At 35.7% G+C, this 144,179-nt stretch overlaps 3 protein-coding genes across 3 annotated transcripts in view; all 3 read right to left on the bottom strand.

Moving 5' to 3' along the window:
* Window positions 1-20,550: 20,550 nt before the first annotated feature.
* On the bottom strand, window positions 20,551-22,338 carry LOC129938846 (uncharacterized). Its single transcript, XM_056046641.1, has 2 exons — window positions 22,092-22,338; window positions 20,551-22,022 (listed from the first exon to the last, which is right to left on the bottom strand). Exons 1-2 carry the CDS (start codon window positions 22,113-22,115, stop codon window positions 20,844-20,846), a joined length of 1,203 nt encoding a protein of 400 aa, XP_055902616.1. The 5' UTR covers window positions 22,116-22,338; the 3' UTR covers window positions 20,551-20,843.
* A 34,890-nt stretch (window positions 22,339-57,228) lies between these two features.
* LOC129942013 (uncharacterized) lies at window positions 57,229-128,898 on the bottom strand. Its single transcript, XM_056050807.1, has 4 exons — window positions 128,808-128,898; window positions 122,313-122,684; window positions 116,380-116,467; window positions 57,229-58,184 (listed from the first exon to the last, which is right to left on the bottom strand). The coding sequence occupies exons 1-4, from the start codon at window positions 128,896-128,898 to the stop codon at window positions 57,992-57,994; spliced, it is 744 nt and encodes a 247-aa protein (XP_055906782.1). The 3' UTR covers window positions 57,229-57,991.
* A 13,890-nt stretch (window positions 128,899-142,788) lies between these two features.
* The window catches only part of LOC129942766 (adhesion G-protein coupled receptor G2-like), a 2,524-nt gene continuing 1,133 nt past the window's right edge, over window positions 142,789-144,179 (bottom strand). The window contains 1 exon segment of the mRNA XM_056051828.1: window positions 142,789-144,179. This exon segment is cut by the window's right edge and continues 21 nt beyond it. Coding sequence (XP_055907803.1) covers window positions 142,926-144,179 — 1,254 coding nt within the window. The 3' untranslated portion in view covers window positions 142,789-142,925.

Raw genomic sequence — 144,179 nt, 5'->3', positions numbered from 1 at the left:
ATAAGTTTGTCTTCAAAGATATAAATGCCATTTAATTTGTCAAAAAAAACCGCACGATCTTTGTATATGAAAACCATAGTACTCTCATGAGCAAAAACTTTTAGGTTGACCAGTACCAGATGCCGAGTCATTGGCGTGGCGTTAGTATCGAAAGTGGAGAAAGCGGGAGCGATGGATAAATATTATTTCCATTCCCATAAGCATCTAGCAGAATAAGGGAGATAATTAATTTTAGACCCAAAAAGTCTACACAATTTCCTTCATTCTATTTGAATCTATCCTTGCATATGCTTTCACATAAAGAGCTTCCATATGAAGGTTAATGAATTTGTTTTTTTTTATATCAATGCACTTTATATAAAAAACGGAAAAGTAAAATAAAATGGCTTAATATGCTTACGTCAGTTGTTTAGGATCTTTTACCGATATTTGTTTTTATTTACATTTATAAGTCTGCTTTTACTTGGGTACTATCTTTGTATATCAAAAATGGTTTCTATTATATATAAAGCTATGATGCGTTCCATATAGATTCAACTTGTTCCTTAAAAGCTTTTTTCCTTTAGATAGCTTTATTGTAATTTCATATTAGAAGAACCAGGATGGAAAATAATAAGATAAGAGAGAGGCATGACCATGAATGTTTAAATTGTAAAGCGATCGCCTATTGGTTGTGTAGTTAGGTAGCAGGTAGGAATTAGGAATAGTTCATTGGCGAGCTTAGCTTTGAGCAGATATAGATAAGGACATGTTTATGATGATAATGAAGAAATGTTATTGGTAGCTAAAAGGTACATACATTCCTTCCTTACTATAAGTTTTCAGCGCTAACATAAAGTTTTTACGGTCAGTTTATTTATTTTGTTAAAGTTTAAAAAAATAACAAGCATACGAACAGGTACAAGAAATTGCTTTTGATGTTTTGTTTACAGTCAGGCTTTTGTGCGTTTGGGATTTTAGTAGAAGTCGTGCGTAATACCTTTATAAATAGGTATAATGTGTATACGTTGAAAAAGTGATTCTAATAGTAAATACATATACTCTTTCTGGCCCGTTTCTTTAACTTGTACTAAGTTTATATAGGTAGGCGAGGGAAAGTAAATCATGTGTGAAACAACCTTATTCGTAAAGAATAATATTTTAAAATCACATATACAAAGTTACCAAGATAATACTTCTTGATAGACACTTTAAAATAGACTGTTGATTAAATATATCATATTCGTTAATCCGATACAGTTGAGCTACATGGGCGGCCATTGTTGGTATTTACAATAATTTAAGTTATAAAAATACATAAATATGTACCAAATGCACTAATTTAGACAAAAGCTAGGAATGTAATTACAATTTTGTCAAAATAATGCGCTCTTTCGGGCTCATGCACAGTTAAAATATTTAAAAAAAAAAACTGTTTTAAGATTTAAAATTTCGGTCGAAAAATAAGTTTGTCTTCAAAAATTTAAATTCCATTTTATAAATAAAAAAACATTTGATTTTTTAAATTAATTTTTTGAAAATCGTTAGAGCGGTTTTTTTTTTAAATTAATTTTTTATATATAGAATTTTTCAATTTTGTTCTAAAAATATTTTTGGAATGCAGTTATTTAGATATTAAAAATATACGCTACACATTTGAATTTCGTAAAAAAATGTTGACTCGTTTTTGAGATATCGAATTTTGAAAAAATAAAATTCAATATTTTTTTAAAAATCCAAACAATAAGAAATTGCACTTTTGAGAATCAAATATTGTTTAAGCTATATAGGAGCTTATTCAGAAAAAAAATTATTGAAATCGGTTTATAAGTTGCTGAGAAAATTAAAAAACAAAATAACGGTTCTATGAGCGGTACCTTTCCTGAGCAATACAAAAATTTGTTTTTCTTATTGAAAGAAGCCAAGTTAAAAAATAAAATTTGAGAGAAAATTTAAAGAAAATCTATCGGTTTGTTTTTGAGAAATTTCGAATTTTCGTTTTTTGACCAAAAAAATCGTATGGTGGCCACTGTTAGTTTTGATCTTAAAAAAAAAATGAAAAAAACGCCTAACGCGAATCTGCTCAAAACCTTAACTTCCAAGTTTGAACTCAATCGACCCAATGGTTTAGGCTGTAGGAGCGTGGACAGACAGACAAAATCGACCGGACGGAATCGCGGGACCCACTTTTTTCGACTTCTTTACCATCGTAATATCATGTTTGATTAAAATCTCGAGTTCGAAATTTTGCACGAATGCAAAACTTGCCATATAGTTCCTATATGTCGCAAGTAAAAATTATTAAATGAAACATATATAAGGATTTAAAAGTAAGTAATCGCTTTAATGTTAAAAATGTGAATTATAATTATTGGCAGAAATCAGTTTTATTATCATTGTAGTGCTTTGTGATATACGATGTGTTTTATTTTATTCCTTGGCGCATAGACAATTAAAACTGATGTTTTTTTTTAACGCGGAAACAGGCAACATACAATTGACCTATACAATTGACCATGTGAGAAACGTGGGTTTTCTAGATAAATACCAAAAACACTTCATGATTGTACCTGGGACTTGTTTATGGTCATATAGTGAAAGCAAGCAATGACCATAAACGATAATGACCTGCCGTCTCTAAACCCCAAGGAACTGAAGAGAACAGAGACGATCTCAGGACAGCGCAAATAGATCCAGAAGAAGGCATTTTGACGATGATTTTTTTTAATTGAAGATCCGAAGAAAAAAGTGGAGGCGGTGTGAGCTGCTTTCCAGCAAGTGTACAAGTTAATGTTAGCATTCTCCTACTTAATCACTTTTACCTTCGAAATGATATGACACAATGGAGATCTGAGAACCGCGGTTTAATGCGGTTCAATGACGACTCCTTGGCAAAAGCCATAATCGCCGAGCAAACGGGACCAAGTCCCTTGTTAGCAACGAAGGTTGAGCTTCAGCTCATCTTCAATGCAATACAAAATAAAAAGTCAGCAGGGATCGATGGCATATCCAACGTTGTACTAAGACATTTACCGATGGAAGCAATTGACATTTACACCACACACTTCAACAATTCACTAAATAGTGCATATTATCCAATGCATTGGAAGACCGCTGTAGTTCATCCTCTCCCGAAAAAGTGAAAGGACAACTCCAAACCGTCAAATCTTCGGTCGATAAGTCTTCTTCCGAGCATCAGCAAAGTTTTCGAAAAAATCATTAATAGCGCTCTGACTAAGTGGGCACCGGACAACAAAATAATTCCGGTTAAACAGTTCGGGTGCAAGGCGGGTCATGACAAAATTAATGCTGCATCTAAGGTTTTTTCTGATATCCAATGAAATAAATCAAAACACAGGTGTTGTTCTGGTTGATTTGGAAAAGGCCTTTGACACCGTATGGTAAAAGAGTTTTTACCTAAAACTGAGCTGGCTTGCCATTGCCATAAGCAAGCCATTGTTGTATATACTTTATGATGTGCTTAACGATAGAAAGTTTTTTGTAACTTCTACCAAAACATTCTCAATTAAAAATGGTCGCCGAATATCTTCAGCATTTACACCAGCGATCTGATAGGTAGTCTTACAAAGGCAATTGCGTACGCCGACGATCTAATTGCGTATAGAACGACCCGAAGGGTTGAGGTAATTATAATTCTCTTGCAGCGTGATTTCGACTAGATTCAGCGATGTTGCGACGACTGAAAACTGAAAATAAATGTCCAGAATTCTGTTCCGGACTCCGTTTGGTATGGCCACGGGAGATACGTGCAAGAATTGGCGCAAGATTTTCATCGTTGATCTTCACGGGCAGCCATTAGCGAGCTAAAGTGTTGTGAAGTACCTCGGTATCTGGTTAGATCAGTAGATATTTATATTTCAACATACATATAAATGCTGCTCTGACCAGGGCCAGAGGAGCCTTCGCTCTGACGAAACGGCTGTTTTTTAGCAGTCGGCTTGACTCCAGAGTTCGTTTATGGTTGTCCTGTGTGGTTTAATGTTGCTCCTCAACTGATGGAGAAGTTTCGGGTGTTCGAGTAGCAGTGTTTACGACGCTGTACCGGCTTATATCGAACAGCCGGAATCTTCTTATGTGCATTACTATTCCAACGAGGTCCTATACAACGGGGGTCGAATCAACAGAATTAACAATTTCGTGATATAACTCGTTCGAGGTCACATTGCAAGAGCTATGTCTTCGACCAACAATTTCATTTTCGGGGCGTTCTATCCGAACGACGAGTATTTTGAGAGTGCACGCTTGAGCGGCTTCATTTCACCAGAGGCATTCCTCTTTTTAGATAGATGCGGTCTGATACAGGATGAGATGACGAACCGTGGATAGGCGACTAATGTACAATCGGGAAGTCATGGCACAAGGCGGAGCAGAGCTCCTTCGGTTCAGTAGGGCTGTGTCTAAACGGGACCGTACTAATAGGGTGAAGCAGGAGAACCAGTTTTGGTGGAATTGGCACTTGGTAGTGGGTAGTCGGGATGGGGTTTTAAGCCTTGGCCGGCTTACGTACTTGTTTTATAGTTTTAAGTAAAATAGGCATGGTGATACGATTTGAAGATCCGAATGATCGATTTTACAATTACAATTCACTACCGCTGACGGCAGTACTCTTAGCTTTTTATATTAGTTTTCAGACTCACATCCCTCTTCTCCAGATGATGAACAATCACATACGAAGGTGAAGTGGTACTCGATATTCGACGCCCTGTACGATAACAATCCCTAAGGTGTCGATGTTTTCAATGCGGGAGGATCCTGTGCAAAATAATGCTTGCTCAGTGTGGAGTGTTACTTCGAGGTGTTCTCTCACAATTTCTACAAATTCTAGGAAAATCTTCGCTATTATTTTGGTGACTGCGAGCAAAGCTTAAAAACCAGCAGAATTGAAAAATTTGGATTTCATAGCACTGGAACGGTAATTGCTGTAAAGAATTGCAAAAGTTGTTATTGCGAAAGCAGTCAAAAATTCATATGTCATTTTTTTATTAAGCTAAGTTTCTTACGGTAGTACCCGTAGCATGATGGTTAGTGCGTTGGACTGTCATGCAAAGGGTCTGGGTTCAATCCCTGCCTGTGCCACCTTAATTTAAAAAAAAAAAATTTTCGCGGGTACTGCCTCTTGCGAGGAATTGACAAATCCTTCAAGAGTAATTCTTGTCATGAAAAAGTGCTTTCTCAAAACTAGCCGTTCGGATTCGGCCCAAAATTGTAGGTCCCTTCCATTCCTGACAACAGTACTCGCACACAGGAATGGTTGAGAGTTGTAAGTCACTAGGCCCTGGTTCACAACGGACTGTTGCGCCACCCCATTTTGATTTTTGAAGTTTCTTACCACATTTTTTTTAAGGAAAAACCATTGTTTTTAACTTGCCCTTATAGTAGGGCATTTGTCAGTTTCTCCATAGGGAACATTTCCTTACCTGACTTGTCAGAAAAAAAGCTTCAAGGCTTAGCGGGAACCAGGTAATATATATATGTATGGAAAGTCTGATGTTCAAATCGACCATGAAGAATCTATAGATGGTAGGAAAATTTTGTGACACACCTTAAAATTTTCATCCACCAGCCAAGTCTTGCCTTTGCAACCTAAATTTCTTTTTAACGGGTACTGCCATCTGGAAGTAATTGAAAAAATTTCCAAGAGTAGTTCTTGTCAGGAAAAATGTTTTTTTTTTCAAATAAGTCGTTCGGATTCGGCATAAAAACTGTTGGTCCCCTCCATCCCTTAAATAGTTCGCCCACAGGAATTGTTGAGAGTTGTAAGGCTCTACGCATCAGTTCTCTACGAACTGTAGAGTCACCTAATTTATTTATGTTTTAAATGCTAAGACATTGCTTTTTGAACATTTCCAAATCTAGAAAATGAGCCAAAAATTTGACGAAACATCTTTCAATGTTTCTGTAAAGCCCTAGCTGATTGAGTGCCTTTAAATGTGCGCCGGCTGGCTTCAATATGTTCTGTAGGGGTTTCACCTTTGAAAGTTATCCTTTGAATTTTGTCATCTGACAGTGGGAGAAAAATACAATAACATAAAATTGCTTTAGACGTTCAGGTTAATTTTAAAATATAATTTTTTCTATAATAATATAAAACAAATATATAAACAATATCCTTATATTTGCAGCAACAGCAAAACGGGTACTCTGGAACTTTTTCAAACTGTGAACAACATCTCCATGCCTCATGAACTCAATTTAAAGTGATTGACAGCATTTAATTCTCGTCGATATCAACACAATAATGCTTCTCTGCTTCACTGTTGCAAGTTGCAAGCACTTTAAGGACAAAACATACCAAAAATATAAAAATACAAAAAAATGTGTCGATAAATCCTCGCCCTTCATTCACTTAATCGCCTTTTCAAAAAAGTAAAATACAAAAAGATTAAATTTTTATATATTTCTGTCCATCATGCGGCGATGTTAAAGTAAAGCGAAGGCATAAATCAATCTCACACAAAATGATTTCGTTCCCAACATACAAACAAACATATGTAAAGGATCATAAAGCTTTTCCTATATTTGCTGCAGAGCAGAAAACGCATGCATTTTTGCTGCCCGGGGGGTTGCAGTGCGAACGCGGCGCGGCGCGGCCGGCGCGGGGTGGTGGACAGCGCCACTCTGTTGTTTATATTTTTGTTGGATTTATTCATATAAAACATCATCATATCAGATGTGTCCTGTTCTTGTCGCTGTCAAATTTTTGTAACATTTTCCGCTGCAATACACATATCCTTTGTGCAAAAGCAGTTTCAGACTTTTTATGCATGCGTGTTTATTTTGGTGCTTTATTTTTCCTTTAAATTGTCTGTTTAAAAACGTATACGTGTCTGTTTTATGGCATCTGCTATTTCGTTCGATGATGCATTGTCTACCTTGGGCCTGAAGTGCAGTGAATGTAGCATGCAGCATGCAGCAGCAGCACACAGAAAATAAAATCGTCTGTTGAACGATTTTATAATGTCCTTGTCCGTTTTTTTCGTTTTGTTTTTATGTTGAGAAATTTAATATTTAAATTTGTTCTGAAAACCCATTTCCCATTTTACAGCTGCGGGGAGGGCGGAAGAGGGAGAGTACAGTGATATATAGAGCAGACGTTACGTGATTTTGCTTTATTTGCAAAGATGGAAAAAATATGCATGCAAACATATATTTAAGTAATTGATAAAGAAAATTCAATAAAGGTCAGCTGAGTAGGGCTGCATTTCGCCGTAGGCTGTATATATTTTATAACCGACTTCATAACCTCCAAAGTTACCTGACATCATGTTATTTACTGTAAACGGTACGTCAATATGTGTTCGCTTTAAGGCTTGAACAAAGTTGCGGAGACATCAAACATCTGTGTTTTTTTAAACCCGAACCAGACTTATTGAGAGTGTCAATACACCTCGATAATTGCAACACGGTTCATTGGTCGCATTTAAGCTTAAAATACGTTAAGTTTAATGGAGCTTAGCCTGAGTGAAAGTAAAAATGACTTCGTAAATGCAAATTGAAGTTAAAAGTAGATCCAATGGTTACCAACTATATAGTTATAGTGGCGTGATGGTTGCGGTGCGTAAGACTGCCATGCTAGAGGTATGTGCCTGTGCCACCGAATGTTTTTTCACAGGTTTGCCCATGTACCCGGACACCTGGAGACCTCCGGATTAATTAGCCTTATCTTAATGATGCGAAACTCTGTACAAACGGACCCACCTTTCTTCGCAACTCGTGGGAACAAAATTCTTTCACAAAAGTCCAGAAATGGAAAGGGAAGACACTCAAAAAGCCTATACCTATAAGCAATGGCAGCAAGCTGCAAGAATCCTGAAGGCCTCTGGTGTATCATTGGAGGCTGGAAGGATACCGCAGCAATCCGGTCGCATTGAATTGACAAAACTTGTACCAGTAAAGATTCTACTTTTAAACATGAAAAGTCTCTGGCTGGGACCACAATGGCACAAAAAGTGGCATCGTGTGCACAACACCATTACGCCCTTCAATCCCATTAACAATCCAAGCTTCAGCGATATCACGAAGGGCAAAGTCGTGGTTGTGGTCATTGATAGGAACGATGTTTGACGGCACAATTTGGTCAGATCGTTGGTCGAAGTAAAGGCCTCAGGATGGCTTTTTAATAATTTTGAGAGAGCGATGAGGGTTGGCATCAGGGTCATGTCAAACTCATTGTTTGGGGCGATCAGAGGTCTTGTGATATGTACAAGCTTGCTGTCAGTTGGTTAGGTGAAGTTTGGCCAGGTGCAAACTCGAGGATGTTGCAAAAGAAAACATGCCTAGCCGCACGAGAGCCCGAATTTAAATTACAATCGAATCTCCTGGTGTCGAAGACATTCTCGAGATGATCAAGGTCTGAAATCCATCATTGTCGACTCATAACTGAAAAATAACTAAGCCCGAGGAATTGCAGAGTCTATATAGGAGTTTCATTGTGGTACTCAATTAAGAATTCCTTGGTCTCTAGCGCTGACCAAAAGCATGATTAATTATGGATATAAAATGATAACCATCCATATTTACAAAAAAATGAGGGTGTTGCAGATAGCGAACCTATACAAATACTTGAAGGCAAACTCACGGTGGGAAGGCCTGGGACCTTGTCTTCCCTTTCACCAGAGGTTGGCAATGTACCTATGCCCTCTTCGATTACGACTCGACCTTTTACTAATGTCAACAACAATCAGACAACAATGAAGACTGAGGGCTGTCTTGATATAGTCTTTCTGAGTGAGGACGAACTCAGACTGTTGTGGAGGTTAGTCTGCCCTATTGTAGCCAAAATTCTGCAGTAAGTACAGATTAATCTCAAACAATCCATAAAGGCACCGGCCCCACTCTCCGTCTGTTAAGCAACGGAGAAGGTATTGCGTTCTGATCAAAGACCCATGGACTGCGAGATCCATAGTTCGAGGACTCAAGACTTCTGGCTACTGCACACTGTATGAAACTGATAAAGGTGAACTCAGATCTTGCATACCAGTGATGAAGATATCACCGTAGCTAGGCTAAAAGCAGCAAAAGTATTTTACTGGCTAGTGTCGGCATATCTTGAGCATGACTTTCTTGGTCCTCTCCCTGTCTCTACAAATTCAATAATAGTCCATAACTGTCAATCACCTCTAATGCAAACGCCACAATAGTTTGATATTCACTTCTGCTGGGTGCCGGGCAAAGGAGACATTAAAAGAAATTATAAAGCAGGTAAACTTGCTAGAAATGCAGTTTTAGCTAATGCTTGCATACCAATCGCTACACGTAAACATCATAACGTGTAAGGTCACAAAACATGTCTAGCCTACACTATAGATTTAAGGCGATCAAGGTGCTTGCTGTCTCTAAGTAGATCACATATAAGGTGTCATAATCGAGCACTGTCTAATAGGAAAGAAGACTTGCGCATGAGCGTACTTTCAAATGACTTTTGCAGAATCTTCTTCACCTTATCTGTACATGCTCTTGCTCAAAAGCGCAAGAATTACCTAAGAGATAATGATCTAAACGATCTCAATCATATTAACATAATCAGTCTTTCATGTGTCTTAAGGGACTCAAACTGGTTTCCTTAAGCTTAGAAGAAAGCCTCAAGATTTATGTGGTATCACAATGGACCAATAAAATAGCATAAGTGTGTGCTAGTTTATCACGGACAGCCACTTTAACATAACCTCACCTTCCACTTTGCAAGAAATTCACAATCCTTCCAAGAGTAATTATTCGGATAGCTGTTTGGCGCATAAACTGTTAGTCCTCTCATCATGATATGACTCACACACAGAAATGGTTGAAGTTGTTAGTCGCTAGGCCCTGGTGTTCCGGACTGTTGCGCCACTTTTTTTTTATTTATTACCGCTTATCAACTTCATTTTGTGGGATTGTCGTCGGTTACATTTTATAAATAAAATGCAGGTTCTAGGTACAGAAGGTTACCGGGTATATGAAAAAGCTGCTGATCCACATGCTGATATAAAGATGCTATATAGTTTTTAAAGAAGTTTAGGCCCATGCTGAATCATTGAGACTATACTTCCGATTGTTCAAATTAAGTTCCCCCAATTAACCAAATAAAAATCCAGCTCGTCAGACTACTTTAATGTGCTTTTAAAAATTTAAACCCAATGCTAAAAAGTATTTAATTCCATTTAAAGGAAATAAAATTAACCTCTTAATAACAACAGATTTATTGATTTCGGAGAAAAGAAAATATTATTGAAAATAATAAAATCATCTATATTAAACAGAATAGAATCATCGTCGTCAGACGTTGGAGTCAAGACTGTTCTGGAAACAGTCCCGAATGAATAATATTTAATATTCAAAAATGTAAGGTTATAATATTATTTATTCAATGCTTAATCTTCCGTGAATGTGTTATGTCCCTGCGGAGAAGTTAAGCTTGAATTTATGTTTGATATACCTACTAAAAATGTTTACCTATATCTATATAATACACTGGTTAACATGGTAATGTTTGTGACAACCAAATTTCAATTTTCTAAGCTTTTTGATGGCTTTAGTTTGAATACGAATTCAAAATTAAGCTTTCGCACCAGATTTTTGGGATATAACATTTTATAATTCAAAAGAAAAAAACCTTGTATTAGGTTTTTAGGTGTAGATGTCTTGCCGTTTGCTTTGTGGCACGTAGGGCTGTCCTGCTGGAACCACATGTCGTCTAGGTCCATATGGTTCAATTTGGGCCACAAGAAATTAGTAATCATTGTTATGTAGCGCACGCTGTTGACGGTGACCACCTCACTAACGTCGTTTTCAAAAAATTACGGACCAATACCCCGCGGCATCAAAGAAAGCTGCTGGGACTGACGGCATCGCTATTCAACTATTCAAAGCAGCAGGCGTTGACGCTCATCTGCAAAATATGGTCAAAAGAAAGCATGCCCGATGAGTGGATTCTCAGCATAGTGTATCCGATACAAAAGAAAGGAGACCCTATAAATTGCGCCAACTACAGAGGTATCCTTTACATTGCATATAAGATCTTCTCTGCCGTATTATGTCAACGTCTGAAGCCGTTCGTCAACAACCTGATTGGCATTTATTAGTGTGGCTTCAGACCATGAAAGTCCACTATCGACCAAATATTCACACTACGACCCATCTTGGAAAAAACCCAGGAGCTTCAAATCGATACCCACCATCTCTTTATCGATTTTAACAGCATCCATAGGGAAGAGCTCTACAGAGCAATGTCTAGTTTTGGCATCCCTGTCAAACTCATCGGTTTGTGCAGAATGACGATGTAGATCTTACCGATGCGTTTGATGTCAAAAAAGGTTTTAGATAAGGCGATGCACTGTCATGCGACTTCTTCAATATCGTTTTGAAAAGAATTGTGCAAAACCCAACCTTCAACTCTAGAGGCACAATCTTCCAAAGGTCCAGTCAACTACTCGGATACGCATATGATATTCACATAATTGGAAAATCAAAGCGTGATTTCAGTGGAGAGTTTTTGAGCATTGCGACGGAAGCAATGAAGATGGATTTAGTGGTTAATGAGAGCCAAGTATATGCTGTCATCAAAAAAGGACACTGAACGACGACGTCTTGGACAAAACGTCACCATGGATAGCTATAACTTTGAGGTAGTTAAGGACTTTGTCTACCTAGGCACCGCTATTAATGCAGACAACGACACCAGCGCTGAAATAAAACGAAGAATAACTCTTGCAAATCGCTGTTTCTTTGGACTTAGAAGGCAATTGAGAAGTAAAGTCCTCTCTCGAGCATGTAAAATCACCATCTATAAGACACTCATCATCCCGGTTCTGATTTATGGCGCTGAGGCCTGGACCCTGTCAAAGAAAGATGAGAGCGTCTTAGGATGCTTCGAGAGAAAAATTTTTCGGGTGATTTTTGGTCCCGTACGCATAGATGGAGAATGGAGGAGAAGATATAACGACGAACTGTACGGGCTGTACAGCGACACTGACCTAGTAAGTAGAATTAAAGTCCAACGGCTTAGACGGCTGGGTCATGTAGAGCGGATGGACATCAACGCTCCAGCCCGGAAGGTCTTAGAATCCAATCCTAAAGGGACGGTGCAGTAGCGAGGAAGACGGCGACTTAGGTGGCACACTCAGGTGGGTGAAGACCTCAACCAACTTGGCGTGCGAAATTGGAGACAGCTAGCTAGGGACCGAGCTGATGGGAGATGCATGTTGGTTGAGGCCCAGGTCCACCCCGGAGTGTAGTGACACCTTAAGTAAGTAAGTCCGCGGGTCTGCCCCAAAATCCACACCAAACGGTTACATTTTGGTGAACCTCGTGTGGGTTGTTGTCGTCCCATATACGGCAATTTTGCTTGTTAACACAGCCATTTATCCAAAAATGCGCCTCCTTACTACAGATGATTAATTTGTGGCCAAAATTTGGGTCGTCTTCCAATCGATTCGCAGCCCAGTCAGCGAACAAATGGCGTTGTATATACGGGTGTAGACCCAAGTAAGCAAAATTCGCCAACTTGAAGTCTACAAAAGGCCGAGTTGTTTTGCATGGCGAGGAATAGACTGCCTCGGGTTGATCTGTACACTTTCATAGACCGTGGCGATGTTCTCGGCCGATCTTGCTTTTCTTGAACGTACGGGTGTTTGCAGATTGTTTACTCAACCGGTTGGGTCGTCTAAAATTTGGTCACCAAACTTTGAAGAATCGACTGTGAAGTGCCACCACGTCTACTGTAAAATGGGAGCTATATCCGCAACATTTGCGTTAACGAACACTACTTTTAATAATGAAGTTTCATCATTTGAACGTTCTGTTCTTGCAACTTGCCATGATGACGTGACATAAACAAATGAATAATGGGTGCCAAAATCTACCCGCGCCAATTGAAAAACACTTTAAAATAATTGAAATAAAATGCACTAGCTCATATAGCTAAAGAATCTGTTTCAAAAATAGTTTCTATATTTTAAAATTTAGAAATGTACCCGCAAAAAAGTTTGTTTTCAAAAATTTAAACGACATTTGATTTTTTTTAAATCTTATTTTTTTCAAATTTTTTGTTTGAAAATCGTTAGAGCTGTTGTTTTTTTAATAAAATTTGTATGTATATTTTATCGGGAACGTGTGTAATTCGTTGTTATATATAATTTTTAGGAAATGTATACAATGCCAAAAATCGCAAGGAAATGTGTGAAATAATTTTGCCTATACACATTGCCTCGGAATTCTATAAATCTCCTAAGCAACAATAGGAATTGCATATAAATCCTAGATTTTATACTTCACCTCTTTTTATCGGAAATGTATATTATCTGTCAGTTTCTGTCAGCGAAGTGGTGAAATGGCGAATCAGGATACCGAAAATATGCTTACGACTTCTATGCAAGACAATAAGGTTTAAGGGGGTTCATGAAAAAGAGGGCATTTCGCGCTGGCATCAACCAAACTCCTTAGGAAGCCCTTTGTGGGTGTAAAATTAAGGTAGATTTACAGTTACCAAATGATTTCCCCCAAAACATCGTAACTAAAGTCTTCTTCAGTAGAGAAAATCATTAAAAACCTTCAACAGAATGTTGTAGAAGATCCCAATGTAAATACAGGGTTCGACAAAAAAACCTTCCGCATTTTAAGACGTTTATATTTAAAGCAATTTATAGATAAAATGGTATTCCGGGTGCCGTTTTTAGTAATCATAATGGCGTGGCATGGTGAGCATCGCGCATTTGTGGTAGAGGAATATATCCGTATTTCCATATTTTTTCGAAGAAAATGGGCAAAATGTTACAGTTAATGCGGATCGCTATTGTCACATGATTGAGACCTTCCTCCAACCAAACTTAAATCAGTTTATTGGGGACCACAAAGAAGTCTGGTTCCAACAGGATGGAGCTACAGCACACACTTCACGGCGTTCACTTTCAAAATGTGGGAGGTCTTTTTGCCGGACCCTGTATGATAGAACCAATCAAAGTCTATAAAAAGAGGCTGGGATGCGACCCACACTGATAACTTCCCATCCCGTCTGTCGATTTGTCTTGCTTAAAAGTATGTCTATATGTACTCGTATCAATTTTTACCAAATTTGCGTACTATTTTTTGTAGATATTATTTTTATGAAAAAACGGACTGTTGGATTTTTATATAAAAATTACTGAATATCGAAAACAATATTTTCTGTGAAATAAAATAAGCTTGAAGCCAATATTTTAATTTTTTTAAAAGCTATTTGAGTCGAAAGTAAATTTTTACTAAGTTTTAGTATTGCTTTTTTTTAGAGTTTTATTTTTTCCAAAAAAACTGCCAATTCGATTTTTCTCAACATTTTTCAGAATGTTGAAAACAGCATTTCTTAAAGGATGAAATAAGTTTGAAGCCTAAATTTCAAGTTTTTGAAAAGATATTTGAATCGATATTCAATTTTTACCAACTTTGAGTAATGTTTTTTTAAATTTTTATTTTTTATAAAAAAAAAACTGTCAATAACATTATTTTTTTCAAAAAATATACTTCTTCGATATCACGTTACAATATATTATATAAAATTTAATTCAAGTCTCTAGCGTTTTTGGTTCGTAAGATATTTTTGGTTAACCAAAATTTTCAACTTTTTTTGAGAGCCCTTTCTGCATCTTTCTGCCTTATCTGTATAACAAAATTTATTTGAAATTGATATCTATCTCTTCTGGTTCTTGAGCTATGGACGACGAAAAAAACGTCGCGAACGTACGGACGTACGAACGTACGTACACACGCACGCACAGACATCTTTCTAAAAATCTTTTATTTCGACTCTAGGGACCTTGAAACGTCCTTGAGCCGAAAGTAAATTTTTGCCAAGTTTTAATATTGTTTTTTTTGTTTAGGTTTTTATTTTTTTTGTAAAAAAAACTGTCAAGTAGATTTATCTCAAAATTTAACTGAATGTTGACAACAATACTTTTTAAAAAGGTGATAGTTTAAAACCAATATCTCAAATTTTTAAAAAGTTATTTGAGTCAAAAATCAATTTTTAGCAACTTTTATTAATTTTCTTTAGGTTCTTATTTTTTGTAAAAAAAACTGTAAATTCGATTTTTTTCAAAATTTTTCAGAATGTTGAAAACAATATTTCTTATAAGTGAAAATTTGTTGAAAGCAATAATCTCCAATTTTTGAAAAGATATTTGAGTGGAAAATCAATTTTTACCAATTTTTTTAAAATTTTTTTTAGGTTTTTAGTTTTTGTTAAAAAACTGTGAATTCTATTTTTCTCAAAGTTTTACCGAATGTTAAAAAAAATATTTTTTAGAAGAAAAAATAAGTTTGAAGATTTTGAAGAGATATTTGAGTCGAAATCCAATTTTTACCAACTTTGAACACTGTTTTTTTTTTAGGTTTTAATTCATTTTTTATTAAAAAAAACTGTCAATTCGATTTTTCTCAAAATTTAACCAACGTTATTTTTTCGTTTTAAAAAATTGTTTTGGACATGAAACAAAGTTTATATGTAAAATTTTAAAGGTGAAAAATTTTGTTTTATAGTTATAGTTTTTAAAGACTTTGCTTTTAAATAACCCAAGTCTTAGAACACGTGTCATGTACCTGCATTTCTTAAATTTGCGAAATTCGATCATTTTTTAAAGGTATTCTCAATCTCTTGGACTTGTTGTTTTAGCATAGGAAAGTATAGGATTTTAAGCGCACTGAATTTCCTGAAGTTTAAGCTCATAAACTGCACTATGGCTAAAGTTTTCCTAAATATGTTCATTTTAAATTTAAAAATTAAATTTTGAATTTCATTCCTCAACGCGTTAACTTAATTGTATACTTTTTAGCAACACAAATTGGTATGTATCATAAACTGAAATAAATATAATTTAAATTGAAATACAATTATTATAAACCAAATAAATAGTTATAAATCATAAAATAGTCCATCAGTTTAGTCAAATGAATCTATTTTTTGGCATTTTAACAAACAAATCTTAAGAAAAGATTAAATCTTTTGAAAAACAATCTACATATTTTGAAATTCTAATTATTTTGAAAGTTCTTGAAATAGTTTATGGTTTTATTTAGTTGTTGGTTTTTAATAGTATCTGAGTATTCAAATCAGTTAATAATATTATTTTAGCCCCCAACATAAACATGTTACCATAAAATTTTATAAATTTTATTTGTTCTGCTTTAGATATTTACATAAGGATTACTTTATTTATTTTACGAGTTATAAATGAATATACAAAAATATATCGACCACAGGAAGATAGAACATTATTCCGGTTCGAACCCATAATTTTGTCTTTGTTTTCAAAATTCTACCATCAACTGGTTTTGCTAAAATATTCTTTTTAACTGAATCAACTTTCGCCGCACCTTTATTTTGAAAAAAATAACATCTGCATATATTGATTATATAATAATTTAGTTATAGATTCTTCCTCTAACGATAAGATGCTGACGAACTTTGCTTTAATGCGTTTACGTAGGCAGTAGATACTATTAATAAAATTAATAAATGACGATCTTAAAAATTATGTATATTGACATTTCCATGTGATGAAAAGGGGATTGACATTTTAAAGTGGTGAAAAGGGGAACAATGGGTATTAGTTAAACAATAGTTATTTAAAATTCTTGTGTTTCCCCATTAAACTTGTTTGATTTTATTCTTTCTTTAAATTTGGAATAATTTAATTTATGTATAGATATCGAACTAGAGAACTAAAGAGCTTAGATTATAACCTTATATACAAGATTAATGAAAAATAAAATAAGTTAGTATATTGCGAAGTAGCTGCTATAAAAGCTGCACCGATTTGTAGATTTTTGTATTTTTTTTTCTAGAATCTTGTTTGAAAATGGGTTAAGTTTGTTATAAGTTCCCAACTTATATTTTAAAATGTCATTAAATCAAAGCAAACGTGCTGAGATGCACCGTTTATTAATGTTCAATAGAATTTGTATGTTCTAAATCAGAAAAGTAGTCTTTCCAGTTAAGTAGGAAAGTAAGAGGTGCCAGAATTTAAACAGATTCATCAAAGAATAATTAATTAGCTTTTTAAGTTATGTTAAGTCTAATTATTTTAGAGTTTTTTTGACTTATTTTTATTTTATCAATTTCGTGAAACGCATACAAAAGATTTTTGAGTAATTGAATTTCTGAGTTATTCAGAAAGAATGTAGATAACCTTAAGTCCCATTTCATGCACATACCTCAAAACCTGTTAACCAATTTCGACTAACCGGTCTTTGTACTACTTCTACTTTTATTTTGCCTTTCACACATTTCGACCGGTTTGGGGAAGGCGTCTCGGTCATGGACTGCCCAAATTTGGACATTTTCGATTACTATCATAACTATGAACGGGTTATTTAATATCTTCGAAAACCTAAATTACATTTCACACATTCTCTTTTCTATTTAAATAAGTTGACTAATGAGACTGTGTTCAGTTTTCTAATTCCATTTTTAGTTGAGGCACATAGGAACTACATATATGGGAAGTCTTGCATTTAAAAAAAAAAATGCCAAACTTGAGATTTTAATCAAACATGACATTGCGATGTTAGAGAAGTCGAAAATAGTGGGTCTTCCGAATTCATCCGTCTGTTTGTCTGTCTTGGCCTCTACAGCACAAAGCATTATGTCGATTAACTATAAATTTGGATATTAATGTTTTAAGCCGATTCGCGTTAGGTGTTTTTTCATTTTTCTTAAGACTACAAATAACAGTAGCCCCCAACAAATTTTTTTGGTAAAAAATCGAAATGTCGAATTTTCTAAAATAAAACCAAGAGATTTTTTTTTAAATTTTTAGTTCTAAATAACTGTATACCAAAAATATTTTTAAACTGAAATTGAAAAATTGTATATGTTACCGGAAATGTATGAAACCTAGGAATTATATACAATACCTATAGGAAATGTATACAGTGCCGATTCTATTTAAGAAATGTATAAAAAGATTTACAAAAGATTATTTGTATCTCTTATCTCTTAGGAGATGTATATATTTCCTTGGAAATGTGTTAAATTAATATTATCTATATCAAAAATCTGGAAAAATAAATCATAGCAACTTTAAATGAAATAAAAAGAGATTCCTTAATTTTGCATTACTTTATTTATTACATTACATGTAATGTTTATTTCTTAATGAAATAACTTATTTATTTTGTATTTATTTAAACAGAGTAAGCTGGAGTGACACTAAGAAATACATAATATTTGATTTTTGAAGCACAACCATTTGGTGAGCTACAATCCTTCTTGCAAAGACATTTTTTAAATCCTTGTCCAATCCCAGTTGATTGCATATTCGCAACTGCGCTTAGTGAAATTTCGGTACTAGGTACTTCTTTGGTATCTAGAATACCTCTTGAGCACACACTGAATTCAGGTCTAGAATGTTTTATGATTTCATTCCTTGTTCCAATCTGATAAAGCTCGATATCTGTTGTATTTAAGATTACATCTATAATATTTCTGGCGTCACCTTGTCCTCGGTCGACTTCTGGTAAGAAACCCTTACAGAAGTTCCTGATGGACACAGAAGGAAACTTCTTGTCACTTTTTTTTAACATTCTTCCTGCCTGTATTGTTGCGCAGATTTTGCTTAGCAAAATAACGATTCTTTCCACTACTAAATTTTTTTAACGCAATATGCAAATCAGTTTGGAGTCCTGTCCTTTCGTAGACTCTTCTGCTACAGGACAAATGCGTGGAGTGCACATCCGCATTGTCTACAAGTATGAGCTTCGATCGTTTCTTTTGAACAGACAACGCATTCGTAATTATATGCACTGGCGCAAGGTTCTTAATTATTAACTTCCCATAGGAAGTTATTGTAATGGGTCCAATTTGTCAAATTGAAAATTTTGACATTTCTCGACGTTTCAAGGTCTCTAGAGTCGAAATAAAAGATTTTTAGAAAGATGTCTGTGCGTACGTTCGTACGTCCGTTCGTTCGCGACGTTTTTTTTCGTCATCCATAGCTCAAGAACCAGAAGAGATAGATATCAATTTCAAATAAATTTTGTTATACAGATAATAAGGCAGAAAGATGCAGAAAGGGCTCTCAAGAAAATTGCGTACGTGGTTTTTTTACCATAGCAGTTTGAAAAAAAGGTGAACATTTTGGTTAACCCTAAATATCTTACGAACCAAAAACGCTAGAGACTTGAATTGAGTTTTATATAATATATTGTAATGTGATATCAACGAAGTGTATTTTTTGAAAAAAATCCATTTTACGTTTTTTTTTATAAATCAAAAAAACTGAAAAAAAAATTTTGTCACCTCCAAAATTTTACGACTAAAATATGGTCTCCAAAACCATTTTGTGCAACGGAGAATAATGTTTTTGACATCTGATAAAATTTTGAGAAAAATCGAATTGACTCTTTTTTTATAAAAAATAAAAAAAAACATTACTCAAAATTGGTAAAAAATGAATATCGATTCAAATATCTTTTCAAAAACTTGAAATTTGGGCTTCAATCTTATTTTATCTTATAAGAAATATTGTTTTTAACATTCAGTAAAATTTTGAGAAAAATCGAATTGACAATTTTTATACAAAAAATAAAAACATTAAAAAAAAATTAATAAAAGTTGGTAAAAAATGATTTTCGACTCAAATATCTTTTCAAAAATTAAAAATATTGGCTTCAAACTTATTTTATTTCACAGAAAATATTGTTTTCGATATTTAGTAATTTTTATATAAAAATCCATAGTCCGTTTTTTCATAAAAAATATAATGTACAAAAAATAAATAGTACGCAAATTTGGTAAAAATTGATACGAGTACATATAGACAAACTTTTAAGCAAGACAAATCGTCAGACGGGATGGGAAGTTATCAGTTATAGTTATTAGTTTCATTCATCCAATTTGAAATAAAAACTTTTAAGCAATGCTACTTAAATTGTTAAAAATTGGTACAAATCGGTTTACTGAATGATCCTGTAATTATCTCAATTTTCTTCATGGTTTATGCAAATTCTTTTTTTTTCCATCTCCACAAATTTAAACCATTTCTGATATTATCCCTTCTCCCGCTAAGCATTGGTAGAATGTCCAGTTGTGATATAGCTGACACCTATAACAGACAAAAACCCCAATCAAGAGTTAATGTTTTTTGGAGATAATCCACAAAAATCTTTAACATTGCTTGACACAGTTGTCAAACTAATAATAATAGATCGGGCGCAATCTTCCAGAAACGCCCTTCAATATAACCTTGAAATATGTTTTAAGTTTACTATAAAGTATAGAAGTAAGGAATGCCTTATAAAACTCTGGTGTTCCCTTCTATTGTGATATTGAAAACTTTTAAGCTTATTTGCTTTTAAAACTCCAAACAAATCCTTCCCTATATTTTAACTCCTATAATGTCCTTATAAAAAGAATTTTATGAATTTTGTCTAAATTGTTTTTCGTTTTAAAATGTTTAAAAACATTTTTTTTAATTACCATAAAATTATGATGGCAACCCTAAAACTTGTTTTCAGCACCTATAAAGTTGATGGCGATTATTATTTAAAACTATTCAACATTAAAGTTAAAAAACATATGGACCCTCGTAAAAAAAAGAACACTTGTTTTATGATCATTTTTCGTTTTTAATAATTATTATTAAAATTAAATCTTAGTTTTTAATTACAATTTCAATTAAACTTAACTAATTGACTTGGCAGTGTATAAATAACTTTCATCTCACATGACACGAATCATTAAATTAAAATTAATGAATCCAGTCAATTAAAAAAAGCAACTATCTTATCATGATAATTCTTCCTTACTCATAAAATGCACGATGCACAATGCAGAATTCCTATTAAAAAAATACAAACTTGCAACATCTTGACCTTAACCCTAACCCTAGAATCATTTATTTACGGGTATTGTGTGGAGGCAGATATGAACTTCCTGGTACTACATCGATACCGGTCGGCACAAAAGGTGGACTATTTTGTGAATAAAACTCGTCTTCACTACTCGTACCCGTCGTCTTAGTCGTTGTCAAGGATGGCAAGATCCCACTTGTTGAACCACTGCTGATCGCACTATTTATGGAACCAGTTTCAGCTTTAATTCCAGTTCCACTGCCACTTCCAATTGGTGTACCATATGTATTTGAAGTTCCGGGTAGGGCATCGTACTCAGCTTGAATTGCCTTCTGCGCTTCAATAGCCTCTTCGTCTGTCTTGTATTTGATGAATCTTACTTCGGGCATTTTACGGGCAGTAGCTTGGATTTCCTGGAATCTCCTTGTGAGCTCAGCGACATCTGGTTCTTTGCTGAGGACGTATACAATTGTCTGGGATTGGATGGCTTCCTTGGCCATCTTCAGTAGAACTTCAGTGTAGGCTTCGTATCCTGGGGTCTTTACGAATATCACTTGAAGATTTTGTCTCACAGGTTGAACTACCGGGTAGGGGGCGAATTGGAATTGCTGCTGTGGTGCTACTTGGTAGGTGCTGATGGGAAGCTGTTGGGGAACTATTTGGTTGTACACGAAGGGCTGTTGCTGGTTGTAACTTATGGCATTTTGTTGGGGGACAAATTGATTAGTTAAGAAGGGCAGCGGCTGTTGTGGAACTACTCGATTGGTGTTGTAGGAAATTTGTTGTTGTGGAACTATTGTGCTATAAGTCAGGGGGCGTTGTTGCTGAGTGTAGGAAATGATTGGCTTTGGTTGCTGAGTGAAGGTTATTGGCTTTGGTTGGGGCACAATTTGGTTGTATGTCACAGTGTTTTGTTGCGGAGCTCTCTGGCTATAAACAACGGAACGTTGTGGAGCAGGCTGACTGTAGACCACACGACGTTGTTGGGGCGCTACCTTGCTGTAGGTGGTACGACTAGCTGCCGGCTGCCTGTAAGAAATGGGGCGTTGTTGTGAAGTCCTGCTGCTATGACTTTGATGCTCATCGGGATCACCGAAAACGTACACAGATTTAGTTGATCCATCGGCTTGAAGGACTGGTCCTGAACTTCCAAGTTCTTTGGCTGGTCTAATGTAATTGTACCCATTGCCAGCACAACAGAATCCGAAAAGAGCTGCCAGTAGCTAAAGAACACAAAAAAGTTCTAAGTTAAAAACAATTCAGAAGTTCTTATTGTCTAAGAAGAATCTTACCAAAAACCCAAGAGAACTATTCATGGTGACTGTTCGATTGTAAATGACAATCCCACCACTAAGTCCATCCGAACGAAGTCTCCTTTTCCAAACAAGTTCAAGGTCGACCACTACCAATACCTTCACACGAAGAACGAAGAACTGTCAACTTGTCACCTAAAAGCTTTGATAAGCTGATTCGACGACAAGCCTTTCGCTTTTTGTGTTTTTAGTCTAAATTTAAGACGATTTAAAACTATCGAGGGTGCATTAGAATAGAAACGTGCGTCAGTCGGCCGCGCGTTGAAGCTTGTTCAAAACTCATCAAAGATATAAAATGTATTTTATCATATTTAAAGCCATAATTATGATTAAGCCTGCACGAGTATATCTTTTGGGTATTTCTGGTATTTAAATTATTGATTCGCATTTCGAGGGAATGTACGGGCGGTGTTTGGAGGGAATTTGTCAATAAATTATTGAATACTAATGATTTCGTCAGAATGGAATTCCCTCGTTAATGCTGATAACCTGATTTATGATGCCGGCAAAATCTTTTTTAATATTTTTGTTTTTACATATCCCGCGGTAGTTCGGGTCCGGCGGAATGTAGGTATGTTTGTATGTATGTAAATTGATATGAACAGAACATGGTCAAGACTATTATTCGCAGTGAATAATTATCGAAAACATGTTCGATGAAAAGTCGAGAGTGGTTTGGAGAACCGCACCGAGTTATGGGAAAGATATAAGACCTGCCTGATTGAATGATGATGAACAACATATAAAGAGCTTATCGTGCATCGCACTGTAATTTTGTATCTTTTTTAAATGTTAAAGCAGTTATCATTATCAATATGATAACCACAGCCATAGCTTTGAGGAATGCATCATTCATTATTTCGTGATGTATGATTTGATGTATAACCAGGCTTGTTGGATGTTCCATAATATAAACTTCTTGACGTCTTTTTATTTATGGTTTGTATGCAGATTTTATGAAATTTTCTGTTTGTTTTTTGGTGTTTTTAATCCGGGATGTGGTCAGTTTGTTTTGAAAGATCGTATATGCTCAGAATATAAATGTAGGTACCAAAAATCTATTTTTGGAATTGGGTTACTATCCACTTGAACTTGAAAACCGGAATTCTGTATTTAATGAACTTAATGATTAATCAAGATTAAAACAAACAAGAAAATTGTGGTGTTATTTTTGAGTGGCTGAGTGCGTATAGATTGGTAATTCACCGTTCATTGAATCACTATAAGCTTATGATTTGAATGTCACTCAATTGATGGATCGGTGCAGGGTCTTTCAATTAGCACGTCCTCCTGTCTTTAGATTTAAATGAAATTAAGTTTATGTGAAAAATTTTCGACATTTTAATGGTCCGACTCTCTATGACTTTGACTTTAGTAGATGAATCAGACTATGGTAGGTAGGTAGAAATGGCGATCTCAAGGCAACCTAGCCTGAGATCCAATTAGCGCTGTAGTGCGCCGTTTTGATACCAAAAACTCGTTTGACCTGTGATTGAAATTGACAAATTTATAGAGAAGCTTCATAGCGATTATGTTAGAGCCATTTTGTCGCATTGAGAAAAAAAATTAGGTCTCTAATCTTTGTCTCAGATAGCTCATCGAGTTCTTGAAAGAATGATTTTCCAAAGCATTTCAATCTGGTGTTTGCCGAAGCAGGACATTTGCAGAGGAAATGGATTATGGTTTCACTTTCTCTTTGGTCATTACAGCTACGGCAAAAGGTGTTGTAAGAGATACTAAACTTCTCTGCATGAAATCCTATAGGCCAATGTCCGGTACAAACCCCAACAATCCTGGCTATGTCTTGCCTTGGCCTGCATATAGAAGATCGTTTGTACGGGTTTTGTTATAGGTGGGCCATATCTTCCTAGATATAATGCAGTTGGGTAAATTGCTCCACCTTCGGTTTGATAGATAGAAAAGATTTTTCCCATCATAGCGCCAAGAGGAATGTTAACCATTTCCGCAAGTGAGCTATGAAGGGCCGATCCTTGCCCGGCTAGCTCGTCAGCCCGTTCGTTTCCCACGATACCACTATGGCCCGCAACCCAGATCAAGGTGACACCGAGGTTAATATTCAGGCTCGCAAGCTCACCGCGACATTGCTGGACCAATTTAGATGAGGATGTGGCCGAGTTAATGGCTTTGACAACTGTCTGACTGTCTGTAGAGATATCCGCATTTCGGTTTTGGTTTGGGCTCTGTTTAAGTATCTTAAATGCCTCCCTTATTTCCAGCAGTTCAGCTTGAAAAACGTTAGCAAAGTCAGGAAGCCTAAAGGATTTAGCTACATTTAGCGACTCAGAAAAGATCCCAGAACCAACTCTGGACTCCATCTTTGAGCCGTCAGTAAAGATGGTTGTGTCGAAACCAATCGACACGATGTCATCCTCCCAATCTTCTATGGATGGGAAAATAACCTTAAAACCCTTACTAAGGCTCAAAGTAGGAGTGCAGTAGTCAGTGTCTACCGAGATAATATCTGAGGGAATCAATTTCGTTGTGTTGCTGTGACCATAAGATTTTGACAACCAGCTGTTTGATTCCTTCAGTCTAATAGCGCTGCAGGAAACTATGTATTTAATAAAAAGGTCAATTGGTAGAAGATCCAAAATAACGTTTAAGGCGTCCGTTGGGCAAGCTGTTCTCTGAACCTTCTTTAGCTTATCAATGTTATAGGCTTTGCTTAGAGCAGGCCACCACACAATCGACCCATATGTTAAGATTGGACGTACTACGGCTGTGTACGTCCATAAAATCATCTTCGACTGAAGTCACCACTATTTGCCGAAAGTTTTGCTGCAGGTATTGAAGGCAACACAGCCCTTCTTAACTCGTACTTCAATATTTAGTTTCCAGTTTAGTTTAGGGTCGAGAATAACTCCCAAATATTTTGCACTGCAAGACAATACAAGGATTTGACCGTTGAGTCGAGGTAGCGTGAAGGGCGGTTCTTTAGTTTTGGTGGTAAAGAGCAACAGTTCAGTTTAACTTTGGTTAGCTCCTAGTCCACAACTCGTGGCACAGCTGCTAACTTTCATCAAAGCTGACTCCGTGATTTTACTAATCACAGAGGTGCACTTTCCTGACACCAATAGCACCAAATCATCCGCATAGGCTACCGCCTTCACTCCACATCTCTATAATTTAACGAGAAATGTATTTGTTCCAGCCATGGAGCTGCCACATCATGCCTGGGGATTTATATGAAGAAAAGGTATTGATGCCCCACTAAATATTTTCTCTGGTTATAACGGAATTGACTTGCTCCTAATGAGCTACGTTTAGCTCTGTGGTTTCAAGCGATTCGGGGTTATCACTCTCACAACCCGGAAAGTGCGTCTTCATCAGTAGCTCAAGAGATTCGGCTGGACAGGCTGTCCAGGTTCCATCAGGCTTTTTTAGAAATGAAGGATTACAATGTTCCTTCGATAAAACTTTGCTGAGCCTTGCGGAGTCCTTTATGTCTTCGATTGATTGACAGTATTCTCTCCAGCCTTGTCTTTTGGCTGAAGACAGGGCTTGCTTGTAAATTTAAAGAGAGTCTTTATACGGTTGGTAAAACTTATGTTTGTGGCAGATATTGAAAATTGTCCTCGTCATTTTCCTAAGACTGGACAGTTCTTCGTTCCACCAAAAGAGATTCTAAAAGCTTTACTTATAGAAGTTTCAAAGGTTTTCACCTTTGATTCAAGGTGTCCTATCTATTCAGTGAGATTCGGTAAGCTGCTTAATTTGGAATTCGCAATTTGACTGAATTTCGTCCAGTCAGTTCTTTTGGGATTTCTATAAGGCGGAGGGGTTTTCGACCCGAAATTAATTTGAAAAAGAATCCACTTGTGATCTGAAAACGAATTCAAAGGGGAAACTCTCCAATTCTCCACTAATAAATTACTGTTGTTTACTAAAGTAACATCAAGCACATCCTCCCATCCATCATAATTTTCTGAGCTCGGAAAGACGAAAGTGGGAATATTGCCTCTGTTAAAAAATGAGTATATTATTTTCAATAATAATATCAAAAACTGACTCACCTTGTTCGTTGATCACAGAACTTCCCCAAAGGGTATGCCGAGCATTTGCGTCGCCTTCGATCAGAAGGTTTGCCTTTTTGATGTTAGCTTCGGTTATGATTTTGCACACCTCCTCCGGAGTTGATGGTGCATTATGGGCAGAGTAAAAAGAGGCCAACAGCAAACCCTGTGTATTCTTATCTTCAAATCTGACAACTGTCAAGTGGGGAGTGCTAACATTTGGACATAAAAACCTTTTAAATGCTTCTTTGCTAAAATACAAGTTCTGGGATTACATTTGTCTTGATCTGCGGTTTTATAAAAGAGGTCGTATTGGTTGTCTTGGAGGCCTCGCACCTTGGGGCCGTTTATTCACGGTTCTTGGATAACGCCAATGCCGAAGTTCTCCTCCCTAAGGAAAACTCACTTACAATGCTTCAGATTAATCTGGATGACCTTCAGCGCGTTTTTTAATTATTTTTAGCTGCAGAGCTGGGGCCAGGCAACTCGCTGGGGATCTCGACTCCGCTTATAACATCATCAACCTCGACGTGGTCATCAGCTTTGTCGGTGTCTGTTCCCCGCCTCTGCAGAATTTTAATTTTGGCATTCCTTATGCGAAAAAATTAAGATTGTACTCGGCCTTTTCGAGAGCCCCTAGAATCTCCTCGCTTATCCTCAGAAGGTAAGAGGCGCTGGTCTTCTGCGGTTCTTCTGCCGTAACTACAGCCCAATCGTCTATGGGGACCAGCGGATTTTGCCTCTGAAGACCGCGGATCATGTCCTGTCCGCTTGGCTTTATGCTCATGAGCGGCAACCAAATGCGAGCCTTCGGTTGTCTAGCGATGTCCTTAGCTGGGATAAGCTTGAGCTTCAAGTCCTCCCAGTCATTGCTAACCATAGCAATGCTTTCACTAAGGAAATCCTTAGAAAACCTGTCCGCACACTTAATTACCCTATAACCTCTGAGCATCTTGCCAGAGTCAAAACTAGGGTAGGAGTGCTTTGAATAGCACTGCCTATACTTCCTGTGGTTTTGGGTTGCTCACAACTGCTGGAACTACCAGCGCTAAATGAGTTCCCCTTCAAGGTCTCCTGGCTGGAGGCCAAAAGTTCATCCTCCAAGTCTGTGGATGGCGCTCACACCACCACTAAAATTAGGGACCCCGTATCTATAGTCGAATTGCATTGCTAATGCTTGCTACTATTAAGGAGTAGGAAACTTCAGCAATTCAACCTGACCTTAGCTGATCTCCATCTTGACAACGTGCAAGACAACTATGATGATCATTACCGCCCGGCACCCACTGGAAGGGTTTGAAACGAGAATTTTTGCCAGGCGAATCAGACTATAGTCGATGTTCTAATTTGTGTTGGTTTTGATGTGCCTTGGGGCTTCTAGCATAAAGACTTGCAAGTTCATAAAACCCCACATTAAAAAGTCGTCGTCATTGCGTGTGTTATCCAATATATAACCCACCAAGTGCTAAAGCCAACGTAGGTCTTTTGATGACGTCTGCTCAAAATGCAAAACAGGTAAGGTAAATAGGCTGGCGATTGATGACGTTAACGCCACACTTAGATCAATGTTGATCCATTGTGATACCCCGAAGTATTAAACTCCACTGAAAATAAAATATTATAGAAACCTATTATGTCCATGGATTTCTTTTGTTCTAGCCATTTAGAGGCTTTTAATAAGCGATTTCCTGAAATGCCTGCCAGTTCTTCAAGATTATTGAAGAGGTCTGGGGTTCAATCCCTTTCTTTGCCATCTAAAGTTTATTTCACTGGTTCTGCTTCTTGTGAGGAATTGACAAACCTCCAATAGGAATTCTCGTCATGAAAAGTGCTTTCTCAATTAAGCTGGTAGGATGCGGCATATGAATTCTAGGTCTCCTCTATCCCTGACTACAGTACTCGCACAAAGGAATGGTTGAAAGTTGTAAGTCACTTGGTCCTAGTTCTCAACGGACTGTTGCGCCACCTCATTTATTTTTTAACTCTTAATCTTTATAAAAACAAACATCTATTTTTGATCTGACAACAATTTTAACATCAAGAGGTAAGATGTGCTCCGATAAATGACACCCAATGGTCTATGTGACCACGGAATTGAAACTTCGCATGCACACTTTTTCGTCTCTTATTTTTTAAGCTATTTCTGATGTTTGATAAATAAATAAAAAAAAAACATTGCCTATTCTAATTAGTCTAATTTAAAATAAAAAAGACAATTAATACTGACTAAAATAAAGGTTTGTAGGTAAATTAAGTTTCATTCATTTACATAAATTATTTATTCATAATATTTTTGTCGATCAATACACTCGTTTCTTTTTAATCTGTTTTAATTAACTTATAAAATTATAATAATGTAGAATTTAATGTGACTTAACCGTCGGATCTTTCCAATAATTTGTATGAGTTAAGTTAGTTGCCCATCAAATTATTGTCGTGTTTAAGGTTAAAACAAAATCCAACTTTATGTGCGAATTTTAGAATAGGTAAACGGAATTCAAGCCCAATCCAAAATACACAAGGTTTGTTTTTATTTTTCTCACAGCATATTTATGAGTAACTTTAACAAACTTCTATTCTTTGTTGAATATTTATGAATTGCATGTATTATGTCTTATTGTCTTTGATAAATATTTAATGGTCAATGTTTAAGTTTAAACGAACTTTTTGAATACATATGTAGTTATCTCAAACTATCTTTAAAATTGATTAATCTTCTATTTTTCGGGCGTACTTATTCATCCGAATATTATGAAAATAATTTCAGTAACTTGTAGGGGAACCACTTGAAAAATTTACCATGGCAATAATTATTTGCGGGCTTTTATCGAAAAACCGAATTGAATAAAGTCGAATAATCTTAAATATGTAAATGGAAAGCTTGATGATAATTAGATAACTTTATTCCCGACATAATTTTAAACCCATAATTTCAATTCGGGTATTCTAATGCGCTTTTGGCTGTATGGTATGGAATACGGTGTTATATTGAAACATCGATGGGTTTTCGACATTGAACCAGAATTATTTTATATCAAACAAAGAAAAATTAGTTATGGAAGAAATCAACGGTATCAAATGGCACATCTACGAGGGTCATGACCCCCTCCCTGAGATATTTATTTTTAATTTTCGTAAAAATTCCTGTGAATTCAAAACTTATCATAAATCACGTTAAGGGATCCCCATATATTTTTAATTATTTATTTTGTGTATATGCAAATAAATTTTGTATTTTGCCGCTTTTAACTTTGTTGCTAAAAGTACTACTTTTAACTAAGAATTGTACCAAGAACATAATATGAACCGTTAAGTTACTTACTTACTTACTTAAGTTGGCGCTACAGTCCGGGGGGGACCTGGGCCTCAACCAACATGCGTCTCCAGCCAGCTCGGTCCCTAGCTAGCTGTCTCCAGTTTCGCACGCCAAGTTGGTTGAGGTCCTCTCCCACCTGGGTGTGCCACCTGAGTCGCGGTCTTCCTCTACTGCACCGTCCCTCGGGACTGGATTTGAAGACCTTCCGGGCAAGAGCGTTGACGTCCATCCGCTCTACATGACCTAGCCATTTTAGCCGTTGGATCAGTAGGTCAGTGTCGCTGTACAACCCGTACAGTTCGTCGTTATATCTTCTCCTCCATTCTCCATCTATATGTACGGGACCAAAAATCACCAGAAGAATTTTTCTCTCGAAGCATCCTAAGACGCTCTCATCTTTCTTTGACAGGGTCCAGGCCTCAGCGTCATAAATGAGAACCGGGATGATGAGTGTCTTATAGATGGTGATTTTACATGCCCGAGAGAGGACTTTACTTCTCAACTGCCTTTTAAGTCCAAAGAAGCAGCGATTTGCAAGAGTTATACTTCTTTTGATCTCACCGCTTGTGTCGTTGTGTGTATTAAAAGCGGTGCCTAGGTAGACAAAGTCCTTAACTACCTCAAAGTTATAGCTGTCCATGGTGACGGTTTGTCCAAAACGTCGTTGTTCAGTGTCCTTTTTTGATGACAGCATATACTTGGTCTTGCCCTCATTGACCACTAAACCCATCTTCTTTGCTTCCGTCGCAATGCTCAAAAACGCTCCACTGACATCACGCTTTGATCTTCCAATTATGTCAATATCATCTGCGTATCCGAGTTATTGGATGGACCTTTGGAAGATTGTGCGGACGGTTGAGTTTTGCACAATTCTTTCCAGAACGATTTTGAAGAAGTCGCATGACATGGCATCGCCTTGTCTAAAACCTTTTTTGACATCAAATGCATCGGTAAGATCTTTTCCGACCTTGATAGAGCAGCGTGCATACTCCATCGTCATTCTGCACAAACGGATAAGTTTGATAGGGATGCCAAAACTAGACATTGCTCGGTAGAGCTCTTCCTGTCATACGCGGCTTTAAAATCGATAAAGAGACCAATCGATTTAAAGCTCCTGGGTTTTTTCCAAGATCTGCCGTAGTGTGAATATTTGGTCGATAGTGGACTTTCCTGATCTGAAGCCACACTGATAAGGACCAATCAGGTTGTTGACGAATGGCTTCAGATGTTTACATAATACGGCAGAGAGGATCTTATACGTAATGTTAAGGAGACTGATGCATCTGTAGTTGGAGCAGTTTAGAGGGTCTCCTTTCTTATGTATCGGGCACACTATGCTGAGTTTCCACTCATCGGGCATGCTTTCTTCCGACCATATTTTGCAGATGAGTTGGTGCATGCTCCGTACCAAGTCATCGCCTGCTGCTTTGAATAGTTCGGCGGTGATGCCGTCAGCTCCAGCAGCTTTGTTTGACTTAAGTTTAGATATAGCTATCTTCACTTCGTCAAGGTCGGGTGATCTTTCCATATTCTCAGCATCGACTGTGGTTCTACTACTATGTTAAATGCGGCATTAAAATCTCCTTAGACAATTTTAATGTCATAGCCAGTGGACTGCTCATATGTCTTCTCCAAGAGCTCTTCATCTTTCTCCTCTGTTGGGGCATGCGCGCATATGAGGCTTATGTTGGTGAATTTAGCCTTGATGATGATTGTCGTATGCGCTCGCTCACACTGTTGAAACTCAAGACTTTTTGCCTGACTCTTGTTCCAACAACAAATCCACACCCAAATAGACGCTGTCTTTGTTCTCGGTAGCAGTCGCCGTAGTACATATCGCAGTCTTTAAGTTTGTGTTTGCCCGGTCCATCCCATCGCACTTCTTGGATGGCGGTAATATCTGCTTTGCAGCAGATTACGCCTTCCGCTAATTGTTCGGCTGCACGTGGTCTGTTAAGGGACCTAACATTCCACGTACATATCCGAAGTTCGTTGTCCTTATTTCGTTTGCGTGGGTTGTGAATCTGTCCGTATCCGAGGCTTGTTGGTGCTTCGCAACTAAAGGTATTTTTACGTGGCCAAGAAGTCACCCCGACGGCACAACCCCCAACCTGGAGGGCCAGATCCGTAGTAGAACTCCAAGGAAGGGAAGCCGGATAAACCGCTCCTTACAGGCCTGGGCTCCGAAAATGTCGAAGAAGTACCCGATGTTCACCGCGAGGAGGTGGAAATAAGAGTTGTTGGACAGAGGTGGGTTTTGAGAAAAACCTGTGGACGCTTGTGTCCTCTTGAATGCACATGCCTACCATTTGAACAGTTAAGTTGTATAAGTTTTCATTTGATTGGTTAGTAATTTACCGATATTCCCCAAAAAGCGGTTTGCTGTCAAAAACAACTAAAATCTTTGTTTTCATGTTAAAATTTGCAAAAACTCTACTAATGCTTTAAATTATTTTAATAAGATCTTTTCCGAGAGAAATATAAAATATTCAGGCTATTAAAACAGAAAACTTGCCTTTAGATTCTTGACACTCGTCTTCAATTTCATTTTATTTTTTGACGCACATAAATAGTGTAAGGCTTTCTTCACAAAACTTTTAAGATCTTAAAAAATAAAGAAATCTACTTTTTGAAGTGAAATTAAATTAGATGCTATAAAACTGAGATTTAAACAAGAATTTCCAGAATATAAATGTCCCAAAAACAGCAGAAGTGACATTTTTGTAAAAAAAATTGTTAGTTGAAAAACAAAGTAAACGTTTCATAGATCTATTTATTTAATTTAAAAGCTCTGCATCTCTCATTCTGCAACGTCAAATTTGTAATTGCCACACTAAATTTTCATCCTAATTTATTTTTTACCGTAATTTGTTTTCATTTAATTTTAAGAGACATTTTTTACTTAAATGCACCTATTTCCTTAAATTCAAGAACAAACCATTTCTCTCTTTACAATTTTTAAGTTTTGTTACCTCCTTTAAGATCAAAATATTTTCAAAAGGTTCACTCTAAACAATATTTTTTTAGAATCTGCGGGTAAGCAGACTGATAATTACAATTATAATGGACTCCTGAAAATTGAGTCCGAAAATATACGTTGAAAAAATCCAGAAAATTCTTTATATCAGCTCCTCTCTCATTTTCTGAGTTTTGAATTTAAAAACCATCATGTTTTAGCTCTTAAATATGGCAAATCGAAACGATTACAATAACTTCCTACGGGAAGTTAATAAAAAGCTGTTGGTTGAGAACTAGGGCCTAGTGACTAACAACTCGTTCCTGCGAGTAATATTGTCAGGGATAGAGGGGATCTACAGTTTTAAGTCGAATCCGAACGGCTAATTTGAGAACGCGCTTTTTATGACCAAAATTACTTTTGGAGGATTTGTCAATTCCCCGCAAGAGACAAACACCTGGCCTCTGGCATAACAGTCCCACGAACTAAACATCACGGCACGGGTACTACTTGCTTTAATGAGATAGTTCTAAATGTCTCACTCACAATAATGCATATGTTTCGAGCTTGAAGCTTCCCTTAAATACTTAATAGCCGCGTTTTATTATCACCATGATCTGATCCGGATCTTGGATTTACATGCATTACAACAACAACACAAGATCCTGCTTTGTGTTTGGATCTCAATTTGAGATCCAAAATTTAATTCTTTTTTTCACAACAAGGAGCGCTCTTTCATTGTGATTTCACATGTAAATGTTGGTATCATTGCAAACAAATTAAATAAAACCTGTATTGCCATATAAACATTTTCATTTGACTGAAATAAAATATTTTTTTAAATAGAAAGTGAGAAGCTTTATATTTATTTATTTGGCATATAATCCATGAAATAATTAGATATTTTAACAAAACTTCATATTAATTGGTGAAATTCAAATAATTAAGTCCAAAAAAATGTATATTTGACATAATTTATGGGCATTCTTTTCCCAAAAAAAAAAGAACAAAAAAAATCATTGAGCAAAATGTTCTATGGGCAACCCTGCTTTAAATGTCAAAAAATATAAACAAAATCGAGAAAGCTGCAGCAGAAATGGGAGAAAATACAAATAAATCGTAAGTAATCTCTAAATTAATTTATTTTAGTGTCACATTTATCAAGTTCAATTTTATTAATAGGTCAAAACGAATCTGGACTACAGATGAGACGAAAGCGTTCCTGGATGCTTACGGGAAGAGGCGTTTTGAGTTTGATAGTGCCAGACTCAAAAAGTTCGCAATGGGAAATGTCTTGGAAGATCTTACTTCGTTTGGAGTTTTGGTAGATATTAATCTTTAAATTTGATGTGACTCGTTATTTATATATAAATATTCATTTCTTATGTTTTTTGCAGACTCAAACTACAACCGAAGAGATGCTGTAAACAAAATTAAAAAACCTCTTGAGGGCCTACAAATCCAGCATAGACCACAACAAAAGAACTGGAGAATCTTTTATTAAAGCTCCTTTTGCAGAGCAGATGGAAGACATTTTTGGTTCGAAGCCCATAATGAAAAACAGCCACACCATAACTCTATGGGAGGAGACAACCGAAGGGCTGTCAATGGGAAGAAATAGTTTTCTACGACCAGGTAGCAACTTGAAACATATTGAACATTATGTGTGTAATCAAATGCTTTTTTTCTTTTATAGAATCAATCGCAACAACATCAGCCGCGTTGACTTCAACTTCCAACTCCCAGTCTGCAATACAAAACATTATTTGTCCACAAGCAGGTAACAGCTTCGAACATAAATGTGTGTTGTATGTGTGTTAACAAATTCTTCTTTTTTCCTTAATAGAATCAAGCATATCAATATCCAGCCCAGCAGCTTCTAACAAAAAAAAAACAGATTGAGTGTAAAAGAAAAATACTATTTAATGAAAGAGAAAAAGGCTGCCGAAAAAAATGAAATTTTAAGAACCTACACAGAAGAAAAATTGAAAAAAGTAGATGAGGCAGAACGAGCCAAGGAATCTCGTTTTGAAAGAAAAGAAAAGTTGCTAAGGGAATTATTTAATAAACCATAAACTTTATATGCATTTGCACTATGCCAAAGTTTATTAAATAATTCTCCAAGCAACTTTTCTTTTCTTTAAATTCTTTATCTATGAAATGCGATGTTAAGTTCCTACTTACTTTTTTGTTTGTTTTTATTGATAGATAGATAGATAAGTTTTATTACTAAAATCCAAATAAAAAAATATAAAAAATAAAATCCAATCCAACGTCTTTACTTTTTTGTCGGTAGTTGTGGTTTTTTAAAAATTTAAATTTCAAACAAATTATATAAAAGTTCAAACAATTATTAGATGGAAATTTTTTGAAATAATTTTTTGAATTTAATAAAGTTTACGGAATCAGTTAGCAGACATAAATTAAAACTCAGAACCGTCTGAACCATCCCAATGAAGAGAGTAGTTATGAAATGACAGTGGGTTGTATGTAACACTTTTAAGAATTTTGTATGGTTTTCTCTCGAAATTCTTGGAAGTGTTACATACAAACCACTGTCATTTCAAAACTACTCTCTTTATTGAGATGGTTTAGACGGTTCTGAGTTCTAATTTATGTCACCTAAGTGTTTCTTGCAACCATTTTTAATTTAAAGAATGATTTCAAAAAAATCCCATGTAAAAGTATTTTCAACATTTTTTGATTTTTGTGATTTGCACATTTTCAGAAGTTGTGGAGCTACAACTGGAACTTGAATCATCATCGATAAGATTCAATAGGGATAAAATTGAATTGTTGATTCTTCGCTTTCATCACTTTCAAATAAAAACTGCAAATTATAAAAGTTTTTAAAAGAGAAAAGAAATAAAAATTAAAATGAATACTTCGATCAACCACAGCAGCTTCCATGTTGGGTATTTGTTTATATTTTTTTTGCTTCGAAATGTCACTTTTGAAAGAACGAATTTGACACTGCTACCAAACTTTAAATAATAAAAAATATGATGATCCAATGCTGTTTTATTATCATGATCTGATCCGGATCAGATCACGGTGATAATAAAACGCGGCTAATATATGGGTACTAAATCTTTGTACCGTTAGGTCTTATATTTCCTTCGTATATAAAAACAAAACATATATACAAAGGAATCTTAATATATTTAAGAGGTCAACCAAAATATTGCAAATGCTGTTCAATGTGTTATACTACCTTATACCAAAACCAATTCGTGCTATAATATCATATGCACGAAAATGTTATGGGAAACTAGTTAAGATTTTTATGGTAAAATATTAAATTTAAACAAAATAAACTTATTTCGAATTGGTTGTGTTCCAAGCTAAGGCAGTTGTCAGTATTGACACATAGGGGACTGGTTCAGTTTTCACACAATTCACAATAATATTTGTATTACTCTGGTTTAATAACTCTTGAAATATGTAGTTTTATGGCTTTTAGTCCACCAAAAGTTTGTATATTAGCGTTTTGTCTCGGTATTATCACGTGAACTCATCAGTGAAGGAGTGAGAAAACCTGGTTAATTAATACGCAACTTTTGACAACTTTCTACATTAGATTACACTTCTTTATAGCTATTTGAATTTTTGTAATGTAATTACATTAACGGTGAAGCGAAGGGGAAATATATATGACTTATCCATAAGGAATCAAAAAATAATTTTAAAAAACGGGGCTGGGATGCGACCCACACTGATAACTTCCTATTCCGTCTGTCGATTTGTATTGCTTAAAAGTTTGTCTATATGTACTCTTATCAATTTTTACCAAATTTGCGTACTATTTCTTGTAGATTTTATTTTTATGAAAAACGGACTGTTGGATTTTTATATAAAAATTACTGAATATCGAAAATAATATTTTCTGTGAAATAAAATAAGTTTGAAGCCAATATTTTTAATTTTTGAAAAGCTATTTGAGTCGAAAGTAAATTTTTACCAAGTTTTAGTATTGCTTTTTTTTAGAGTTTTATTTTTTGTAAAAAAAACTTTCAATTCGATTTTTTCAAAATTTTGAATTTTAAAAACAATATTTCTTATAAGTTAAAATAAGATTGAAGCCCAAATTTCAAGTTTTTGAAAAGATATTTGAATCGATATTAAATTTTTATCAATTTTGAGTAATGTTTTTTTTTTTTTATTTTTATTTTTTATAAAAAAAACTGTCTATTCGATTTTTCTCAAAATTTTATCAGATGTCAAAAACATTATTCTTCGTTGCACAAAATTGTTTTGGAGATGAAATCATATTATAGTCGTAAGATTTTGGAGGTGACAAATTTTTTTTTCAGTTTTTTCGATTTAAAAAAAAAAAACTTAAATGGAATTTTTCCAAAAAATTTACTTGTTTGGTATAACATTACAGTTTATTATATAAAATTTAATTCAAGTCTCTACCGTTTTTGGTTCGTAAGATATTACGGGCTAACCAAAATGTTCACCTTTTTTTCAAACTGCTATGGTAAAAAAACTACCCACGCAATTATCTTGAGAGCCCTTTCTGCATCTTTCTGTCTTATTATCTGTATAACAAAATTTATTTGAAATCGATATTTCTTCTGGTTCTGAGTCGACTCAGAGACCTTGAAACGTCGAGAAATGTCAAAATTTTCAATTTGACAAATCGGACCCATTACAATAACTTCCTATGGGAAGTTAATAATAAATACAAAATAAAGTATACCTTTTAAAAAACCATTAATTTTACACGTTTTAATTAATTTGTCAGTTTTTAATTGACATAAAAGTCAAAATGTATGAACAAAAGTTGAACAAATTACTTTAATAATTATTTTCCCATCGTTTGAAATATCAATAAAGAAGTGATTGATGTAGTAGGATTAGAGCAATCCTTGTACCGCATTATCCATTTTGCGGTTTCAAAAGTATAGGGTTAGAATTCCACATCTGTTTAACAAATATGATGTTAAATAATTTTTTGATTCAGTTGAAAGTCGACATTTACGAAAACGGATCGCTTAACTATTGCAGAACGCATACAAACTGTTAATACGTGCTGCAAAAATGGTAATTCTGACACAGCCACATATCGTGCGTTAAGAGGAGGTTATGGTTTACATAATCATGCAGCTACGCAAGCAATTGTCAAAATTGTGAAGAAATTTAAAGAGACTGAATCGGTTACAGATATTGTAAGGCATCATCGTTCGTTAATACCACTGAAAATATCACGACCGTAAGTGAAAGTTTTGCTCAAGACCCGAATTTATCGATTCCTCGTCGTTATCAGGAAATAGAACTGTCTTAGGGCACTTTTTGGCGTATTTGGTATTTGGATCTATCTAAAATCCGGCTTACAAAATAACTGAAGCAAGTTGACTATTCATAACGTTGTATATATGTACATACACGCGTCGAATGGTTGCTTGAACAACAGGCGGTCGTCGGCGATTTTTCGAACAACCTTTTCTTCAGCGACGAAGGACATTTCTTACTCGGTGGGTATGTTAATAAAAAAAATTGTCGTATTTGGATTCTGAGAATCCTCAAGTAATTGAAAAGAGGCCATTACATCCACAAAAAGTCATTGTTTAGTGCACAGAAAAAAAAGTTGTCATATTAAAAATCGTCGATAGTAAACCTAAACTTTGGCCAAATTGACGCATTGACTACCAAAAAATTGACAATATGACAACCTGTTTTTTAAAAACTGACTACTGGATAGTCAATAGAACGATTTTCGATTGCCAATTTTGGGTAGTCAATAGAACAACTTCGGTAGTCAATATGACTACGACTACCCAGTAGTCAAATTAGGTTTCGGTTTTCAACAAAAATTGTCATATTGACTACCGTGGTTTTCATATTGACTACTAAACTTGTCATATTGACTACCAAATTGTAAAAAAAATTCGGATTCCGAAATTGAAACCGAAAATTGTTCTATTGACTATCGCGGTTATCGGCTGAAATTTGACTACAAATAGTCATTTTGACTTCCAAAATAGTCAATAGGATGACTTTTTTCGTCTTGTGTGCGTTCTTTGGAGTTGGATGACTTTTTTCGTCCTGTGTGCGTTCTTTGGAGTAGTAACCTTAAATCCTCGAAAACGACGATGGAACGACTGTCACTGTCAATTCGGAGCGATATGGTCACATGATCACCGACTTTTTTTTTGCATAGGTACTATTGAAGAATACGACTTGGAGAATATGGGCTCTAAAAGACGGTGCCACATGAAACACAACTCGATCGAATATGGCTTTAGTGCAAGAAACATTTCCTGGCTGCGTAATTTCTCGTCGTGGCGATATCAACTAGCCACCAAATTTTTTTGTAAGGCTACGCGAAAAACCGTGTTTGTGCAGATAAAGCTTTTACTCTTCTTGAGCACTTAAAAACCAACAATCGTCAAGTTATGGCTGAGATACCGCTTAGTATGTGTCGAGAAGTGGTCAAACATTACCTCAAATGAATCGATGCTTGCAACAATTCGCATGGTGGTCATTGAAATTATGTACTGTTTCACACATATTGTCAACGTTCAAACTTTATAATAAAAGGGAAATATCATGACGAAAAACATTTTATATGTGTTTTATTTACGTTTACTTTTAAAACCGCAAAAAGATAACCCTGTAGCACTGTTCCCAGTAGCGCGCTGGAGCTTACTTATAATTTCTTCTTTAATGTTCACTAGGCACTTTCACTCTGGGTAGCACTGAGTCGCTAAATACGTCAGTAATGCCTAACACAGGAATTGTATGGCCACCTGTATTTAAAATCTTTGGACGACGACCTTGATCTTCTTTTTTCCTTATCTTTTGATTAAAATGGTTAAATACTCCGCAGCATTAACACTCATCCCGCATGACGTAAGGACGTGCATGTAGGGTCAAGGAGTCTTTGAAGACCATTTGCTGTTTTTGAGCATAATATTTTGTCGTTTGCAAATGCAAGGGAGTTGACTGAGGCATCTCTAATTTGTGCCCATGGAAGAGATTTTAGTCTATCTATAATGATATTAAACAGTATTGGCGAGAGTGGATCACCTTGCTTGACTCTTATTTTTGATTTAATTGGGTTTAGACATCCAATTTTCTCCCTTGATCCAAATTTTTGATCTCTCTCGTACAGAATTCTGATGTATTCAATAAATACCGACTATGACCAGCTATGGTCCTTAAATCTTTAGGCTCACAGACTGAATTTGATTGATACAAATGATCTAGTAATTATCCGCACCAGAGAAGGTAGTTGTCGGCATTTTATTTTCAGTCCAAGTAATGATGATTTGTTCCTAAACGTACCATTTTTTATTTGGGGGCACAGAAAAGGTCTGTCAATTCCGCTTTCTTCATAGCTGGCATCATAATCTTGCTTTCTTGTCTATGCGTAGCGTATCAGTAAGTTGGAAGCTTGTTTCTGATATTTGCAATTGTTTCCTGGTTGGTTATATTGGTTTTCAGAACCGCACTGGAAACAATACGGATCCGAAAATACCGTAAGGCAGCCCTTTTAAGCGTCACTTACTATCTTAACTCTAAAGGTTGCAATATTTCGATCAATTTACTTAGGTGCGTTCACAACAAGAACCACGAGACGACGGTGGTGAAAAGGCACATCTATGACTATCTTAATAAGGTTTCATATTTAAAAGTATACTGGGAAACAAGTTCCCCTAGGTCAAAAATTGAACTCAATGAAATTCGACATTGGTGATTCCTCATCCAGAGTACTCAAGGAGGTTACAAGAGCCCTTCTTAGTAGGGTTGAGCACCATCAAGGTTCCGACTTGGATTCCAGGAAATAATCCTTAGTCTAAGGTTCGTATAATCTTAAGAAAGTCATGGTCACGTCCTTATAAGGGCGCTGAAGCAGATGGCTTAAATGCAGAGCTATACAAAGCAGCTGGAGATAATTTATTTAGAAGCATAAACCATGAAAAAAACCTCAATATTCTTTTTCCGATACTGAAAAAAGAAGACCCTCTAAATTGCACCAACTGTAGATAAATCAGCCTCCTTAACTGATTTTCAATTACTCGCCCTCTTTCGAGCAAGCAAAGTGTAGCTGTAAAAGACTATTATCATCCCGTCCTGCTATTCGCTACAGAGGCAGGGACTTTGATTAAAGTGGATGAAAGCCACTCTGTGTCATTTTGAGCGAAATGTAAATCGGGTGATCTACGGTGCTATGAAGAGAAGGTGGCTGGAGGACGACAATCTGTACGGTGACTTGGACTTAGCCAGGATGATACAAATCTAAAGACTCACCCAGTCGCATTACAACTAAGGCTATCAAACATCTTACCAAAAGTAATTTGATTCCCAATTTGAAAACATGTCGAAAGATTTTAAAACCCCTTAAAAATTTATACAAAGATATTGTATTCGTCAAACTAACTTTAATGATCTCTCTTTGGCTATTATCTTAACCCTTCACTTGCACTTTAACCAGTGCATTGTATTTAAAACGTTAGAAGTCTTTTCTCCATTAAATCGTTAAATGTTTCCACGAAAAAGAAATTGCGTTCCTTGGTTTCGTTAGAATAAAGAAGAAGTCTTCTTCATTTCTTTTTAAATCAAGCTAAACAAGGGGAAAATAACAAAAAAGTATCTAAGAATACCGACATTATGTTGATATACCTTTGAACTTTATACTCGAACAAGTAGGTAAGTTCATATCTACGATATTTGTAAATTGAATTTCGAAGAAAACATAGGAAGCTATACGAACAGCATACATTACTTATATGAACAACTAAGTTCATACCTTCCCTACTTTATTTTTCTCCCTTATTTTTATATCAGAAAAGTAGATAGCACGAGTACGAGTACATTTCGACATTACACCAAGGAGTTTTAAGGACGAAAGATACCAATACAAACTTCTGAATTGTGGCATTCAGAAGGAAGAACCTGGAAGTATAAAGGTAAAAGGCTAATTTCGTTATGTTATCAGCATCTCAAAAGCGATTTTTTAGTGAAAAGTGCGAAATACTTTTATATTTTTTTTCCAGAAACGTACCGTTTCTACTGAAAAATACATTTCCTTACTTGAATCTACTCTGTGTTTTCATTTCAGGATTTCTTTCAAAGAATCATATAATGAATGGAGTATTTCTGTGGCATGTAATAGCAACTTGTAGAACGGAATTGTATTCTTAGGGGGATGGTGGCTTTGGATGTTAATGTACAGGGTACTTTATTGATTGCTTCCTATTTTTGAATTTTATTGAAACAAAATGCGTTTTAGACATCGAATTTTCGTATGCGTTTCAAGGACCTATCGGTGCGACTAGCTATGGTTCAAGTTTTATTCAAGGAATTGATTGAACAATTTCAGAAAAATTAAAGTTTTTTAAACGAAAATTATAAGGCCATCATATTATCTCAAACTATAAGCAAACGCCTGAAGGAAAACAACCTGAAAGAACGGATAGCAAGGCAAAAACCAAACGTGTCAGAAAAAAACCTTGCTTAAAGGCTCACGTTACCAAAAGAGTACATCAAAACCGAATTCATAAAAGTTAGGATGTAGCCCTCACAAAATCCTGACAAAAACCTTTTAGATAATTTATAAGGTATTGAGAGGACAGTAGCTGCCAGAAAACTCGTCAAAAAGGCTTTTTTGGAAAATTTTCAGCAGGAATAGAAAATAAAAAAATACCTAAAATAAAATGTAGGCCAAGAACATCAAAGTTTCTTGAACAGTTTCTTTCTTTATTTCCAGAATATTTTCTTTGAGCTTAAGTTTCTTTATAATTTTTTCAACTCAACATCTTTTTAATCGCTTAAATGTTGGTTCAAGCTTTTCTTTCTTTAAATAGGTGTCCTGTGACTCTGGCTGTGAGTGTTCAACTTCAGATTCATTTTCGAAGTTGAAATGATCGTCAAAACAATTCTCAGCGATAGCAAAGTTAAAATAAAATAATTTATAGTAAGGCCAGATGTTGATTTTAAATGAAACACAAATTATATAGAAAATTTTTATGATTTATTGTTATTATGATAATATTGGCATGGTTCAATTACGTACAAAACTATATATTGACCCAATGACCGACGCAACCGTGGAGGCACACCTCCATTTGATGGTCCAAATTTTCGATGACGTTGAAATATAAATGAGGTTCTATGCAGTTAATGTTCCGAATTATATGACATGTTACTGACATATCAACGTACACCTTTTCAAACGGTGTCAACCACATGAATTTGGCGGCCAATTGAAACAGCCACAACGTCAGATATCACGGCCATTAAATTTTTCGAACATATCGTACACATCCATATTTTCCAATTCAGGCCATATAAAAAGTTCGTTTTCATCTCACGATAACGCACCATTCACAGTAACTGCCAGACAGGCTTCATTTTTGAAAAAATATGGTCCGACGATGTCACAATCCCATAAACCACACCAAACAGTCACTCCTTTTGGGTGCATTGGTTTGTCGCTAACCATTCTTGGATTATCATTCACCAAATTGGTAATCCACTGTTGCCATTTCTTGAAACAATTCTGACCATTGAAGACCCTTGAAATTGGCAAGAGGCTTTAGTTCTTGAGTCAATTGCACCTTGTAAGCAAGTCTTTATGTATAATGTCCACCAACGACGACCGTGAGAGGTGCAATTGTTCTGCACGACGACGACGAGTTGAGGTTGTCGGCTCTTCAGCCACACTATAGCTGAGGAAGCATGCACTGGTCTTTTCACATCTCTTACAAACCCAGTTTCCTCAAATTTGTTCACGATTTTTCCGTTTGGACTATTGAATTGACCGAAAAACGCACGATATAATTTTGATTTTAACGTCCATTAAGCTTGAATAACTTTATCGCGTTGCTCGATTGCGTATCTTTCCATGGTTGAAATGAAGTTAGTCTGAAATTGAGAAATTTCAAATGGAATGCAAACAAAACTTGACATTTAGTTGTAATTAAACTCGGCCCTTAAAATTTATAAGTGGGTTTGATTACAGTTGAACCTTGCTGTTAGGGCTAATTGATGAGTTTTGACTCTGATTTATTAGGATCTGATACTTTGTGTTTGAAAAGCTCCTAAATGACATTATTTAATTTAAAAAAAAAACGTGTTCAATTTTTCAAGGTTTTTAATAGGAAAAGCATAACCGCTCTATAAAATGTAAAGAGTTTTAAAATATGATTGCCGAAATATAGGAGGTTGTTAAGCAATTTAACTGCAGGATAAACCTGGCAAGTCTGATTATAACTTGAGCTTTGAAGCTGCAGTAAATAGTGGTTGTTTGATGGTCAGTTAAAATGTAGGTATTACATTTTTCATCCAATCATCGCGTCTACCGTTTCGAGCTTTAAGTAAATACAATTGATTTTTTTTCAAATTGATTTTTATTACTTCAATCTTAAACCTATCTTAAAGCTAGACAAAAATTCATAAAACTAGCTTGATTAACCATAACTTATAACTAACTTAATGGTCCCATACGGACACTCTAACTTAAACAATAATACTTAATGCTAATGCTTTTCAGCCTATTATTGAACTTCAATTCCATTTTATTTTTTTATTCATTAAAAAATTTAGGAAAAACTAATATCAATATCCTTTTTTATTTTTACTTAAAACTACTTAAAATAAGGTCCTTAATATAAAACTTAAAGCTTACTAAAACTATCTATTCTAACTATAAACTACTTAAAACTAGAACAAACACAGCACCAAATCTAACTATCTAACGTTTTTTGTTTTTCAGCTTTTGTTGTCTTTTAATTTTTTTATTTTTTGTGTGTATATTTTTTTTTTTTTTTTTGTTCCATCATGGCTATTCTACTTAAAACTAAATCCTTAAACTATAAAACAAGTATGTAAGCCAGCCAAGGCTTAAAACCCCATCCCGACTACCCACTATCAAGTGCCGATTGAAGGCACCAAACTACATAGTTCTCCTGCTTCACCCTATCCGTTCGGTCCCGTTCGGACACAGCCCTACTGAACCAAAGGAGCTCTGCTCCGCCTTGTAACTTGACGTCCCGATTGTAAAGGAGTCGCCTATCCACGGTTCGTCGTTTGACGTGCTATATTAGCGGAACTACCAACTATCCTGTATCAGACCGCATCTATCTAAAAAGAGGAATGCCTCTGGTGGAATGAAGCCGCTCAAGCGTGCACTTTCAAAATACTCGTCGTTTGTATAGAACGCCCCGAAAATTAAATTGTTGTTCGAAGACATAGCTCTTGCAATGTGACCTCGAACGAGTCTTATAACGAAATTGTCGATTCCGTTGTATAGAACCTCGTGGGAATGCATGTAAGAAGATTCGGTTGTTCGAGATAATCGGCTACAGCCTGTCGCTCGATCACCCGAAACTTCTTCATATGAGAAGGGGCAACGTTGAACCACACAGGACAACCATAAACGATCATCGGCCGTATGAGTTCCATGTAGCAAATTACTCTTACTCTGGGGTCAAGCCAACTGCTAAAAAACAGCCGTTTCGTCAGAGCGAAGGCTCCTCTGGCCCTGGTCAGAGCAGCATTTATATGTCTGTCGAAATATAAATACTGATCTAACCAGATACCGAGGTACTTCACTACACTTTTGCTCGCTAATGGCTGCCGGCGAAGATCAACGATGACAATCTTGCGCCAATTCTTGCAAGTATTCCTCGTGGCCCTAGCCAACGGAGTCGGGAATAGAATCGTCTCCGACTTCTGAACATTTATTTTCATTTTCGTCAAAATATTGCTGAATCTTGTCGAAATCACGCGGAAGAGAATTTTAATAACCTCAACCTTTCGGGCCGTTCTTACAACTGCCTTTGTAAGACTACCTGGTTGGTGTAAATGCTGAAGAGAAGAGAATCGGCGAATTCACTGCTGAAGACCATTTTTAATTAAGAATGTTTTGGTAGAAGTTACATTGCCACTTTTGACAACAAACTTTTTACAGTTAAGCACATCATAAAGTATATACAACAATGGTTTTCTTATGCCAAGCCTGCTCAGTTTTGGGTTAAGATCCTCTAACCATACGGTGTCAAAGGCTTTTTCCGAATCAACCAGAACAGCACCGGTGCATTGTTGTTTTGATTTATTCCATTGGATATCAGAAACGAGCTTAGACGCAGCATGAATTGTGTCATGACCCGCCTTGAACCCGAACTGTTTATCCGGAATTATTTTGTTGTCCGCAGCCCACTTAGTCAGAGCCCTATTGATGATCTTTTTGAAAACTTTGCTGATACTCGGAAGAAGACTTATCGACCGAAGATTTGACGGGTTAAAATTGTCCTTTCCCTTTTTTGGGAGAAGATGAACCACAGCGGTCTTCCAATGTACTGGATAATATGGATTATTCAGTGCATTATTGAAAAGTGTGGTGTAAGTGTCATTTGCCTCCTTTTTGTTTTGTATTGAATTGAAGATGAGCTAAAGCTCAACTCTCATTACTAATAAAGTAAATACAAATACAAAACTAGGTGCTGCAACACTCCCTTCAGTAGTACCCATGACGTGATTTTTAGTGCATTGGAATTTTATGCCAAAGGTCTTTGATTCGATCCCTGCCTGTGCCATCTGAAGTTTTTTATCACGGGTACTGCCTTTTGTGAGGAATTGACAAATCCCCCAAGATTAATTTTTGTCATAAAAAGTGCTTTCTCAAATCAGCCGTTCGAATTTAGCTTAAAACTGTATGTCTCCCCATTCCTGACAACATTAAGCACACGCAGGAATGATTGAGAGTTGTAAGTCAGTGGCCCGTTCAGCCACTAAATTTATATTTTATTTAAACATCCTTTCAATTCACATCACCCTGTCGTTTAGGTCAGTCTATATGGTTCAACTTGGGTCATAAGAAATTAGTTATCATCGTTATGTAGCGCTTTCTATTGACTGTGACCGCCTCACTAACGTCGTTTTCAAAAAAGTACATACCAATTTCGCCGGGGCGCGCGCCGCACCGAACGTTAAATTTTTGATGATGCATTAACACCTGGTGAAACTCACGTGGGGTGGTATCGTCCCATATAGGGCAATTTTGCTTGTTAACACAGCCATTCATCTAAAAATGCGACTCGTCACTACAGATGATTAATTTGCGGCAAAAATTTGGGTCGTCTTCCAAACGCTTCCCAGCCCAGTCAGCGAACAAACGGCGGTGTCTATGGTCATGATCTTTGAGCTTCTGGGTCAGTTGGATCTTGTACGGATATAGGCCCAAGTCGCGACGGCAAATTTGGCCTGCGAAAAACCGAGTTCTTATGCACGGTCATCTCAAATTTGGCCACCAAACGTTGAAGAGTCGATTGTGAAAGGCCACCATGTCTACCGTAAAATGGGCGCAATGCGGGAAACGTTTGCTTTAACAAACACTCATTTTCATAATAAAGTTTTATCATTTGAACGTGCTGTTCAATAGTGGTACTTGCCCTGATGATTTGGCATAGACAACTGAATAATAAACAAAATATTTACCAGATGTCACTAAAACAAAATGGCCACAAAGGAGCGCCAAAATCAATTTGCTCCAATTTAAAAAGCCTTTATTATATTGAAACAAATAATAAACTTAAGTTACCACCTGTGCAGATGGCTTTAATGCTGAGCTCTTTAAAGCGGTTGGAGATAAGTTGGTTAGGGGCGTGCCTCAGCTTATCTTTAAGAAATGGTTAGAAGAAAGTATGCCCGATGAATTAAACCTCAGTATTCTAAAAAAAAGGAGGCTCTCTAAACTGCACCAGCTATAGGGGAATCGCAGTCTACTGAACATCGCTTATGTGAACGTAAAGCCCATCGTCGTACTTGAAAGAATAGCGCACAAGTTTAAAGTGACTTCACCCAACTTGCAAGAGAAATCTAGCTAGGGACTAAGCTAGATGGAGAAGTTTGTTGGATGAGGCCCTAGTTCATACAGGACTGTAGAGCCACCTTAAGTAAGTAAGTACCTTCTGCGCCTTTCAGGTACATACTTCGGACGACTCAAAAGTGCATTCATCGGCAGCAATATGAAAGTAGTAATACTAAGATACTTACCAGTTGGTTCACAAAACCAAATAAGGAACTCAAAACTGCAAGATCCGTAGTCTACCTAGACTAACACGAAAAAGTTTTATTTTCTCTGCTAGAATCCCTAAGTGTTGTATTGTATGTGGTTGTAAATGTATAAGGCATGATTAATTTTTGTTTTATTAAGTAAGGATCTGAGACTCCAACATTCTTAATTTTATCGCCTGTTACGGACCTGTTAATGTTAACCAAGGGAATGAATCTTCTCCAATCCATTTAAGGTTTTCTGTAAGATAACTTTTGTTAGTTGCTAGTTTTTTAAAACATATATCAATTTCCATTTCCGTTGAAAAAAAAACTCAATAAGAGTCGCAAAATACAAATTAATTACAAAGAAAAAAAAACTTAGAAATCTTACCCTGGCTAACCATATCCCTAACCCTAAATTTAAGAGGTGTTGTAATTTCAGAGAAAATTAGAAAACAAATTCTGAACAAAAATTGTTACGCCTCGGATGCGCTTACTCTGTTACTCTTCTTCTATGATCGGTTTCCTCGGTAAGGGTTAATAAATAAAAACAGATTTGACAGGTGTAGCTTCAAGAAGTTTGGATATCCAATACGAAAAACACTTTAGTTTGCTCCAAGTATCGGGTCGATTACTGGTCCATCTCGCCAGCCGTTTTAGTTATTACAGAATTTAGAAGCAAATTTCTATAAACTTCACGGTGCTTTCCGAATTTAAGACATAACGAACCCCAGTTGGGATTTTCTTGAGTATCTTTGATTTTATATCACTACTTAAGTAGAGCAACCCATAGAGAAAAACTAAGTGAGCTAAAGTAATTTTTCGAAACCCATATTACCATCGCACCATAAACTTTAAACCTTCCCATATCTATCCATATTATCAAAACCTAACGTACTTTAATCAAGTTCAAAAATCCTATTTCATTCCATATGTAGATAAAGACACTTGACGCTTGACGATAAACATTATTCTATATAGAAAATGAAGGTAAACCGTACACACTCATATGTATCTAAATGCACTTAAATTATTTCAATAGATACAAATATATATTCAACATACGTAGACCAACTCTAAATTTCCGTCTCCACCCTGGTTAAAGTAATGAGTCACGTCATTCCTTCATAGCTCATAAACTTTAACGATTCTTTTCGCAAAATCGATTTTCCTTTATACCCAAAAGGTGTTCAGTTCAAGAACAATAAAGAAGGAAGAAAAAAAAGGTAACTTTGATACCTATCCAAACCATATTGCTCCTTAAATAGACAAGACTGAGTTTGAATTCCATATAGGCAGGCACAAGCAGAAGGCACATCGGATCGCACATAACATCAGGTAAGTTGATAAGTTGTACGTATAAGGGAGCATTTTGCGTCAGAATGAGTTCAAAATTCCACCAACCTCCTGCCCAGCCTACTCTCAACAATCCTTTTCGGAATATACAAAGGTATTAGATAGACATTTACTGGAGATGGAGATAGTGTTGATGTAACATAACACATTTGACAAAGGGGTATAAACACTCTTCTTGTGCGTCTTCTGACGTTTTATGAATACATTTTTGTGTGTTGCTGTGATGCGGCTGAAATGAAAATTTAAATAACTGCCATTGCTGACGTATCTGACGTAGACTTGACGTACCTAAAACTCATATAATGTCCTCGATACAACATCTACTTACGAAGGCGAACGGTATTATCAACAAACTAATCTCAGGACAGATGAATCAATGACTTCGAACGAAAACGATTTTCGCCCGGTTTATGACATTTCAAAATCAATATGATATGTCATTTTTGTATGAACTGTCGTAAGTAGGTAGGTTAGGGGTTGCTGCGGTAAATGTGAATCTATCAAATGGATTATTATGGTCTTCTCTAAAAGTTCAAGGTATCTTGGACTTGCAACTTGCAGAAAATATTCATTTTGCATTAAGTTGATAGAGAAAATAATAAATGAATAAATGAGAAATAGGAGAAAATTGCTCATCCGACGGAGATGACGAATTTTACTTGAACAAAAATAATACGTAAGCAGGGAAGAGTTCAAAATTTCCAATATTCAAATGGATTTGAAGAGCTCTGATTTAATACCTTTACACCCAAGGATTTAAGATTAGATTGATATTCATTTAAATTGCATGCATCAGGTGTACGCCTATCCAAGAGGAAAGGTATGAGGTATGTTTCAAGTCCACTCCATTTCGAAATTTTCTTCATTAAGCTGTAATAATTAAAATAAGAAGAGAAAAAGGTGGGAATAGGGAAGTCCAGAGATATTTCGGTATTGGATTAAGATGATGATTCCAATTGATATCTACTCCGTCCACCAGGCCTGGTATTTCTTCTACCACCTCTGCCTCGACCTCTTTCCCATACACTTTCAATTATATTTAGTAGGCTTTGTATGATAACCCTGTCAAAAGAGCTTAAGCTTTGGTATGGGGATCACTTCTCCGGGTAAGACAATAGCTGATGATCTATTTTTAGACAATGGTTTGCTATGTCACAAATATCAGCAACAAGAACAGCTGGTTGTTGACTTGTAGATGGTTCACAATCTTCAACCATGTCACTGACTTCAGGAACGATAGCAGTTGTTGTTGACTTGTAAAAGGCTGACATATTGTGAACGTTCCATACAAAATAGTTGAAACCGCTAACTGTTGGTAGTGTTGATGGTTGAGGTTCTTTAGCTTCTTCTTCAGTAAAATCGGTCTCAGAAAAGGCATTTCTGTTGAACACAAATATCCCTATGACATTAAACCCGTTTACTGCAAAAGATGCATTTTGATCATGATAAGTTTTTCCAAACAACTTGGCAATATCATACATATTCATCTACTTTTCGGAATATAGATAAAACTGCCGAATCTCTTCACTATAACTGTATTTCATAGCTCGCATAAATGTCTTTTCCAGTGGCTGCATTTTATGTGTCGTGTGAGGGGGGCAAGTTTATGATGGAAACATGACTTTTTCGTACCTTTGCAAGAACATCTAGATTTCGAGGTATGTTTGTTATGGCCATCAAGGATCAAAACCATTGGTTAAGTTTCAGATGGTTTAGTTTTTTCAGTAAAATGTTCAAACAATTCGGTAAACAGGTTCATTTGTATCCATCCGTGAGGATGACACCTGCCAATTGAATCAAGTGGAGCACCTTTCACAAAAAGATCGGTCATATTTTTGATTGGAAAAATTATCATAGGTTGTATGAAAATTCCGCAAGCAGTCATGTCAACAAATTTGTAATAAACTGGTCCCATTCGGCAGTAATTAAGGCTTCTTTCCTCGTGAAGCAATGATCTTTTTATTCACATTGAAAATTCTGTGATGAAAGTTGTTCTTCATTATATTCTTCTTACAAAATTTTAAGCTCGGCCTTTAGATGTCCCAGTTGATCGTTGGATTGATACTTTATTTCAATATGGCAGAAAAAAGTGGTTAAACCCAGCTCGAGCAGCAATTTCATTTTAAAATAAATGCTGAGTTCTAAATTGTTATAAACTTCTCCGTTCACTACTAATAAATCTTTGCAATGTTGTTTAAGGGACCGAAAATAATTTCAAAGCTTTCTTCAAACTTATTTTTTTCCCCTAACATTTTTGATTGCATCAATAATTTGATTTCTGTCCCAGGACTTCCTTTTGGGTTTTTATTTGACTTGTCACCGATAAAGATATGAAAAATAATAACTAAAGAATAACAAAAGCTTGGCGACAATTATGAAATGTAGAACTAGCTGGATCTTAATATCTCGACTCGAAATGCGTTTTTGACTCGATGATTCTTTAAGTCTTAATATATGTATACCAAGCATTGCAATCCACGAAAGTTCTCGCAAACTTAAATCCTTTCAAATAGCCTTGAAAATACCGATTTTCAAAGTGCGTGAGATCATCTCTACGAATTAACCGCCAAAATATAAGAACCAAGATGAAATTTAAAGACCTTCTATACAAAACAAAAAAACCTTAATGGATTTGGGCTGAAGACATAGTTTGTACGTCAGGTGATCTATTTACCAAAATATTAGTAGAATGAACTCTACTAGACAAAAAAGGAGTGAAGAAAGTCTATTCTAGAATTGGAGAGGAGAAAAACAAATCTTTTTGTCCAAATTACTTACAAGAAGCCTAAGACCGAACCAAAGAAGGTGGGGCTTACGCTCTCAAACGTCACTATGCTTCCCCGATAGTGATGTTAACGCCAGCGCTGCTTTGATCACAAGTTTAATTTTTCTGGGAATGAGAACTTTTAAACACGAATAGGATGGTATTGTCAGTATTGTTTTGAAGGCGCGTTCATCAACGCTGGCAAAACCACTGCGTAAGCTATTTCATCTGTTCTACTCCTCAGGTCTCATTTCGAACGAATGGAAAACAGCACTTGTCCAGCCTATTCCCAAAACAGGTGAATATTCCTCACCATCAAATTACAGACCGATTGCACTTACGTTTCTTTTTTCTAAGGTCATGAAAATTAAATTAAATAATTATCAGCTCAAAAAATATCTCGAAGATCGAAAGCTTTCCAATGATTGATAATAATGCTTTCGCAGCAATAGTTCTACTAGTAATCTAATGGTTCATCTCAACGAATAGTGGAGCAAATCTTTTCATCAAAACTATCAATTTCATTTTTCTTAAACTTTTACCAAATGTTAAAAAGGTTATTTTTCGTTGCACAAAATTGTTTCGGAGATAAAATCATTTTGTATTCGTAAAATTTTAGAGGTGACACATTTTTTTCTTCAGTTTTTTTTTTTTGATTTATAAAAAAACCGTCAATAAATCACTTCAAAATATATTATATAAAATGTAATTCAAGTCTCTAGCGTTTTTGGTTCGTATGATATTTAGGGTTAGTCAAAATGTTCAACTTTTTTAAACTGCTATGGTAAGAAAAACCAACCACGCAATTATTTTTATAACAAAATTTATTTGAAGTCGATATTTCTCCTCATTCTTGAGCTATGGACGACGAAAAAAATGTCACGAGCGTACGGAAGTACGGAAGTATGAACATACGTACACACCCACGCTTAGACATCTTTCTAAAAATCTTTTATTTAGACTCTAGAGACCTTGAAACGTTGAGAAATGTCAAAATTGTCAATTTGACAAATCGGACTTATTACAATATTTTCCTATCAGAAGTTCAAAAACTTTTTAAATGTCGACCTTAACAACAATAGGTATTCAAAGGGGATTAAAAAACCGAGTGCTTCAAAAACCTGATGTTGTCTTGTAACGTTAAAGCGAGTTATAGCCTCTTATATACGTCCAAAGCTTAAGTATAACTAATAAGGCTGTTGGACAGTATTAAAAGTAGAGCATTTAAATTGATTGGTGATAATCCCATTATTAGTTTACTTCACTTGAACATCATAGTAAGGTTTCGTGTCTATCGCTATCTTAACGGATTATGCTCTAGAGAAATAGCCAGCTACATTACTCCCCTTTAAAAGTACAACTGTTATACTCGCTGTTCTAGGTATGCTCACCAGTATACCCTCGAGACCAATTTCGGTCGTGCTGTCAAATACAGATATGCTTTCTTTAGCCGTACTACGTGAATGTTAAAACCTTACCACATTCTGTCTTTACCATCAATCGCAGTATTAAGGAAAGCCAACACCGACATCTCCTTCCAAACCCTCACTCCTTTTCCTAGTGCTCTTACTGTGTCTACATAATAAGGGTAGTATTATCTACTTGAGTGTGCGCTTATTATAAAAAAAAATTATAGTGCAACACTCTTAGACATATTCTTTATCCATAATATCAAAAACTTCTTGATCCACGACCAGCTTTCCACATCCGCCTTTTCGAAACATGATTTAATTTTTGCTACCTCTGAATTTGTTCCCCGAACGGTACAGACAGATGAAAAAGCGCATGCAGTGGTTTTGCCAGCGTTGAAAAACGCGTCTTCAGAACAATAACGGGGATACCATTCGCACTTATTCGCTCAAGTTCAGGTGGAGTCAAAACAATCACTGGCAGCATTGAATTGACGGCGAATTGCTTAGCAAAGTGACTATCTTTCTCTAAAGAGCTAACAAATGGAGTGTCATTGACAACGAGCGTAGGAACCGATTAAGATGAAGAATTCCTCATATTTTTTACAAATAACCAAACATTTTTACTTCCTTTGGGATATTGCAGTATTTTTTGGTCATGTAAAACCTTGGTCCGAAAATTGGGGTTGAAGGCCTTTTTGGCTTTAAAACGACGGAAACTTACCTTCTTCACCCTATTAACATCTTTACAGCTAGCATCGAACCATGGTCTGATGCTTTTAACCCTATTAGGGATATAAGTTCTCATTCCCAGGAGAATCAAACTTATGATTATATCAGCGCTGGCGTCAACGTCACTACAAGTATGTTTTTTTATTTTCAACTTTATATATTTATACATTTTTGAGTTAAACTTGAAAGAAAGTTATGTTGAAAGATTTAAAAAACTTACGACAATGACATAAAGAGACATTTAAGTACATTAATAAAAAAGATAAACATTTTTATTTTAGATACATTTAAAGAGAAATCCTAAAGATTTAAATTGATGTGTACACGTTCATAGTTCACAATATTTTCGAATCAAATAAACTCTGTTAGTATTTGTTTTATATAGCTTATAGCCACGTTAATATAACTCGAGAGTCTATTCCAATCAGCCCTGCAATTTCCGAATGACAGCAATAATTTCAGCTTCATTTAGAGTTGCCTTTTCAAAATGTCTTATCCTGAATTCTCTTAGAACGGGACACCTGCCTAGGAAATGTTGTATATCTTCTTCTCTCATGTTGCACAGGCTATATAATGTTGATGCGTTGCCTCCACGCCTGTTTCCGTTGAGTGAGATAAGATCGCATCTAGCTTTGAAAATCCATGATATTTTATAAGGCTCCAAGTCATCTGTTATGTATTTCGGTCCTATATATCTTAAAAATTCGTGTGCTGCTTCCTCTCGCTCTCTGCTCTGCTTCTTGATTAGCCTGCGATTTCTGTTCATCAATAATTTGTGACTTATTGACAATCCAATCCCTTTCATTTGTCATGTTCTCATCCCAGTGCAAGCCGAACCTGTTTCCGATCATATTAAACCCTTAATACAAAAAAGTTGTTTTGGCAAGAGGATTTTGGTAAGTTGCTCAGGTAGTCTACGCTAAGGTGTAAGTCCAGTGTGTAGTAGTGCCCGTCTTGAGTTGCGGTTTCAATCGGTAATGCATAGTTTGGAGTGCATGATGGTAACTTTAAAACTCTTTTCAGAAAGTATCGTTGTAGCTTATCCACTTCATCAAAAGTTTCAAAACCCCAGACTTGTGCACTATAACTTTGAATAGCTCTGCATACAGCCAAAAAGAGTTTTCGTTTTGAACTGAGGTTGATATTCAGCTTACTTTTAATATTGTTTTTTGCTGCTGCATTTCTTTTCTCTACATGCTTAAAAAAGTTCATCTTTGGAGTGAGCAGAACACCAAGATATGGATACCACTTTTCCCTATTTGATAGCCTGCCACCATTTTGGAAGACCATCATTTCCGATTTTGAGAGATCTACTTCGAGATTCCAATGGACGCAGTACTCTTCAAAACGTTCTATCATGCGTTGCAAAACCTCCACATCCTCTGCTAAGATCACCATGTCGCCAGCATACAGCAACAACCTTATATTCAAACTGTCAGTATTAAGACCTCCTTCAATAATCGCATGTAGATCATTTATATATAAAGCAAAAAGTAAAGGTGATAAAAGGCTTCCTTGTTTCAACCCACACAGTGTTTCGAAGTACTCCGATAACTCCCTCCTGTCCACATTGCTGATTGAGTATCAGAGTATATGCACTCAAGCAAGTTTACAAATTTAGTTGAGACTCCCATTTCACGCATTAATAGCTGTCTGGAGATTTTATCAAAAGCCACAAGCCATGAAAAAAGCATAGACTTTCTTTTTTTCAGCCAGCTTAATATGTACAATAGACGCCAAGTTATAGATATTATCCACTGTAGAATATTTCTTTCTAAAGCCAGCCTGATATTCTGTTAATATATTATTTTGTTTCACCCAATTATACAACCTTTCATTGAGGACTCCGATCATGATTTTTGCTATACAATTCATGAACGAAATTCCTAATTAATTGCTTGGATCATATGTGTCGCCCTTTTTGAAAATTGGAAAAATCACAGATTTAGTGAAAGTTACTTCTACCCTGCATTATTCTAATATTTTGCTGTATGTCGTTGCGAGTTTTTCCAAAAAAGTATCTGTACCATTTATTATGAACTCATATGGAATCCTATCTTCTCCTGGCGCCTTACTGAGTTTTCCAGCATATTCCTTAATTCACCATTTTCATTTCTTGCCTTAGATTTAGAAGGTCTCTGAAATATGCTTGAAGTTCCAAAGCACTTATGTCAGCCATCTCATGTTGATCTTTGTGTTTTATCTCCTTGGCTAGACGCCACCAGTCTCTGCTGTCTCAAACTGCATTAATTTTTAATTCTATTTGTTGTTGGTAACATTTTTATAGTCTTGTTGAGATTTCAAATAGCATAGTTTAGTTTCTTGACTTTTTGATTTTCGAAATTTCGGATTTGAAAGCTTTTCTTCGTGCGATTTCACATTCGGAATTGTACCACTTGTTTTTCGGGTTAAACGTTTTTGAATTGTTGTTTTGAAGGGGTGCAGACAACTTTATTATGTTGGTTAAGTCGATTGTTTCCTTTTCGATCTTGACTTGCTAAAGATTTAAATTAAGATTTGTTTGGTAGTCTGCATTTTGGCGTCAACGTCACTATTGAGGGAGCATAATGACCAGTTAAAGATCCTTAAATAATTATTGAGACCGTTCCAGTTGGCTTTCTCGTATTGCCAAACACGAGAAATTTGCTGATATGACACAATTGTCAGATTTACCTAGAGGAGATAGAACACTAGTAGTGTACTTACCAGGGTCAGAGGTAAGAAACAAGTCAGAGTGTTTTCTGCTCGATGAACCACGTCTGATATTCGAGTGGGCTCGTTGACCAGCTGAGTTAGCTGGTTCAACTCAGCAAAAATCTCAGCACACACTCCATTTGGTGTTGATTGGCCCGAATGTTGAAGCCATGAAGAATTGTGTACATTGAAATCGCCCGTAACAACGATTTCAGTGCGAGGATAGGACAGAATCAGACAAAGCATCAAATTAATGAGAAGTTGACAGTGAGTCTAAAATGGGGCTTCGTTAAAAAAGCAGTAGTGAATGATTTGCTTATTCACGGAAAATTTAAACCACATAAAATTGAAAATTGAAAAAAATTGATAAGCAACATCATGGCTAGTGTATATGGCGAGTAAAATGAGTTGGATTACTTAAATTATTTGTATATAAGCTTAGGCTTATAAAGTGCCTTAGGTCCGTACGCTTTCCGGCAATTTAGTAGCCATTTTAGAATAGCGCAACTTGACCCTAATATCAAAACGTAGACACAGAAGTCATCATCATGTTCCAAAAAAAATAGAAAATTTTGTTCCTGTCAATGAAAAGGGAAGTGTCTTCAGTAAGCACCTCTTTTCCTACCATGAACAACTCTACACTTAAATAAGTTTAGTTTTTCGTGACGAGCAAAACAAAAATCGTGTGATGGTTGTGAAGTGGTTTGGACACTTTTTTCACAATTCAATAATACTTGTGTCTTTCTTTCGTCTTCTAAACTAAAGGCAATTATTTTAAAAGAGCTCAATTTTGATGGTGCATATTTTCCTTGGGAGATCAAAATCAGTCGAAAAAAGAAAACAACTATATCATGGTTTGTTTTATTACATTTTATTTTGAATATATTTTTATTTATATACGCATGTACTCTAAAACATAAGAATATTATTGATATGGTTTAGGTATTTTGTTTCGGGATATAAATTCCAGTTAGAGTTTGATACATAAGAGATATAAGTACATAGTCAAAGACTTACAAAGTCTCGGTAAATGAGGATGTCCTCTTTGTTTTGTTTGTTTTTTTCTTAATTCTAATATTTCAATAATTGTTTACACATACAATAAATTCATACAAAATAATAATCAAAATGTTTACTTAATTTACATGAATTGTGATAGCAACTTGGAAGCCAAAAACTTAAACAAAATTTTAATTTTGTGTGAACAAAATGTATTTTTGATTTTCAATACAAAACATTACAAATATTGTACAAAAATATTTTTGTTTCCCTATTTTTCGTTTTTAATTTAATTTTTGATTTATGTAGCTGTGATTTTAAATTCTTTGGTATTTTTTGATGATATCTTTTTGTTTTGATTTTTTAAAAAATAAATAATTTGCATAGGATTTTTGGTTTTCTTGTTCATATTTTATTTTTAAATTATGGAAGGAGGCTGATTTCAGTTACATAATAACTCTAAATATATTGATACCTATATTATGTATATTTATAAATAATTTATGTACCGTCTATATGACTATTTACAATGGAGATTCATAATTTATTACACAAACTCCAAAATGTAGGTGAAGTGTAAAAAATAATGGGTCAGGATTTTGTTGTTGTTGTTTTATAAAAGACGCTCAAGGTCTTCACTTTCTGCTTCGCTGGTAAATGAATCGGTATCTGTGAAATAATCATCTCCACGATTTCGACGACAACATATCCTTCGACTTATTTCGTCGTCACTCCAATGTTCAAATTCTTCCTTGTGGTGTTCGAGGAGCATAAGTGAAGGGAATAAGCTATCACAGCCACCGCATCTGGAAGAAACAAGAAGAGGAAAAATAAAATGAAAGTTGCTTTAATAATGTTATGAATTTATTGTGAAATATTTTTTAAAATGCATGAGGTTTATAACATATCTAAGGAGACCAAGCGCCACCTTTTGACATAACATCGTTCAACCCCACCCACATAAGTTCATGAATTGCGATATGAATGAGTGAAATATGTGTTTCAATTTATGTACATTTTACAGGTCACAAAGCACGTATATTTGATTAAAGAGGGCGGCGGGAGAGGCAAGGCGAATAGTGGTTAAAATAGAAATTATGATAGTATATGATGTATGAAATTCCGCTGATAGCTCAAGGGTAGGTATGAATATGGGAGATAAGTTATGCCTGAAAGATAAGATCATCAAGAACGTTGTCCTTGTGCAAGACGAAACTTCTGCGAAGTCACCTTATCCAGAACAATATTTAATACTATGCAAAGATCACGTTCTAAGGCTACTTTTCGAGAATGTAAATATATGCAAAAATATGAATTGTTCAAAACATTTTTTAAAAAACTTTGATCACAAGAACTTTGATACTTCTAAATATAAGTTATTTGAAAAATATATGTCAAGCAAAGTCAAGTTTTTGATTAGGCCATTTTCAGAACTTTGAAAAAGAAGCTTACATAAATAAAACAAATCAAAGTTAAAACTGACAAAATGTGAAATTCTTATAAAAAAGCTTCAAAAAATAAAAAAAATTGTTTTGGGGAATTGAAAATATTTGGAAGTGGGCACATATTTGATAAAATATTTTTTTAATTTTTGAAATTAGTCGTTCATTGTTGGCTTTTAGATGAATAACCCTTTAGTGGTCTTATGTTTTCCAATAAGCATTTAACAAGTGTTTTTTTTTTTTAATAAATCGCAAACAATTTGATATTTTTCCAACATCTTGTTATTGGTTTGAAGTCCAACTCCAACATTTATAAATGGAACTAGACTTCAATCATATGACCACTGCGAGCATGTTTGAAATTTTTGATAACTCAGCCATGCATTTTGGGATTGGATTTTGATGAACCAATAGCATAACGTGGCTCCAAAGAAAATACTCGAGAGGCGTTAAATTACACGAATAGGCCATTTGACTTTCAAATATCTTAAGGTAACTCGCTCATAAAACTTACTCTTTAATAAACCAACTGTGTAACGTCTCATGTTATTTTTCGATTGAGTATCTAAGAGCCTCTTAAGAACTCCTATGCTGCCTGCATTAGCACTGAAAACCTAGTTTGACGACGAATACCAGCATGCCCACACAGCTAAGAAACAGGCACCCAAAAGAGCGGTGCACAGAAGGACCAGAGCTGCTTGCGAGCCCTACGAGCAGAAGAGGAGAGAGAAACTCTGGCTGGTAAAACTAGCCTCCTAAGCATACAAGCCATGAACCGAAGCCTTAACGGATGATCAGGGGATCATCGTAGTAGAACTTTAAAAAAGAAAGTACTTTTTCATGACAAGAATTACTCTTGAAGGATTTGTCAATTCCCGCAAGAGGCAGTACCCGCGAAAATTATTTTCTTTTTAAATTAACATGGCACAGGCAGGGATTGAACCCAAGACCCCTTGCATGACAGCCCAACGAACTAACCATTATACCACGGGTACTACAGTAGTAGAAGGACTTTAGCCTTAATTATATGGAAAGACCACTTCTCCGAATTATATAACAGCAATTCTGCCTAACCAACTTCGCAGAAGTGAAGATAGCTATATTTAAACTGAAGTCTAATAAAGCTGCTGGAGCTTACAGAATCGCTGCCGAATTATTAAAAGCAGCAGGCAATGACTTCATGAGGGAGCGTGAACTAACTCATCTGCAGACTATGGTCGGAAGAAGCATGCCCGATGAGTGGAATCCCAGCATAGTTTGCCCAATACATACATTTTCCCAATACATAAGAGGAGACTCTAAATTGCCCAAACTATAGAAACATCAGTCTCCTGAACATTGCATATAATATCCTTTTTACCATATTATGTGAACGTCTGAAGCCTTTCGGCAACAACCTGTTAGGTTCTTATCAGTGTGGCTTCAGACCCGGAAAGTTCACCATCGACCAAATATTCAAACTACGGCAGATTTTGAAAAAACCCCTGGAACTTCAAATCGATACCTACCATCTCCTAATCGATTTAAAAGCCACGTATGACAGCATGTACAGTGAAGAGCTCCTCAGAGCAATGTCTAGTTTTGGCATCCCTGTCAAACTTATCCGTTTGTGCAGAATGACGATGGAGAATGTACACTGCTCTATTAAGGTCGAAAAAGATCTCACCAATGCATTTGTCAAAATGTTTTAGACAAAGCGATGCACTGCCATGTGACTTCTTCAACATCGTTTTTGAGAGAATTATGCAAAAACTCAACCGTCAACACTAGAGGCACTATCTTCTAAAGGTCCATCCAATTACTCGAATGCTCCGTCGATGATATTGACATAATTGGAAGATCAAATCGTGATGTCAGTGGAGCGTTTTTGAGAATTGAGAGCGGAGGGACCAAGTATATGCTATCATCAAGAAAAGACATTAAAAGAAACGTGACCATGGGCAGCTATAAGTTTGAGGTAGTTAAGGAAGGTAGTACACCGCTATTAATTCAGATAACGACACCAGTGCTGAGATCAAACAAAAGAATAACTCGTGAAAATCACTGCTTCTTTGGACTTAGAAGACAATTGAGTCGTAAAGTCCTTTCTTTAGCATCTAAAATCATCATCTATATTAGGCACTTATCATCTCGGTTCTCATTAATGGCGCTGAGGCTTCGAGAGAAAAATTCTACGGTTGATTTTTGGTCCCGTCTGCATGGATTGAGAATGGAAGAGAAGATACACCGATGAACTGTACGGGCTGTACAGCGACACTGACCTTTTTAACAGAATTAAAGTCCAACTACTTAGATGGTTGGGTCATGTAGAACAATAGGACATCAACGCTCCAGTCCGGAAGGTCTTCGAATCCAATCCCGAGTGACGGCGAAATCGAAGAAAACTGAGATTCAGGTGGGCACGCAGGTGGGAGAAGACCTCAACCAACTTGGAATGCGAAACTTGAGCTAGGCCCAACAGTAGCGTCACCTTAATTAAGTAATTAAGAAACCTTCAAGTGCCTTATGTTTTTTCCTTAAATTGATTAAAAAAATGTTTTCAATACGGTATTGACAATTTTTTTTTAAATAACTCGGAAATTATTTAAGGTATTTCAAACATTTTATTATCGGCTTAAAGTACAATTAAGAAATTTTGAATGGAACTTGACTTCGTTCATATCAACGTACAGAAAGGCAGAGAGGTACCCTTCTAAAGCAATTATTTTCACCTAGATTTAAATTCAAAGTTTTTACTGCTCAAAAGTATGTATCTAATACCTCAGTTCGTCTACTTTTGCAATGCACTCATAACAAATATTTTTCCATACTGCTACATTGATTGTACTTTAAACGAAATCGAGAAGGTTATCTAAAGCAAGTTCTTGGCAATTTTTAAAATTATTATAACCGTATAGAAGAGATACAAGAAGTATTTTTTTGCTTAAGTTGTTGCCAGTTCTTTTTATAACTTTGATTAAAAAGTCAGAATTTGTCTTCTTAGGCTTTCTATTAGAATTAAAGGTAAACCAGACTCAACGTAGATAGCATAGTTTGCAGTATTCGGGGGTAGTTTCAATATTGTTTTGAAGACAATATTTTGGATTTTATCAATATCCTCCATTTATTGATAGCTGAAAACATGGTTAAGAAAATAAATAAAATGCACGACTGGGTCGCACGAACTTGCTCCTGTATGCAAAGAGTCTGTTTAAAAAAGTACTTATATGAGATTTAAAAATATTCCTATAAAATAAGTTTGGCTTCAAAGATATAAATGCCATTTGAATTGTCAAAAAACCGCACGATCTTTGTATATGAAAACCATAGTACTCGCATGAGCATAAACTTTTAGGGCGACCAGATGCCGAGTCGTTGGCGTGGCGTTAGTATCGAAAGTGGAGAAATTCAGCGGGAGCGAGAGAAAAATATTATTCCCATTTCCATAAGCAGCCAGCAGAATAAGGGAGATAATTAATTTTCGACCCAAAAAGTCAACACAATTTCCTTCATTTTATTTGAGTCTATCCCCGTATAAGTTTTCACATAAAGAGCTTCCATATGAAGGTTCATGAATTTGTTTTTGTTTTATTTATATCAATGCACTTTATATAACAAACAAAATGGCTTAATATTGTATCTAATAAGGGGATGAAACAAACTTTTGCATGCTTAAGTCAGCTGTTTAGGATCTTTTACCGATATTTGTTTTTATTTACATTCATAAGTCTGCTTTTACTTGGGTTAGATCTTTGTATATGAAAAATGGTTTCTATTATGTATAAAGCTACGATGCGTTCCATATAGATTCAACTTGTTCCTTAAAAGCTTTTTTCCTTTAGATAGCTTTATTGTAATTTCATATTAGAAGAACCAGGATGGAAAATAAATAAGATAAGAAGGAGGCATGACCATGAATGTTTAAATTGTAAAGCGATCGCCTATTGGTTGTGTATAGTTAGGTAGCAGGTAGATGTCTAAAACGACCATAGAATAGTTCACTTGGCGTGCTTAGCTTTATGCAGATAGATAGATAAGGACATGTTTATGATGATAATGAGGGAATGTTATTGGTGGCTAGAAGGTACATACTACATTCCTTCTTTACTACAAGTTTTCAGCGCAAACATGGAGTTATTACGTTCAGTCTATTTTTTTCACTAAAGTTTTAAAAAACAAACATACAAACAAGTACAAGAAATTGCTGTTCATGTGTTGTTTACAGTCAGGCTCTTGTGCGTTTTGGATTTTAGTTAAGAAGTGACACGTAAGCAGTAGTTGTAGAAGTTGTTCGTAATACCTTTATAAATAGGTACAATGTGTATGGGTTGAAAAAGTAATTCTAATAGAAAATAGATATAGGTACTCTTTCTGGCCCGTTTCTTTAACTTCTACTAAGTATTTATTTTTTTATATAGGCGAAGGCCAGGTTGTTTCACAACCTTATTCGTAAAGAATAATATTTTAAAATCACATATACAAAGTTACCAAGATAATACCTACTTCTTGATAGACTCTTTAAAATAGATTGTTGATTAAATATATCATATAAATGTGTACCAAATGCATTAATTTGGATGAAAGATAGGAATGTAATTGCAATTTTGTCAAAATAATGCGCTCTTTCGGGCTCATGCACAGTAAAAATAATTTAAAAAATAATATTTTAATATTCAAAATTTTACCTGAAAAATAAGTTTGTCTTCAAAAATTTAAATGCCATTTTATAAATAAAAAAACATTTTATTTTTCGAATTTTTTTTATGAAAATCGTTAGAGCGGTTTTTTTTTAAATTAATTTTTTATATATAAAATTTTTCAATTTTGTTCTAAAAATATTTTTGGTACGCAGTTGCTTAGAGATTGTTAATATACGCTATACGTTTTTGAGATATCGAATTTTGAAAAAATAAAATTCAATATTTTTTTAAAAATCCAAACAATAAAAAATTGCACTTTTGATAATCAAATATTGTTAAAGCAATATAAGAGCTTATTCAGAAAAAAAATTATTGAAATCGGTTTATAAATTACTGAGAAAATTAAAAAACAAAATAACGGTTCTATGAGCGGTACCTTCCCTGAGCAATACAAAAATTTGTTTTTCTTGTTAAAAGAAGGCAAGTTCAAAAATAAAATTTTAGAGAAAATTTAAAGAAAATCTATCGGTTTGTTTTTGAGAAAATTCGAATTTTTGTTTTTTGCCCAAAAATATTGTATGGTGGCCACTGTTAGTTTTGATCTTAAAAAAAAAATGAAAAAAACGCCTAACGTGAATCTGCTCAAAACCTTAACTTCCAAGTTTGAACTCAATCGACCCAATGGTTTAGGCTGTAGGAGCGTGGACAGACAGACAAAATCGACCGGACGGAATCGCGGGACCCACTTTTTTCGACTTCTCTACCATCGTAATATCATGTTTGATTAAAATCTCGAGTTCGAAATTTTGCACGAATGCAAAACTTGCCATATAGTTCCTATATGTCGCAAGTAAAAATAAATTAGGTGGTACAACAGTCCGTTGAGAACTAAGGCCTAGTGACTTACAACTCTCAACCATTCTTGTGTGTGAGAACTATTATCAGGAATGGATGGGACTTTGAGTTTTTCGGCTTAAAACTGTAGGTCCCCTCCCTTCCCCCACCAAACGGCAATTTTTAAGACTAGAATTTCTCTTGGAAGAGTATTTCTTTTATATGAGGACTGATACTCAATTAATTTGAAATAAAGAATAAGGTATTTAAATTATTTGACAACTATGATGCTGATGCCACCTAATGTCCAGGCCGTCGAGTTTCTGTCCGACCAAGTTTTAATTTTGCAGACTTCATTTTTAGATTCCATAAATAGCAGAACACGTCGAGCGTATTTATTTGAAGCTGTATAACCGCGTTGTCACCAAAATGACAAGATCATCAGCATATAATACCATTTAACTCCCTTGGTATATGATTCCCGATATTGTTTTTAAACAAGGCGAACTTAAACTTACTTAAAGCACATCCCTGTGGGACACCAGGTGCTGAGCAAAATAAATTTGACTAATTTTTTCCACCACATACCAATGCAGACATATTCAATAGAAACTTCTAATAGACCCTAATAAACTTTGTCGGCATCCCAATTACTGAGACTTTCTAAAATACAGACCATCTGTTTATATTGTCAAATGCCGCCTTAAAATCAATGAAAACTGGTAATAAAGCTTTTTTTTCTATAAAAAACGTCTTGCCTCTGTAGTAAAGGTAGATATTTCATCAACCACCGTTAAAAGGTTTGGCCGAAAACAGTTAAAAAAAAACTGATAATATTATTGCACTGTGCCCAATTCGACAATCTGTGGTATAGAATATGAGTGAAAAGTTTCTTCAGAGAACTTAAACAGAAAGACGTCTATAGCATTCTGACTGATTTGGATTACCTTTTTTTTGTCACTGAAGATGATTGGCAGGCGAAAACAGTTAGGGAAGGTCTAATCATGAAACATATTATTCAATAAGTCAAGAATATATTCCGAAAATTCCGGAGTTGTACTCTTTTAAAACTCTATAGGAATGTCTAATATTTTGGTTATGGGCTAATCCATTAAGTTAAGTTTCGTCACTGAAGATGATTTTCCGATCATCTTGGCGCATCTTCTCCAGAGCTCAATCGGAGAACGTGCGTTCTGTGATGGCTGTAAAAATTCCATCGTCACTCAAAACACGAAAATATTTGGGTGTTGTGTTTTTAGTAAAAAACTGTAATAAAATCATATTATTGAGTAGGGTTATGTTTTAAAGGAAATGTTTTATTCTAAAACCCAGTTTCAGAATGGCAACAATTTCGAAAAAAGAACATTCCGGTTTTTGAAAAGAAGTTTTGGCCGAAATGAGTAACCCACCGTTTTATCGGTCAGGAAGCAAATACACACAATACTAAACAGTCAAATATACAGACAGAGTTCTAAAATAAGGCTGAGAGAAAATTTCGTTTAACGGTGTCAACCAACTCTTGTGTATTTAAATTGGATTAGGATTTTTGTAAGAAACCATGAAGTACTGATGGTTCGCAAACAATTCGGGAGTAATTCATTCGGGTAAGTAAAATACCATGCAATCAATCCATGACCTACAGGCTCATCCATCAAAAAGGTCTTACAAAATTAGGTTGAAGAAATGCGGAAAGCCATCACTTAAATGACGTTATTTAATAAGTGGGCAGGTTTGCTGTTGCTAGCAAAAACATAATACGTGAAAAAAACCTTTTTTCGTTTATTTCGATGCATTTTAAAAAATAAGCTTGTACCTGACCCACCCTTTTAGGTTTATTATACACTTTAATTTTTATTTCGTCTTTAAGATATAACTTTATAATCCGAGACAGAATTTTCAAAGAAAATGTATTTTCAAAAACAACATATTTGCATTTCAAACTTTATTAGCAGCCACCATTAAATGGGGGTAATATCCCATAGCAAGGACGTGCGACCCAGTCGTGCATTTAACTCCTATCTATACCTCTTGTGAAATTTTGTGACGCATTCTCTTATAAAGTTAAATTGATTCCAATCGGTTACTTTATTGATTGGTCAGGCGTGTTTCTATTTACTTTTACTGATTGTTGGTTAATATTTAATCAATCAATATACACCCGAACTTTTGGTTTATTTTCAAAGCGTAGGAAGTTAACAAAAATAACAACAACAGCAACAAAATCAACAATAAAATAGGATTTGTAACACTTTTCTTCTGTTATTCTGCTATAAATGGATTTGGTGTGAAAAATTGTTTGGATGGCAAATACGATAAAATGGATTATGGTTGGGGAAAAGTCAAATAAGCCTTAACTCCTGTGTTCTGGTATTTCTTCGATTGCTTTAATAAATACGTGTGACCTAAGTCATCTTAAATAATAATGACAAACAGCTTGGTATATAAATGTCGATTCAGGTATAGCGTGTTTATCGAAGATATCGTAAATGCGGTAGGCATTATCGGAAGGTATATTATTAATTAATAAATTAGTTAACTGTGGAAACAGTTTATTTATCATACCCTTAGGGATTTTACACGCACTTCAAATCTTACTCTTGATTCAGATACTTTATGGATTCAATGTTAAATTTCAATTTTGCTGGTTTGGTTGATAAGCCAATTGCTTAACAGAGAAATATATTCCAGAAGGGCTAAGTTGCACTAACGAGTAAGCCAGGTAACAGAACCACTTCTGGAAATAAAGTTGTCAACAAACTGACTGATTTTGTTAGTTAAATAATGGCTGACGGCGTTGTATGTCGAATTGTTGAAATAAAATGTCATTGCTGTATAGTAAATCAATTTTTGGAAATAAGAAATTATCCAGCATTGTCCAATATCAAGCTGCTACTTATGTCAAAAGATATAAGAACAGATGATGCCACCAGCTTACCAATCGCTTCGACAAATTGAAGCGTTATTTTGACGTTCAAATATTCATTGCAAACACGTCAATGTGTTTGACTTTCTCAACTGTCAAACCATTGAAAACAACCATTGAAACTTCTCAGAAAATTAAAAAACACCCTGTTTATCTGGTAGATGTTGTCATTACGTTTTGTATGTGGATGGAAAACAGAGGACTTTTTATCCATCTCATAAACTTTGCAGATAAAAAAAGTACGTATACGCCTGAGTGTAACACTAAAGAAGTATGGAAGACCTTTAAAATAAGTAAAATATAGTGTCCATATACACTTCGTGAGCATTTATGTTTCCTATATTTAATTATATTCATATTGTTATAATAACTTATGTAACCTTTACATTTAAACAAGAAATGAGCAATAGTCCAATCCCACTTCTACGCCAAAATAGATTTTGCGTTGATACCAATGCGATGCGATACGTTGCGATTTTATTTTCCTAAGCAAGTATCCCCAATAACATGTCCTTGTCCAGTATCATTACTCCATTGGTGGCTGGGTGCGACAAATATAAAATAAAAATAGCGTAATGAACAATTCTTCCAGGCGGACGGGTGCTGTAAAAGTGATGGTCATGCTCATGCTGATGACAGTGATAATCTTTTCATAACCATGTTGCACATATTTATAGTCGTTCATATCTCTGTACGATATGAAATCCTCGCTCTCTAAAAACTATAAAACTTAATTATAGGTATTGTTGGGTCATTTTCACGTCTTCTATATGGTAATAATGTGTACCTGCTATGTACTCACATCACACGTGAAAATGAAACCTAATATCCAAGTGACAGTCTGGGCATCAGGACAACGTACAGCAGACAAACAAAAAAGGAACAACAACTTTGTTCATGCGGTTGAGTCTTCATTACAGAAGCCATCGTTTTAGATTTGATAAAGGTTAGGTCATAACTTGATACCTCCCTACAGCATTTTCACACCTTATAAACTGGACGAAGCCTGGGGGTAGTTTATTTATGTCTCTCTTACAATAGATTTATATACTAGCCATTTGTGTGGTTGCTAACATTTGACGCATATTGAAATTATGGTGGCATTTTCAAAATTGCAAAATTCCCCATCGAAGACCGAAGATTTATATCGATGCTATTTTTAGTCATATGTGAATAATGAAATAAAATTATGCATTTGCAAATAAAGTCCAACTGAATTATTATACCCAGAGGCTCTGATCATAGTATTATCTACTGACATTATTGTATAATTATTGGATATGTAAATTATACAACTGTCTGTATGTTAATTAAATATATTTATTTACGGTCTTGCATTATTTACTTTAATTCGACATTGTAAAGGAAAAAAATCACACCAAAAATGTGACCTTTAGGGATACAAAATCAATAAATTTTCCCGACAGCATGAGTTTTTTATATTTAATTTTTAGCAGTTAACTGAACATCAAAAAAGGGCCATTATTAGTAAGAGTTTGCAGGAGAACTTAAAGTAGTCTATTTAAGGTCGCTCATAATAACGTGGCACTGCAGCGGTTGTAGCATCATATCTGTTTCATGAAATTTTCCATAACCATTTCCCTCATTTCAGGCTGTACGCCCCAAATTTATTTATGAATTGCCTTAAGGTCTGGAATCAATTGATTAACTTGAAAATAAATTGATTCCTCAAGGCAAAAAGTCTTAAGGTGTTACATAACAACATCACGGTAAGCAATTGTGATCACCAATTAGAGAAATAATAATTAAATGAAATTCCAAACAGCAAAATCCAGCTTAACGAACTGTCGTCATTTCTGTAGTGAATTTTGTTTTATAATCTTAGATTAAGTCTTTGATGAGAATCAACAAGAACGAAGGTTGATACTTTTTGTTATTTTATTGGTTCACAATGATCTTTAAAACGAAAGGGAAAAATCGTGGTTTCATAATAGTTTTAATTTAAATACAAATATTCTTGAAAATTGTTAAGTCGTAAGTCACAGTTGAATTTCAACTTTTCTAAATGCACGCTCATATCATTAGGTATTAGGTAAGTTAGATATTGTTTGGTATCTTCTCAGGATATAGGAATGGCAAGATTCCCTTGATGCTTACAGTCAATATTAAGCGTGCTTAGGGAGTGGATTGAGAACTTTTGAAACGATGTTTAACTGTTTATGCATTTCTATTTCGCTTGTATCATTTTTAGCGTTTTGTAGTGGGAGTATAAGATGAAGACACTAAAAATTGTATTTAAGCTTTTTAAGAACAATTTCACTAACGTTTGGATATAATTTTGATTTATTTCGGGAATGCTATTTATGCAGCGTCTTTGAGGTGGAAAATGTCCTTTTTACAACTAAACAAAATTTATAAAATATACAATTAATTTGAAATAACTTTTCCTGAAATGATTTAGGGAGCGCTCTAGACTGGTGAAAATATTTGTCATTAGAGATCTACTTAGAGTTATGGAAAATCTAATGTTTCATTTTAATTTCCTTCTTGGTTTATTAGACGATTGAATAAATCTATTACTAACTTAAGGTGGCGCTAAAGTCCGGGGCGGACCTGGGCCTCAACCAACATGCGTCTAAAGCCAGCTCAGTCCCTAGCTAGCTGCCTCCAGTTTCGCACGCCAAGTTGGTTGTCGTCTTCACCCACCTGAGTGCGCCACCTGAGTCGCAGTTTTCCTCTACTGCGCCGTCCTTTGTGATTGGATTCGAAGACCTTCCCGACTGGAGCTTTGATGTCAATTTGCTCTACATGACCTAGCCATCTAAGCCGTTGGACTTTAATTCTGCTAACTAGGTCAGTGTCGCTGTACAGACCGTACAGTTCGTCGTTATATCTTCTCCTCCATTCTCCATCTATGCGTACGGGACCAAAAGTCACCCGAAGCAATTTTCTCTCTAAGCATCCTAAGACGCTTTCATCTTTCTTCGACAGGGTCCAGGCCTCGGAGCAATAAATGAGAATCGGGATGATGAGTGTCTTATATATGGTGAGAGAGGAATTTACTTCTCAATTGCCTTCTAAGTCAAAAGAAGCAGCGATTTGCAAGAGTTATTCTGGTGTCGTTGTCTGTGTTAATAGCGGTGTCTAGGTAGACAAAGTCCTTAACTTTCTCAAAGTAATAGCTGTCCATGGTGACGTTCTGTCCAAGACGTCTTTGTTCAATGTCCTTTTTTGATGACAGCATATACTTAGTCTTGCCCCTCATTGACCACTAAACCTATCTTCTCTGCTTCCATCGCAATACTCAAGAACGCTCCACTGAAATCAGGCTTAAGTCTTCCAATTATGTCAAAATCATATGCGTATCCGAGTAATTGTAATTCTTTCTAGAACGATTTTGAAGAAGTTGCATGACAGTGCATCGCCTTGTCTAAAATCTTTGTTGACATCAAGATCTTATCCGCAATGTTAAGAACACTGATGCCTCTGTAGTAAGCGCAATTTAGAGGACCTCCTTTCTTATGTATCGGACACACTTTGCTGAGATTCCACTCATCGGGCATACTTTCTTCCGACCATATTTTGCAAATCAGTTGGTGCATGCTCCCTACCAAGTCATCGTCTGCTGCTTTAAATAGTTTGGCAGCGATGCCGTCATCGTCAGCTCCAGCAGCTTTGTTTGACTTAAGTATAGATATTGCTATCTTCACTTCATCAAGATCGGGTAAGCAGAATTGTTGATCTGCGTCGCCGAGGTTGTGTGGTTCTATTTAGTTTACAGCGGAATTCGGTTCGTCATCGCCGTTGTATAATTTGGAGAAGTGGGATTTCCATATCCTGAACATCGACTGCGGTTCTACTACGATGTTCCCCTGATCGTCTTTACAGGATTCGGTTCGTGGCTGGTACCCTTGGGAGGATTTTTTTACCTTTTGTCAAAATTTACAAACCTCATTCCTGTTGTGACATCCCTCTATCTCCTCGATTGCGCACTTCTCATGCTTTCTTTTTTTCCGTCTAAGAAGCCGGTGTTTTTCTCTCCTCTTCTGCTCTTAGAGCTCGTGAGCAGCTCTGGTCCTTTTATGCAGCGCCGTTTTGTATGTCTGTTGTTTCGCTGCGTGCGCTTGCCGGCATTTGTCGTCAAACCAGGGGTTTCGCTGTGGTGGCCGTGTGAAACCTAGCACTTCAGAGGCGGCATCTCTGATGGCTGCAAGGCCATTTTGCTTATGGTTTTCAATGCTTAATGCAGGCAGCATAGGACTCCTTAACAGGTTATTAGTGACTCGATCGGAAAAGGACATGGCAGTCTCTTGCGATTGTAGCCGTCCAACGTCGAATCTTCTCACAGTACTTCCTTGTTTTGGCTTGGATCGGGTTATCCGTAGCCGTACCTTGGCTACAACGAAGTATTGGTCCGAGTCAATGTTGGCCCCTCAAAATGTTCGGATATCCTGTATACTGGAGTCGATCGCAAAGTGGTCAATCTGGTTGACGGTTGATTGATCAGGAGATTTCCATGTCCCCTTGTGGATATTGAGATGTGTGAACCACGTACTAACTACCAGAAGGTCTCGCCCAACAGCGAGATCGATCAGCCTGAATCCGTTGTCGGAGATGGTGTCATGCAGGCTGTATCTGCCGTCTATGCCACCAGAAATGTCTTCTCTTCTTAGCTTGGCATTAAAATCTCCTAAGTCAATTTTAATGTCATAACCAGGGCACTGGTCGTATGTCTTGTCCAAGAGCTCGAAGAATATGTCTTTTGTGTCTTCATCTTTCTCCTCTGCTGGGGCATACGCGCATATAAGGCTTATGTTGGTGAATTTAGCCTTGATGATGATTGTCGTGATGCGCTCGCTCACACTGTTGAAACTCAAGACTTTTTGCCTGAGTCTTGTTCCAACAACAAATCAACACCCAAATAGACGCTGTCTTTGTTCTCGGTAGCAGTCTTCGTAGTACATATCGCAGTCTTTAAGTTTGTGTTTGCCCGGTCCATCCCATCGCACTTCTAGGATGGCGGTAATATCTGTCTTGCAGCAGTTTAGGGCTTCCGCTAATTGTTCGGCTGCACGTGGTCTGTTAAGGGACCTAACATTCCACCTACAGATCCGAAGTTCGTTGTCCTTATTTCGTTTGCGTGGGTTGTCAATAACGAATCCGTCTGTGTTGGTGCTTCGCAACTAAAAGTATTGTTTAACTAGCCAGGAAGTCACACTGACGGAACAACCTCTAACCAGGAGGGCCAGATCTTTAGTATAACTACAAAGACGGGGAGCCGGATAAACCGCTCCTCACAGGCCTGGGCTCCGAATATGTCGAAGAAGCCTTTTAAGGTGCTTACTAAGTAGTTCAACCTTACTGAAACCATCTCGAGAATTCGTCCGCTGCCGTTTGGATAAGGAGAGTTGCATTAGTGGAAACACCTCTCCCCCTCTCTCTCGTTTGCTGCCTTCAACAACTTTCCACTGGGGTTAGAACCCGATCTCTAGTTGAGGTACTAGGCACCCGATGTTCACCGCGGGGAGGTGAAATTAGGAGTTGATAGACAGAGGTCGGTTTTGAGAAAAACCTGTGGACGCTTGTGTCATCTTGAATGCACATGTCTATCATTTGAAAATCCGGTGATATGGTTAATCAAGTAGAAAAACTGTCCGAAACGGCCTATTAAATGTCTTGTCCATTAGAATTTTACTTTTTGCTAAAAGAACTTTGCATTAAACAGTACTTCTAATAATGCGATAGCCATTTTTGCTTTTTAAGAACTGTCCTACCATGATTATTGAATTGAAATCGGTTGTGGAAGTTTTTTCAAGACGTAGTGGGGAAATTGAGCCATATAAGTTTATATGCAATTCCCCGATGCCAAAGTGAATCGAAAGCTTTTTGAAGGACTCAATGTGCGCATTCTATTTCTAAGATGAGCTTGTCTTAAAATAGAAGCAAAGCATATTCCGTTGAATTTCCTTTTTTGAAACCAAATGGATTGCATGGAATGATATTCCTGTCTTCGTAGAAGATATTGAATGGGTCAGATAATAGCCGCACAAACAGTTTACTAACTTTAGAAAGAAAGGAGAAAGGTCGAAAGTTATTAACTTTTCTTGTAGCTTTGTTTTTCGCAATTGACAAGACGTACAAATGAATAGCTTAGACTGTGGGACAATTAGTTTTCGTCCATTATAAAGATGTCTGTCCATCGAAATATCGCATCCATACAATTTCTATCATTTATTTTTTCAATTTCCTTAAAAGCTTGAGAGGAAGGTATTTATTTCTTAACAAAGTGATTATTGAAATCTAAATTAAAATTATTCCTTATAATTTGAATTATAAACTGAATTTATGACCGAAGCTCACGTTGCTCAGGATAAATTCTATTCAAGTGTCGATGGTAAAGTCTTAATTTGTTTTAGCCAAATTCTTCGAAGATCAATTAATTTTTTGTTAAATCTGAAATGTATTTTTACATTTTCTACATTTGAGAAAATGATTGTATTTACTTCTGTATTTGAAATGTTGTTCTCTTTAATTATATAATTTTTAATTAAGTTGGTTCTATATTTAAGATTAAGAAATTAAGTTTTCGGGGTAACTTGATTTTCTCCAAAGCTGAATTTTTGTGCTCGTGCTCAGGGCAGAAACTGCAAGACCTCGATATCTTTTCTTAGTTAACAACAATTGAAAGTTGACAACGTGGAATTGGATGTTCTGACAATGACAATTTGGGTGCACTAAGAGCGAAAGTGACTTGACATTTTTCTGAAATCATAATTCGAATTAAGAAAATTAATTTTAAAAATATAATATTCTAGTTTTTTCTGAGTCTATTACAAACAAATAAGATTAAATGTTTAAAGCAAAGTAAATTTTACCTCTTACTCTTAAATAAACCCTTTTAATTTGTAGATAGGATTGTAAAATAATAATAAACTAAATTAAAATCGTAGTACAAGAATTTTATTGATTGTCTACAGAATTCAGATGCAATTTGTATAATATCATAATGTGGTATAAAAATGTATAGATAAATAAGTACAATCTATAAAGTTAATTTAACTATATATGTAACTATCTACAGTTTTAGTTGGAATTTATTTACACAACACATGTACCCAATCCAAGATATGTTTGCTATTCTATAAATGCATCGATGAGAATTAAATTGAATTTCATTCGAGCACAAACTAAATACTCCCAAGTACCATTCTATGCAAATAATATTATGTACGAGTAAATGTTGAATATATCTGTCTATGGAATTCCAATGATTACGAAGTACCTAAGCTCTAAAGGTAGGGTTTGGTTTGAGTACCTATATGGAATACAAGGAGAGTATACATTGACATTTATTATATTTATAATGATATTTGTAGAATGCAAGATATCTACGAGTAGGTTATAGGATTTCTATCTATATCTTTAAATAATTTTCACTTCAATGATGATACAAATAGTTATTCAAATGTAAATTAATTTAAATGCAGAAATAGGTAGGTTTATTTTCCCGGTAACATTTTTCAAAACATTCTAAAGATTTATTGGATTCTATAGATAAATTTGTTATAATCGAATTTCTTGTATTGAATTTGATATTTTAAGTACCTATTCTAGTATTTGGTTTTTAGCTTAGGAAAGCTTTCAAATTCAAAACAATTTTATGGGAACCAAAATAAAATTGTAGTGGGTGAGTTTTCCAAAGAAATAAAAGTTACTCGAAACTAAATTCAAGAATACTTTTATAGTTATAAAACCAAACATATATAAATATTTTAAGCTCTGAGGTAGACATGTTTGTGGTTTAGGTTCGTTGGAGAATTAAATTCACGATGACTTATTTTACAATCATTTCATTATAACGTCATTTGAGTATACAGGAGGGCTTTTAAAATATCGTACGTTTTGTTGACAGTGATAGTTGTTTTCCGCTTATAGTCTTGTTAATATATTCAAAATAGCCATACAATTCATAAAACTTAGAAAAAAGCATATTGATGAAAATTGGTACATACATATACTGAAGGCATCGGTATTAACAAGAGACAGAAATTCCCCTGTACATTGTCAAGAAATTCCGTTTTTAGACTGTAACTTATGACCAGTAAATGTAAAAATTAAATGTAACACAAAAAAGATGTGGGGTACGAACCTCATTATTAACTTCCCATCCGTCCCCGTCTGTTGATTTATCTTAAGGTTAAACAACATATTAATAACAAAATTTTGTGTGAGATAAAAAATCTTTCATTCTTCTCATAACACTTGAGCCGAACACCATTTCATATCAGTAATTTGCTGTTTCTATAGATTTAGTTTTAGTTAAATAAATAATACCTCAAGAACCAGTAGAGATGTCCATTTTTTGCTATACAATTATTTAAACAGAAATATACAGAATGTACTATTAATAAAATTGAGTTGGTTGTTTTTGACCAAAGTATGTAATTTTAAAAAAAAAGGTGAACATTTTGGTTAAAAAAAATATCGCACGAACCAAAAATAAAAGACGAGATTGGGATGCGATCCACAATGATAACCTCCCATCCCATCTGTCGATTTTTCTTGCTTAAAAGATTGTTGGTTTTTGTGTTGTGATAAGAAAGTTGTCAGTTTAATTATTTAAAAAATGTTAAAATTACAAACAATATTCTCCATATAAAGAAATAGTTTAGTTTGAAAATCTAGTTTTGTTCAATATGTACCAATTTTAGTAGCATTTTTTAAAATTTACTACAAAATGGATGAATAAAATTAATTAATTATCATCACCTCGTAGTGGTGCCCGCTCTATATTTGAAAGTTGAACTAACGACGAACGTTGGATCCATCGGATTTTGCAGAGCTGTGCACCTGAGTTATCTTCCCAGAAAGTAGGAGCAAAAGACCAGATATCACTCTGAAGAACCAGCTCTAACGATCTCAGTCATGCACAGGCCTCACAAGCCAGCCATGAAAGGCAATTTTAAAGTGTGATGAAAACAAAAGTAGTAGCCTCGGATGAAGGGACTGATAATGTTGACACACTCTCCCTATCCCCCCCCCCCCGAAAATGAAAAACGGACAACGATTTACGTGTAAGTACATACAATGTGCGTACACTCATCCGGCCAAGAAAAACAAAGCAGCTTGCTGATGATCTCGCCGAACTCAAAGCTGGTGTGACAGCCCTCCAGGAAATGCGATGGAATGGGCCAGACAGTAGGAAGATTGAAGGCTCTGATTTCTTCTATGGGAAGTGTCTACTCGATGGGAAGAAGCGCTTATTTGGATGTGGTTTTTCTGCTAGAGGAAAACTAAGGCAACGAGTTTAAAGCTTTGGAAGTAAGCGAAAGAGTGAAAAAAATTAAGGCCAAATTCCACTACCTGAGCCTTATCAGCGCACATGCCCCGACGGAAGAGAAGGATGATAATACCAAAGAAGAATTCTACGAGCTCCTTCCCTAAATATATGAGCAATGTCGAAAAAAAACGTTAAAATTCTCGTGAGAGATTTTAACGCCAAAATTGGTAAAGAAGACATCACTACAACACATCTGGAAACGGACTCAGGCTTATCGACTTCCTAGCCGAGAAAAACAATGTGTTGAGTATCACTCCCGATGATCGAACATGCAACCAAATCAATCGCATGTTGCTATTGACGCAATATACACTCCTCTAGCATACTTGGCGTTCGTACGTACAGATCAGCCAACGTAGATTCTGACCACTAAACAGGGCGTACAAATATCCATGGAAGCTCTTAGGTGAACAAAAACCTCTAGGAGAAGGTTCAACATTGAATACCGCCTTTGTCGACCGGGTATCCCTAGAGCTTGCAAGAAACTCTACAACGGACGAGAAGTCCCCAGAGACGCACTGGCAGCTTTGCCAACAATCCATCCGGAATGCTGCAGAAGAGGTGCTAGGTTTCTCACAACCGCCACCAAGGAACCCCTAGTTTGACTCCGAATGTGCTCAGGCAAACAAAGCCAAAACAGCAGAGGAGGACACGATCTTCCCGCCAGCTCTACGTCGAGTGATGAGAACCACTTGCTCAGTAGAGAGAAAAAAGTCCATGAGCAGCGTGAAGTAGAGGAGATCCAGGGAGAAGATTTTATAGAAGAGTCAAAAAGAAAACAACGGTATTCACTAGCCGCCCTGAAATCTGCAAAGATAAGAAGGGGAATTCTGTACTCTAGACGCATTCAACGCTTAAAATGCTAGATCATTTTAACCAGGTGCATAATGGTAATGAAGTCAACGATTCCGCCAGCGAGCAGCCACGTTAAATCCTTTTGGTTGACGATCTTAAGTTTCACCCACCCCATCAGAGTGAGATCAAATTAGATAGGCTGAGGTCGAACAAAGCGGCCGGTGATGGTTCTCGATATCTCTAGAATATATAAAGGTATCGACTTCAAAATGATTTCATTCTGTGCTTAATTTTTCTAAAAAATCCAATCTGTATTCGGTTAAATAAGAACTAGAAACTTTCAGCAAATGCTTCTTAAATTGGTAAACGATTAAGAATATCGTAAACAAAAATAGATTTCGAAATCAAACCATTTCTTCATATAGGTATATATAATATCATTGGTAAATTTAAGTTCTTTAAGAGAGTACGAAAACCTATAAAAGCAACAAAGAAATTGTTTTCCCCTCCTTAGGAGATTAAGGAAAGAAATTAACTCCAATTATTTATCCCACACAAAATATTGGTTATCCATTTTGGGGTTTTAAAAGCAAAGGGCTGGAATTCGATATCTGTCAAACCATGTTGTTAAATTCTAACATTTACGATAATGGATCGCTTGATTATCGCACAACACATGACAATTGTTAAAACCTACTAAATAAATGGTGATTCTGCCACATCCACATTTCGTGCTTTAAGAGGAGACTATAGCCTTCATAATCGTCCAACTACGCAAGGACTTGGTAAAATTCCTCGGCATTCTCAGAAATTAGGACTGTCTTACGGAACATTATCTTCTCCTTCATCCATACAAAGTCCAGCTCACACCACAACTGAAGTTATTTGACTATTCACAACGTATTAAGAATACGACTTGCAAAATATGTGGTTTCAACAAGACGGTGCCACATGCCACACAACTAGAGCGAATATGGCTTTATTGCAGAAGATATTTCCTGACCGCATAGTTTCTCGTCGTTTCCTCGTGGCAAAGCAAAAGACCGTGTTTATCCAAATAAGCCTTTAACACTTGAGAACTTAAAAACCTACGTTCATTTAGTTATGGCTGAAACACCGCTGGATATGAAAATAAATAAGAATCGATACTTGCAACAATTCGCGTGGTGGTCATCTAAATGATGTACTATTTCAAACATAAGTTCAACGTTCAAACTTTATATTAAAAAGCAATATCACGAAAACAAATGTTAAATATGTGTTTTATTTACGTTTACTTTTGAAACCGCAAAATGGATAACCTTTTATAATTATAAATATTGTGTTAAAGTTTTAAGCATATTTTTATTTTATAACAAACCGTTGGTTGAATTTTAAACTTCCCATAGGAAGTTATTATAATGGGTTGGATTAGTCAAATTACATATTTTGACATTTCTCGACTTTTCAAGGTCCCTAGAGTCAAAATAAAAGATTTTTAGAAAGATGTCTGTGCGTACGTGTGTACGTACGTTTGTACGTCCGTACGTTCGCGACCTTTTTTTTCGTCTTCCATAGCTCAAGAACCAGAAGAGATATCGACTTCAAATAAATTTTGTTATACAGATAATAAGGCAGAAAGATGCAGAAAGGGCTCTCAAGAAAATTGCGTGGGTGGTTTTTTTACCATAGCAGTTTGAAAAAAAGGTGAACATTTTGGTTTGAATATCTTACGAACCTAAAACGCTTGAGACTTGAACTAAATTTTATATGATAAACTGTAACGTGATCTTAAAGAAGTAGATATATTTTTTTGAAAAAAATCTATCTAACGGTTTTTTTATAAATCAAAAAAACTGAGAAAAAAAAATTTGTCACCTCCAAAATTTAACGACTAAAATATAATTTTATCTCCAAAACAATTTTGAGCAACGGAGAACAATGTTTTTGAATCTCATAAAATTTGAGAAAAATCGAATTGACAGTTTTTTTACAAAAAATAAAAACCTAAAAATAATAAAAGTTGGTAAAAATTCATTTTTGACTCCAATATCATTTCAAAACTTTGAGATATTGGCTTAAAATTACTTTTATCTTTCATAAAATATTGTTGTCAACGTTCAGTAAAATTTTGAAAAAAATCGAATTGATAGTTTTTTTACAAAAAATTAAAAACCGAAAAAAAATAACAAAAGTTGGTAAAAATTGAATATCGATTCAAATATCTTTTCAAAACTTGAAATTTAGGCTTCAAACTTATTTTATCTTATAAGAAATATTGTTTTCAACATTCGATAAAATTTTGAAGAAATTGAATTAACAGTTTTTAAAAAAAAATAAAAACCTTAAAAAAAAGTATAAAAGTTGGTAAAAATTGATTTTCAACTACAATATTTGTTCAAAACTTTGGGATATTGGCTTTAATTTACTATTATCTTTCAAAAAATATTGTTGTCAACATTCAGTAAAATTTTGAAAAAAAATCGAATTGATAGTTTTTGTACAAAAAATTAAAAACCTAAAAAAAATTAACAAAAGTCGGTAAAAATTGATTTTCGACTCAAATATCTTTTCAAAAATTTGAAATATTGCTTTAAACTAATTTTATCTTATAAGAAATATTAATTTCAACATTCGATAGAATTTTAAAGAAAATCGAATTGACAGTTTTTTTTACAAAAAATAAAACACTAAAAAAAAACAATACTAAAACTTGGTAAAAATTTACTTTCGATTTAAATAGCTTTTCAAAAATAAAAAATATTGGCTTCAAACTTATTTTATTTTACAGAAAATATTGTTTTCGATATTCAGTGATTTTTATATAAAAATCCATCAGTCCGTTTTTTCATAAAAAATAAAATCTACAAAAAATAGTACGCAAATTTGGTAAAATTGATACTAGTACATATAGAGAAACTTTTAAGCAAGACAAATCGACAGACGGGATGGGAAGTTATCAGTGTGGGTCGCATCCCAGCCTCTTTTTTAAAATTACTGCATTATTCGAAGATATTATCTGTAAAACAAAAACACGCTGCAATACCCGCTGATGTTTTGCCGAGGAGAGGACGCATATTTCTAGAGAGTGCAACTTATACACTAAGATACATAAACAATTGAACAATAAAGCATCACTGAAAAACTTAGTTTTTTAGTTGAATTTTTAAGTAATACCCGTGGCGTGATGGTTAATGTACAGGACAGGCATGCCAGAGGTATTGGGCTCAATCCCTGCCTGAGTCACCTAAAGTTCTCTTTCGCGGGTACTGCCTACTGAAATTAATTGACAAATCCTCCACGCGTATTTCTTGTCATAAATCTCAAATTAGCTATACGAACTCGTCTTAAAATTGTAGGTCCTCTCCATCCCTTACAACAGTACTCGCACAAAGAAATGGTTGAGAGTTGGAAGTCACTAGACCCTAATTCTCAACCTACTGTTAAGCCACCTTATTTATTTATATATTTATTTTTATTTCCAAATAGTTAGTTATTTATAAAAAGACACTTTAAAACTTCTTCGTATTCTAGGCATAATACTTTTGATATTCTTTTCTAAATTCATTCCAAAAATTGTAATCAAATTCTGTGTCTGACTAAACGTAAACGAATACATAAGTTAATCAAAGAATTTAACTTTTTTGCCTTGGAAAGTTTATATGGTGGGTGAATGTAAAAGTTTCTCTTTGATAAAATCAATTCTTTGGAACTTAGTTATATAAGTTGTAAGTCAAAGTAGGAGCGAGCAAGTGGTTTTTCTGAATTAATGTTCTTATGAAAATATCTATATCAACAACTTTGAATCTTGTGTTTTGTTCTTCTCTTCCTTTCTTATCTTTTTTACTGTTTATTTTATCATAAAGTATTTCATCGAATTCGCAGGACTGACATTGATTTAATAAAAACATAAATTAACAATACAAAATTTGTATGTAAGTGATAGTTAAGAAAATGTTTGGCAAAAATGAATGTGAGGACATTGAAACTGATAAATTAATTAGTTAGTTTAAAAATAAATAATCAATGTATGCAATTTATTAATGTTTAGGAAAAAGCAAATTTAAATTTTATTACAACATTAATTTGCTATTTAAACAAACACATCGGGTATATTTTAATATACATTTTACATGATCTTACAATGAAAGATTTAATAAGGACGCTTAACTACTTACTTAAATGGTAAACATTTGGCAGTCACTGTTCGCAAAATTACTTGCTAGTTAAGGCATTGCCTACTTGCTTATTTATATAGTTTCTCAGACCTATAAAGTCCTTGGGTGATCTCTACCGGGAATTATTGATTCAACTACTTCTTCGCGCCGTTTTGTGTAATTTCGAGTGATTTGTTTGATTTCCGTCCAAGTCTTCCCGAATTTTACGATTTCTAAGCTAAGAGAGTTGTTTCTCTAACCGTTGGAAAACATCCAGAACGCAGACTTAGATTTTCCGATACGCTAGCGATATCTTGTTTGGTTCTTTCTTCGGTAGAGACAATACTTCCAAGATACTAGAAAGTCTATACTTTGTCCATTGGGAATGTGTGGAATGTTCCGAATCTTAACATCTCAGTTTCTGCGGTGTTGATTCTCAGCCGCAGGGTTACTGCTTCTCTCATGCTGTCATTTTATGGAGATCCATTAACCTATGAGATAGCAAGCTTACATCGTTTACATTGTCTAAAAGTTTCATGAATATTGTCAGAGTTCATCTTATTCCTCATTTCGTGTCAAGGCTTCCTGCAGCACATCACTGAACCCCAATAAGAACAGAATATATGGCAGTATGCAGTCCTGTCTGACTCTACTTTGGACTTCAAACTCTTCTGACAATGTGATGTCAGATAACGTGATATTGGGACCCTTCATATCATAAGTCGTACGCTTGGCATGATGGTTAGTGCGTTAGACTGACTGACTGGTCTTAGGTTCAATCCCTGCCTGTGCCTCCTAAAGTTTTTAAACCTCTTGCGAGGAATTGACAAACCCTCTAAGAGAAAAACTTGAGATGAAAAGTGCTTTCTTAAATAATTTTCCGGTTTCGGCTTAGAATTGTGGGTCCCCTTCATCCCTGAAAAAATTACTCACACACAGAATGTTAAGAGTTGCAAGTCAGGCCATAGTTCTCCACGCACTGTTGCGCCACCCAATTTATTTATTTATTTATATCAGAAATCGCCTTTATTAAACAAGCCAGATAAACTCTCTCTTAAAATTACCAACCCTTGAACCAGTCTTTTCACAAATGAGACTTTTTATAACGATATTCTTTAGGTATTGTTTAAACAAATTATATTGAAAAACCTTATACGCAGACAGAAATACCAATCATTAAATTCTGTTCTTCATTCTGACAACTGTGACTATAAATACTATCAGCAAAGCTGATTGTATCCCGAGTTTTGAACACGTTCAAAAATCAAATTCCTGGTTTAATTTCCCTACAAAAAATGGTTTTCAGCTCCTAAAACTTTTTTTTTCAATTTCCCAATCCTTTCATTTTATGTGTGTAGGACTTAATTAAGCAATTAATCAATTTTTGGATGTACATAACGAAGACTTCAAAACGACATTCCATAATCAAATAGTCCTGTTATTGTATGTCTTTTTTTTACTAATTGGGAAGCAATTAAAAAGAGCCTTTAAAGGGACAACCCATACGCATCAGCAGTGCCCAAATTTGAAACTACGCAAATTATAGGTTCCTATCTAACTATAGGAAGAAGAGTAAGGTTTAATTGGTGATTTTGCATTCGATTGACTTTATTGGATAGGAAAGGATAGGATACCTATGTAAAGTAAATTTATGAGATGAACCTTTATCTCTCGTATACACATTTGTACGAGGTAAAGTAAAAGGACGAAAAGTTGAACCCACATAGAAATACATTGGACATCATACCCTGGCCTCGAGTCACTGTAAATATGTCGAATTGTAGGGACAAATTGCTTTCACTTTTTGTGTCAAGGGATTTCATCTTCCTTTAAATTCGTAAAATTTTATATTCTCAGAATTTAATTCTGACAAAACGAAAATACGAATATGTTTTATAATACAAAATACATATTATGTAGGTACACATTCTGATTGAAATTGAATGGTTTGTGTTGTATATTTTGTAATTAAAAACAAAATGGATCTCAAGTTCAAGGGAATTCTGGATTAAAAGGATTAAATAAACTCAGATTTACAAGACATGGATGAAATCAGTCAGAAATTATAAATTGGTTAAATTAATTAATTGAAATTAATCAATTGGATGATTTCTAAAGAAGTCAACAAATTTTCCAAAAACCTAATAACAAATTGCAGGAAAGATTTAAATTGAATCGTTGAAAATTATTATTATTTTAAAATTTGCAAAACGCTCACAATTATTGACTTCGATAGACCAACAAAAAAAACTAACAGCGCTTATTTGGATGCGGCTTTGTCTTTGGAGTAAGAACTAGGCAACGATTCTTGAGTGATAGGTGAATCAACTAGCGTCTCATAAACATTCGCATCAAGGCTTAATTCGGCAACATTAGCCATATATGCGCTCCCACAAAAGAAAAGGACGACAACACCGAGAATATGATCTTCGAGCTCTTTGACAAAGAATATGAGCAGTGTCCTAGCTACGAAATTAAAATTTTCCTTAGAAGAAGAAGGGAAATATTCGGGAAAAACAGCCTTACCGACAGCAATTCCGATAAAGGATTCAGGCCTATAGATTTTGCTGCGGGGCGAAACATCATGGTAGCTAGCAGGCACTTTCCATACCTTAAGATATACAATGGAACATGGAGTTCTCCAGATCAATCTACTGTCAACCAGATTAGCCATATTGCGATTGACGCTAGACATGCTTCTATTATTCTGAACTATCCGATGAGCTAACATGGACTCGGACCACTACCTCGTTGTAGCCAAGGTAGCACTTTGGGTTTATAGACCCAAGGCAAAACAGGAAGATGCTGGAAGATTATACAACGTCTAACGGCTACAAATCCATCTCCGACCGAGTTACAAGTAACCTGTCTCGAAGTTATCTATCACATCGAAAACCAGTGTCAACATTGCCAAAATGTAATCAGAGAAGCCGCCTTTGACGTGCTCAGTTTCAAGCATCCACCAGAAGGAAACCCGGGTTTGATGAGGAATGTCAGCAGGCAACTGCAGCCAAACAATAGGTACGCAAAGTGGACCTGCATGGAAAAACGAGAGCTGCTCACGAGTCCTATGAGCCTAAGAGGAGAGGACCGACTTCACAGAAGGAAAAAGAGAGAGCATGAGAAGCGTGCGGTCGAAGATGTTGCGAGGTTCAAAAGCAGGAATGAAGTTCGAAAGTCAAATGAGCGATGAGACGAAGTTCAAAAATACATAAACCTAGAACCGAAGGCTGCAGAGACGCATTAAAAACATCGTAATGGAACTACAATCAATGACCAGTTCTGCAGACTTTATAACGGCGAACTGAATTCTGCTGTCAGCCAGGATTATCCATTCAACAAAGAAGACAGAAGCCAACAATCCCGTCTTCTCGACTTAGAGGAAGTAAAGATTGACATATTTACGCTGAAGTCTAACAAAGCCCCTGGAGCAGATGGCTTGAATGTAGAGCTTTTCATAGCACTGGGAATAATTTGATTGGGACCATGCAACAACTTAACCTTAATATATAGTTAGAAAAAAGCATGCCCGACGTATAGAACCTCAGTATTGTTTGCCCGATACTGAAAAAAGGGAGAACCTCAAAAGCATTCAAACAACAGAGGGAGCAGTCTAACTAACATCGCTTATAAAATATTTTTTTGTCTTAATATGTGAACATCTAAAGCCCATCATCAACAACCTGATAGGTCCCTATCAGTACCTAGTAACTCAACTGGAGATTCGGTTCTAACCCCAGTGGAAAGTTGTTGGGGGCAGCAAACGAGAGAGGGGGGGAGAGGTGTTTCCACTAAGGCACCTCTCCTTATCCAGGCTGCAGCGGACGAATTCTCGAGATGGAATCAACGGAGGCGTCTACAGTTCCAGTAAGGTTGAAATACTTATTGAACACCTTATAGGGCTTCTTCGACATATTCGGAGCCCAGGCTTGTAAGGAGCGGTTTATCCAGCTCCCCTTACTTGGAGTTATACTTAGGATCTGGCCCTCCAGGTTGGGGGTTGTGCCGTCATTGTGACTTCCTGGCCACGTAAAAAATACCTTTAGTTGCCAAGCACCAACAAGCCTCGGATACGGACGGATTTACTGTTGAAAACCCACGCAAACGAAATAAGAACAACGAACTTCGGATCTGTGCGTAGAATGTTGGGTCTTTTAACAGACCACGTGCTGTCGAAAAATTAGCGGAAGCCCTAAACTGCTGCAAGGCAGATATTACCGCCATCCAAGAAGTGCGATGGGATGGACCGGGCAAACATAAACTTAAAGACTGCGATATGTACTACGGCGACTGCTACCGAGAACTAAGACAGCGTCTATTTGGGTGTGGATTTGTTGTTGGAGCTCTTGGACAAGACTTATGAGCAGTACCCTGGCTATAACATTAAAATTGTCTTAGGAGATTTTAATGCCAAGCTAGGAAGAGAAGACATCTCTGGTGGCATAATCGGGAGATACAGCCTGCACGACACCACATCTGATCGACGCACGACACTTCTCCAGTATACAGGATATCCGAACATTCCAAGGGACCAACATTGACTCGGACCAATACCTCGTTGTAGCCAAGGTACGGCTACGGATATCCCGATCCAAGCCAAAACAAGAAAGTACTGTGAGGAAATTCGACGTTAGACCGCTACAATCGCAAGAGACTGCCATGTCCTTATCCGATCGAGTCTCTAATAACCTCTTAAAGAGTAATATGCTCCCTCATTAATCATTGAAAACCAGTGGCAACATTGCCTTGCAGCCATGAGAGATGCTGCCTCTGAAGTACTAGGTTTCACACGGTCACCACAGCGAAACCCCTGGTTTGACGACGAATGCTGGCAAGCGCACGCAGCGAAACAGCAGGCATACAAAACGACGCTTCACAGAAGAACCAGAGCTGCTCGCGAGCTCTACGAGCAGAAGAGGAGAGAGGAACACCGGCTTCTTAGACGGAAAAAAAGAGAGCATGAGAAGCGCGCGATCGAGGAGAGAGAGGGATGTCACAACAGGAATGCGGTTCGTAAATTTTACCAAAAGGTAAAAAAAACCTCCCAAGGGTACCAGCTACGAACCGAAGCCTGTAAAGACGATCAGTGGAACATCGTAGTAGAACCGCAGTCGATGCTGAGAATATGGAAAGATCACTTCTCCGAATTATATAACGGCGATGACGAACCGAATTCCGCTGTAAGGGAGATAGAACCACTCAACCTCGGCGACACAGATCAAAAATTCCGCCTACCCGACCTTGACGAAGTGAAGATAGCTATATCTAAACTTAAGGCAAACAAAGCTGCTGGAGCTGACGGCATCGCTGTTGAACAATTCAAAGCAGCAAGCGATGACTTGGTAAGGAGCATGCACCAACTCATCTGCAAAATATGGTCGGAAGAAAGCATGTCCAATGAGTGGAATCTCAGTAGAGTATGCCCGATACATAAGAAATTAAAACCTCTAAACTGCGCCAACTACAGAGGGATAAATCTCCTTAACATTGCGTAGTAGATCCTCTCTGCCGTATTATTTGAACGTCTGAAGCCATTCGTCAACAACTTGATTGGTCCTTATCAGTTTGTCTTCAGACCAGGAAAGTCCAATATCGACCAAATATTCGCACTACGGCAGATCTTGGATAAAACTCAGAAACTTCAAATCGATACCCACCATCTCTTTATCGATTTAAAAGCACGCTGCTCTATCAAGGTCGGAAAAAATCTCACCGATGCATTTGATGTCAGGAAAGGTTTTAGACAAGGCGATGCACTGTAATGCGAGTTCTCCAACATCATTCTGGAAAGAATTGTGCAGCACTCAACCGTCAACACTAGAGGCACAATCTTCCAAAGGTCCAACCAATTACTCGGATACGCAGATGATATTGACATAATTGGAAGATCAAAGCGTGATTTCAGTGGAGCGTTTTTGAGCAATGCGACGGAAGCGAAGAAGATGGGTTAAGTGGTCAATGAGGGCAAGACCAAGTATATGCTGTCATCATCAATATCCATGGAATAGGACAAAAGCATATGAAAGTACCTTGGATCGTTTCGAGAGAAAAGTTTTTCGCGTGATCTACGGAAGAAGAGTGGAAGAGATAATAAAACCAAAACATGTACGGGCTGTACAGTGACGTACACTTAGCCAGAAGTATAAAAGTCCAACTACTGGGATATCTGGGTTACGTACAGCACATGGAAACCAATGTTCCAGCCTTAAAAATCTTCGAATTCACGCCCACGAGGCAGCACAGTAAGACCGCGCTAGATGGAAAAGTTTGTTGCGTGAGGCAATAGTTCACACAACACTGTAGCGTCACCTTGAGTAAGTACGTTAGAACAAATAAAAATGATTGTGAAAATCATTTTAGATCCAAACTTCTGTCATTGTTTTATTTGAACTGCAAAGATGTTAGCTTCTGGTAACAGCATTGCAAGTATTGCAATGCCCCAACATCTATTAAAATATTTGCTCATAAGCAAAGACTTCTTCCCTATTTTCGTCTTCTATACTTTTTGCTAATTTTAGTCCTTAATTTTAAGAAGTAAGTCTATTGAGAAAGTAAATTCGATTGTAATGCAAATGTTACCATTCCTAACCAGGTCATAGCTCCCCAAGTTCTTGATCTCGTCAGTTATTCCCTTGGACCATTTTTTTCCTACTTGTAATAAAAGATCTCAAAATTGTCAATTTCTCACAAAAGGCAGTACCCATGTAAAAAAAACTTTAGATGCACAGTCCTACGCTCTCATCGTTACTATGTATTCTAACGAAGTGTTCTACCAATAGCTAGAAAGCCCCTGCGTTAACTTTTTTACCTAACCTAATCTTTCGAACCATTCAAAACAAGTTGTATTGGATGGATTTAAGATAGAAAGCCACAAAGTAAATGGTATTGTTTCAAAGGGCTAATGGGCAACGTCTTTTCCTCAACTTTCTTCACCAAGATTTTAAATGATCTTACAAATGATCCCTTGCGGATAGCATCAAAAGAATAGATTGGTGATCCGCCGTTATGTTTCCTTACTTACAATTGTATACCGTTATTTTAACAGACTATCTTAATAGCCGGTTGCTTTGTTCCCCTTTATTTAAACCAAAATCCATCAGTTTACCTTTGATAGGCACTTAGTACAAAGATTCGTTATTTAGCCGTACTAAGCGAATGGAATGGAATATCTTTTCAGTGTCATTGCAATGCTCAAGAATTCAAAAGCAATTTTCACCTTTTACGTACTTTTACGTAAAAGTACTGAAAATTGTCTCAGACTAAACAATTGAATAGAACCCTAGGATAGGCGTTAGACAATTTAACTTCTTGTTGACGAAAACAATGAAAGAAAAGTTTGTATCAGATTTTCGCAGTTGTTTGCATATCCGAGTATTTATATGAACTTTCCTTGAAAACTTTTCTAAGGAAACAATCATCACAGGTACCGCTGAACTTTCTTGTAACTTCTGTTTTCCTTATTAAATTTATCGTTGACTCTTTCAATTGAATTCCTTGCTCCAGAAAATTTTAACAGGAAGGAGTATATTTTATGTTTGTTTAATTGATGAGATGAATTTAACATCAGTTAAGAACAGGTACACACGCATAATTCTTCTTTGAAAACATAAATATTGTTTTCTTATATTATGTTTTTGAACTTCCAAAGGTTCTGTCATCTGCATCTTTTCAACAGTTCCATTGCCATATATCTTCTAAACCTTATCCTTTTTGGGAAAGCAATATGTAGGCACGCAGAGTGGGTTGTGTATTGTGTATTCAAGACGAATTTCGACCTACTTTTTGTGTTTTCCCGTCTCACCATAACACCCATATTTAAAAACAGTCTTCATAATTTGTATTTCCTTCCACTTTTCCGTACAATCGTATGGATATCTTAGAATGCTTAGAATACGAATAAGAAGGCTATTAAACCAAAGCTCAACCAAATATAAACGCGCCTTCCACAAGGTATGTATATATGAATATTTCCGAGTATAAAGAAATAAGTGACTTTTTTCTTGCTTTTTGAAAAAAAGGAAAATAATGTCCTTCCAGTTAAAATTTAATTTATTCGTGCTTGTGGTTTTTGCCAAGGACGAATTCTCCAAACAACTGTGGAAGCATATATAAAACATTTTATGTTGTATATGAGAAAACACAATGTTAAATCGAAACAAAAGAATTTCACAAAATATAAAAACAAAATAAGTGAAAAAGCTCACAAGTCGGTTGTACGTAATTGCCCCTGTATCCGAAATACTTAAGAAAGTTATGCTTTGAAAAATTGAGGATATGGGGGGCGAATTTAGTCGCGATGCAGACCTTCGGACCCTTAGTTATAGAAAGTTTAAGCAAATGAATATTTTAAATTAATTGAAAGAAAACTGTAACTCTTTCTACATTTTTTGATCCCCTTGGAAGTGACTTCGTTGCATCTTTGAACCTAAGAAGCAGTTAATACTTGACTATACTAAGAGAATTATAAAAATACACTGATAGACAAGCTTTTGTTACTAGCACTAAAATTTAACTTCTCCAATGATTGTTGATGGCCATATTTCAAAACTGTAACTCTTTCTACATTTTTTGATCCCCTTGGAAGTGACTTCGTTGCATCTTTGAACCTAAGAAGCAGTTAATACTTGACTATACTAAGAGAATTATAAAAATACACTGATAGACAAGCTTTTGTTACTAGCACTAAAATTTAACTTCTCCAATGATTGTTGATGGCCATATTTCAAATCTTTATTCAAAATTAGAGGAAGCACGTCAGGTTTTTGCTTTATTACTTTTTAAAATTCGAACAAACATTTACATATATGCATAATACTTTTTGACGAATTGTTAATTCATGAAGTAGCTTTTTTTAATAAAACATTTGTTCAATTGATTCTTCAAAAGTCAGTTGAAATATTTATAGTGTTCCTATATACTTGACTTACGAAAAGCTGAAAGAAACACTAAGTCATTTGTTCTAAAAAATATTTCAACAGAAAAGGTAAAACGGTTTGGAAGTAAGTTTGACGACTCCGTCATCTAGTTATATAAAGTTTTTGAAATATTCTAAAAAAATTAACAAATTATGTTGAAGGTTTAATAATAATTAATAACAATTATTCAATTCTAGGTTCTTCAAATGGAGTTAAGTAAAGGCTTTAGTATTTTTAAAGATATATGATGTGGTAGACAAATTTTAAAGTGAAATTCAAATTCGGAATAATGTAATCCTTACAAATAATTAATTTTGTGGACCACTGTTGTTAAAGGATTTTGTATTGAAGTTGGCATTATTATCCTCCCTTAAAATAAAATGATAATGTAAAGTGAAATAAAAAGCGAATATGCGTTTTTGTTGCATTGAGTAAAATCATTAAATTCATCCTTTTAAAACCGTATGATTGTACAAAAGAAGCTTAAAAGGATTTTCATTAATAATAAACGAAAAAGGGAGACTAAAGGAGTGGATTTAATGCAAAAAATACCAATTGTTTCGAGGATTTAATTAAACTTATTATAGGGACATAAACCTTACTCTGCTGTTGGGGATTTTTATCAATTTCACGAATAGCTTTGGATATATGAATTTGTGTCTTTCTGCCATGATGGTAATTTTTTTTACAGTTTTACTTATGATGACGCAACAATACTGTGTGAACTAGGACCTCATCCAACAAGCTTCTCCATTGAGCTTGGTCTTTGCTAGGTGTCATCATCAAGCTGGTTGCGGTCAATTATTACTTATGCGCACAAAGGCTACGTAAACTATGCCAAGAACCTTTCTTTCGAAACGAACCAAAGTGCTTTCATTCGCTTTAACAGGACTAGGATGATGAGGCACTTAAATAGCCACACTTTGGCCGCTCAAGAGAGGGTTCTCCTACTCAATTACTTTCTGAGCCCATAGAAGCAGCTGTAAGCAAGATTAATTCTTCGTTTGAAGCGCTAGTGTTGTCTTCTGTGTTCCTAGCGGAGCCTATGTAGGCAAAGACTTTAATCAATTCAAGGTAACGTCTGTCAATGGTGACGTTTTGACCCAAAATTCGGTGTTGTATTGTAAGTCCTTTCTTGACGATAGCATGTACCCTGTTCTTCCTTCAGTGGCCGGTAAAACCATATTTATCGCCTCTGCCTCAATACTCACAAAAGCCCGGGTAGACTTTGAAAGATATTGCCTGTAGTTTTGACGTGGGAGCTCTGCACTATTCTTTCAGGGGTGATGTTAAAAAAATCGCATGACAGCGCATTACCTTGTGTTGACGTCAAGTAGCAGTTTATAATATTCAAACGATTATTTGAACTAAATTATTTAAAAACAATATTGCATACCTTTAGGCGTTACTATTAAACGTAACGTAAATTAAGTTGTTTATTTTAATAATAATGAAGTTGAGAATATTCTAAGACATACAATCTCTATTCTTAATCTCACCTTTATATAAACTAAGTTTATAGTTTTCACCACCGAGATAGTCGGTGTGACTAAGGCACATTCGTGTCTTAAAAAATAATTGTAATTCACTTCGATTGTAACATTATTAGAGACAAGACGTAAAAATAAGAATTAAACACTAAAGGTATACAAAAAAAACTGTTGTCTTTTTTTCTTTTCAATTGCGTTGTGGTACTGCAAGAAATTTTAAACTTTTTTTCAGCTAAGACATATTTTTGCTCTGGGATTCATATTAAGAAGAATCCCCCCAACATTTTTTGGTCCAATCGAGCCAGATAAATACTTTGGACAGCAAATAAATTTGGGATTAAAAACTCATAACCCCTTGAGTTATTTTGGAGATAATTACGGAGTGCGAATTTTATTGGAATTTTTGCCCACACACTTTGGTTTTACGCTGTTGTCCACACCTAGATGGAAATCCCATATCCCTAACCCAAGGTAGGTGCTGTGCATTATAAAATATACATAATTATAAATATAAATACATTTGATTCAATTATTTTTGCAAATTAAATTAAAGTATTGATTTGATTGTGATTTTTTATAAAGTATATTTTTGATCTTATTGAAAATTATTTAAAGTGATTCATATAAGTATACATATATATATATTTGTGAAGTGAGCATATTTGGAACAAATTTTGATCGTAAGGTTCAGGTACAGTTTCGTTACAGTTTTTTTTTGATCTCGCGATCTTACGGTTTCTTCGATCTGGTGATTTTTAAAACGTTTTCAACTTTTTTTTTGTGAACAATCAATCTACGGTATTTTAATCCTATTCAGGATTTTCTGTTCTTTGATTAAGGGATAATTTTTTAGATTTTCGTTCAATTAACAACTCGTTTTATTGAAATTTAAATAAAAATAAAAAGAAATTTTGAAAGTTTATTGCTTTAGTTGTGAACTTTTTTCTTCGTTCGAGATCTATTAAGTGTACCATTTTTTATCGTTTTCGATATGTCTTTTTCTGACGATTTTTATTTGTGCGTGAAGCAAATAAACGAAACTATCAATAGTTTTCGTGATGTACCAAATAGAGAAAATATGACTTCTGGTATGCTCAAAGTCTGGAAAAAAGAATTTGAGGTATTATGGGATAGTTTTCGTTCAGTTTATACAAAATGTTTGAAGAACGAAGATAAAAGTTTAGATGATACAAAACTGTTGACAATTAAATCGAAATATTTATCAGTTTCAACCAATTATTTCACTACTGTAGGTAGTATTATAGATTCCATAGACATGGGTACATTCAAGGATACAAAACAAGATCTTGTTGCTCCTCAAAGATCTGAATTAGAATATGGAATTAGGGTTCCACCTTGCGACGCTGAATGTTTTGAAGGTGATTATAAATCCTGGCCTACTTTTCGTGATATGTTCCAAGCAATTTACATAGCTCACCCCCGACTTAGTGATGTAGAAAAGTTATTCCATTTACGCCTTAAAACTAAGAAGGAAGCTCATGACATTGTTGAAAAGTTTTCACTGACGGCAGATAATTTTAAGCTAGCGTGGGATGCATTAAAATCTCAGTACGAGAATAAACGCATCTTAATTAACACACAGCTTAAAGCACTTTTTTCTATACCGTCTATCTCAACTGAAAGCGGCTCAGCTTTGAGAAAACTTCATAGAACCGTTTGTGATTGTCTAGGGGTCCTTTCAAGCTATGGTGTTAAAACCGATAATTGGGATCCGATTCTTATTTTTATTATTTCTCAAAAGATCCCTGAAAACACTTTGTTTCTTTTTGAGCAAAGTCTACCGAAAGAAAATGAAATTCCTACATGGAAATCTTTGGATGATTTTCTTGCTTCGAGATACAAGATACTTGAATCTGTTGAAGAAGTCAAGCAATGTCCCCGTAAAAGTGCGAATCAATCATCCAATTTAAATTCCAAAAAGGTAAACTCTTTTCATGTTGAACAAAAGAATTTCAGTTGTAAGGTATGCAATAGCAATCATCCCTTGCGTTCATGCAAGAAATTTTTGGACATGGATGTTTCATCTCGTCGTAAAGTAGTACAAGTCCAAAAGTACTGCTACAACTGTCTTGCACTCACACATGCGGTATATGAGTGTAAAAGTAAAGTTTCTTGCGACAAGTGCGGTAGAAGGCACCACAGTTTGCTTCATTTTTCCCAACAAAATCAATCATCTCAGGATACAAGATCAACTCCTCTATCTCAAACTCCTCTTGCTACCACCCCCACCCCCATACAGTCCACTTCGAAAATAGAACAACAAACAACACTGGATTTAGAAAAGGATATAAATTCTAATTCGTCTACACTTAAAAGTTTCCTTGTTAACCAGCAAAAGAATATTTTATTAGCTACAGCTTTGGTTAAAATTAATGTTCATAATCAAACCATTCTTTTGAGAGCTTTAATCGACCCTGGTTCTGAAGCTACTTATATTTTACAATCCGTAGTGAACCGATTTAAGCTTTTTACACGGTCAACCAATGCATCTATTTGTGGCATTGGACAAGTTCAAAGCGAATTTTCAACGAGTATGTGTCCTCTCACGCTCGAATCTCGCATCAACCCTGATGTACATATACCGGTTTCGGCCGTTGTTTTGAAAAAGCTGACAGGAAATTTGCCATCGCAGTCTGTTGACGCATCAAACTTGGTTGAGCTCAAGGGATTACGATTGGCAGATCCTAACTTTGATAAACCCGCTTCGATAGACATTTTGATCGGAGCAGATATCTACCCTCTTATTCTACGTGAAGGTGTTAAGAAAGAAAAGGACTTTTCACCAATTGCTCAAAATACGGTTTTCGGATGGGTTCTTTCTGGACCATGTGAAGTTGGTTTAAAGAAACCAACTTTTCATACATTTTTTAGTGAAATTTGTTTAGAAAAACAAATTCACAGATTTTGGGAACTCGAAGAAGTTCCAGAAATAAAACCCTTTTCTAACGAAGATAAATTTTGTGAAAAATTGTATACGGATACAACAACTCGCAATCTAGATGGCAGCTATACAGTGAAACTTCCATTTAAGCCTCACCTAAATATATCGGATTTAGGTCTTTCCAGAAGTAGTGCAGTTTTACAATTTCTGCGACAAGAAAAGCGTCTTCTTTGCGATATATCGCTCAGAGAAGAGTATAACAAAGTTCTGAACGAATACATTTCTTTGAAGCACATGACTCTTAGGTCAAAAGGTGAATTAAATCTGTCCAGACAGCACTTTTATTTGCCGCACCATGCTGTGGTAAAACCGGACAGTGCTTCAACAAAGGTTAGAGTCGTTTTTAACGCAAGTGCTTCTACCAACAAAGGACATAGCCTAAACGATTTTTTGTGTACCGGTCCTGCTCTTCAAAATGATCTACATACTATTTTATTAAAATGGCGACAGTATCCCTATGTTTTTAATAGCGATATCGAGAAAATGTATCGCCAAATACATGTTCACCCCGATCATCATAGATTCCAAAGAATAATTTTTCGATCGTCAAATTCAGAATCAGATTTGGCTGATTTTGAAATTAATAGGGTTACTTTTGGAGTTAACTGTGCTCCATATTTGGCAATCCGAACATTACATCAACTTGCCTCTGATGAAGGAAACCAATATCCTTTAGCAAAGGATATGGTATTGTCAGATTTTTATGTGGACGACGTTTTTTCTGGAGGGTTCGATCTAGATACTGTTGTTCAAGCTCAAACTCAGTTAAATGCACTTCTTTTGTCCGGAGGGTTTTGCTTGAAAAAATGGACTGCAAACCACCCTCGCTTGTTGGAAAACATTCCTAGGGGGGATGTTTTAGACCAACACTTTCTTATGTTCGATGAGAATTCACATTCGAAAGTTCTAGGTATAGGGTGGAATGCAAGGGAAGATTGCTTCTATATTCGATGTAACCTATTTTCTTCAACAACTGTTTTGACTAAACGTGAGCTTTTTTCAAATATAGCTAAAATATATGACCCTATAGGTTGGCTTGCGCCAACAACAATTTTATTAAAGATTTTATTGCAAAATGTCTGGAAAGACAAAACCGAGTGGGATGCGCCCATAAAATCAACTCGGTTAGAGACATGGAAAGATTTTGTGAAATCCTTTCCTATAATAAAGGATATCAGAATTCCAAGATGGATCAATTATACTCCAGACATGTGTGTTGAAATACACGGCTTTTGCGATGCATCTCTAAGTGCATATGCTGCTGCTGTCTACTCTAGGATTTCAGATTCATCTGGAAATGTGTTTATCAACCTTCTTTGCTCAAAAACAAAAGTGGCTCCCCTAAAAGCCATTTCCATACCTCGGCTGGAGCTTTGTGGAGCTGTTTTGCTAACAAGGTTAGTAAACGCTGTACAAAGTAGTCTACGCCTGAAAAACTATCATGTTTACCTTTGGACGGATTCAATGATTGTCCTTTATTGGATTCGTGACTGCCCATCTCGACTGGAAACGTTTGTCCGAAACCGGGTCTCTAAAGTACAAACTGAGAGTCCGCCAGATTGTATTTGGAAACATGTTCCTTCTGAACACAATCCAGCTGACATCGCTTCCCGGGGTGTAATGCCTCAGAATTTAATAAACAATGACCAATGGTGGCATGGTCCAAGTTGGTTAAAGAATTCCCAGGAAACTTGGCCAATAACGAAGATTCAAAAGGATCCCAATTGGAACCTTGAAATCAAACAAATTAAAAGCTTTGTAGTAAATCAAAACACAAATGATGATATTTTGAGAAGATTTTCATGTTACTCTCGTGCTATAAAAGTCATATCATATTTGTTTAGATTTATTAACCTAGCTTCTCGCAAAAGAAAAAGGTTTTATCCTTTCAGATACTTTTCTATTAAGTTAACTCATCATGAATTAACTTTTGTGAAAACTCGACTCGTTGTACTAGCACAACGCTTCTATTTTAGTGAAGAGTTCAACGCTCTATATAACTCGAAACCGTTAAGTAAAAATAGTACAATTTTATCGCTTAACCCTACCTTAGACTCTGACCTAATCATGAGAGTCAACGGCCGTTTAACCAATGCAAATTTGAGTTACAATGAAAAATATCCAATAATATTGCCATACTCATGTCCGTTGTCGAAATTGCTAGTAGGATTCTTCCATAAAATTTCCCTACATGGAGGGAACCAACAAGTCATGTACCTAATGCGAAAGTCATTTTGGATTCCAAAACTAAAAAACTTAATAAAATCATTTACCAATAGTTGCATTGTTTGTGTTTTACACAAAAAGGAACTTCAAACCCAAATTATGGGAACACTTCCCCCCGAAAGGGTTAACTATTCCTTTCCATTCACTCATGTTGGATTGGATTTCGCTGGCCCCTTTGAACTAAAGGTTCAAAAGGGTCGGTTCTATCAAGCAGTAAAAGGTTATGCTTGTCTTTTTATTTGTCTCTGTACAAAAGCTGTACATTTAGAAGCGGTAGGAAGTCTCTCAACGGAGTCGTTTTTAGCTGCTCTTGATAGATTTGTCGGTCGTAGAGGTGTTCCCCAACAACTTTTCTCTGATAACGGCACCAATTTTGTTGCTGCTAATAAAATATTAAAAAAGGAGTTGAAAAAAGCCGTATCAGAAGCTACATTGGAAGCTGAAAAACTCTATCTACCAAAGAATTTGAAGTGGAATTTCATTCCACCAGGTTCTCCTCATATGGGTGGTCTATGGGAAGCTGGTATAAAGTCGTTTAAAACACACTTTAAGAAGGTTGTTGGAAACTCCAGGCTAACGTTTGAAGAGTTTTCCACACTGCTTGTTAAAATTGAGTCATGTATGAATTCCCGCCCTATTTCTCCGATTAGTGAGAACCCTTCTGACCCTCTTCCCCTAACACCGGGACATTTTTTAAAAGGTGCACCCTTGCTCTCCTTACCCGAAAGCCAAGTTGGCGAAATTGCAAAACTAAGGAATTGGGAAAGAGTCCAGCAAATTTTATACTCTTTTTCAAAACGATGGAAGGAGGAATATTTGACCGATCTTTAACGAAGAACAAAGTGGAAATTTCCTAAGCGTAATATCAAAGTTGGAGACGTTGTAGTTGTGCGCAACGAAAATCTACCACCCACTCAATGGCGACTGGGAAAAATAGTGGCTGTTCACCCTGGAAAAGATGGAAAGGTTCGCGTTGCTACCGTTAAAACTCAACAAGGCGAAATTCTACGCCCTATAGTTAAATTATGTCTCTTGCCTGTCGATCAGGAAGTGTTCCAGGTGTATCTTGCTTCACAAAACAAATAATAAATTTAAGCTAATTAACTTAATGCATTCATTATATTTGATATTTTATTGACGGTTCTGCACAGCACCTTTTGAAATTTAATCAATAAATTTATCTATTTAATTTTTTTTTTTTTTAACTGACATTTGTATTCCCACTAACATGTCTGAGTGAGTAAGGGCACTCTTTAAACAACCCTCAACGTTGGATTTACTAATCTTTTTTTTTTCCTGAGTAGCGAATCGAGGCGCTTCTTTAACAAAATACCTCCACCGATGGACTCGCTACGTAAAATCTATCAACTTTTCGGATGCATGGATTCTATACTTTTTGCATTTCTGCAAAGGGAGGCCGGAATGTTGACGTCAAGTAGCAGTTTATAATATTCAAACGATTATTTGAACTAAATTATTTAAAAACAATATTGCATACCTTTAGGCGTTACTATTAAACGTAACGTAAATTAAGTTGTTTATTTTAATAATAATGAAGTTGAGAATATTCTAAGACATACAATCTCTATTCTTAATCTCACCTTTATAAAAACTAAGTTTATAGTTTTCACCACCGAGATAGTCGGTGTGACTAAGGCACATTCGTGTCTTAAAAAATAATTGTAATTCACTTCGATTGTAACATTATTAGAGACAAGACGTAAAAATAAGAATTAAACACTAAAGGTATACAAAAAAAACTGTTGTCTTTTTTTCTTTTCAATTGCGTTGTGGTACTGCAAGAAATTTTAAACTTTTTTTCAGCTAAGACATATTTTTGCTCTGGGATTCATATTAAGAAGAATCCCCCCAACACCTTGTATATAACTTTTTTTGACATCGAAAGGTTTTGTTACGTTTTGACCAACATGTTTGGAGCAGAGTGAATTCTCCATGGTCATTCTGCAAAAACGGACAAGTTTGGCAAGGAATTTAAAAACTAGACATGGCTCCATATAGCTCGTCCCTGTAGATGCTGTTATATGCGGCATTAAAATTGATGAAAAGTTGGTGGGTGTCGATTTGGTGTTCTTGGATTTTTTCCAGGATCTGTCGTCATATGAATATTTGATCCACTTTGGACTTTCCTGGTCTAAAAACACACCTAAATATAAGAATCGGGTCATTGACTATGGGCTTAAGAGTGTAAACGATTCTATGGGACGAATCTTCTTTCGAACTCGTGCAGTTGTAAAAGAACGCAAAGACCTTGACATGCACAAACCTGCTGGCCCATATGGATTCTCGCTATTGTTCTGAAGAGGTTTTCTTCAACTCTTGAAAAAAGACTGCGTAAGCTTTTCCATCTTTCCTACTGTATGGGTCTTTTTCGGAGTGGATGGCAAATAGCATTCGTCTAGCCAGTCCCTATAAAAGGTGAATCCTCCTCTCCCTCTAACTATCGTCCAATTGCACTCACGTCCCTTCTTTCCAAGGTCATGGAAACGCTGATTAATTATCACTTACTTACTTACTTACTTAAGGTGGCGCTAAAGTCCTGTGTGAACAAGGCCTCACCCAACAAACTTTTGCATCTAGCTCAGTCCCTAGCTAGATGTCTCCAGTTTCGCGCTCTAAGTTGGTTGAGGTTACCTTCCACTTGTGCGCACCACCTGATCCGCCGTCTTCCTATACTGTGCTGTCCTGTGGGTGTGGATTTGAAGACTTTCCGGTTCGGAGCATTAGTTTCCATACGCTCTACGTGACAAGCTATCTTAGTCGTTGGGCTTTTACTCTTCTGGCTAAGTCTACGTCGCTGTACAGCCCGTAAGCTCGTCATTCCATCTTCTCCTCCACCCCCCTTCGATACATACAGGACCACTTTTCTCTCGAAACGACCCAAGGTGCTTTCATCCGCTTTTGTCATAGTCCATGCTTCTGCACCGTATAACAGGACGGGGATGATAAGGGTCTTATATAGCAACACTTTGGTCCCTCGAGAGAGGAGTTTACCACTCAATTGCTTTCTTAGTCCAAAGAAACAGCGGTTAGCAAGAGTTATTCTGCGTTTGATCTCAGCGCTGGTGTTGTTTTCTGCGTTTACAGTGGAGCCTAGATAGACAAAGTCCTTGACTACCTCAAAGTTACGTCTGTCGATTGTGACGTTTTGACCAAAACGTCGGTGTTGTATGTCCTTTCTAGATGACAGCATGTACTTTGTTTTGCCCTCATTAACCGCTAAACCCATTTTTGCCGCCTCTGCCTCAATACTCACAAAAGCCCCATTGACATCACGCTGAGTTCTTCCGATTATGTCAATGTCATCAGCATATGCCAGTAACTGGACAGACTTTTGAAAGATAGTGCCTCTAGTGTTGACGTGTGAGCTCTGCAATATTCTTTCAAGCACGATGTTAAAAAAATCGCATGACAGCGCATCACCTTGTCTAAAACATTTTTTTAATACGAAAGGTTCTGTTAAGTTCTTTTCAACCTTTATGCTGAGCATCGTGAATTCTATATGGTCATCCTGCACAAAAGGATGAGTTTGGCAGGGACACCAAAACTAGACATGGCTCTATATAACTCGTCCCTGTAGATGCTGTCACATGCGGTCTTGAAATCGATGAAGAGATAGTGGGAGTCGATTTCTTTGGTTTTTTTTTCAGGAACTGCCGTAATGTGAATATTTGATCAACTGTGGACTTTCCTGGTCTAAAACCACACTGATAAGGACCTATCAGGTCAGCATTGTAAAGGGTCTCCTTCAGGATCGGGCAAACAATACTGAGGTTCCATTCAACGGGCATATTTTCTTCCGACCATATCTTACAGTTAAGTAATGCATGCTCCTAACCAACTTATCTCCAGCTGCTTTAAAGAGCTCGGCATTCAAGCCATCCGCTCCAGCGGCATTATTAGACTTCAGCTTATATATGACAATTTCTACTTCGTCTGAGTCGGGAGGACGGGATTGTTGGGTTTAGTCGTCTATGTTGAATGGATCATCCTGCCTGACAGCGGAATTCAGTTCGTCATTGTCGTTATACAGTCTGCAGAAGTGGTCCTTCCATATCCCCAGCATTGACTGCGGTTCCACTATGATGTTTCCACTTTCGTCTTTGCTGCCTTCGGTTCTAGGTTTATGCACCTGTGAATTTCGTTTTACCTGTTCATAAAACTTTCGAACTTCATTCCTGGTTGTAAAATTCTCAACATCTTCGACCGCACGCTTCTCATGCCCTCTCTTTTTCCATCTGAGAAGTCGGCGTTCCTCTCGCCTCTTTTGCTCATAGAGCTCAGGAGCAGCTCTCGTCCTTTTTTGCAGCGCCGCTTTGGGAGCCTGTTGTTTGGCTGCATTTGCCTGCCGACATTCCTCATCAAACCAGTGGTTCCTTGTTGGTGGCTGTTTGAAACCCAGCACATCAGAGGTGGCTTCTCTGATTGCATCTTGGCAATGTTGCCACTGGTTTTGGATACATTGTGTTGGCGTTAGAGAACTTCGAGATAGGTTACTTGTAACTCGGTCGGAAAAGGATTTGGCGATCTCTGGCGATTGTAGCTGTCCGACGTTGTACCTGTTCCCAGCACCTCCCTGTTTTGCCTTGGGTCTGGAAATCCGAAGTGCTACCTTGGCTACAACGAGGTAGTGGTCCGAGTCGATGTTAGCTCCTCGGAAAGTTCGTACATCCATGATGTTGGAAGCGTGGCTGGCATCGATCGCAATATGGTCAATCTGGTTGATGGTAGATCGGTCTGGAGAAGTCCAACTTCGTTTCATATTGGAAGCCGCATCCAAATAAGTTTTTCGTGGTAGCAGTCACCATAGTAAATATCACAGTTTTTCATCCTCCTTTTGCCCGGCCCATCGTATTTCCTCGATGGCCGTGATGTCTGCTTTTTAGCGGTCTAGGGTCTCCGCTAACTCTTCGGCCGCACGTGGTGTGCTAAGGGACCTAACATTCCACATGCATATCCGAAGTTCGTTGTCCTTAATTCGTTTGCGTGAGTTGTAAATCCGTTCGTATCCGAGGCTTGTTTGTTATTTAATTTTCAGTTCTCGTATAATTTATTCGATTTGCCGAATGGATAATTAAGTCATTTCTCGACGTTTCAAGGTCCCTAGAATCTGAATAAAAGGATTTTATGGAGACATGCTTCCGTGTCTTCAATTAAAGTTAATATTATGCAACTGAACAAAAATATTTTTCGCCTCGCAAAATCGAAGTTTTTAATATTTTTCGAAAAATTGAAGTAGCATTTGAAATATGCTACTAAAAATTGGTAGAAAAAGGTTTTCGATTGGTAACAAGAAAAGATATTGATATCAAACTTATTTGTTCATTTTCAAAATATTGTAATTAACTTTTAGTAAGTTTTTGAAAAACCCACGAAATTTTATAAAAATAACTAAAAACTGATACGAAATGGTTTTAGACCCAAGTAATATGAGAACAAAGAAAAACATTGACTTCAACCTTTTCTGGTCTTACACAATATTTTTAAAAATATCGACAGGCGGGCATCCTATTGGCTCTTATTGTAATTCTTTTTCAATTTTGGTTTACTTCGGAAACATTATTTGTATATTTATTTTAAAATATGTGTTCCAAATAGTATAGCTCTCCAGAAATTTTGAATTTTTCCCCTAAATAAATAAAAGAATTGTGAATTTTTTGTTAAAAAGTATGTCTTTTTATAAAACAATTTAATTTTGCACAAATTGCTCAAAAACTAATGTACCAGATTTTCAATGATCTCCGATTTTTCTTTCAAGAAACTCATAACATGTCCCTTAATGTTTTTACGTACCTTTTTAACAAGTTAAAAAAATCTCCTAATGGCAAAAGTGTCGTACAATTTAAAACAAGAATGAGTAATAGTTCCCTCAAGGCGCACAAGTTTCGAATATTAAAAGGAATTTACATGAATGTAATCCCATCTTGCTTTTTTCGAGAAGAAACAAATCTAAATACCGACTTTGCTTTCTTTGAATTCAAGTTTTTGTTTTAAGGACCAACAAAGAATTTTTCATTCCATTTTCTGATTTTTTAAATTTCTAAAGAAACCCCATAAGGACTGTGACGGAAACAAGCGATACGCACCATGACAAAGTCCTCTATCGAGTCCTTGTGACCCATTTTAATTTCACTTTTAAGCTCAAAACTGGTAACTTTGAACCTTTGAAAATGAGAACATATCCTTAGCATATGCATTATCCAGCAAAGAAAAGAAAGTCATCATATTTAGTCCTTGAAGAAAGGCCGCTAAATCCTTATCGTAAAGTGTGAGGTGTTGGTAGGCGACACATATTATTGTTTCCTTGTTGTCCCCAGTAGTAAGTCATTTTTTTATCTAAGGCGTATTTGTTGCGGGCCTGCAGTTGAGATCAAATAAATTAGGGAAAGAGACAACTCGTATTTCATTTCATAGGAAATGGAAATGAAACAATACCAGAAGGCGAAGGAAAAAACAAAACAAAAATATTCTTTGTCACTTGTTATATTCACTTGCGAAGATGACAAAGGAGTTTTCAGGATTCGGTGTGAAGGAAGACATCTTCATGCTTAGCTCACTAATGGCATTATCCGTCTTCCGTCAACGTTTCCTTCTTTATTTTTTTCCTCTTCCATCATTTATCTCAGCATGTTGTTGGTTACGACGCGACGTCGACAACGACGACGAGGAGGACTTTTGCTTGAAGTGCTCTTCTGCGCTGTTGTGTATTATGAAGATTTGTTACCCCAGATTTCAGAAATATGAAAGACTAAAAACCCGTTCATGGGATTTTTTTCTCACAGATCAGATATGTATTACGTATATAATAACGTAAATGTGTTTCTTTTTTCTTTGAATAAATTTGATTGCTTCTTAAACTTTACCGGGATAAATTTGTTAACATTTCCGTGCTGTGAAAATTCATACATACATATTTTGTGAATGTTCTTTTGTTTTGAAAAATAACAATTAATAATAATTTTGAGGTGAATCCCGCAGGAGATATATATTTGGTTGATATATTGTCCTTTTAAATGAAATGTGAGAAAAATCAAACCAAGAACGAATTTTTCAGATTTGAATTAAGTTATGAGCTATAAATGAATGAGTTATACAAAATATGGTACTCTTTAAGGTAGCTATGGTTTTTGGCTTACACCCATACTCGAACATAAAACTGGTATTTAAGTGAGCTACATCGAAAAATGTCAACAAGAATAAATGTTAAGTCATACGTCCTCGGGGAACTGGCACATAATCTCCTAAACAAATTTTTACTAAGTACCTAAAGTAAAAAAAATAGAATAGGACAAATAAATAAATTGTGACTTAAAGAAGGCTTCTAAAGGGCTTTTCAATAAAGGCGGGTAGATGTTGAAATGAAATAAAACAAACTGTTTGTAAGGTATTAAAAGAACCGTTTTTTATTTGAAAGTCTCATATATGCCATTAAGTGTGGAATACGACATCATTTAAATGCCTGCCTCGGCTTCCTACGGTGGCACGGATCCGAGTATTCAAATTTTCAATGACTCTTAAATCATAGATCCCGCTGAATTTAAGCGATGGCCTGTGTTATGTTCACCTTTGGGACATCGTTCAATTATGGTTTATTTGCATAGACCTGCACTATCATCTAGTGAACCTCGCATGTTAACACAGCCATTCATTCATGAAGGTGATTTTTGGCTAAAATTGGGGTCCTCTTCCAAACGATTCGAAGCCTAGCCAGCGAACAAACGGCACGCGTTGTATATGGTCATGAACTTTCGGCTACTGGGTCTGTTGGATCTTGTACGGGTGTAAGGACATTCATGACTCAAAATTCGCCAAGTTTAAGTCTACAAAACCTACGGGTGTTGGCTCATTGTTTACTGAACCCGTCCTCCCAAATTTGGCCACCAAACTTTGAAGAGTTAACGCAACGTTTGCGTTTGTTATAGTATACTTCAAAAACCCAAAAAAAAGATTGTTATCATATCTTTAGTCGCAGAAAACCTAAAAGTCCAAAAAACGAAATAAAAGAAACTTTTAGTTCTATTTTATCTTTATTTAGGAAGTAGGTATTTTAAGCGCGATGTGCTTCTCACAAACTCGATATCAGGAATCAAATGAATGGTCATCGTCGTGTAGCTCGCTGCAGGCTGCCTCTGTCGAGACTCCCGCCTGTTGTCGTGGTGCTCCCTGATTAGCCGACTTATGGTGGCCTCTAACACTGCTCGAAGGGTTGCCAGAACACTCCGCCACAGTGGCCCCCCAGAAGGCTTACGCACCCTTAGGTATAACGCCCTGGAATCCGGACACGGCGGCCTCTAGAAGTGTGGTAAGGCTGAGTTGTTATTATTTGTGTCGGTTCTGGAGAAGGAGATAATAAACTTGAAGATGCTTGAGCTTCGCCAGTGCCGGTGTACTCATCGGCTTCAAGATACGCTGGCTTTAGAAATTTGTATATAGAAATTTTTATTTGTTTACCTCAGATGTCAAGGGTGAAGTTTTTGTCGCTGCGCCCAAGTACTTTATAGGGTCCCTCGTAAGGCGGAACGATTGATGCTTTGACGGCGCGGCGTCATTGCGAACAAACACATGAGTTGATGACTTTAGATCTTGGTGAATGAATGGCTGCTGCTCGGTGTGCCAGGCCGTCTGCTGAGGTTTGGTTTGGCGCATCATATGGCGAAGGTCGTTAACGAATTCGCATTGCGATTGATTCACGATCGTTGGAGCCAGTAAATCTGCTGGTAGTCTGAGTGACGTTCCATACACAAGGTCTGCTGCGGTGGCTTTCAAATCTTCTTTAAGGGTCGCACGAAGGCCAAGTATTATAAGTGGGAGTCGTTGTAGGCATCGATTGGAGTCGTTACAATTTATTGCTGCTTTCAACGTCCGATGAAATCGCTCAACTATTCCATTAGCCTGCGGGTGATACGAAGTCGTCATTGAGTGATTAGGTCCTATGCACTTACAAAGTTCCGTGAAGGTCTACGAGGTGAATTGCCTCCCCTGATCAGAAGTAATTTGCAAAGGAGCCCCAAATCGGAAAATCCATCCGTTAATGAGCGCGTTCGCACAATTGATTGCTGACATATCTACCATTGGGTACGCCTCTGGCCACCTAGTGTAGCGATCGATGACTGTCAAGAGGTAGCGATATCCTTCAGAAGGCGGAAACGGTCCTATCAACGTTGATGTAGGCAAAGCGCTCGCCGGGAGTTGGGTAGCGTTGAAGTCCGGCTCTCGAGTGGAGTTGTATCTTCGTTCGCTGGCACGGAATGCAAAATTAGCACAATGTTGGCGAATGTTATAGGCCAGACGAAGCGCTCTGTGATAATTCGAACTAAAGCTCGGCGCCCTGGGTGCGACAGGCTATGTGTTGCGTCAAAGAACGTTTTGCGAAAAGCCTTGGTAATGAACGGTCGGACTCTATTATGTGACAAGTCACAATAAATTGGTTTGTCTAGGTGAGGAAAAGAAAACAATGAAAACAAGATCTTATTGCGTGGATCTTTAGCTAACCTTACCTTATATTAAGTCAATCCACTTTTTCATAGCTAAAACAAAAAGAAGAAGGGGTTAATGGAGGTCTGTTCTTTGGACGACTGAAATTAAGTCTCTCATTCCGCCTTCCCAATCATTGTAGTGTGTTCCAGACGGAACTTTTTGCAATAAAATAAGTCTTGTTATGGCTTAAAGACAATTTTATATCATCATCAGCGTATTTTCTCTCTGTCTCTACAAACTATAACAGTCAATAACTGTCAATCATCTTTAACGGAAATAGCAGAAGAGTTAAACACCTTTGCTTGGTGCAGGGCTGTAGAGACATTTCAGAAAATTGTAAGGCAGATGAGTTCGCAAGAAATTGTACAGTGCAACTCATTCTACCACGTTTGGATAATACTGGTACAAAAAACATCTGACCTACATTAGGTTTAAAGCGCTTAAAGAGCTTACTTACCTCCAAGCTGATCGCAAATAAACTTGATAATCAGTGTCATAACCGGGCACTGTCTATTAGGAAAGCACGCCAAGCGGCTGGGCATATTCTCAAATTCTTCTGCTCTAGCTCAAAAACTCAAGAATTACCTAAGAGAATTCTTCTATAATGCGCTAAGATCATTAGTCATATTAACATAATCAGTCTCTCACGTTTCGAAAGGGGCTCAAACTGGTTTCATTGAGCTTTGAAGAAAGCCTCAAAATTTACAATGGGCCATTAAACTAGCCTAAGTGTTCAATACTTCATCATGGACACGGGTGCCACCAAGTCGATAAATATCATAAACATATTTGGTATTGTAGCATCAATATTTTTGACTAGGTCTTCATTAAGATGAGATGATACAAAGGCCTTACGAGTAGTAACAGGTTGATTACGTAGCTTATTCTTATGCCCATGACGACCATAATCATCATGTTTTATTCATAAAGCAGTGGATCTACAACTCATTGAAAAGAGGTCTTAGTGACTTGCAAGTTTCAATCGTTCTTGGAGAGACTTACAGTTTTTATATCAATGATACAAACCAAACCTCTAGAATAACAATCCTATAAGCTCTAACAACCACAGGTACTACACTTTAGGAGGAAGTTCTTGTTCTCGATTGTTATCGTAAATGAAAAATATTCAGTTTATATTATGACACTTGAAATGACAGTTGAATCTGAAAAGTGTCAAATTCCAGCGCTACCAACTTGAAACAATGAAATTAATGACCCAATAATAAGCATACATTTTAAAAGTACCTACACACTTTACCAATTTTGAATTATAAACATTCTCCTTTTAACTTCAAAAATATTTCACAAAAGTTTGTGATAGTAATTTAAAGAAAAATCCAATTTGTCTCTATGGCCGGGTCTTAAAAGAGAATCCCATAACCATCAGTTACCACCTCTTTCTAACGTACATCAAACCACAAACCACAAGTATAAGAAAACAACAATGAAAAAGGACATTTCTCGAGGTAAATAATATGAGTTTGTGTATGATGCTTTTAAGATTATCCTTCTTCATATTTTATGGTTCTAAGTTTTACTAACTAGACACATCCATATCCATACCAAACTATGCTCCTTCAACACTTCAAGATAAAAGTTGAAATTCTTTGGAGCACTTTTATTTGCATATAACATTAAGCAGATGTAGAATAAGACACAATGACATTTTTGTATCCTTATTTCAGGAATGAGATGCTATTTTCTTTGCACACGAGAATTTTTATTCACATTGAAATATTTTCCACATTTTCATATTACGTTATTTTGTGTACTTTCTATGGAATTATATTCAATTTATGTAAAATTACACAATTTTCTAGGAAGTGAGTTTCTTTCAATCTGAACATAAAGGGATATAAAAATTTTGGTTAAACAGTTATTGTGTTTCTACAAAAATGTGAAAATATTAAAATTTTCAAGCCGAAGGCCTTTCTTTAATTAATTAAGCATAGAGAAGGAAATGTGAAGTGCCTTGAGTAAGAAGTTAGTATGAGGCAGAGAGTAGGTACCTAAACCTCAACCCACTAAGAGCTCCAAGCATACCTTGAATGTTTTAACTTAATTAATTGACTGTAGGCGAGTAAAATTTGTGTTCATAGTACGAGCAAGAAAAATGAAGGGTTGATTAAAATTTAATAAGTAGCAACATTATGATGAGAAACAGAAGAAAAAGTTGTGTAATTGCGCATAAAATGCAAGTAAATTGGTTTACATCCAGCGATGTTTTTCACTTATAGGCATTTACATAAATTTCAAGTTCAAGAAGTTAAAGATTCCATTCACATAAGAATATTTTAATTAATTTTTAGTAACCTGTGTACAAGATTTTTGAGAAATCTTCAGGGGCAAATTGAATTTAGGTTAAGCCAGTTACAATTTGAAATCGGATAAATGTCTCATATTTGTACTTTAATGAAGTTTTAAATTTTGTGTACCCACAAAACCGCCAAATGAATAAAACGCTTTCATGAAAAATCAAAAATTCTGCAATTGAACTTTAAAATTCAGTTAATTATTCTCTCTTCAGTGTTTTGGTGGGTGGTTACATTTTAAGGGTCAATGTGGATTTTAAAAAAGAGGCTAGGATGCGACCCACACTGATAACTTAACATCCCGTCTGTCGAATTGTCTTGCTTAAAAGTTTGTAGTTCTTTGTGTTGGGTTAAAAAAGTTGTCAGTTGAATTATTCTTAGGAATTTAAAAATTAACAACAATATTTATTTTTTTTTTCTCCAAATTTACAGCGTTAGCCCCTGAGCTTTATTTATTGTTATTGCAAATGCTGTTTTCCGAGGAAACTGTACTCTTTAATTCTTAAACGGCAAATTTGTGGGAATTATGGAATTGTAGCGGAAATAAAACCTTTTTTCTTTTTAATATTCCAGTCATGATTATAGCTTTTACAATATTTCGTCCTGGGTGAGTAATCTGTAGCCGTGTACCACATTACATAACGTTGGTGCATCAAGATTTCTCATTAACAGGGCTCGAACACAAACCTTCAATCTCAAGTTATAAGAAAGCACCCCTGATAGTTCTACTCTATAGGGTATGATGTAACTTGCTCCGTGTCCATAACGTTGTCTATTGAAATGTACTCGACGATATCATACTACCCCCCCCCCCCCTCCCTACAGCAATTTGACAGAATTCATGACTCAACGTAATCGAGCCGTTGAGGTCAAAAGTAACTCATGTCCTTTCTTAAGTCTCAAACAATCTGCTTACCATTTTTCATTTAAATCTGTTCATTGCTTTAGGCGTAAAAGCGATCAGACCACCTGAATTTTGCCATGGGAATGTGTTATTTTCCCGGGGCAAAAAGTAACCTATGTCCTTTCTCGGGTATCAAAATATTATCTCCATATCAAATTTCAAATTTAGGCGTAATTGAGTAACAGACAGACGAGTTACTTTCGCATTTAAAATGTTAGTATGATTATTAATACGTTTTCAAAGTGAATTTTTAAGTCTTGAAATTATAAGCAGCCTAATTACAATTTACAAGGAGCCTTAATTCTGAGAGAGGTTGTCTAATGGATCAAACAACTTAACAATTGTATCCGACTTGTAGTAAATTAGCTTTTGTATCAATTTTGTATTTTTAGGGAAAAACAACTTTTTTTGAAAATATAAATACAACAAATTAAGTGAATTTACCAAAATTTTGGACTAACTAGTTCATAAATATCATTGCATTTGCGACAGTGTGTTTCCTGAACGATATCATTTCGATACAAATTTCCTTACTTTTTCGAGCACACTCGGTCTTGTTTTACAAGTAGAAAGTTTAGTGCTATCGTCTTATGCATGGTATCAGCTTATCCAAAGGTGTCCAATTCGAAAGCCCAGTTCTTGAGATAATTCCGTAACAGAACGCTTACCTCAACAAATTGATCTTTGATGCACTTGTTGTTTATTTGTTTATCCTCCAAATTTAAAGAAAAATGGATAGAAGACTCCTTAGTTAACTACAATAATCAGGAGTTTTTAGACGTGATGCATAGCCTATGAATAGTTTCCGGATTGTTAAATCAACTGCAGTCGTTCACGATTACTCGCAAGAACAGAAAATTTAAAGGAGTCCAATCCCAGCCTCGAGACTGCCAAATGACATTGCAAAGTCTGCTGGTAACTGCTAAGATTGAATTGATAACAATGGTCGTGCGCAAAAAACGAACTGTTTGGCCTGATATTGCAATCACTGGGAAAGACTGAGTAAAGTTAGGTATTCTATATTCACAAAGTATGGCTAAGGAACGAATATCGTGTATTACGAACGTAGTTGTGCTTAAAGGTATAGATATATGTAATAATATTTTTCGATACGTTCAATGATAAATTAAGCTTTGACGGCAGTAGTCAGCATTGAGGTTTCCGTGCATAAGATTTAAGTCCATTTTCTATTCCCTAATTAACAACGCTGCCTATGTTTGAATTAATTGAGCCTATCACAAAATGTCGTTGAAAAAAAAGAATATTGTTAGATAAGGTTAAAGTTGCTGTCCGTGATGGAGAAGGATAGTTTAATCGCCGATTGTGATACCACATGAATATTAAGTTTTTTTTAAAGCTCTATGACACTAGTTTGGGAAACGTGAGAGACTGATTATTTTAATATGATTGAGAAATTTATGGAAGAATTCACCAAGGTAATTCTTGCGTTTTTGAGCTAGAGTAGGGCATGTATACAGAGAAGGTTAAGAACTGATTCCTCCTCTTCCTCATCCATACAGCTTCTGCACAAGCCATTTGAGAATACCAAGCTGTTCGGCGTACTTTTCTGTTAGACGCTTTAAATCTTGGGTAGGCCAGTTGCGTTTATGACCTGACACGTGGTGATGTTATTCCATCTAATATTTGCGTCTTGCATTAGCAATAGTTCACATGTAGTGATTAGAATGCCATCATTAGCCAAACGTTAAAGGTGAATATTAAACTGTTGTGTCATCTCTATTAGATATGATAGACAGTTTAAACTGTTATAGAGACAGAATCCAGAGATTTGATAGCGACTTGACTATCTGGGAAAATACGGATATCAAATGATGATTTCACGTTTTCTTTAAGTTAGGACAAGACTTCTTTTATCGCGAAAAGTTCCGCCTAGAATACAATAATTGGAAAGACAGAGTGAGAGACTAAATTTCGGTCGTTCAGGGTTCACACATCCACCAACCCCTTTATTTGTTTTTGATAAGAATGACAAATTGGAAACATTGTTTTCACTAAAAATAATTTAGCGAATTAAAAGTTTCGGACAGGATGCCATTAGTACAAATTTGAAGTAATGTAGGTGACAGGACAAATCCCTACATCACACTAGCACTAGCACTATGCAAAACTAAACTTAAAAGTTCCAAACTGTAATTTCTAAGAGGAACATTTGGATCGAAAATAAAATTGTATCAATTTTTCGTAGAATTTGTTTAGGATTTTCATTTCCCATAAATAATTATGTAATATTTGCGGAATTGAAAAATTTGACATTTCTAGAGTAAAAGATTTTTATAGATATGTTTGTGCGTGCGAACGTTTGTACCTCCTTTCTGTTTTTCGTCGTATATATCTCAAGCACCAGTAGAGCTATCGACTTCAAATAAATTTTTTTATACAGATTAAAATACAGAAAGAAGCAAAAAGGACTCACAAGAAGACTGAGTTTGTCATTTTTTTGCCATAGCAATTTGGTTAACCCAAAATATCTCACGAAACAATAAAGTTAGAGACTAATTTGACGTAATTTTGAAAAAAAAATCATTGCCACATCGAGTATTTTACTAACAAATTAATTTTATGCAACGTTTTTGACATCTGGTAAAATTTTGTGAAAAATGGAAAAAACAGTTTTTTTTACAAAAAATAAAAACCCAAGAAAACATTACCAAAAGTTGGTTAGCATTGATTTTCGACCTGAATATTTTGTTTAAAAAGTTAAGACATTGCATTTTGAATAATTAATCATAAATAATAAGTGTTGAAAAACATTCAACAAAATTTCGGGGAAGATCGAATCCACAGTTTTTTTTACAAGACATTATTAAAACTCGGTAAAAATTGATTTTCAAACTAATTTCATCTTATAAGTAAAATGCACTATAAGGTCTCACAAACTTTCTCATTCAAGAGTATTTTAAAAAAAAATTTCCTGAATTTTGGGTTAACCAAAATGTTCACCTTTTTTTAATTGCTAAAACCACCCATTCATTACTTTCTGTATAGCAAAATTTATTCGAAGTCGATATTTCTACTGTTTCTTGAGCTATAGACACATTTTCGACTCAAAGTATAGCTTCTCACTGGGACTCTAACAAAGAATCAAAAAGAATTTACAAGAAGGCACGATAGAAAAAACTTCTAAAGCCGCTAGGTTACGGAAAATATTTTCAACTAATCCAGCTATGCCAAGCTCCTGGACAAATTCAAGTAATGAATCGCTGAACTTACTACTGGATAATCACTTTCCTGATAGCTCTCTTACCGAAACTTGCAACAGTAATATAAGTTCAAGTCCCAATATAACACATCCTTAAGGTCTGATCGCAAGGGACAAGCTACAATGGGCTCTTAACAGCTTCAAACCATTTTAATCTGCGGGGCCAGATGGAATAATACCAGCCGAGCTACAAAAGAATTCTAACATAACTGCACCAATCCTTAAGGCAATTTTTACCAGCTATCTTTACCTTGTCCATGTTTCCTCGGCATGGAAGTTGAGGTTATTTTTATACCCAAAGCAGGTAAATGCTCCCAAGACAATCCTACAGATCGACGGCATATAAGTCTATCATCATTCCTTCTTAAGACCTTGGAAAGATTGATTGATATCCATTTAAGGGCACGTATCGATACAAGACTTCTGTCTTCGTCTCAACATGCCTATTGTAAAGGTTAATCGGTGGTAACAGCGTTACACACCTTAATCCATCATAAAGACTTTATAATGGTTGCTTTGCTTCACATCGAAGGTGAATTAACAAAGTGGATACATCTGCAATGACATCTGCACTAACATCTCTAAATGTAGAGAGTTCGCATCGGGAGTTTATTCATTAAATGCTGACTAGTAGAATAATTAACTCAAATCTGGGCAACTTTTCTGCCAGACGATTCGTTAGTAGAGGGACACCGCAAGGTGGTGTTCTATCCCTTCTCCTCTGGAACCAAATGGTAAATGAAATCCTAACTAGTCTGGATGCGGAGGGTGTCAAAGTGAGATCGCCTATGCGGACGACGTTGGAGAACGTACAGGAAAGAGTCAAAAAAAACTATTGTAGCTCTCTTTTCTTGCAAAAAAGCTATTGGTAATAAATGGAACTTACAATCGTGTACCACGCATTCATTATACACATCGTATTTAGACAAGTTTTAATGTACGGTGTGGCAGTATGGTGGACTGCTTTAGAGAAAGCCATAAACGGCGACAAATTAAATTAAGTCCAAAGTTCAGCTTGCCTATGTTTAATCGCTTCGCACGACGACATCTGCGATATTGGACACCTTACTGTACCTAACACTTCTTGACACATTTAGCAAACAAATAGCTGCAAGCTCTGCTATTCGCCTCAGAGCTTCGTCGCAGTGGATTTACAACAACATTGGCCACTCCGTAATTCTTAACTATTTAGAATCAAGTCTAAAGCACACATTACTACACAATCCCACAACTGCAATTCGACAAAACTACCAGATTTCTGTACCCCCCAGAAAGTGCATTCCTGGAAGACGAGTCAATCCATTTTTATACAGATCATGGTTGAAAACAAATGAAGGTTTGGTGGAGGTGTGTACTCTGAACGAAATTAAGTTTCTCATTCCGCCTTCAAAATCATTGTAGCGTGTTCCAGGCGGAACTTTTGGTGATAAAAGAAGTCTTGTCCTGGCTTAAAGAAAACGTAATATGTATCAACATCTGATATCCGTATTTTCTCAGATAGTTAGGCTGCTATCAAAACCCTGGGCTCTGTCCTTACAAACTCTATAACAGTTAGGCGCCAGGTGGAACAACATCACTACGTGCCAGGTTACAAAAAACACCTGGCCAACGCGCCTACTATCAGAAACTGTACGGACGAGGAAGAGGAGGAAACAGTTCTTCATCTTCTCTGGACATGCCCTGCTCTGGCTCAAAAACGCTAGAATTAAACAAATTAGGTGGCGCAACATTCCGTAGAGAACCAGGGCCTAGTGACTTTCGGCTCTCAACCATTCCTGTCTGCGGGTAATGTTGTCAGAGATAGTAGGGACATACAGTTTATATGCCGAACAGCTAGTTTGAAAAAGCACTTTTCAAGACAAGAATTACTCTTGGATGGTTTGTCAATTCCTGGCAAGAGGCAGTACCCGTAAAAAAAGTTAGGTGGCACAGGCCGGAATCGAACCCAAGACCTCTCGCATGACAGTCCAACGCACTAACCACCATGCCGCAGGTACTACAAAAAACTCAGAATAATCAGTCTTTCATATTTCGTAAGGGACTCAAACTGGTGCTGTTGAGCTTTAAAGGAAGCCTCAAAATTAATGTGGTATCACAATGAGCCATTAAACTGGCCTAATTGTTAAGCTTCTATCTAGGACAGCCACTTTAACATAACCTAACCTAATCTAGGGAGCTTGAAACGTCGAGAAATGTCAACATTTTCAATTCGAAAAATTGCACCGATTACAACACCTTCATATGGGAAGTTATAAACACGACTGACGCGAATTGACTACAAACCTTTATTTCCAAATTTTAAATCAATCGCCCCAATGCATTGGATTCAGGGGGCCAGGACAGACAGTCATACAGATGAACGGAATCAGGGCACCCACTTTTTTTTACCTCTCTACCAATGTTTGATCGAAATCTCGATTGTGATTTTTTTACGAATTCGAAAGTTTTCATAGATTGTCTATATGAGGCAGGTAAAAATATTGTCTTCGGCGTTTCCTAATTTTTTTATAAAAACCCAACAGTCAGTTTTTCACAAAAATTAAAATCTACAAAAATTTTTACCCACATTGGTGTTCGATTTTCGATATCTCTTGAATAAATGAAGGTAGGTATTGTTTTAAGAAAAATCCAAGCTGTAATTGTTAATGTCTGAAATAAAAATTTTCAAGAAACGCTACTAAAATTGACAAAATTGATTTTCCACTAAAAATCTCTTAAACGACCTTAAATTCAACGCAACCCATCATATTTTGAGCCTATGAAAAATTGAATTAATTTCAATTCTAGAAGAATCATGAATATCCCTAAAAGACGGAAATAAACTCAGAAACTTGAGTTTTTAAATTGTGGTTGGCAATCTTTCAAATTAAACCATAAATGGTAAAGTTGATAAATTGCTTGCAAATAATTTATAATTTAATTATAAATTTACTCGTAAGAGGAGACATTTAAACACGAGAAGATGCTTGATGAGCAAACGTTTATAACAAATTTACCATTAATATCGAAGAAAGATTTGACTATTTTAAATATTTATCCCAATAACTCCTTAAAAATTCAATTTAAAAAAGTGACAAAATTAAATACATTGGTACTTCACACAATTCTTTTTATGGAGGACCATAGATGTTTTCTGTGGGTTTATCTACTTCTTCATCAGACATCCTTGTACATAAAATTCGAATTCCTAAGTTCCTTTTTCCCTAAAAGTAATTCCATGCAGTCTTTTATTATTCAACTTCCATTTGACACCCAATACACAATAAAGAAACCAAAAACCTTCAATAAAATTCAATTTTATTCAATTTTCTTGTTTTGAAAAAATAGAAAACATGTAATTTCAGCCACAAACCAACTCTCCCACACCCACTCCCCCACTTAACCTAAGCCTGCAAAATAGAAAAATAACAATGGATCAAGCACTTACCCAAAATGTCGCTTTTTTTGTTGATGGGACGCCAACTGCCTGTGACAATGAAAAGCTCTATCACACACGTTACAAGTCAAGGACTCATCTGTCAAAGAGGAAAATAAAGTTTTATAGAAAGACTTTTTATTTTTTATTTTGATGTTAAGATACAACAAAAAATATAAACCTAAATTGAAACATAATAAATAACCATTAGCTATTGTACCTTAACCGAAATATATCTACGAGAAGCCAGAAGAGGTATTCCAATACATATATCTTTGTTTTTTGATTAGATTTGTGTCATCTTTTGATATTCCTCTGTTCTATCTAATTCGAAATATGAGAGGAATGCCAAATTAAAGGAATTCAATGTTGGTGTCTCTTATGGGAAAAAAAGGTCTTGTTTTAAGTCTGATTTTTTAATTACCAACAACATGTTTTTATAGAAATCATTTTAAAAAAATTAAATAAAAGATGTAAGGTACATATAATATTGTTATTGTTATAAACTTGAGTATCAAATCATTTTAAAATTAAAGGGTTTTAGTGAGAAGCACTAACTCCCTTAATTTTTCGAAAATTTCAGGGATAACACAATTGTTTCAAAATTGTTTTTTATTACAAAAAGATGAAAGATAAAATTCTTAGAGAAAAGGTAGAAGTTTTTGAATTAAAAAAGGCTCAATCAATCAAAAACTTTACCTGATATTGAAATTTGATCAAATTTAAAAAGCTATCAAAGTTCACGGAAGTGCCTCGACAATTTGAGACATTATTTCCTTTTTATCGTACAAAACTCAGCAAGTTTGCTATTTCCGTGTAAACTAATAAAGCAAGGTATTTCAAATTTGCAAAACTTACAAGACTAGACGATGATTTGTATCGTATCGAATTTCATCTCCATGACCAAAATAGTAGCTGAACTACAGCTAAAGCACTTAAAATACTGTAACTGACTGATTTACAACATTAAAATTATAAAGCACTTCCCAACACTGCTATTTTAAGGAATCATATACTTAAACAATTTCTTTTGTACATAAAATGGCCCAAAAATGCTTAGGATTTAGAAATAAATTACAAATTAAAAATTCCTAAAATTCTATTAGAATCAGAAATACATTTCGAAACAAGCGTACATTTAGTTTTAATTTGCAATTTAAATATTTCCAAGTGTTTAAGTTTAAGCTAAGTTGGCATTGTGCTAAATAAGAAATCGGTAGCCTAGTCGAGGCGGCGGCCGGCGTCCGAAGAAGTCGTCTAAATTCGTTTCTGATATCCAATGGAATAAATCAAAACAACAATGCACAGGCGCTGTTCTGGTTGATTTGGAAAAGGCCTTTGACACCGTATGGTTAGAGGGTCTTTACCTAAAACTGAGCAGGCTTGGCATAAGCAAGCCATTGTTGTATATACTTCATGATATGCTTAACGGTAAAAAGTTTATTGTCAAAAGTGGCAATGTAATTTCCACTACAACATTTTTAATAAAAAATGGTCTTCAACAGAGAGCGGTGAATTCGCCGATTCTCTTTAGCATTTACACGAGCGAAATGATAGGTAGTCTTACAAAGGCAATTGCGTACGCCGACGATCTAATTGCGAACAGAACGGCCCGAAAGTATGAGGTTATTAGAATTCTCTTGCAGCGTGATTTCGACAAGATTCAGCGATATTGCGACGACTGGAAACTGGCTGGGGCCACGGGGGATACGTGCAAGAATTGGCGCAAGATGGTCATCGTTGATCTTCACGGGCAGCCATTGGCGAGCAAAAGTGTAGTGAAGTACCTCGGTATCTGGTTAGATCAGTATTTATATTTCGACGGACATATAAATGCTGCTCTGACCAGGGCCAGAAAAGCTTTCATTCTGACGAAACGGCAGTTTTTTAGCAGTCGGCTTGACCCCAGAGTGAAGGTAATTTGCTACATGGCCCTCATACGGGCAATGATCGTTTATGGTTGTCCTGTGTGGTTCAACGTTGCCCCTTCCCAGATGGAGAAGTTTCAGGTGTTCGAGCGGCAGTGTTTACGACGCTGTACTGGCTTATATCGAACTGCCGAATCTTCTTATGTGCATTACTATTCCAACGAGGTCCTATAGAACAGGGATCGAATTAACAGAATTGACAAAATTGTGATAAACCTCGTTCGAGTTCACATTGCAAAAGTTATGTCTTTGAACATCAATTTAATTTTCGGGGCGTTCTATCCAAACGACTAGTATTTTGAAAGTGCACGCTTGAGCGGCTTTATTCCACCAGAGGCATTCCTCTTTTTAGATAGATGCGGTCTGGTACAGGATACCACGTCAGACTATGATCCGTGGATAGGCGACTCCTGTACAATCGGGACGTTATGGCACAAGTCAGAGCTTAACTCTTTCGGTCAGTTTAATTAACTTACCATCATAGGATGTTATTGTAATGGGTCCGATTTGTCGAGTTAAAAATGTTGAAATTTCTCGACGTTTCAAGACCCCTGGAGTCGAAATAAATGATTTTTAGAGAGTTGTTTGTGCGTGTTTGTACACGTACGTTCGCGAATTTTTTTAAGTCGTCCATAGCTCAAGAACAAGTAGAAATATCGACTTCAAAAAAATTTTGTTATACAGATAATAATGCAGAAAGATGCAAAAGGGACTCTCAAAAAAAAAGTTAAGTTGGTGGTTTTTTTACCATAGCAATTTAAGAAAAGAGGCTGGGATACGACCCACACAGATAACTTTCCGTCTTGTCTGCCGATTTGTCTTGGTTATGAAGTTTGTAGTTTTTGTGTATTGTTAAAAAAATTGTCAATTGAATTATTAAAAAAAAAAAAAACAATTACATTGAACTTCTTAAAACACCCAAGGGCCGAAGAGTACCGGAGTTTTTGAGCTTTGAATGAATGCTTTTAAATGTATTGAGATTATTGCCCTAAAGAAAAAAATGTGCTTGAGAAAGAATGTTTGTTCTTGGAAGGCACAAGGCAGAAAAACGATGATCGGGAATATCTATGTTGATGAAACCATCAAACTTCAAAAATATCTTAAAAGAAAATGTCCATGCAATTTTACTTTAAGCACATCTGAATACTGGCCGACGCCCACGCAAAAACAAATAAGTAACAATTCAGATACCGATGAATACATTAAAACTGAAGCTTTAACAAGATAACCAAAAAAAAATGCCTCCACTGCTTCACTTGGCCCAAAACCAAAATTTCTTTTTAGTGTTGCAAAGGTGGCAGAGAGATTTAAAATATCAGACGAGCTACTACAACAATTGTAACAGCGGTTTTGTAAGATTATGGTCAGATAAATGATACAGATCAGTAATATATTATCACATTGACATTTACAAATAAACAGTTATAATAAATTTTAACAAATAAATAAAAGCTTATTGGCTGGGAGGGGACTAACAATAACACCGAGATAAAAAATGGAATCATTTGAACAATCGAAACAAAAATAAAACGACCTTTGCAATGGTTCTTTGTTTACCCCATGCCAACGAACTACTATTAGGGACTACTACTACTACATGAAAACGTTGGATTTATGAAACATTAAATGCCACGCGTTTTTTATTCCCTACTATAACTACAATGGTATTTAGGTCGGAATTTCATGAGCTTATCATATTTTATCGTTGCAGTTCCACATCCGAAGAGGAGAGATGTAAGTCTGAAAACGAATATGCAAAGCTAAAAGTACTATCGTCAGCGAAATAATGTATTGGATTAGATGTTGCAGACAGGAGATCATTAATAAAAATGAGAAAGAATATTGGAGATAGAACAGAGCCTAAGGGCACACCAGCATTTACTTTGTAGTTTTCAGACTGGAATCCATCCAATATAACTTGTATTGAAAGATTCGAAAGGTAATTATTAATCCAATGAAGGAAGGATTCATGCAAACCGAAAACACGCATTTTCGATAAGAGACCCTGCTGCCAAACCCTATCAAATGCTTTTGAAATATCAAGTGCAGTAATCTTACTTTCTCCAAAACGATGGGTGTAAAGATTTATTCCACTGTTCTGTAAGATGAACCATGATATCATCAGTGGACCTATTGCTGCGAAAGCCGTATTGTCATTAGGAAGCTTTCGATCTTCGAGATATTTCTTGAGCTGATAATTAATCAGCGTTTCCATGACCTTGGAAACTATCACTATCGAGGAAGCAGCATAACCAGTTGAAGATCCTAAAATTATTATTGAAACCGTTCCAGTTGGCTTTCTCGTATTTTTAAACGGTTCTCTTAGGAGGTCTTTCTTTAACTGGAGAGTTTGAACACGAGAAATTTGGTGATATGACACAATTATCAGATGTGCCTAGAGAAGATAGAACACTAATACTGTACTTAACAGAGTCAGATGTAAGAAACAAGTAAAGAGTGTTTTCTGCTCGACCAACCACGTCCGTTATTCGAGTGAGGTGTTTCAACTCAGCGAAGATCTCAGCACACATTCCTTCAAGTGTCGTCTGGCCCAAACGTTGAAACCATGAAGAATTGTGTACATTGAAATCGCCAGTAACAACGATTTCAGTGCGAGGATAGGACGAAACAATTTTTTGGATAGAATCAGACAGCATCAAATTCTAAATCATGAATACAAATGTTAGCAGGATCGGAATCGTCACCTACTTGGGTTTCATTAAGTGTCCTATCATGGCCTCTATGAAGCAGTATGTCGTTATGCCAACAGAAGAGTTGCTCTTAGCTTACGATTTTTGCAATAATGGGCTCTTAAAATTCAATTCAGTCATTGCAAATATATTTGAACTTATTTAAGATTTAATGGGGTGAATTCTGTTTTGTATACATGTAGTTTTTAAGAAGAAATATAGCCCTTTTTGCATTTAATGTAATATTCCCCCTCAAGGCGTCAAAATGATTGATGACATTAGTATTATCAACTTTATTACGTTACTGCAAAATCGTCATAAAGTTTCCTGTCTTACTCTATTTTAACGTTACTTTAATGGACTATGCTCAAATGAAATAGACAATTGCATTCATCTCCTAAACAATTTAACTATAATACCCGCGCTTCTAGGAATTCCAATCAGTTTACCGTTGTGCTTTACTTCCGCCCTGTTATGGAGTACAGAGATTCATTTTTAGCCGTACTACGCGAATGCAATGTACTATCATTACAATGTTGAGGAATTTGAAATAAATGTGCACCGACACCTCTATCCAACCTTTTCTGTTCTCCCATACTCACACTGTGTCTTTGACATATTGAAAGTATACAAAACCCTTTTAGTTTTCTCTAATTAAAAAAGAAAATCGTTTTGGGCTTATCTGAGCCCAGCAGTGTTTTCAAAACACATTCAATAAATTGATTAAACATTATTCTGAATTACAAACGTTTTTCAAAACCAAGTCTGTTTATTATCAGATGGCAACCCAAATTGAGCAAAAATCAAGTGACAGCTGTCCAAAATACCAACTCCGAAAAATGTACTATCGGATTGAAAACTAAACTTCTTATTTTTTGACTTATTTCTTATAATTGATTTTTATTTATGCTTCAAGGCCAAGGGTGATATTTCTTTTAAATTTCAATTTTTAACATCACACAATTGAGCTTTTTCAGGATATCCGTAATTAAGGGTATAGACATTTCCAAATAAAAACACCCTCAATAAAAGTCAAACATTTCAAGTACAAAATCTCCCTCAATAATTTTTCACTAAAATTGAATGATACCTACTTCCATATGTAATCGCCGCCTACAAAAATTTAAAGCTCATAAAACGAAAGTCTGTTTTACGACCTGCTGTAACCCTCCTTTTAAATATCCCCAAATGGCTTACTAATGCTAAAAGCTGGAACCTTGAATCATTTCTATTTCCCCTTAGCCCTCTTCTCCTATCGTAAATCTCCCATAAATAATTCTTTTTGGTTTTGAATTTTAAATGATACACATTCGTATTATTTTCATACCATAATCCTCGTCGTCGGACATGGCCATTGCCTGTAATCGGCTTATGGTATTTGCGTTAATCTCCTTTTGTCGTCGGGATGTGTCGTTTTTTGATGATGGTCCATCCAGTTCCAAGTCCGAATCATTCTCAACATAGTTACCCTGCATATCGTGGTGACGATGATGGCCATCATCGTTATCTACAGGATGTTGGTGATGGCGATGTTGTGTCGTCGTCGTAGCACCACCATTGTTATCCTTTGACGAAATCATTTCAAAATTCTCCAGATCATCGAAGGGATCGTCGATATTGTTCTTCATTGAGGAACCATCATCTGAATCCACACTCAATCGGCCATAAGCTTTCCGAGGGGGACGTTTCACGTACTTATCTGTAATAGAAAAGAAAAACCATAGATGAGAAAAAGGAAATTGAGTTTTTGAATTTTTAGGGCTAAGTAAGTAATAAAAGTATGGTGAAATATTAATAAGTTGCGTCAAAGATTTCAATAAAAGTTTAATGAGGCTAAACGAAATCAAAAAAGAAAGGAGGGAAAAGAAAGTGGAAATGTTATGATAAGACCTTTTTCTTTTATAGCATCATCTTGCATGTCTGAAGAACTGAGTGGTATTATATTATTTATGGAAGGAGGGATGATGAATATATTTTCAAAAACCAACACAGATGTCAAAGTTCATGCAGAGATAAATTATGTGAAAACCAAATTTTATATTATTTGCGTTTCTATGCAAATGATCTTATATTCCAATTCGATTTATCGATTTAGGCAATAAAAAGAAAAACGTATGGAAATTCAATAATGGGGATAGAAAATTTGTATAATTTTTATTTGCGTAGGATTTGCATTTTGATTTCTTCGTAAATTTTTATAAAAGGGAGCAAAAGATAACTTTGGTACTTTAGCAGATAAAATGAGTTATTTAAACAGAAAAAGGTTTGAAGAATCACCTCTTCTTGCTATTGTACATATTTTTTTTCGAATGAAAGCTGAAAATTTGGGCCATTGTATTCAAACAATTTCGTCTACAGGTATAAAAGGTCATCACGTAAGATGCAGAATTTTTAATGCAGAGTGAGCTAAGTGCCATGTCGGGTAACCGTTGGCTGTTTATCTTTATATCATCCAATTCAGAGCAAAAGAAGTTAGTAAACAAAGTGACCAAAAGCGTTCACAGTTGGCGGAGTGATACATGACCAAAGTCGTTCTTTAAAGAAGTATTGGTCGATAACGCTCAAGATCTGTAACGCCAAACTGTGATTTTTTCACGATACTCATTTTTCCAGCTTCTACAGGTATGTTATGTTTTTAAGCGTGTAGGCCGACCATGAACCGTTCTCCTCTGACACCCTGTCATGGACATCGGAGATTGTTTCGGATATATCTTAGAGTGATCGTTTCCTGAACTGCTAAAAATTATTCACCAAAAATAGTCCTATTGGTAAGATGGTTATATGATTATTTCGAAAGTTACATAAACCGTGGTACCGTGGCATGATGGTTAGTGCGTTGGACTGTCAAGCGAGAGGTCTTGACTTCGATCCCTGCCTGTGCCACCTAAAGTTTTTATTCACGGGTACTGCCTCTTGCGAGGAATTGACAAATTCTCCAAGAGTAATTCTTGTTATGAAAGTGCTTTCTCAAATTAGCCGTTTGGATTTGGCATATAAACTGTGGGTCCCCTCCATCCTTTCAATTACTCGCACACAGGAATGCTTGAGAGTTGTAGGTCAGTAGGCCCTGGTTCTCCAGGGACTGTTGCGCCACATTATTTATTTATATAAACAAAGCACATGTTTCGAACTTGGTTTTTTAAGGCTAGGGTTAATATTAGTTAATGTGAACAGAGCAAATGAAATGCAAACAGAGCTCAAATTTTTTGCAATAAATGCAGTTTTGAACAAACGCACTAAATAAACCTTCAGAAGCGTTCATTATCTGTCACATGCTTCAATATATCCGTTCTATACATAACAATCAATTTGAAAGATATAAATCAAATAAAATTTAGTGCCTCTATAGTTAGAAGAAAACTATCAGGATCAAGTGGCTTTCAACTATTCACAATTTCTATGTTCAAGTCAAGTCAGGAATAGAAGTGATCTAGAATTTATCTTTAAGATTTATGAATTCCTTACCTAACCTAACCAACCAGATATAGTCTAAACAAAATGGCAGTTAACTTTTCTTGATTTTTTCCTTATAGATTTTTGTCCAAAAATATCTCACGATATTACGTAGACATCTATTAATGACTCTTTAAAGTTTCGTAATGGCAACAAAAGCTGATCTTTCAGGGGCCTTGTTAGTATTACAATACTTTTTTATAAGATTGTTGGTGTTCTTATTTTTCCAAGACACGGTGTAGCATTAGAAACATCGGGTGCCTAGTACCGTAATTTGTGATCGGGTTCGAAACCCAGTGAAAAGTTTTTGGGTGTAGCAAATTAGAGAGGAGGAAGACGTGTTTCAACTAAGTCACCTATTCTTTCATTTCAACGGTGGCCTTTAGGTTAAACTACTTAGTGAACACCTTATAGGGTTACTAAGATATATTCGTAGCTCAGGCCAGTAAGGAGTGCCTATGCCGGCTCTTGCCCTTGGTCCTTAAGGCTGAAGGTCGTGCGTCAGGATGACTTTCTGACCACGTAAAGAACCGCCAATGGCAAAGCACTCACAAGCCTCGGATACGGAAGGATTTATCAAAGTTGACTACCAAAACGATTGAAGGACAACCAACTTCGGATGCATGTGGAATATTAGGTCAAATAATAGACTACTTGAAGTCGAAGAATTAGCGAAGACCCTAGACTGATATAAAGCAGATACATATCGACGCCATCCAGAAAACGCGATGGGATGGGCCGGGCAAAAAGAGGATAGAAAACTGAGATATTCACTATAGATACTGGTACTAAGAAAACCAACAAAGCTTATTTGGAAGTGGCTTTTTCATTGGAGCCAGGCTTAGTCTTAGTCTATAGGTCACCAACGAGTGCCTCATGACCACATGGTTTGATGAGGAACGTCGGCAGGAAAATGCAGCCAAACAACAAGCAAGCAAAGTAGCGCTGCATAGAAGGACGAGAGCTTCTTACGAGCTCTATCAACAGAAGAGGAAAGAGAAACAGCGACTTATAAGAAGAAAAAAGAAATATCATAAGAAGCCTAAGGAGGAAGGTGTTGAGAGGTTTATTTGCACAAATAAGTCTTATGAGCAGTTGAAACGAAATTCACAAGTACATAAACCTTGAACCGAAGGCTGCAAAGACAAAAGTGTGAAACATTATAGTGGAACTGCAGTCAATGCTAAGGAAATGGAAAGACCACTTCTGGAGACTGTATAACAGCGACGACGAACCAAATTCCGCTGTAAAGCAGGGTGATCAATTCAATATAGACGACGAAAGCAAACAATCCCATCTTTCCGAAATAGACGAAGTAAAGAATTTCATATCTAAGCGGATATCTAACAAAGACGCTGAAGCAGATTGTTTCAATGCCGATCTCTGCAAAGTAGCTTTAGAGAATTTGGTTAGGAGTATGCACCAAATTATTGGAAAGATATGGTCGGAAGAAAAAATGCCCGATGGAACCTCAGAATAATATGACCGATACTGAAAAAAGGAGGCTCCATAACCTGCACCAACTATAGAAGTGCAGTTGACCTTACCCAACTTGGAGTAAGAACCAGGCTATATCTAGCTAGGGAGCGAGGTAGATGGAGAAATTTGATGGTAAGACATTAGTTCACACAGGACCGTAGCATCACCTAAAGTATGTAAGTACGATACTAGTCAGTTTAGGAAAGGAGAAAAGCTCCTTACATCATCCCATAGGAAACCCAAACATATTGCGGAATTGTTGGTTTTCAATTGTGAGAACTGTAAAGTTTTAAGTTTCCTTGGGGCTAATGCAACTCAGGATAGTTTCAAAGGTGGTGAGTAATGTTCGAGCAACATTGAGTTTTCGACCTATTAAATTGTACTCAATTTTTGATCCACTGTTAAAAAGTGTTGTATAGGTGAGCAGAATTTAAAAATCTTATCATTTAATGCTTATTACCTTATCACGGGAATCTAAAAGCGAATATAAAAAGCTGAGGGTACTGTCGTCAGCGGAGCAGGTAAGTGGATTATGGGTTTTAGACAGGAGATTATTAATAAAAACTATAAATAGTGTCGGAGACAGAACAGAGCCCTGGGGCACACCAGCATTTATTGTTGTTTTTCAGGTTTGAACTCAACTAATAGGGTCGGTTGGGGTTAATGTAAACGACCGTTATTTTCACGTTTACAAAAATTAAAATATGAAATGTCGCGACACCGCGCCGCCGGTCATTCCTTGTACGTTTTTGTTGCACGTTTACATTTACCTCAGTAATTAAAGCATAAATGTAAGCATAGTTTGGGGTAAATATAAACGTTACTTTTACTGCATCCTTTTATTCGATTAACTCCATTTCTAGCGTTTAAAATGCTCCGAACATATACAAAGAAGAAACCACAAGTAAATTATAGTGGATCTTCAAAACGCTGTACGAGATACCTAAATACCGCGAAGCCGAGGAAAAATACAAAATCATGAAATTGGTCATTTTTCAAAGAACTAATGGGCGAAAATCATCATTAGGTGCAATTGGGTCATTGAGCGAGCACCCTATCTTCCGAAAACGACTAAAGATGATAGTTAAATGTATAATTGCTCGTGCGAACATTGGATTACCCTGCAGAATATGTAAAAAACAGTGGAATAAAAACTCATTTCAAGGACGATACCCCAGGTTAGGACTAGTACTGGGATTTATAAAGCGCCACTCGGAGATAACTTTTTAAAAAAACCAGACCATCTTCAGAAATGAAGAAAAGATGTCAGAAACCGATTTGTCGTATACGATTTTTATGATAAAATTCAAAAAGTTATTGAAGATAAAAACCGCACCAATAACCCAGAATATGTTTTCTAATGTCAACGAGAGCGGATTTCATCACGATCCCAGCCGGATGAGTGGTTTGGGTGTTAAGGGCAAAGTTCTAAGCCGGATTTCAGGTAGATCTGGACGGGAATCCACTACAGTGTTTGCAGGGGTTTCGGATGGTGGCTCCACATTACCAACGTTAATAATTTTTAAAAGTGCTGCTGTTCAGGCAAGATGGACTTCTGAAGTTGGTTTTCCGGGAACACTCTACGCGGCCTCCAAAAATAAATGGATGGAGGAACCACACTTTATACATTTTGTTAAAAATATTCGTGATTGAGAAGGATTATCAGATCAAGCAGCTTTGTTGGCCTACTTGTATTGAAGGGGTCCAAAGATAGTTTCTAATCCAACGAAGGATAGATTTGTCAAAATGGTATCAGAACAGTCATAAGGTTGTGTTCGAGTTGACAAAGCTGTTCTGCCAATATTGAACATTATCTGAAACACAGACTTAGCGTCTTTATTTTTGTCTTAAATGCATTCTATGAATCTTATATACACTGAATTTCATGAAGAGTGGCGTATTGTTACTATTTCGATAATATAGCGCTTTATTTTTGCAAAGATATTTTGTGCTTCAAAGCCATCGAGTTGAAGTGTCTCACAGACTTTATTCAGTGATAGGGACCACTGTGAATGCTCAAGCAGTGGGGCGGAGCAAAATGGCCTGTTTTGATTTTTTTGGTTGCAAAAACAATATTTCCTAAACGAATAAAGGTATTGCTTAATTTTTTTTATCTTGAAGGAAATTTCCGAGGTTATAAAAATTCTGATATTTCAGAAATGTATGTTAAAATAAGAAGTTTTAACAGAGGTGATAAACATAGCAATATTTTAATATGCAATCATCAAAATCCGGGGAAATGTGTAATAAACTCATTATTTCTGGAGTGTATCGTTCTTTCAAATCTTTTTGGCTTCTTGCAGTCCTTAAGAAAGAAATAAGTGAATCCAAAGAGGTTGCCAGCTTGTTAAATAGGTAATCATTCTGCCGAATCCTTGTAACTTTATACGTATTCTGATATCGATATTTTTTGTAGTCTTTATTTTTGCATTACTGGGCTTCTTCTGACAGTTCTCCAAGTGGTAGTGATTGATATTTTGACTATAACCCAATATTTTGTGTAGAGTTGGAGTGAGTAGTTTTTCAGGATACTTTTGTTTTGAAAGCTCTGCCGTTTTCTGAGTGTACTGCTAAAATTTAACTGCATTCACCACTTCTCTGCAATTCAAAACGTTCAATATTACTTTGAGCCTCCTTATAACTTCTAAATTGACTCCAGTTATTCAAGCGGTGGCATCTGACTGTTCAAAAAATCTTCTAACAGTGTTTCCGTCATTAGTGTTTCCAAACCCTTCATTTGGTTGATCTACATCAAGACAAAGCTCATCTTGAAAACGCCTTTCGATCTCTTGTTTTCTTCTTTTTTCCGACTCCTTGATCGTAATCGATTCATCAGTACCTTCTATTTATTGTCAAAGAGTATGCGCAAGCTTCAAAATAAATTCCATACATCTGATTCTAGCCTGCAGTTGAGAGATTTCATATTCGTAATTATGTTCGACCTCAATTGATTCATCTTTATTGAAGTTCTTTTGTGTCATTTTGCATATCGGACATGACCGCGTAGACTTTGTTTCATCATACTCGTAGTTAAAAAGAACTCGTGATTCACAGTTATAGTTGTTCCTTTATTAAATTTATATATTGTTCTTTGAATATCTGCTATTTGACTTTTTGACTGTGGTATTTATGATGTAACTAGTCTCTTTAACATTTTTGTCCAGATGATCCATCGCAGCCCCATTTACTCCGTAACGTTAGACTTCTTGAAAGTGCAATTATTTGATCCTCCGCTGTATTGCTGTATGGTCCATCATGTTTTGAAGTTACTCTCTAGCTAATATTTCCGTGACTTCGCAGTTTTCGGGAACTGCTTCTTTTTTCGCAATCGTAATCATATTGTAGGATGGCAAGACATCTATGTTGTGATGTCTTAACGAAGTTCTCAGAATTTTAAATTTTTCTTTTGAGAGTCAAGGGTGTATTTTATGGGTGCATTTTATGGGATTGTGTTGGGGAGTGTGAATGCTTTCCTTGACTCTTTTGACACGAAGTGGTCTTGCAGAAGATACTGCCTGAATTATATCACTCTTTCCCTTTTCATGGTCCTTATTGTATCTTATACTCAAAGCTTCAGAGAGATGTTCTGTACATATATCCTTTGTAGCTTTCATTAGTTTCTGTTTTTTAAGTAAATGTTGCGCACTCATTGACTGGCTTCCTTGGTCTTTCCTCTTGATGTAGTTGGGAGATCACCCGCTTCCGCTGTTTGTCCGGTATTGATATGCAGAAATAAGGAAAGCCATTCTGCATTCTTTTTGAAGTTATTTCTCGATCTGTTGGCTGCTAACCATTTTCTATCAAGGTTGTAATAAAATTGTTTTAATATCTGTTTGATTGTTGTAAATCTTATCAATAAATTCTTAATCCTTATCAATAAGAGTACCTGATCATAATTCAATCGTACCCGAAAACAAATGCATTATTAACTTCCCATAGGAAGTTATTGTAATGGGTCCGATTTGTCAAATTGAACATTTTGACATTTCTCGACGTTTCAAGGTCCCTAGAGTCGAAATAAAAGATGTCTGTGCGTGCGTGTGTACGTACGTTCCTACGTCCGTACGTTCGCGACGTTTTTTTCGTCGTCCATAGCTCAAGAACCAGAAGAGATATCGATTTCAAATAAATTTTGTTATACAGATAATAAGGCAGAAAGATGCAGAAAGGGCTCTCAAGAAAATTGCGTGGGTGGTTTTTTTACCATAGCAGTTTGAAAAAAAGGTGAAAATTTTGGTTAACCCTAAATATCTTACTTGACTTGAATTAAATTGTATATAATATATTGTAACATGATACTAAACAGGTATATTTTTTGAAAAAAATCAATATAACGTTTTTTTTTTATAAATCAAAAAAACTAAAAAAAAAAATTTGCAACCTCCAAAATTTTACGACTGAAATATGATTTCATCTATAAAACAATTTTGTGCAACGGCGAATAATGTTTTTGACATCTGATAAAATTTTGAGAAAAATCTAATTGACAGTTTTTTTTACAAAAAATAAAAACCTAAAAAAAAATGTATAAAAGTTGGTAAAAAATGATTTTCGACTCAAATATCTTTTCAAAACTCTGAGATATTGGTTCTAATTTACTTTTATCTTTCAAAAAATCTTGTTGTCAACATTCAGTAAAATTTTGAAAAAAATCGAATTGACAGTTTTTTTTACAAAAAAATAAAAACCGAAAAAAAAATTAACAAAAGTTGGTAAAAAATGATTTTCGACTCAAATATCTTTTAAACAGTTTGAGATAATAGCTTCTTTCTAATTTTTTCTTATAAGAAATATTGTTTTCAACAGTAGGGCAAATTTTGAGAAAAATCGAATTGATAGTTTTTTTTACAAAAAACTAAAAACCTAAAAAAAAAATGTATAAAAGTTGGTAAAAATTGATTTTCGACTAAAATATCTTTTCAAAAATTTTAAATATTGTCTTCAAACTAGTTTTATCTTATAAGAAATATTGTTTTCAACATTTGGTAAAATTTTTCAAAAATTCGAATTGACAGTTTTTTTACAAAAAATAAAACTCTAAAAAAACAAATTTGGTAAAAATTAACTTTCGGCTCAAATAGCTTTTCAAAAATTAAAAATATTGGCTTCAAACTTATTTTATTTCACAGAAAATATTGTTTTCCATATTCAGTAATTTTTATATAAAAATCCAACAGTCCGTTTTTTCATAAAAAAATAAAATCTACAAAAAATAGTACGCAAGTTTGGTTAAAATTGATACGAGTACATATAGACAAACTTTTAAGCAAGACAAATCGACCGACGGGATGGGAAGTTATCAGTGTGGGTCGCATCCCAGCCTCTTTTTTAAAATTGTATTACAGGCTTAAAACAATTAGCTCTAAAACTCTTGAAAATCTTAGGTAATAAACAAAAAATAAAAATGGTTTATTTTTTTTTAATAAAATCATCTTTTTAAATCCACCGCACACAAAAAAAAGAAATCCATAAAAAAGAATTTTTCATAAAAAAGGAGGGGAAATGACTGTGTTTTCAAAAACATTAAATTAAGCAATTGAAAAAAATGCCAATGCATATTATGAAAACAAAAACGAAAAGCGTTTTGAAACACTTTTTCTCGTAATAAAAATAAAAAAAATATCATCATAAAAAATCTTCAACTTTGGCCTGCTTTATAAGGAACACCAATAACTCAAATTGAATAATTTGTTGATTACTGGAGCTTCAAATATTAGTGAACCCAGTGAACTAAACGGTTTTACATTATTGATCCACTTGAAGAATGAATATTGCAAGCAGTTTTGCAAAAACGGGCCACTGAGCGGCGGCGTGGAGTATAGTGGAAAGTGGTCTGGTCTTATACAAAGACTCACGATAAAGTACGAGGGAATGGAATTTGCTTGTCTTCACCAAGATTAGGCCAACTAGGGTAAAGTTCTCTTCACCGATAAGTCCATGTTATGTCAATTGTCACCAGATCAGATGGACGTAGCCAAGTATAGAGAAGATCAGGTGGGAAATACAATTCAGCAATAATTTCCCAGCGTGAAAATTTCTGATGAGATTCCTTCCTGGTGTGGGCAGGAATTTCCTTGCACGGAATAAATGGCCAGTGCATAATGAATTGATCCTTAAACTCCAATCATTACATCACCAACATTTTGGATATGTGATTCCTTTCGAACTATTTATTAGTAGCAAATTTCTTGCTGATGCAAGGCAATAGAAGACCTCACGTTGCCAGGTGCGTTAGGGACTACTTGAAACAAGTTGGCATGAATACCATTGAACATATTTGGGATCTGCTGGTAAAAATGATAAGAAGCGACTCGTTCTTCCCGACACACTAAATAGGACGAGATCAGATGAGATTGATACGTGGGATAGTTTGGCATACCTTATTCAAGGTATGCCGAGACGAATTAAAGCTTTGATAGATGTTAGAGTAGGCAATACCCACTATACTCAGTGAACCAAAACTAATTTATTTTATGTCCTTTCCCATCAAGGTAGTCCTAAAACAAATTGGCAACAATATGCAGCCCTATCTGACTCTTACACTCTTAAAGCAACCTTTCTTCGTGAATGATGTGAAATTTGGAACCATTGCTAGTTTCATTCATAACAACACCAACTTTGATAATACAATTTTTGAAAATGACAGCCAATTTTACAAATGTAGCTTCAACAATAAAGCCGCTATCAACTGCCAAAGTTCTTATTAAAAGACGCATACGAATACTTATAATTCAGCACTATTGTTAAAAGTCATTGCGATGCATTTTCTATTGAACGTTTATGAAGACTTCTTATTCATAAAATATGATAACGTAAGACGTAAGACGTAACAAAACTATCTCATTAATATGATAAAGGATTTAATTGAAAAAGAAACTGAAGAGACTTGAACTCGCTTATCACAACTTATTCTTATTAATTCAAAAGCTCTTATTGTATCCTGTTCAAGACAAAAAGAATTTATTATAGAGAGCAATTCAAGATTGCGGCTAACTACAAACTCAAATCCTTCCAAATGGTAAGTATAATCTTTTGTTCATAAATGATAATTCACCTCATTTATTAATTTAAGCATAAAAGGACTGAATACATTGTACCTATATCTAGGAATAATATTAACAAGAGTTTTCGAAGAAACCCCTTTTTACATCTGATGTAGAAAATCGCATGCACCACTGCTGCCGCCCCTGACTACCGCACCCCACCACCGCAACTTAATCGAAATATTCAAGATGGTTCTTCATATTCATATTGTTCATTTCTTCAATTCTAAGAATTGAAAAGAAAATCTTAACAAAAGACGTACATAATTCCCAGAAGAAACAATTTTACATATATTCGAGTACATAGTATGCCAGACAACATTATCTACTTTTAGAGTACACAAAATGGCACAAGTGCGGCAGGATACTTAAGTGCCTATGTTGAAGAAGATACTTATCGTTGAACAACAATCCATTGGAAGGCAAATTTTCAGGTTAATCCTTTGACAAAGAAGTGCACATTATTTTTGTTCGTCTTATACTTTTACTCTTTGTGTAGAAAGGCAACCTGTAGAGGAAGTTCGTTGACATATTTTTCTTAGCTTAAACCTATATTTTACTTGTCTTTTATTTGACGCCTTTTCTTCCTTTTAGCCTTCTTCTTTTTACCCCCTTACCATATATCTGTTTTGAGCGCCAAGGATAAGATTAAGCACTGCTTCAGGAGTCTGTAGAAATTCTGCTTCGATAAACATACTCGTACACATCCTTTGCTTTAAGCTACACAAGAACTATATATTATAGCCTTATCTAGGGTATAGGTAGGGTAGGTGCATGCTGCATAGCCTTGCCGGAGGATAAGCTAATTGAATATTTTCACCGCGTGTACTCATTTTCATATTTGTGATGCAATGCATGTGCAGGTGTTCTCTCGTAAGGATTCATTATTAATTATATTTGCAGTAACGATGCTTCGACGATGGTGACTTTCAATTAGAGCGATAAAGAGGCAGAGGGCTTAAGGGTATTTTTGCTTTTGGCATCCGCCTTCGAAACGAACTGATTTTATGAAATTAACATATCTCCTAAAGCTGACTTTCATTAATTGCAGCGTGATATTAAATACATTTCGAAAATGTTGTTCTTTAAAGTACTTCGATTCAAATTTTGAAGCTTTTCCTTTAAAATTTCTCACAAAATTGTGTTTTTTTAAAAAAAATATCCGTCATTTTCTTAGACCGCGCAAAGATATTCTTGAGCCACATGTCATTGGGAAAACTTTATGCAAAATCCAATGGATTTAGAAATCAAAAAAAGATTTTGATTCTTTCTAATTCTTCCCTAAAACTCATTTAGCCAATTATTCAGCTTCTATAAAATCCCGATTGAACTTATTTAAACAAACTTAATAAAATAGAATAAAACCAACTGATTTACGTATCGCCTTTTTGATTCTGAGTTGTTGAATCATTTAAATAAATCCATATTCATGGTGGAAAGCAAATGAAAATGGAATTTTATTATAGATAAAGCTAATGGCATTCAAATAGACTTCATCATAAATGAATAAAATATTCTCTCATGCGATTGGAGCGCCACTTAGCCGTGTTGAATCTACTATATTTTGTGCTGTTAATAGAATTCTGTTTAAGTGGTTGGAAATGATTTTTGGTTTTTCAAAACTTTTTTTTCACTCTCAATCAATTTTCAAGTGCGTTAAATTGAAGTGAACTCAAAAGTTGCAAATTTTTGAATGGCACTTCATCGGCAGAGTTCATAATGTACTCTTTTTTTTATTGCACGCAATACTTTTGTTTTCAATGCACACTCCCAGAAATTCTAAGTGGGAAAACAATCGTCTATTCATCGATTTAAAGTCTGCAAATGACAGAGTCCTGCTTTATGGTGCAGACGCATTTACTTTCCCTGTTGCGGTTGAGACTATATTTATAAAAAGCTTTGAGAGGTTATGGTGAAGTAATGTATTTCGAGTTTAAGAAATGTGACCATACAGCTTGCAATTTTCAATGTTTATGAAATACTATATGATATTTTTTCACTTTAACGCGAAATTGTCAAATCTTATCTAAGGACTTCAGTCTTAATGCTCTTCAGCTTCGCTTTATAAAAGAACTTAAGTCGGTCAATCTTATGCAATGTAAATTCGCTGTTCGGGTCAACATGATCCGAAAATCATCTTAAGTGATAAGCCCCATTTTTACCGAAGAAACTAAGTTAAAAAGCAGAATTGTCGCGTGGGTCTCTGAAACTACAGGAACGTTCAACGTATTCCTATTAGATTTTGTTTTTGCTTTGAATTCCTGAATCATGCAATAAATGGGAAAGACAGAGTGTTGAAGAGCCATCCACATTCGGGAAGTACGGCTAAAGAACAAATCTCTGTATTTCGGTTGAACTGTTTAAGGGTATGAATGCATCTGTTTCTGTAGAGCATAAGCCTTTACAATAACGATTAAAAACTGTTAGGCAAGGAACGTTTAGACCATGTTTAATTGAAGAAAATGATCTTATGGTTATAATATCATCAATTTAAATGTTTTACGTTCAATGCTGCCCAAGAGACTTAAGTAACTTGTAGAAATACCAGACCATAGTTGGGAGTTATACCCTAGCTTTGGACGGTATATAAGTCTCGTAGATAATCAGACGGGGTGAAAAATAAATGTCTTGCATCGCCTAAGGAGATTCAAAAACCTTAGGGAATTTTTGGCTAAATCACCGATGTTATTGTTTAATCTCATTGATGCAAGTGGCATCCATGGACAAAGGGGGTATATCTGGCTTTAACGATACAAGACAGCATTTTGAAGCATTAAATTGCACTCGGTTTTTATTTCAGATTAGGCAATGTTGTTTAGTTCAAAATTCAATGAGTTTAGCATATTTTGCCGTTGCAGTTTCACATTCGAAGAAGTAGGATGTGAGTCCAAAATGACTATGGAAAGTTAAGAGTACTATTGTCAGTGGAACAATTTATTGGATTAGAATTTGCAGACAGGAGATCATTAATAAACATTAGAAAGAGTGTTGGAGATAGAACAGAGCCCTGGGGTATACAAGCATTTATTTTGTTGTTTTCAGACTTAAACTCATCCAATACTGCCTGTATTAAAAGATTAGAAAGGTGGTTACTAATCCAATGAGGCATAGCACAAAAAACTGAAAGGACGCATTTTCGATGAGAGAATCTGATGTCAAATCGTTAATCAAATCAAAGATTCGCTTTTTAACGTCGTTCAATTAAATGCCACTTTGAAGTTTCTATTTGAAGAATTTGTTTCGTCATACGTTATCATTTGAGCCTTCTGTGAAATGAAGTTGATGCAAATTACAAATTTGTTATGGTTAGCTTTGGAGCCCACAAATCTGACCACAAATCAGAAGCAGACCCGACTGTTTTTTATTCATCAAACTTTAACAAAGCTTGGCTTAAAAGCCCAAGGTCATTGTTTCTGCTCCCCGACCAATAAATTCCAAGCACACAAATTTGTCTACCCTTTGTTCTTGTCAGAAACAAAGTGTTTGATGCTCCCTTTCCAGATTTTTATTGACCACCAAGCAAATTGTTTTTAACTACATATACGAAAAAGAAGATGTAAGTACTATATTATATGGACACTATCTTATCATTTATTTTTTGGTTGTTTATAGGCTCTCAAAAGCAAAACCAGCTGTGAAAAGCATATTTAGTATTTCAGTTCACACTTGTATAGTTCTAATAAAACCTCTTGAAATTCAAATTGATCTAGCAAACCCCAACAAATTGTTGCTGCGTGCTGAAACCCAAATGAAAAAGAACACTTGAATCTTCCAATTTTTGAGCAGCTGCTTGATCAGGAAGCATAAGATGCCGAACCAACATCTGTGGCTGTTGATATCATAGAAATATTTTCTGACTGGCTTGTGACTGAGGGAAACCTTGATAACCAATGAAGATAACTTTAAACAAAATTGTTAAGGAAGGTGGACTGTTCCACTCGCGGTAGGATTATGTCAGAAAAATTGAAGAAACGTCCCTTCATAGCTGCAAGAGAAATATTTCGCCAAGTAAGCTATGGAGGACCGATCGTTGCCGGGCCAACTCATCGCCCGTTTATTTCCATCAATGCCAACCTGGAACTCAAATAATAGTGATACGGAAGTTGATTTTGACACTGGAGAGTTCATCCCGACATTGCCTACTAGTAGGATGTGCAGAATGACATTTAAAGTATCTGTGAGGCAGGATCAAAGGTCTCCTGAAGTGCCGACACTACCTATTCTTTAAACCATCCTTAATTTTTTGATATTGCATTTCTTGTTAGGCGCAGGCCACCACAGAATCAATCCATAAGACAAAGTAGGCCGGACAACGACTTTGTACTTCTACAAAATCATCTTCGATTAAAGACCCCACTTTTTACCAAAAGTTTGTCTACAGGCGTAAATGGCCATGGAAGTCTTCGTAACCTTGTTAATTCGTGGAAGGGTGAAGGCAAGAATTTTAGTTTTGGTCGTAAAGAGCATCAATTCAATTTTCCTAATCCATTGTTCGTTGCCCAGCTGCCAACTTTCTTCAGAGCCATCGCCGTGATATCGCCCAATCACGGTGGTGATTTCGCTAATCAAGTTGACGAACTGTCCCGCAATCAATAAGTCCAGATCATCAGCATAGCAGAAGAAATACTTATTCTTGTTATAATAACAATAATTTGATCTACATGAAATAGATTAGTATTTGAAATTCTAAGCGTTTTGGGGTTGAAATTCTCGCTTGCCCGGATTAGTTCCAATAACTCAGCTGGAGATAATGTCAACAATCTATCAATTTTCTGCAGAAAAGATGGATTGCAATGTTCCTTCAATATAAGACTTTAATAAACAAACCCTTTTCATTTGAGCTGAAACAAGGTTCTCCCTGAAAGCTCCATCGGGCTCCTCACCGCTTTACTTTCAATAGTTTTCAATACTCTATCCAGAGATTTTTCAATGAGCTTCGTTTTTGAGTTTGTTCTTGAAAACAGGTGGCTGAGTTCCAACTTATTCCACCGCGATAAACTTACCAGGCCTTTCCAGGACAAGTGATATATTAACCCGTTCTGTCGGCATAAGACATCCGTTGTTTTTCTTCTCCTTCTAGTCAAATTTTTGTAAAACAACTCATATCGTACTTCATTTACTTTTAGGGCGATTATTTTTAATAATGGGGAGACAAATTGATGTCTTGATGTTTTGGTATTATCATTCACGTACAAACTGTGCCAAAGTAAAATACTTTTTTAACTTCCGTAGTTTAATATCATATCTTGTTTTTTAGAATGCAATACGCATTCCTGGATTATTCTTAAGAAATGCTCTAAATATCCAAATAAAACCTCTTTTTAGAAAAACCATTAGATCTGAGTCTGAATTACGTACTGATATATAGAAAGGTTGTGTCCAACTTACCCAGTCCTACCCTATTTCTTGAAAAACAATCTACACAAGTTAAAATTGGAAACAAATATACCTAATTCAAATTTTAGTAAATGACTCACTATCGCCCCTCATAATTATTTATGCTAACACGAAATAAAACAAAAATAGTATCTAGAAGTTAGAAGTACCTGTAATTAAAGTTTAACAAAAATCCCAAATTTGAAGTTCGATTGATAAGCTTTGAAATAGCCTACCGAAATGAATAGAAGCTTTATATTGAGATATTGATAATAAAACAAAAACAAACATTTCTAATGGAAATTATGACGTGATATTACCAACTACTTACATTATGTACCTACCACTTATACTTATCATTACTGATAAAAAGAAAAGTGTATATAGTAAATTTGTCAGAGGAAGATATCAGTTATAATTTGATAATCTTGCCCATTAACACGAATTAATCAAAGTGTATTTATTTGTATTTAGATAAGATACAAATATTAAGTGGTTGCCTTGAACTTTTGATGAATATTACCATTAATTCTGACGTATTAAAACATAGCAGTGGTCTTTACATTTTTTGTTAGTAATTCTTTTTTCCAATTGATAGGTACCTAAAGTGTTGTCATTTGAGAAATTTTGTTAGACAGAAATATATTTTGACAAAACATAAACTACTTAGTATTGAAATGCTTTTAAATATATTTTTACATTTGACTCTATGACTTTATTTCAATTAGGTGGCACAACAGTCCGTTGAGAACTAAGGCCTGTGTACAAGAAATGTTGTCACAGATAGAGGTGACCTACAGTTTTAAGCCTCATCCGAACGGCTAATTTGAGAAAGTACTTTTCGTGACAAGAATTACTTATGGAGGATTTTTCAATTCCTCGAAAGAGAGGCAGTACCCGTTAAAGAAACTATAGGTGGCACAGCCAGGGATTGAACCCTAAACCTACGGCATGACAGTCCTGTTAAAATGAATTATTTAATGCAACACTTACCTTTAAGTATATCATCTCAATTTAACTACTTTGTATAATTCTACTTTATGTTCAAGAACTTTTTTTGTATATTTTTCTTCAAAAATAAAATTTCCTTACTTGCTTGTTATTAGTCATATAGTCAACTTGTTTTCTTGAAGCTTTAAGTCAACTGCGAACATCCTGTACTCAATAGAATTTCTACAAGTCCAACGCACTAACCATCACCCCACCACCGGTACTCTATGGCTTACTATACATAAAACCTTAGACCCCTTTATAGAATTAACCGGAGCACGCATACCATTTTTTCAACAACAACAACAGCAACACAGCACAATACAATCTGTTATAAAGCCAACCCCATTTAGGAATAGGTACCGGAATAAGTTCAAGAAAGACCAGCAGCGGTCTAACTCGACGCATCAAATTTTTGCAAGACCAGAAATTACGACACAAAATAATACAATGTCCCAAAGGTAATAATAACTTTTGATCACTTGTAAACATGTTGGAAATATCACGTTATCCTTGGTTATAACGCTTGTCCATGTTGACACACCCTTTGTAAGCTTGATTGATAAAGCGAACTTGTTTACAGCATAGTTTGATGTAAATTCGACGTTAGCAGAGAGTGTCATGAGTCCTCCTGTTTTTGAGAGCGTAAACGATTTTATGGGACGAATCTTCGTTGCAAGAGTACTGAAAGACATTGACATATCTTTCCAGTTGTTCTGAAAAAGTGTTCTTCAACGCTGGCAAACCGAAAGCCTTTCCATCTTCCCTTATCCGTAGGTCTCTTTCCGAATAGATGGAAAACATCATTGTTCAGTCTGTCCCTAAAAAAGGCGAATCTTTCTATTCCTAAAACTGTCGTCCGATAGTACTCACGTCCCTTCTTTGCCAGTTCATGGAAGCACTAATTGAATATTTAAAATGTTTAGAGATTGAAAAAAATGGTTATTTTTCAAACTAGTGCATACATTTCATTTTGTTTATGTACAGCCGATGACGTTAATAGTAGAGATGAGCTGTTTTCGAACTTAGCATTTACTTCAAATTGGTATAAAAAAAAACGTATTTGACAAAATCCGACATGTGCCATTTTTGAAATTTCAATTGATTACAACCTTAACAAATATCTGGAAGATAGAAAGCTTCTTAATGACCGGCAATATGGCCTTCGTTGCAATAGGTCCACCGGTGTTTTGATAGTTTATCTAACCGAACAGTTTAACAAATCTTTCCCTCGTTTTGGAGAAAGTAATATTATTGCATTATTATTTCAAATGCATTTGGCAGAGTTCGCTCCCTTAACTCAAGCGAATGCGTGCTTTTGGTATTGATGAATATCTTCTTCTTTGGACTAGAAACTACCTTTCTAACCGTTCAATACAAAATATTGTATTGGATGGTTTCAAGTCTGAAATTCATAAAATAAATGCTGGTGTTTCCCAGGTTTTGACCTTATATTCATAATCGATCTCTTGTCTTTCATTTTTAATCCATTAAACTGTCATACTCTCAGCTTTAAAGATTCATTTCTATATTCACATCCTCGTCGTTTTGGATGTGAAACTACAACGGCAGCCCCAATAAATTCCGATCTCGACAGCATTGTCCAAATTGCAACTATTAACTGTGTAGAATTGAATGCTTCAAAAACTCAATTTTGTCTTCTGTCGTTAAGGCGTAACCCACCCCAGGTGACACTATCACAGATTACCTCTCATGGAATTATCGTATATTCGACATTGGTAAAAATGTTTCTAGGTGCTTAGCATTTCTCCGGCGGTAAAAGTAATTTGTCATTCATTCTGATTTACAAAACCTTCATTCGTCCAAAACTTAAATGTAACTTACATATTTGGGCAATTGGGCCCCTAAAACAAGTTTAAGTCTTTTAAATAGGTTTTAAGAAAGGGCTTAAAAAATGATAGGTGATAGAACTAAAACCGACAAAATTACATCACTCGAACATCGCCGCAATGTTTCATACCTTTCGTATATTTATCGATATTTTTACAAACAGTGTTCTGTCGAATTAGAAACTTGCATTCCCCTCCTCAAAGAATTCAGTCAGAATGCCAACACTTCCAATAGTGCTAACCAGTTTACCCTTAAGATTAATTTTAGACGAACTTTCAAGTAAAGAGATTAATTTTTCAACCGCACATCAAGAATGTGTAATGTTTAACCCAACTCTGTTTTTTCCTATCATTTTCATATTCTAAACTTTAAGACAAATGTGGACCGTTATTCAAATGAAAAAGAAGCAGCTGTGACTGCATTTGACATCAAAAAGACGACAAAACTTAACACACTGAGACCATATAAATTATTTTATTACAAAATGAATTTGGTAATAGCTTTATGTCAAGAAATGGTCCTGGTAAGTAGCCTATTTGTGTATCTGGCTTTACGCCTCTCAATTATTTTGTAAGCAGCTATTTTTAAACATTAGTTTATGCTTGTTTTCAATGAAATAATAATTTTCTAATGCCAATTTTGTTCAATTTTATAAATCACTAATCTTTTGTGGTAGATTTTCTTCCACCTAGGTCTTCAAAAAGTTCAAATTGATATTGTTTAAATTCTTATCTTAGCTTACGTATGCTTTTCAGTGCCCTTTAAACCAATATCTTCCAAATTTGGAAGATTTAAGGATCCAATAAGCTGTGTCAACTTTAACGTAAAATATTGCCAAGAGACATAAGGTCAACTTTCAAGAATTGGATTAATTAAAATGTTGCAAGTTAAAACATAACTCTAACTCTATACACATCGTAAAAATAAGTTGGTCTTATTTCCCAAAATATTTTGGTTGTCTTTCACTTTGTTGGCTTTATTTTACGGCACCGATCGAATGACTTGAGTTCTTGTGTTACCTGTTCTTTAAAAGTCTCAAAACCTTATAGTCTTTATTCAAAATACGCTGTAGTGTTAATTTTTGGAGTACATAATTCTAAAGACAGACAAGAAATTGACAAATCTGGATTTGTTTCAACATTGTGAAGTACAGCACTAATATTCCCTGTTCTTCTTTAGCGACACAGAAGGGTTTGAGTTTTACAAACTTTCACTACGAAATGTTCACCATAAGAATTTAAAGTATAGCTGCATCGTATTGGTTGTATTAGTCATGGCGTAATTTTATTTTGTCAAACGTCAAAAAATTACAGTTTCAAAGGTGACTTTTTGCCAAATAGCAGACTATTCAAAAAGCAAAAGAGACGAGTTTTCAAACTTTAAATAAAAGTGAACTTATATCAGTTGCAGTCTTTTTTAATCAAAAATAGCTCCAAAAACTAAGAATCTAATTCTTTTCTAAAATTTTAATATTCTGACGACTTTCAAAATCACAAAATTAAACTTACCATAAACAATATTCAATTCCACTACATATTCTTATCTTTCCAATAAAAAAGTAATTCATTGATTTCCTAAAAATAACACTTACGCAAACAACTTTATAATAAATTAAAACATTTATTTTTCAAAAACGATGATAAACAATGATTGACTTAAAAGGAAACTACACGTGCATTTAATAAATATAATATTAATAGAAATTCATATTCGATATAATCTCAATATTGATCATGACATTAATTTTCTCAACCACTCGTTGTGTTTGTTCCTGATCTCAACTTAACAGTCTCTGATTCCCTTAACTTGTCTTTATCTTTGCCAAACAATTCTGACCACAATTTTCTGGTTGTTGGATCGAGCAGAACAAAATACACAAACAACACAAATCCCTCCAAAGTGGCAGTCAAACAAAACAGATACGAAAATACCAAGCCCGCCTCCATTGCAGCCAACAGTCCAAATATCCACGAGAAGCCGAAGAGGAAAAACATCATGATCAAAAGCCGAATCTGACGCAAAATTTTCTTCTTCTCATTGACCTTTGACGACGATGATTCCATGGTGTGGCTGATGTTCCAGAAGACCATCACGAAGATAATAAAGTTGGCCATGATGATCAGGGTGACTGGGAGAACGACGCCCAGGTGCAAACCATGTCCCGAGGGATAGCACATTAGGGATTTATCGTTTTCAAAGTCCGGAATGTATGATGAACGATCAACGGCAATGAGAATGGCTGGCGGGATTATTGGTACCCCCCAACCGATTATGGCCGATTTCAACACAAAATGTTTGGGCTTTGAGCCGAATACTTGAACGTAGCGTTGGAACTGGAAGAAAGCAATAAGCAGCATCCAAATGAACTGAACCAGCACGAAGTATTGCAAAAGAGCTCCCACTGCAACACATCCAATGTAGTCTCGGTCCTCCACCAACTGTTCGGTCATGTCGTTGGTATTGACGAAACAGAAAATGGCCATTTGACATATCATCGCTGTGCACAAATGCAGAAGGACTTTCGAGGACGCTTTCGAGCGCCAGGATTTGAAAAGAATGCTGGTTATGAAAATTCCCAACAGTCCAATAACTGACAGGGTGCAACCGATGAGAGTGATGATGTCCAAGGCTCGCAGATGAAGTTTGGTTATTACAACACTCTCAGAAAAGTCCGCAAAGCGATAATCTCCCCCAATGAGATAGGAAAATTGGGTCATATGGTGTGTTCCACAAGCTACAAGGTCTCCTCGTTTTTCGAGCACCACAATGCCATCACTCAACCAGGTTTCGTAATTCCAATATCCACATCCAGTTTCTGGATGACTGACTGATGGACCAGTGTTTCTGAATATTACCGGAAGAAACCCATCGAATGATCCCCTTACCCCTGGTATAGTCACCGATGCAATTTTACTAAACACTTTTCGGTCGGTCCGGAGTGAAGGTTGCAGAAAGAGGACATCACTGGAATAGACTTTTATGATAACGAACCCAGGATGGGA

This window comes from Eupeodes corollae, chromosome 1 (assembly GCF_945859685.1).
Source record: "Eupeodes corollae chromosome 1, idEupCoro1.1, whole genome shotgun sequence".
Taxonomy (NCBI): Eukaryota; Metazoa; Arthropoda; class Insecta; order Diptera; family Syrphidae; genus Eupeodes; species Eupeodes corollae.
The sequence above is the reverse complement of the archived record's forward strand: the minus strand, read 5'-3'. Positions and strand labels throughout refer to the sequence as shown.

Bases quoted from the DNA above. Each gene is read 5' to 3' on its own strand.
- LOC129938846 (XM_056046641.1), bottom strand. From the start codon at position 22,115: ATGAATAGTTCTCTTGGGTTTTTG. The intron at 22,023-22,091 runs GTAAGATTCTTC...TGTGTTCTTTAG, and splicing joins ATAGTTCTCTTGGGTTTTTG to CTACTGGCAGCTCTTTTCGG.
- LOC129942013 (XM_056050807.1), bottom strand. From the start codon at position 128,898: ATGACACAAAAGAACTTCAATAAAGATGAATCAATTGAGGTCGAACAT. The intron at 116,468-122,312 runs GTATGAAAATAA...CCTCTTTGACAG, and splicing joins GTCCGACGACGAGGATTATG to ATGAGTCCTTGACTTGTAAC. The intron at 58,185-116,379 runs GTAAGTGCTTGA...TGTTTCTTCCAG, and splicing joins CAAAAAAAGCGACATTTTGG to ATGCGGTGGCTGTGATAGCT.